General features: G+C 44.4%; 4 protein-coding genes across 13 annotated transcripts; 2 read left to right on the top strand and 2 right to left on the bottom strand.

Annotated features, from left to right (window-relative positions):
* Positions 1–17213: 17213 nt before the first annotated feature.
* Positions 17214–33688, bottom strand: LOC111851493 (STE20-like serine/threonine-protein kinase). 2 transcript variants are annotated; one of them, XM_023826477.2, is made up of 18 exons: positions 33420–33688; positions 31831–32219; positions 30142–30306; positions 29475–29523; positions 28217–28366; positions 27678–27750; positions 26638–26832; positions 25375–25549; positions 22810–24750; positions 22591–22721; positions 22311–22434; positions 21706–21885; positions 21124–21253; positions 20193–20317; positions 19445–19630; positions 19167–19292; positions 18804–18917; positions 17214–17572 (listed from the first exon to the last, which is right to left on the bottom strand). In XM_023826477.2, the coding sequence occupies exons 2-18, from the start codon at positions 31978–31980 to the stop codon at positions 17456–17458; spliced, it is 4131 nt and encodes a 1376-aa protein (XP_023682245.2). In that variant the 5' UTR covers positions 31981–32219; positions 33420–33688; the 3' UTR covers positions 17214–17455. The 2 variants fall into 2 exon arrangements, with proteins under 2 accessions (XP_023682245.2, XP_023682246.2); XM_023826478.2 differs by lacking the exons at positions 31831–32219; positions 33420–33688 and having other exon boundaries at positions 29475–29994; positions 30142–30265.
* A 1746-nt stretch (positions 33689–35434) lies between these two features.
* On the bottom strand, positions 35435–51751 carry letm2 (leucine zipper-EF-hand containing transmembrane protein 2). 2 transcript variants are annotated; one of them, XM_072714029.1, is made up of 11 exons: positions 51657–51751; positions 50662–50736; positions 49983–50439; positions 48996–49143; positions 44488–44621; positions 43440–43643; positions 42903–43022; positions 39971–40090; positions 39301–39390; positions 39115–39177; positions 35435–38380 (listed from the first exon to the last, which is right to left on the bottom strand). In XM_072714029.1, exons 2-11 carry the CDS (start codon positions 50706–50708, stop codon positions 38327–38329), a joined length of 1437 nt encoding a protein of 478 aa, XP_072570130.1. In that variant the 5' UTR covers positions 50709–50736; positions 51657–51751; the 3' UTR covers positions 35435–38326. The 2 variants fall into 2 exon arrangements, with proteins under 2 accessions (XP_072570130.1, XP_072570131.1); XM_072714030.1 differs by having other exon boundaries at positions 51467–51715.
* A 118-nt stretch (positions 51752–51869) lies between these two features.
* On the top strand, positions 51870–80412 carry LOC111851463 (histone-lysine N-methyltransferase NSD3-like). Of its 5 annotated transcripts, none has more exons than XM_072714025.1 (23): positions 51870–51957; positions 55722–56710; positions 57079–57298; positions 59127–59281; positions 59747–60310; positions 60863–61010; positions 61268–61368; positions 61757–61802; positions 62626–62756; positions 63254–63379; positions 63793–63919; positions 64520–64717; positions 64932–65111; positions 66650–66799; positions 69266–69422; positions 69902–70104; positions 71600–71712; positions 71856–72125; positions 72489–72605; positions 72738–72879; positions 73650–73756; positions 74761–74968; positions 76238–80412. In XM_072714025.1, the coding sequence occupies exons 2-23, from the start codon at positions 55766–55768 to the stop codon at positions 76480–76482; spliced, it is 4653 nt and encodes a 1550-aa protein (XP_072570126.1). In that variant the 5' UTR covers positions 51870–51957; positions 55722–55765; the 3' UTR covers positions 76483–80412. The 5 variants fall into 5 exon arrangements, with proteins under 5 accessions (XP_072570126.1, XP_072570128.1, XP_072570125.1 ...); XM_072714027.1 differs by lacking the exon at positions 51870–51957 and adding an exon at positions 52415–52937 and having other exon boundaries at positions 66776–66799; XM_072714024.1 differs by lacking the exon at positions 51870–51957 and adding an exon at positions 52415–52937.
* Positions 80413–91981: 11569 nt separating this feature from the next.
* kcmf1 (potassium channel modulatory factor 1) lies at positions 91982–100922 on the top strand. Of its 4 annotated transcripts, none has more exons than XM_023826468.2 (7): positions 91982–92251; positions 97242–97409; positions 98769–98908; positions 99020–99121; positions 99238–99415; positions 99509–99785; positions 100280–100922. In XM_023826468.2, the coding sequence occupies exons 1-7, from the start codon at positions 92236–92238 to the stop codon at positions 100539–100541; spliced, it is 1143 nt and encodes a 380-aa protein (XP_023682236.1). In that variant the 5' UTR covers positions 91982–92235; the 3' UTR covers positions 100542–100922. The 4 variants fall into 4 exon arrangements, with proteins under 4 accessions (XP_023682236.1, XP_023682238.1, XP_023682237.1 ...); XM_023826470.2 differs by lacking the exon at positions 91982–92251 and adding an exon at positions 92328–92482 and having other exon boundaries at positions 97242–97450; XM_023826469.2 differs by lacking the exon at positions 91982–92251 and adding an exon at positions 92331–92482.
* Positions 100923–102734: the final 1812 nt, after the last annotated feature.

Below are 102734 nucleotides of genomic sequence, written 5' to 3'. Positions count from 1 at the left end.
CCTGCATACACACCGGCCCTTTGTGGATAAGATTACCCACCACTGCTGTAGAGGATTGTGAGGGGGTTCATATCGTTTTTTTGTGCTGCATCACTTGACAGTTGGTATAGTGCAGGTGAGTGAAACACGTGTGCACAAGTCTCACAACAGCAGCAACAAACAGTGCAATCAAAGATGATGGTAAAATTTCCAATTCACTCAGCTCATGCTTTTGAGAAAATTTCTGGACTTAGTGAATTTTGGAAATGTAATGAGTTTTTCTTTGCATTACATGAGGACTGAGTGTGTTTTGGTTACCAATAATGTAACATGATGAGGAAGCTTGACTTTAGATTATTGGTGGTCTTATCTGAAGGTTAACAAAACATGGATCGAGTGAATTTTGGAATTTGCTCTTTAACTGGAAGTGTACAAAAACAATCAATATACAATACAATAACAATAACTACCATGCAACTTTAGAGACAAATACAATAAACACCTGAACCAGCAGGCTCTGGGACAGTCTGCCTGACACTGTCCCAGCTGCCTGCTGGTTCAGGCCCTCATACTGCAGTACCGTCTGCCTGACACTGTCCCAGAGCCTGCTGGTTCAGGCCCTCATACTGCAGTACCGTCTGCCTGACACTGTCCCGCAGCCTGCTGGTTCAGGCCCTCATACTGCAGTATCGTCTGCCTGACACTGTCCCGCAGCCTGCTGGTTCAGGCCCTCATACTGCAGTACCGTCTGCCTGACACTGTCCCAGAGCCTGCTGGTTCAGGCCCTCATACTGCAGTACCGTCTGCCTGACACTGTCCCAGAGCCTGCTGGTTCAGGCCCTCATACTGCAGTACCGTCTGCCTGACACTGTCCCGCAGCCTGCTGGTTCAGGCCCTCATACTGCAGTACTGCCTGTTGATGATATCTCTGAGCCACCTACTGCAACTACAGGGAGAACAGTTATATGATGTTGCTTAAGAGGCCGAACTGAATTGAAGCAGAAAGGCAGAACTAAAACTCACAGTATTCAAAGTCATTCTTGGTTGTCTGGTAGTAGAATATTCTGCTTAATGCCTTGGTGATTACATGCAATAGGCACTTATCTTTTTTAATTTCTTTATTTCCTGGCTTCCCTGGTATTTTTTCAGACCTATTTCCAGTCTCCCTCCTACGGACTCAGTCCCTTTGTGTTTCCTTTGATTTCTGAGGGAACCACCCACCCTTCCAGTAGTTTGTGTAACACTGGGACGCCACTTAAGTCCAGTAAAAATGACTACCACCTTCCTTCCCTTTCACATCTAACTCTAAGCCAGGACTCTGGGGACAAAAGGCAGGCTCCCGTCTTTGGATGGCTTCTCATAAAGGGGCGGCCATGTGACTTGCATTACTGGAACACCATCAGCGTTAAGGGAAATCCTAAAGATCTAAAGGTCCACCATGAATATGGCCCAGTATGTCGATCTCTGATTGTGTTTGTGATTGGTCAGCTATGGTTACCTCACTGCATATGGTAACTACATCTGATCTGTTAGGGTGTGCATTGTCACAACAACAAGCCACAGGGGGCTAAAACAATGAGAAGGCTGGCCTGAGAAAGCAGGGTCATCCAGTGTTTCAGAAACACAGTCCCATACTAGGTTCTGCCAGATGATACTGGGATGGGAGCCAACAGTCAAGCAGGATGATGTCAGAACAGAAGTTGAGCAGTGTCCTATACTTCGGGGTACTATGCACCAACCATTTTAACATGTTAGATGGTCTAGACCAGGGTTATTCAACTCACGGTCCTCGAGGTCCGAGCACTGCTAGTTTTCCAGCCTTCCTTTACCTGTCAGTCAGGTGTGAAGCCTCTGACCAATCAGAATCAGTAATTATTAATCAACTACCTGGGGGAACTGAAAACATGGCCTGGATTTGGAATCGAGGTCCAGAGTTGAAGAACCCTGGTCTAGACAAAATCCTTCCCTGTGAAATGTCTTGGCGAAGCTCATCAGAAAGATGTAGGGGAAACATCCTTCTCACTGGATGTCTTTGCTTGTGATTGGTTCACCCACACCACTAACCAACCTCTTGTTGCTATCTTGGCAGAATATTTGTGGGCCATCTGGTCATGTCAACTGAAATATCTGTAGCAACTGTAGTGGTTTCCGGTTATTCTCTTCTGAAAGTTGCAGTTCTCACAGTATACTGAGCAGTAGCATGTTGTACCTGGGTTTTCATTTGGAAAGTTTTGAAGTTGTGCGTAGGGTTAGGGTTAGGATTAGGGTTAGGTTTAGGATTAGGGTTAGGAATGTGTGCACAGTACCTACAAAAGGAGGGAATGGGAAACAGTGGGAACTGTGTCTGTATCTGTGTGTGTCTGTATGTGTGTGTGAGTGTATGTGTGTGTAAGTGTATGTGTGTGTGTATGTGTGTACGTGTGTGTGTGTTGTTATGGGTTCCAGTCTAGGTTTGGAGCCCGACAGAAAGGAAAGGGAAAGGGTTAGGGGAGGACGAGACAAAACAGGGAACGGGAAGAGGGAACACAAGAAACAAAGGGATCTTTTTTTGTATTTTTTTATATTTTATTCACACCACATAGACACTTCACAACACAGCAGGTGCAACAGGACTTCGGAGTGACCCAGGCCAAAACATCAAACAAAACAAGTAACGAACACGTCTCAAAACTAATCTAAACCTAAGTGTAACAAATGGGGAAACGAAACAACAAAACTAAACTAAATCTCCCTAACCAAACATACAATAAATCACCCCGTCTCGCTAAACAAAAAGGCAGTCACTCCGTATGCACCACAGTACAAACACACAGTAAACACACAATCCAGATCGACAGTGTCCGAGGGAGCGAGCAAAAGAATAGTCAATAAACAGGCGGGAGATAAAAACCAAAAAGAAACAATCAAAGCCGAGGCGAAGGTACAGACAAAGGGCGAGGCGAAAATCAGAAACCAATAACCGAAACTGTTATCAAAAAACCAATAAAGCAAACCACAATAATCACAATCAATGTGTGTGTGTGTGTGTGTGTGTGTGTGCAGTCATGGATATGATCGTGTGTATGAGTGGTCTCACGCTGTGAGCACATTGTGACTGTCGACATTTGACAGTGTGATGCATTCAAACATTTAGATATACAGCCTTATTTAGAGATGCAAACTTATCAAAGTTTAGTTTTTTTCCCTCAAAAGTGAGGGGGACCAATCAGGATCCCTATATACAGTAACTGGTATGCCCCCCACCTTCTGCACCCCTGGTGAAAAACATCAGTGAAAAATGTTATGTTACACCTTAAATCTGACAATGGTAACAGGTCCATAAGCATAATATTGGAGTGAGATTTGGTACTTTGACATACAGCTGAATTTTATTTTACTCCAGATGCTGCATGTGAGCTCAAATTTTACTTCCAAAAGTCATCTTCAGGCTGCAAACATCATTTTCAATTATTTACATTGCAATCTGATCCAAGAGTAGTTTTAGTTTTGAGAGTTTTATTTAGAACTCATAAGAATGACCCGATTTGCAGTGTTTCCTATTGCCCTCCTGCATTGTCACTGACGGCTTTTAAGTTTCAATTCCTCATTCCTGTTGTTTTGAAATATATGTTTACTTCTTTGGATGCAGCTCAACATACTGCATAAACGCTACATTCTCCCAAAAAGACCAGCAAGTCTCAACTGCCCCTCTTTAAAAAAATCATTGCACATTACGTATTGAACAGTTTCCTCCCTTGTGAAATACTGACATTGTTGAAGTGTTTATAAACTCTCTGCAGTATCACAGGACCCATAATTGCGACGGTTTCTGCACGCCAGAGGGAGTGGTCCGCGCTCTTAATAAGCTGGAGCACACTAGAGTATCAAAAGGCTCCCGGGAAGTTGACATGTTAGTGAAGATATGGATCTCGTGGTGCCGGTCAGACTCCACGTACAGTAGCAACGTGCGGCATAATAGCTACCGGCTGAGTCACTTCCTCTGCGGATCTAGTTTTACCACGACTGAGACTGATAAGTAAATAGACCATGCAGCTTAACGGTCCTCATGTCGTAACGGATTGTAGTGATGAGAGAAAAAAAGATTTGAAAAAAGTCAGTGGGTGGCCGAAGCTGACAACCTGATTGTTGCAGTTCATGTTCCACTGCGTTATGTCGAGAAGTTAGTGGATGGTAATCCCACTGAGTGAGGGTTTGGGAGGCAAAACCCAGAATTCTCCCATTTTTAGGGAAATACATCATGCTGACAAGCTAAGCAGTCAGGAGTATGTGCCTTGGAGAAATACTGTCATGCTTCAAGGACATTGGGTTGTAGCTCTAGAGGAGGCCGGAGTGCTCTTGAGAATCTATAGGGATATAGTTTATGAAGTATATATTTCCATTCCTGTTGAGCAATGAACTGGAGTAGAAAGGATAGCTAGATACCACAATTACACTTCAGTATTCAAAAGGAAAACTGAGTTGAAATTTAATGTGTATGGTAATAAAACTTTCATGTGATGCATTATGGAACCTCTACATTTGTTTGGATAGGCTGAGGTTTTCAGCGTGACGTTTACGTTCATGGTCTCTGAACACGGTGGTCACATTGCTTGTTCCATCCCGGAAGCACTGGGTCTAGCAGCTGTTGAGCGAAGAGCTTAGCTTGAGGCTTTGTCTTCTGTGGTTTCTGGAAAAGTTGAGGTGCGATACCCTGTGTAACGTGAATGGGCCTACACTAGTGGCCGAAATTGCGGAAACACTCACAATTTTTAGAGACTGCAGAACTTTATTCAGCTGCTGCTCCAGTTATTTTCTGCCAGTTTTCATGTAGTAATTTTTACTGTATAATGTAGGTCTTTGCACAATTTTGGCCACTAGCGTACCTTTAGTTTATTAGTTATATTTTAGGTTTCATTTTCCCATTTTTAATTTCTCTGAGTGTTTCCTAGTTCCCAGTTCCCCAGACTCCCATCTCCTCCCCAGACTCCCATCTCCTCCCCAGCTCCCTTCTCCTCCCCAGACTCCCATCTTCTCCCCAGCTCCCATCTCTTCCCCAGCTCCCATCTCCTCCCCAGCTCCCTTCTCCTCCCCAGACTCCCATCTCCTCCCCAGACTCCCATCTCTTCCCCAGCTCCCTTCTCCTCCCCAGACTCTCATCTCCTCCCCGACTCCCATCTCCTCCCCAGACTCCCATCTCCTCCCCAGCTCCCTTCTCCTCCCCAGACTCCCATCTCCTCCCCAGCTCCCATCTCCTCCCCAGACTCCCATCTCTTCCCCAGCTCCCATCTCCTCCCCAGCTCCCTTCTCCTCCCCAGCTCCCTTCTCCTCCCCAGACTCCCATCTCCTCCCCAGCTCCCATCTCCTCCCCAGACTCCCATCTCCTCCCCAGCTCCCATCTCCTCCCCAGCTCCCATCTCCTCCCCAGACTCCCATCTCTTCCCCAGCTCCCATCTCCTCCCCAGCTCCCATCTCCTCCCCAGACTCCCATCTCTTCCCCAGCTCCCATCTCCTCCCCAGCTCCCATCTCCTCCCCAGACTCCCATCTCCTCCCCAGCTCCCATCTCCTCCCCAGACTCCCATCTCCTCCCCAGCTCCCATCTCCTCCCCAGACTCCCATCTCCTCCCCAGCTCCCATCTCCTCCCCAGACTCCCATCTCTTCCCCAGCTCCCATCTCCTCCCCAGCTCCCTTCTCCTCCCCAGCTCCCTTCTCCTCCCCAGACTCCCATCTCCTCCCCAGCTCCCATCTCCTCCCCAGACTCCCATCTCCTCCCCAGCTCCCATCTCCTCCCCAGCTCCCATCTCCTCCCCAGACTCCCATCTCTTCCCCAGCTCCCATCTCCTCCCCAGCTCCCATCTCCTCCCCAGACTCCCATCTCCTCCCCAGCTCCCATCTCCTCCCCAGCTCCCATGTCCTCATTCCTGTTTCTGGTTCCCATTCCTTGTCTGCTTCTCATCCCCTTTTTCCATCAATGTCCTGCATTTACACATGTTGTCCAAAAGCTGCCAGCAGCCCAGTACCCAGTGTGCTACCTGCTTCCCAGAGCGTTAGCTTTCAATAGATCCAGGAATCGTCAGATGGATGATCTACAAGTTAGATGGGATGGTGCCATTCAGACTGATAGCTGCTTCATCTGTGTTTGAATGTCTGAATAAAATGAGTTGCATGTTTCAAGTTTCCTAAAACAGCCATAACACCTACGATGATCTATGAAGCAGTTAAAGCCTCCATCGCTTGCTGTTCCTTTATATTAGCTTGCAAGATTTTAGTCTTAGAACAGAATATGAATTGATATTTATAAAAGCTTGCATTAAATATTGGACACTAGATTTGAGGCCTGATTCTGCACAATGTTTTCTCTCTATGCAAAAAAGTCTTAAATATGTTTAGAGGAAAAAGTTCAAAAGAACTTGCATAAAAAATAGCAAATTATTTATGAAGTCACGCCAGAGGCACGTGCAAAAGTAATTAATATTATGATGAAAACAACGGAAGAAAGAAATTTGCACTCTGACACCTGTGCTGGCTGGTCCTGCAACTTGGACATCTGTGTCGGCAATGAGGAAGTGACCACACTGGGCAGATGTTCCATGTAGAGGTGTTTGGGGAACAGCGCGCCACACTATGGACCTAATAATCTGCAAAAAAAGAAAAAGAAACACCTTCACGTCTTCACCCATTTTGATAAGAACGAAACCAGCTCTCCAGCCACCTGTCAGTCTCAGATGAGAAAATAAATTATCTGAGAGAAAGGGGTAGAAAACATACCCTTCCAGGCTGGAGAGAATGATTGTACAGATAGGATTTCCTGCTTCCTGTGACATCATTTCCCTCCTAAACAATTGTTCCAAGGCAAGATGCTATTGTCCCTTTTCTCCTCAGCTGTTTTCCCCAGAAACTGGAAATCATCTCAAAACCCTTTTAATAGCAAATAATTGTTTTGATTATGGAGAACTCAACGGTTTTCGCCCTTTCTTAATATCTGTTGTGCAAATCTATCATCTAATGTGGCATTCTAAGTTTTAACCGTAACCTTTACTGTCCAAAACCTGTAGCGCAGCCCTGCTGTGCTGGGACTTGGATGGCGGTCGATTGACTAATCAGATCCACAAAGATCTCCCTGTAACCTTCAACCCCTCGCTGCAGAATGTGACATTGTTAACATCCCTCCTGTCAACATTCGATGCATTTTGGTGATTTAGAAGCAGGATGTTGACTATCAGTAAGAGTCTGAAGAGATCTTAATAACCACTATTACTCTGTTTTTTTCTGCACAGAAGATAAGTGCATTGCATACGAATGTCTGGAGAAGAGTATTTATGGAAAAAGAATTAGCTTGTTGTGGTTTTTGTCATTACTGTTTGCGGTGGGGAGTAGGTTAAATCAGTTTGTGTTTGATAATATGCAACAATCCCACTTTGGCTTCCAAAGTCTCTTTCCTCCCATTTGCATTGAAGGCTGCCATCAATGAATAAACTAAGTTTCTTTTAAAGTATTTGTTAGTGGTTTATAAAAGCAAGAAGGTTTTTCAAGCTTAATACTGCAGTTATTGTCACAGCTGCAGTGACCTCGAGCATCTTTCTGCTTCTGTAAACATCTCCTGTGAAAATAATATGGCTCCACTCCAGGAAATTTGTAAATGCTAAACATGCCTAATTCTCTTTGGCAATTGACTGAACAGACACATTTGCTGGTTTCAACTGATCAGCTTTATGTCTTTGTTGTTCTCCTGAGATTGGGTCAATGGAATTGGGTCAGTGGGGTGCAGGTCAGAAAATAACTGCAGTGTCCATTGTGATATAAGGTATGATGTGGGCGTTGGTGGATGCGTTAGTGGCGTATAAACCTTCCTGTCTGCAGTCCAGAGGAGAACAAAGTAAATAAACAGATTTGCTTGCTGAAACCCTTAGCCTGCACGGCACCATACTGAAAATACATTACAACATCAATCCCATGATCCTCTCATGAAGCTAATGCATGAGGAGTTTGAGTCTTCAAAGGTCTGATTGAACTTATTTGAATTACTTCCATTATGTCCTTCTGGCAGCCAGTTGTGTCATTTTCGTAAGCTAAGCAAATGGATCATGATAAGAAAGCAAATATGATTGGCCAGGTGATTTTTAAAACATGACAGATGGATAGCAATGTGGTACCATTAACAAATTCTACTTGCTGAAGGCCAATTATTGTGAGGTTCAGGAGCAGCTAAGACAAATGTGGATTATGAAGGGTTCTGCCACGCGAGAAGCTCAGCCATGTCTACTGAAGCTACTCAGGAGCAAAGCAAAGAAACTTCAGTGTTTCTGTCTGTTTTCATCAAAGTGTCTCATTCAAAATCTGAAAGTCAGTAATTAATAATCCCTTTAAGATTTCCAGCTAATGAAAAGGGAGCAGCATGAACATGTAAGAGTACATTAAGAAATGATGGATAATTGTTCTATTGTAGATTCATTCTGGCTAAATTGCTGGAGGATAGAAGCAATTTCCTTTGTTTAGGCTAAAGGGTCAAAAGCTGAATCATATTGTTTTGTTTTTACTTCTCAAATGATTCATCAGGCTGAATTTGAGCACAGAGCCACTGAAAAATGGAAACAAACTAACAAAATGTGTCTCTGGTATTTCGTCAGACCTTCACTTCCCCTGTGGACATTCAAATGTCTTTCATGCCTTCATGTATGTGTGTGTGTGTATATATATACTGTCGCATATATAACTGTCCAAAGTGAGGGAGTGGGATACAAGATCAAAATTTTATTGGATGTTCATGTTTACTGACCAGGTATAAAAAATTAGTAACTCCACTTCATGATTTGGTAACTTTACAGTCTTTTGGCCTTTTTATGAATATGTATAAACTAGACATCAGGCACTGAGTGTGCGAGGAAGTAGTTCAGTTAAGTGGTGTGAGTCCAACATTCCCTCTGCGAAAAGCCCAGAAACACAAAGACCGCAAGTGTCGACGTGACAGGGCTTGTTGGTGTTCACATCTTCTGCAACTCACATCAGGAGCTCTCTCACCACTTCATGGTGCTGCTCTCACACCAGAAGAATAGAAAGTGCTCCCACCCCTATTGTGCCATACTGGCAGGGAAACAGCTTTTACAGAACAAGCAATAAAGGTTACAGAACAAACAATAAAGCTTTCCGGGAAAGTGTAATGCTGAAAAAAGGCTGATCAGCACAGCGATCGCGGGCTGCTGCACAACAGAATGTCTCCTCTTTTTGAAATATTGCCTTCCTACCTGATACAAACGGCACTTGAGTCATTACTCTTCCAGGAGAGAAGGACTGAAACCATTTCCTTATAAGCTAAGGGGTTTAGTGCGCAAGGCTGCATCATTTTAACAAAAGATGAAAAACAAGCAGGTGACGTCTGCACCAATCTTTAAAGAGAACCGACCAAAGACCAAAGAAAAACCACATTCCTGTGTCATCTTACCTATTAGAATACAAAGGCTGGGTAAATCAGAAATAAACAATGATTGAAATATACCTAATCATCAACAGAATGTTCCTGCATACTTTCAATAGTGTGTGAGGTATGTATGTATAAAAGCAAACTGATACAGGTTATATGTACTTATGTAGGGCCATTCAGAGCCAAAGAAATGACAGAATCATTGTTTGGAAGCTACAGTGTCTGAGTATCAGACTTTTCAAACTCGGTGCATTTTGTCTGCCCCCGAAGACACACAGCTGGGGGGGCAGGAGGTACGAGAAGCCCAATCCCTGCAAGCAGTTTGTCTGCCCCCGAAGACACACAGCTGGGGGGGCAGGAGGTACGAGAAGCCCAATCCCTGCAAGCAGTTTGTCCACGGAAAGAGGGAACAATGGCGGGAATAGAGGGCCCGACTCGCACCACTGGTGGGAAGGGGACGCCGCGCGATTGAGGGCTGCGACACGGAGCCGTTCCCTCGTCTTCATTCAATTGTTCAGCCCTTTGTCGTGGCTGACCCCCCCTCACCCCTGACCCCCACTCTTTTGTCGTCTCAGGCCTCCCACCCCTTGTGTTGGCCTGGGTTGGGGGTGCGGCGTTGGGCTGCTCCAGGAAGGTAACTGGCCCCAGCAGTTGTAATATTTCACTCGGTTTCTTTTAGACCTTCCCACCATTGTTCCCTGCTGCTTTTACAGCCCCAGTATTCCCAGTGTGCCGCACTCAGGCTGTGCTCTCACACATTACCTACTGGCTTTCTCTGCCCCACAAACACTCTTACGCACAGACACTTCTGCCCCTATTGTATGTATATTACTGTCTCCAAGGACAGGGCTCTTTCAAGGGGGCACTGAAGCTGACCTGAGCTCAAGAAGCACCTCAAAGCTGCTAACAGTATAAAATCCATTCTTGCTCATTCTTTGCGTGTGAGAGGCGACTGGGCAGCAACAGTTTACCCCTTTCTGTTGTCCTGTTTGACTATCTGTTTACACCATAATGGTGCCCAGAAAATCTACCCACTTCTTCCTCAGAAAATCCCAGTGTACCCTGAATCTGTACACTGACGTAAAAAATGAGCTTTTCACAATTACACTTCATGCCTATAACATATAAAGGGATTTACCTACCTACCACACCGGTACTCCACAGCTCACAGGCATTGAACCTGAATCCATGGATGCCAATCTTAAATTTGTGATTTTACTGACAAAAAACTGTTTTTACCGACATGCCATATTTGACTATTTTTTTTTACTTTGTCGCTTTATTCCCACATCAAGGACCTTGATTACCGGACCCAGGCTGAACATCAGTGTCCAGCCTCAGCTGCCCATGCAGGTTTCACCTGGAGACCCTCTAGTGGCTCCTGGGGAATGATATTGAATGTAACCTTTGGCACAGGGCCAGAACATCTGCAGAGGTCAGAGAAACAAGCAGACCTTCTCCATGCTTAGGTTTTCGCTCTTCTAGCACTTTCTGCAGCCCGCCTGCATCCCCGAACATTTTTTATTTAGTCTATCGCAGCCTATTGTGCCCTGGCACCAGCTTCCTGTTCCTGTTTTAACAACAAGCAGCATTCCGAGTCCCTCTTCAATCACATGTGACATAAAAAAATATTCAGCATTTTCAGAGAAAGAAGTTCTGATGTAATTTATTGAGGTGAAAATGGTATAAAAATTTTACACATCACCCTTACTATATTTAGCTAAAATACATTTTGTTTTGGCATTTTGATCAACTTATTTCACAGGGCGTTTTTCGTGGGGTAGGGTGGGGGGTTTAGAAGATTATCCTGCTGGTAGATACCAGTTGACCAATGCATCACTGTTGGAGAAGGTTGTGGAGTTTGCACGGTGTTTTCTTTCTGCAGTTGCCGTGGTGATGGTCATTCCAACCGAATCCCGGAGACTCCAGTAGCCAACAGCTCAGCCTAATTAAATGTTTCCCTGGAATAGTGCTTACCTATCACATTCCACGCTTCACTCAGGCTTTAAAGAATCCCTTCTTTCCAAAGGACCTTACGGGGCACTTTTGCCAGTTTCTTGTTAGGATTATTATTACAGAAGGCATTCGGGTTAATCACCTTCTTGGGGGTGAAAGGGCATCAACATTTTTTTCACCTGAAAGAGACTCTCTTGCAAATGTCTGAAACAGAACCAGAACAACAGTAGGAGTTCCTGCCCATCCCTGGATTTCCGTTGCTCTTCTTAAAAAAGAAGCTTCAGGCTTCAGAAAACGGACTTGAACCCCCCCAACCTTATAATTATGCAGAAATATGCCGATGGCGTGCAAATGAAGTTTCTTGTTGGTACCACGATGCTATACTGAATAAGATTTGCTCTTCATGATGGAGGGATGGACTCGGTCAGGTGTCAATGAGCAGCAAGTCAGTTCTGGAGTGGCCAACACAGATGGCCAATACCACAGGATTAGTGCATCTAATGGATCTTACTAAAGGTGGATCTTACTAATGTTTTAAAGGGCGGAGCAGTCTGGAACTCTCCAAAATGTCTTGCCAACAAGGCTTTGCATGATAGTTAATAATTAAATATATGTAGCTATTTGGACCCCTGTATTGCTTTAAAAGGAACATTGGAGGATGTGGTTCTGTTTATATTTTAGAGCACTAAATGAGTTAGGCTTAGTTTTCTTGGTCTCACTTTACTTGAGGGGACACAAATAATGTAGCAGAACATGCTTACAGTACTTAATGTGTTAATTAACCAGTAACTAAGTGTCTGATAAGTACTGATCCCTTGATTTTTCGTCATTAATCAATCATGACAGTTCATATATTCAATTCAGGCACTATATTAGTTATCCCTTAACTAATCAGTTAATAATGGCAAGACTTCACTTGGGGCAAAAATTACTAACTTATTTACAACTCAAGAAAAAATCATGAACTAATATATGTTTCCCCATGAAATACATGAACTGTCATGATTTATTAATGATGGATGAACATTGGATCAGTACTTACATTACACTTTACTGGTAAATTAATGCAATAAGTAAGCATGTACTACTAAGTCATTCATGTCAACGCAAGTAAAGTGTGACCATTTCTTGGAAATGGAGATAAATCACACGTATCGGCTTCTCATTCTAAATCCAAAGACACCATTTTATATTGAACAGCAAATCTGACCCAGTTTCCTTCATCAGTCATAGTTAAAACTAACATCAGTTTTGTGGGTTACTGTAAAACATCCAGGAAATCACTCTTCAGAGGTCCTGAACCTGTGGGAAATAGACCACAGAGGGACATACACTACTCAGTTAAGGAGTAAAAATAAGGCAAAATCTAAGAGGAAAATTTCAGACTGGGCACATGGTATTAAAAAAAAGGTTGGTGCTTAACATTCTGAATGAATTGGATTTAAAGAAATGCTTGGAAAAAATGACCTAAAAAAACCAAAGATATTTTACATTGAACACAAATCCTGTCTCACATCCTATGTCGAACAAATCACAGTGAAGGTCAGTCTTCCTTTTTATCGATTATATGGGACACCGCAATCGTAACCCTTTATCAGGGTGGACCACTCAATCTGAGACGTCGGTGACCCTTTCTGATGATAATAAAGCCGTTATTCTTTTGTTTTTGCCAATGCTTTCGAAGACTCCAGACCATTGAGAATGCTCAAGGTAGTTTAACATGGGCATATTTTGTGAAGTCATAATTGGTAGTGCCTTGATCTTGTGTTTTTTTTGTCGGTAGCTCCTTAAGGAGTACGTGCGCAGTGCAGCGTGGAAGTAGCCAAGGTCTCACAGTGCTGGAGCTATGCCCGACCGCCACACTTTCCGCCATGATATTTGTTTTCAATACCGCCACATAACAAAGACCCCGTTGCCAATAAACTTATCTGGGTCGAAGATCGCATTGAATTTGCGTTGTGTCAACAGTCCGTAGCCCAAGAATTGCTTTTCTTTGGAAAAAATTGAACACATTTCCAAGTTCCTGCCTCAGTCAGGACCATCCATTCAGATTAAAAAAAACTTCCCAACAATGACAGGAAAACAATTTTCATAAAGACTTTTTGCATTATGGTGCAACGCAGTGCAACATGACTGACTGAAACTTTGATGTTCACAAAAAGAAATTCCTTGTTTATGTCTTAGAGCACTTTGAAAGACCTTGTGAGCTGGAGTTCCATGAGCTGCCCATCAGCCATCTTCACAGAGGACTTCAACCCTTTGTACTTGCTGTTTGTCACATTTGTCAGTTTGTGTTTGTAATATTGTATTGTGATGGATCACTAACCGCTCATTCCATTAGATTTCCTGTAAATGACATCTTTAAGTTTGATTAAACTTTAATCAGTTTGAACTGTGGGTCAGCTCAAGGTTTGGTTCTTTTTATATTGTCTTTTTACTGCTGGTCACATCGTAATTATGCCGCCATCTGGTGGCAAACTGCGGAAACAACCACATCAACTGCTGTAAAAGGTTAAGTAGCATAAAAACCGCTACCATAGCATTATTAACAGAGGAGTGTTAGGCTAGTTTTTGAAAATAACACAAATATTTTCAGCTAAGCAACTGGAATAGAGAGGCAAGCACTTTTTGGTGTGTTGAAAAGTAAAATTCATATTAACAGAGTTGGTTTGAAGAACAGACGATGGACTGGTATTTGGTAGCTGGTGTGATTCTAGGATTTGACCCTTGGGAAAAAACAAGACAAATCCCCTAATGAATTTAGATAAGTTTTCAGGGGGATTGTGACAAGAATAGGATGGCTGAAACCCCTCCAAATTGGGTCTAGAATCGCCCATGGAAATGTCAAATTGAAAAATCCAGGTCCGTGGTCAGGCAAAAGTTTAATGAAACAAGATGTTACATGGTAGTAACAAGATGTTACTGTAGATTAGGCAGGGTCAGAGTCAAAAACGGACACTAGCTGGACACATGAAAACAGACTACAATAACACCATAGTATCCTGAGAGATTCTGGTAACGATAATGTATCACTGGAAATTCTGGTAAACCAGAATTGAATGATGTCTATGATGATTTTAAACCTCCAAGGTGGGCTTTGTTCATACATCAACCCTTTCAGAAAAAAAGAGATCAATTTGTACCATTGTTTGTCACTGGGGCTGTACCCTCAAGGGTAAATGTACATGTTCATTCATTACCAATAAAATACCAAGACCAGAGTTTATCAAGACCAAGACAACACCAAGACCATGGAAGGGTATGACAGAGACAAGACCACAATCAAGGCAGGGCTAGACTAAGTCAAGATCAGGAACAGACTAATGTTTGAGTCTACATAAAAAACACACTACAGAATGTGGAGCACAGGCGCCATCTTGGGGCTAGGAAGTATTGCCTAAAACTGGTGTCACAATATTATTTGAGCCATGGATGTTTTTTCTTATAATTTGAATATAGATGCTAACAAATGTTATATTTTTTCAAGTAAGACGCACCTTATTGGTTGTATTTGAACTTTGAAGCAAGACATTTTATACCCAATCACAGAACTGTGTGGGCAAACAAATTCAAATTAAGAAGTCGTGATAAATATTGAGGCATTTTGATGGGTGGTCTTGACTGGTCTTCAAATAAAACTTCGAGTTTTCTATGGCCGAGACTGAGACAAGATTGAGTTAAAATAAAGTCAATTCTGAGACGAGACCAAGAGGTCTCAAGACCGGTCTCGAGTACTACAACACTATCACTAATACAGTGTCAGGAAAAAGTAGCAATTTGCACCTTTGCTTGTCACTGGGGCTGCGCCCAGCTTCAGTACCTGGCCTCACAAATGGTCCCCTGGATGAATGGGCCAAAATTCCCACAGACACACTTCAAAATCTTGTGGAAAGTCTTCCCAGAAGAGGGGCAGCTGTTACAGCTGCAGAGTTCATTCAGACCCATTGCCACAGCTGCATAGAATCAAGCACCAAGCCATGCAGTCAGGTTTACAAACATTTGGGAAAGAATGGGTCGTTCTGAAGAGCTCAGTGAATTCAAGTGTGGTTCTGTCATAAGATACCACCTTTGAATAAGTGAGTTCATGATATTTCTTCCCTGTTAGATATTCCATGGTCACTAAAGGAACAACAGAAACTATAGAACAACAGAAGGTGCAGAGCGTAAAAGTGGCCAACACTCTGTGGACTCAGTAACTGCAGAGTTCCAAATGTCCTCTGGCATTAACCCCATCAAAAAAACTGTGCCGGGAGCTTCATGGAATGGGCTTCCATGACTGAGCAGCTGTATACAAGCCTCACATTGCCAAGAGCAATGCCAAGGGTTGGATGTAGTGGTGTAAAACACCAGGTCACTGGGCTCTGGAGCAGTGGAAACGTGTTCTGTGGAGTGACGAATCAAATTTCTCTGTCTGGCAGTCTGATGGATGAGTCTGGGTTTGGCGGATGCCAGAACATTACCTGCCTGACAGCATTGTGGCAACTGTAAAGTTTGGTGAAGAGGGATAATGGTATGGGGCTGTTTTTCAGGGGTTGGTCTAGGCCCCTAAGTTCCAGTGAAGGGAACTCTTAATGCTTCAGCATACCAAGACATTATGGGAAATTCTATGCTTCCAAATTTGTGGGAACGGATTTGAGAAGGTCGTTTTCTGCTCCAGCATGACTGTGTCCCAGTGCAAAAAGCAAGGTCCATAAAGGCATAGATGGGGGAGTCTGCTGTGGAAGAACCTGACTGGCCTGCACAGAAACCTGACTTCAACCCCATGAAACACCTTTGGAGTGAACTAGAATGGAGATTGCAAGCCAGGTCTTCACATCCTACATCAGTGCCTGACCTCACAAATGCTCTTCTGAATGATTGATGATTGAGCAAAAAAATCCCAGAGATACTCCAAAATCTTGTGGAAAGTCTTCCCAGAAGAGTGGCAGCTGTTATAGCTGCAAAGGGGGGACCAGCTCCATATTGATTTAGAATGTGATGTAATTGAAGTTCCTCTAGGTGTAATGGCCAGGTGTCCCAATACCTTTGTCCTTATAGTGTATGTCTGCAGACCTCACACCTCTCCCGGAAGTTCTGGGAGTCTCTTGCAAATTGACAGAGGTTCCCTGGCACCTGCGAATGACGCAGGTGCCAGGGAAAGAATCCATCGCTCTGTCATTTTAATACCATCATACCGTGAAGACATTACACCATGGTATATGGTATTTTTATGCCATTTTAAAAAGCGTAGTTACTCCATTATTAACTTGATCGAATTTGCCAAGCAGGGATTGGGGGTTCAGCGTTATGCAGTATTAGAATAAGATAACCATAGGCAGCACATCCTGGTTGTCATTTATCCATCTCCCTGAAATCAATAAGGGCCAAAGCTTAAGGTGAGATGTCTGTGTTATTGAGTGGCAGGAAGATTTATAAATGGTGATATTGGGATATAGTTATGACATTGTGAATTTTTCATACCGTTGCAACCAGGATGAACAGTAAGTTTTGAGCTGTAAGGTGTATTTTAATATACATAATGGATTTGTGTGGTTTTATGTTTCCTTACATATTATAATAGCGTTCTCTGTATAACAGAATACACAGAATGTGGCAGGTTTCTGATCATCTGTAAAGTTCCCTAAAACAACAAGAAGAGTAACCAACGAAATATAGAGCTGTAATTGTTTAGTTTGCCTAATAGGCTTATTTTTTTCACTTACACCAGATACCATATTCTTAAGCCAAAACGTCCAGTTAGGAAATTCATTCATTTCTTCCATAGCCGCTTGTTTTAAACACGGTCATTGTCCCCACTCGGAATAACTGTTGATAGAACAACTGTGAGCGGCTACGGCACAGGACACGAGGTGAAAATGAACCGCCATTCAACTGTAACAGAATAACACATTACGCAGGTCAGTTTTATTCAGTAAAAAATGTTACATAACAAAGTTTGAACAATATTACATTAATATTTACAACTTCAGAATTAATCTGTTAGGCTCTATTTAGTTTGACCAATATCCGTTCATTTATATCGGGACAGCTTACTGCCGAGAAACTCGGATTATGTCTCTGTAAATCGGGTTCTCATCTGTTTAGCGTGTGTGTATGTTATCGCCTATGTCCGTGCATGTGTTCCTCAAGTGAAGCTGGGGAAGAAGCGGTTGCGGCGGGTGGCGCTGCGCGGCTCTGGTTCGCTTCGCCTGCGCGTGCCCTGCTTCTCCCTGCGCCTGCGCTCCAGGTCCTCCTCCAGCACCTGCGGCACGAGGGGAACCATACATCCACGGTTACTAAACATCTCTTACGTCCTTATAGATACACTGCTCACAAAAAGTCTTAGGACTCATGCTTAATTCTGTAAAAATGTCTTGGTTTCATAACAAAAATCCATTGACTAGCAATGTTTAAGAACGGCTTCAGTTTATTACTACTTGAATGTTTTACTTAAAACTACTGGTTATTTCTACTGTGATATATTTTGTGAACAAGTTAATAAAGTAATTATTTTTGTTATAAAACCAACACATTTGAAATATTTTTACTGAATTAAGCAAGAGTCCCAAGACTTTCTGTTAGTGATGTACATTCGCAGGCATTTTCAAGTTGTACTATTGGTGTTTTCAGTAATTATTACTCACACACCATTATTTTAAACTGGAGCTCCCCTATATAATAAATATGGCGTCACATTCATGTCAAAACCCATGTCGAAAAAGGTGATAAAACACAAAGTGAGAAATATAAACCTGCGTGAATATCCCACTCACGAGAGCAAATACGAAACTAGCGAGCGCGTGTCGTAATATCGCGCTCAAACTGTCCTACTCAAATGTTTTTATTTCTTCCCGATTTGATAGACACCCTCGCACACCAAATAGATTATCTTCGACAGCTTTCTGTGCTCCTGTGAAATTTTCGCGCTGGAGTTTTAATATGAGCAAAAAATTTCACTGGAGCACAGAGAGCAGCCAAAGGTGACGCATGAAGGAAAAAAAATATTTGAGAAGGAAAAAAGACAGTTTGAGTGCAATATTATGACACATGTGCACGCAATTCATCTTTCTGGGCTCGCAAGTGGAATATTTACGCAAAGAATATGTTACAACTTGCTGGTTTATATTTATTGTGACATGGATGTAACGCCATTAAATAAACTCGCCCCGGTGAAGAGGTCTGACTAAGTCACCCGGACCACCAAACATAAAAAAGCTTCTCGGTATATTTCACAAGAAGCTGTAAAACTGTAAGCCAGATGTGCAGAAATTTATGATAGTAAATATCTGTTTTCTGCTGTAGTGTTCAAACAACAAACAAATTACTATCAAACAGCAGGATCTTGCCCGTGACAGTTCAGCGGGTCAATGCATTCCATGGTTCTTAGGAGAGATAAATGTATCTTTCAGGCCATCCCACCCCCCACCCCCGCACCCCCCACCCCCCACCCCCGCACCCCCACACCACCCCACACCCGCACCACCCCACCTCACCTCTTTCCTGCAGGACAGCCTGTTCTTCCACTCGTTGAGCTCAAGTGTGTGCTCATTCTCCAGCCCCCTGATCTTCGTCTTCTCGCGCTCCACCAGCAGCTGCAGCTTCTCATTCTGACGGAGCCCAGCACAGCACATTGGTTAGCACGCTGCACGCGCTTGTGCACAGCCAGCCGCCTGCACGAGTGCCCCCACCAGCTTCAGGGCTCACACCCCGTCCACTGTACGGCCTTGCAAAGCTACACAACACGTGCCTATTATACCCCCTAATGGGCATCTGTGTTCTATAATTGTGTAACATTCTCATCTGCAGTGAAAGTGCAAGTGGAAATGCACATGACTGTAGGAGAAGAGCGGCATTACCTGCAGCTGCTGCAGCTCAGCCACGCTGCTCTCACACTGCTCCTGGAGCTCCGTCTGCTGCTGCTCATGGCTCTGCTGCAGGTTCTGCTTCTCCTGCTTCTGCCTCCCCTCCTCCTCCAACAAAAACTGCACAGAGCAAGAGAGATGCGTCATGTGACCCTGCACAGGCAGCCATTGGGAGAGTATGCAACTAAACAGACTTTTAACGCCTACTGCAGCTGAAAAGCATCGATGCCCATGTCTGACAGAAAAAACAAGCTGCAGTAGCCAGAGCTGACCTGGCTGAGGCGCTGCTTCTGCTCAGTGCTACTCAAACCCTGCTTTCGCAGCTCCAGTTTGAACTGCACCAGATGGGCCTTGGCCTCCGCGCGCTGGGAACGCTGGAGCTGCGTCCTCTCCTGCATCTGCCGTGCTTTCTGCTCCTCGATCAGGGACTGGTGAAAGCGGCTGGTGCGCTCCTTGTCCTGAATGGGGACACGGGTAATGCGTGCCGGTGATGGGATGAGAGGGAATGGCACGAATGTGCCAGGGGAGGTGGGAGATGAATATCAGATTTAGCTAATCTGAACCGCATTGAGGTCTCAGCTTCTCTTAATTGCAGAGTTTGCATATTATCTAAACTACTGCTAGCTTGGTTAATATTATTATAATTTAACACTTTATATACATTTTATAGCACTATATTTTATTGGGTTAACCGAGCATAAGATATATGAACAAGGGGATCCCTTCTGGGATTCGTACCCACAATCCTTAAGGTGTGACAGTATATCATTAACTGTTACCATACCACCTTGTGATTGCCTAATACAGTGTTTCCCAACCCAGTCTTCGTGGAAGCCCAGATGTTTTTGCTCCCTTCCAGCTCCCAGCCAATCAGGAACACCAGAAACCTGCTATACAGTAGGTGCGCTGGGAGCTGAGACTGTCCGGGGTTCCCCGAGGACTGGGTTGGGAAACACTGACCTAATACATTTAGATACAGGCTGAGGAATACATTTAGTGCAGCTGCAATAGGTGACTGACCTTGCTGTGCCTCTTCGTGAGCTGCTGCCTCTGCAGTGAGAACTGCTCCTTCACCTGCTGCTTGAACAGGTGATACTTCTCCTGCAGGTGGCGCTGTTCCAGCTCCCAGATCACTGACTCCCGGGCTTCAGAGTGGGAAGACACAAACAGAGGCATTATATTGGCTTGTTACTGGGTGATTCTTTAAGACAGTGCGAATCATATCGTCTTTAATGCTCTGCCTGCTGCCCTCCAAGTGTATCTTAGACGCTTCATTGTCTGCCTGTACGATGGGGCAAGTAAACAAGGCAGCCCAGGACATGACAGAATATTTGGCTTTTGCCCAGGGTTCAGTGTGTAGGACTCAGTGTTGGGCATTTCAGGACCAGAAACTACAAATGCAGACCAAGATTTTGTTTCTACCAACCAGCTGAATATTCTGTGACTGTGACTGTTTATGCTCAACTGGTTGGTAGAAACAAAATTGATGGTTTGGGTAATCAATACCTCATCAAGTCATTTAACTCATTAAATTGTTCGACTGATGAATTGAGCTGCCGGCAAATATTTAACAAATACATGGAATGGCTGTGGGGCACCTGAGCAGAGGTTAGGGACCAAAAGCGGCGTGTGTCCAGCTATCTAACAGGTAATCAGTAACTTTCTGGAGAACAGAAAGAATATCTTATTTTTTATTGCTCTACTGTTAATTTGCATATGTTGCAAAGTTAAATTATGCATTTTTTTCTTGAGTGAATATATACCTCCTATCCAGACAGTTCTTTCACTGCCTAAGATCTTTTCGAAGCTCTTCTAGCTCAAGATCCCATATTGAATAAACTGCAGCTGAACATGGGGAGGATGGATGGATGGATGGATGAATGGATGGATGGATGGATGGATGGATCGAATGCAGAGAAGCGCAGACGTCTGGCTTGAGGGAGGTCTGTACCTCTCTTGAGCTGCTGGGTCTTGACAGTGACCTCCCACTCCATAGAGGCCACCTTCCTCTTGTGCTCCTGGACAGCCCTCTGTAGACCCTCGTTCAGCTCCTGCTGCTGCTTCTGGAGGAACCTCTGCTCCTAGGGATTTGGAGAAGCACAGGACTTGTCTGCACCATTCTGCACCGAACACTGAACACTCCGTTTGTCCTGCAGACCTGGCACAATGAAAAAGTTGGGGATCCCTTGGAAAGTCGACCCACAGGGTACTTCCAAGTGACTGAAGATTAGTTTCTGGGTTTTGTAACAGTGTACATATGGAACAGGATGGTAATTTGAGGGCTCAGTGTGTGGAGCCTTCATGTTCCCCAGTCGGTGTCTTCAAACAGCCAGTTGTCTGAGTGTGTGCTCTCCAGTGGACTAGCACTATGAGGAATGCCCCCTGCCTCGTGCCCCATGATTTCTGGGAAAGGCACTACGTTCACAATGACCCTCTACAGGGTGAGCAGTCACAGGAAATGGACGGATAAGCAGACGTGAAGCTGAATGTGTTTCATAGATAATTGGCCAGTCAGGGCTCCCTGATCACTCACCTCCCGGGGGTCGGCCTTGAGTGCCGGCGCCTTCCGCTCCAGCTCGCGCTCCTGCTGCCCCTTCAGGCGCCGTGCCTCCTCCCGCAGCCGCGCCGTGTGCTCCGCCTCCATGCGGTCGGCCTGCTGCCGGTACTGTCGCTCCACCCTCTCCAGCTCCCCGTCGTAATATTGCTTCTTGCTCTGCATTGAGGCAACATAGACAAACGGTGATTTTTGGCCCACAGTCAGCCAGTTGAAACCACAGCTCAAGACAGGGCCGCTGCTTGGCGACGTCTCATGTGTCCTTTTCGTTCCATTGTTTATATTACTACTAGTCACATCCACAGAGAAGCCCACACAGATGAGTAACGACCCATTTTTCCATTTGAGCAAAGGTTGAGGTAGATGGTAGTGATGGTAGGACAGTAATTGTTTTCCAGTATCTGACTTCTGTAACAAGCTTCACGCAGGGGCTTAAGAAACACATCTGATGTGGGAGGGATGTGTACCTCTCAATATTTAATTAGGTATCAACCCCCCCCCACCAAAAAAAACAAAACTTTGCATAAGTTGTGTCCCCTAGTATCAAACTCTCACTTACCGTTACGTAACTTACTCAAACTTACCGTCATTTCTTGCTCAATATGGCGGAACATCTGCTCCCTCTGCTGCTGCAGCCGCTGCTCCATCTGCGCATACTCACGCTGCTCCTCACGCTGCAGAACCTTGAGTGCATGCAGCTCCTGTCGTCTGCAAAGTTACAATACAAGCAGCTACAGATGGTGTTGTTTGTAAGTTTCTTATTTTTATGCAAACGTAGGTGCTCTGTGGAATTTCTGAGTCATTTTTTAGTATTCAATACGACTTCAGCGTCATGTCATTTTTACACTACGGGGGGTGCATTACCTGACAGATCGCAGCAGCTGATCCTTTTTGTCACCATCATTGATGATTTTAGATGTGGTGACACTCACTTCCCGCCCGTCCACCATGAACTTACGCGTCTTTTTAATTGTTTTTCTGTTAGAAGGCAGGTCCTAAAAGGGAGGCAATGGGAGGAGGCAAGAAAGGATCAATCTGGGCTACATTTAGGCTTTTTTAGCCTGAAACTGTGGGCTCACTCACCCCGTCAGCTCCTGACATTAGAGGAAATGGAATCTCCGTATCTGGGCTGTTAGGCTGGCTCTTGTTTAGTGGCGATCCTGGTTGATCCTCGGTGAGCTCGTGGCCACCGGATCTAGTGCTCACGTTGTCTGGTGTTTGCGACCCTGCAGCAATCCCGTTCAGAACATCTTCCTGCCCTCCGTCTCTTTTAATCTCAGTCTCCTCTGCAAAGTTTACCCTCTTGCTGGATTTCTGGGACGCAGTGACTGACTCTTTGCTGTCCTCAGACGTCTTGGTACCAGCATTTTCTCCATCGTCTGTTTTCTCCTTGTGCTCCTCAGGCAGCTCTGTCACCTCATCTGTCGTATCTCCTGGCACCTTTCCAAGATCTCCTGGCATTATGTCTTTTGTCCTTTCCTTCTCCACCTCCTCTTTTTCCTCCACTATTTCCGCTCCAACAGTATGTGTCTCTTCAACTTTCCCAGCTTTCATATCCTCATTTGTTTCTTCATTGTTTACACTTTCACAATTCACTGGCTCTGGCTGGTTTTCTGTTTTCCCAGATTCCTTCTCTTTTTCCATGTCATCCTCACCTGTCTCTATCCATCCCACTTTTTCCTTCTCTAACTGAATGTATGAGATGTTGGTTTCGTTATCAGCCAAAACCGCTGTCTCCTGTTTAGACCGTGTGGTCTCATTGCCATCGTGCTCAATGCCTTCATCGTTGGCTATCTCTGAATGGACCAGTGATTGCTCAGTGTCCATTATTTTTACATCCAGTTCCTCCAATACTTTATCTTTTTCATACATCTCCACTGACCCTACTTCCTTTTGCAGTCCCACCTCCTCACAGTAACCTTCTGCCTCACTGTCTTGCTCTTTTATTTTCAGTATTTCCACCTCCTCCACAACTCCTTCATCTATCCTCTTTACCTCGTTATGTTCCACACCGTCAACTTCAGGTTCTTCCGGGTCCTTCACAGCTTCCTCTGTCACACTCTGGCTTTCTTCTCTAGTGTCGATTTCGTTTATCGGCACAATGACTCGAAGATCAGCTTCTTTGTTTATTGTGCACAAATCCAGGTATTCCAGTGCTGAAAACCCCGATTTCCCATCATCTTTTGAGTAGGTCTTTGGCCATTCTAATGATAAGGCTAGGACCAGTTCATTTTGCAGACGTAGCGGCATACGGGAAACGTCACAGGTGAATACGATATCCAGATCTGGTGTTTTGCTGTTTTGGGAGCATTCTGTAGAACTTGTAGGCACTGCCTTATCTGCATTGACCTCAGTTACCAAGCCTGTACAATCCTCATCTGAAACTGCAGCATTGTCAGCTTCATAATCACAGGTTGGGCCCATGTCTATTTCAGGTGAATCCGTTGCTTGACATTCAGCCTTTAGTGCCACTGTGATCTCTTCTTCATGCTCATGAGGACTGCCTGCTTTGTCACCGTCGCTGGCCCCACCTTCATCTGCTGTCAAAAGGGAAGTCTCTTCTTTACTAGTGGTGCTCGTGCTTTTTTCCAAATTCTCCTGGCTTCCCAGAGGACCGAGTCTCTCAGCACTCGATGAGACCAGCTGGCCGCTCGCCTGGGCCTCATTCTCATTCCTCTCAGCCGTCGGTTCCTCCCAAAAGCCCGACTTACAGCGCCTGGAGCTGCCGGTGAGAAAGGAGAACAGGGTTCCGGGGACAGACAGACGCCTCATTAGCTTCTGCTTGTTCTTTGCAGCGCTGGATGACCTCCGGGTCACAAGAACATTCTCATTCTTCTTCGGCTCCACAGAGGCAGTGGGGTCCCCTTCTCTGTCGCCTTGTTCCATGGTGGGCGGGGCATCTGGAGGGCACTCAGACTGCTTCACTGGTCCATTACCATCTCCCTCATCCCCCGGCAGGGTGGCCAGTTTCTCAGAATCATTAGCCATCTCTTCTGGCAATGACCTCTGCAGGTCCAGCAACGACTGGAAAGAGAAAACACACCTTAAGAATATGAAGTTCTTAATCTAGCAGGATAACATTCCGCTTTGTTTTATACACTAATATGCTTCTCTTTATTGTTTCATGTAGGTTCGAAGGGGTAGTAAGTAGATTACTAATAACATTGCAAACAGAGACAGTTCTGACCTCTCTGAAGATGACTGGTGCCACTCACTAGACTATATCTGTCTGTATGATAACTAAGGGAAACATGGCAGTATACAGTAAGTAGACAATGAAATGTAGGAGACGCTTTTATTCACGTTATTGTTTTAGATGTTGGTTTTTAAGTCAATTTATTACATGTGTTTGGTATGTATGTGTGTACATGTGTAGATTACTTTTATTCAGGTTTGGCACAGAAGAAATTTCATTGTACTTCGGTACAATGACAATAAAGTCTGTCCATCCATCCATCCATCCATCCATCCATCCATCCATCCATCCATCCATCCATCCATCCATCCATCCATCCATCCATCCATCCATCCATCCATCCATCCATCCATCCATCCATCTATCTAATCTAGAGATAATTAAGGAAAAGTGTGCTTAAAAGTACAGAACAATTGCCTTGTTATCCGAGAGCTGCAAAGGTTGTTTCATACCTCAGCCTCGATCTCCTCGGTGACTTCGGCCTTGGCCTCTGCGATGAGATCGCGTAGGGCGTGGCCGTCTCGCCCCGCGTAGGCGAAGGGGTGGGCCTGCAGCTGCTGCGCACTCCAGCGCGACTCGGGGTTCTTCTGCAGAGCTCTGCGCAGGAAATCCTGGAAGTGGGAAGACCTGGGACACGGAGAGCAGGGGAAGCAGCGTTATCACAGCTACAGCTCCGCTCTCTACACTCCCCAGCATGAGCATCAGGGCGTGGCTGGACCAGTGCCCACCACAGACACTTACTCACGATAAATTTTACCATGTGGGGTGGGGGATGTGAGTGGGGGGTACCCAAAGATAGAGCCACACAAGCCGGCAGAGCCGCCAGCCCCGCAGGAAGATGACTGGCATGTCAGACAGACAGTCAGGCCTTATTGTAACACACCAGTCCAATGGTTTTACTACTTGTTTTCCATCCAATCAAGTCAATTAAGGCCAGTCATTAGTAGAAAGATTCTGAAAAGTTAACAAAATTACAACATACAATATATTCTCTCTCCATGCAAATAATTGTTAATATCAAGCAGGGATTGGCAGATCCATAATCTTACCATCTAGTGTTAATTTTGACACCATTTTTAATTTAGTTATAGTCAAATAATTAAAATACATTTTAGTCAGCAATTTTTTATTTAGTTTTGGTCTTAGTCAAATGACTAAAATATATTTTAGTTTTAGTCACATTTTACATTTTACTCATTAATAAAAATAAACTATATTGAAAGTGGGTGAAACAGAGGTTTCCAAATGCCAAATTGATTTAGAAAACAGGACAGCACCAGACAAAGTTTGGGTCACTCTATGGAACCTTTTTTTCAGGAAAAACATTTCTGGCAAAACGTAGGATTAGCCAAATGTTAGCTGCCATTTTTCACAAAATTTTAGTTGTTTTTTGTACAGCCGCCAGCATAACAGCATTAAATCTTCTTCTATAATGTTTTGTAAGGTTGGAGAATACAGAGCAGGGTATCTGAGTACATTCCTCTGTACAGAATCTCTCCAGGTTGAATTTTTTCTTTTTTTCAGTGTGAGATGAAGCTACTTCACCAAAAGGTGGATTTTTTCTAAGCCGTTTTTTTTTTTTTTTTAACAAATCTTTAGAAGGGGTGCCAGTAATTATGGAGGGTGCTGTATATGTGCTTTACACATGCAGTGCGACAGTGCTGGGATGCAGCTGACAGAGCAGGATTTGATATCACAGGGCTGTGTGGACTCACCATAGTCGGGGGTTGGCGAGTGTGGGAGGGGGCGACTTGGCGATCTTCAGCAGGACCCTCATGGGATTCAGAGAGTGGTGTGGGGGCTCTATCTCTGCAGCCTCAATGAGTGTGATGCCCAGGGACCAGATGTCTGCCTTTGTGCTGTACGGGTTGTCCTTGGAGGTCTCGCACTGCACCACCTCTGGGGCCATCCTAGGACAGAAAGGCAGACGAGTCGACACAGAGCAGCCGCTACAGCAAACACTAACTAAAGATGCGTGACGCCGGTTTTCTCCGTTTGCACGTGTTTGAAAGCAAATCGTGGAATTAAATTTTTTATTTCAGAATGTAGATCTTGGCACTAGAGTGGTTTATCAGATGTCTGTAAGACACAAGGCTTCTTTCATTGAAGATTAAAGGAGTGTATAGTCTAGCTTCCCTAACCTTCAATCAATTAGTCTTTGTTTATATAGCACTATTTTAACCACAGTGCTTACAGAGTGTTTTACAGACATTTTAAAAGAAGAAAAAGAAATAAATTAAAACAAGCAAACAAGAAATAATAAGTTCTAAATAAATAATAATAATATATAATAATAATAAATAATAATATATATTAAAATAAGACTAAATTTATATATAAAATAATACTCTAGCCTCTACCTTCTTGGGGGGGAGAGACCCCCCATATTCTTGGAAATAGATAATAAAATAAATTATTATAATATGTGGATAAAATGATAAAATAAATGATTATCGTAGATGATTGTATGCAATGGTGAAAAGATGCATTGCCTTGACACAGCTGTTGGAGTGCTGAACATTTCCACCTGAACATTTCCGCCTGAACATTTTCCGCCTGAACATTTCTGCCTGAACATTTCCGCCTGAACATTTCTGCCTGAACATTTCCTTGTTGCTGTCCATTAAGATGGTTTCCGATTGTGGCCACGTCAACAGGAAATCTTAAAGGTGAAGTCACAGCTCTCGCATACTGTTAGGTCCCTCTTCGGTATTATGCGCCGTTTGTAGCACACATTCAGAGCCGGGTTACTGACCAGTAAGGAGTTCCAATAAAGGTTGCTCTCCTCTGGAGAGTGTTGGCATTTTTTGCAGATACTCCGAAGTCAGCTATGGGAAAAGAAAAAAGAAAAACGTAAAGGGCAAATGTTACGAGGTCCAAACAGACAGGGGAGTAAGATATCATTTTTTATGATAAGGTGTTGAGGGATGGTCTGATGTTTTTCATGTATTAATTTTTATTGGTAACACTTTACATGATGGGGCACTTAGTAATAACTCAGTTACTACTGAAGTACAAATCATGAACACATATAGTCACCTCTTAAGATAGATCATGATTCATTAATGATGAACAAACATGAGATCAGTAATGACTCGTTCCTTCAGTCGTTCACAAGCGTTTACAGAATTAACAAGTACAGTAACAAATATAGTGACTGCTCAAAATAAAACTGGCATTACAATTCATTAATAACAAATGAACATGACATAAATATGAAACTAAGTTTTAGTTTGTGGTTAATATATAAATAAGTGTAATATTATTTCAGTTTGTTTTTAGGTGAGGTTTTACCCAGCTTGACGTGACCCTCCGTGGTGAGCAGGATGTTGCCGGCTTTCAGGTCTCTGTGGATGATGTGATGTTGGTGCAGGTAGGACAGGGCCTGCAGCGTCTGGCAGCACACCTCGCTGATCTGCTGCTCCGACAGACCACGCTCCAGCTCTGGAAAGTGCCCACTCATGTCAGTGTGTACCCAGTCACACACCTGCCCATACCAGAGCCGCACTTCCCATAATGCTCTGCCATTGCGATTTTGGGTCAGCGAGTGATGTCACATCCTGTCAGTGAAACACCCTCTTGGTTGGTCTCTCAGAGATTGTTTTGGTGACATTTTCTTTTGTGTTGAGGAGTACACAGACACCGTGAGCATACATTCTGAGCCCTATAAAAAGGTGCTGTTTCCTGATCTTGAAGATTATGTTTCTGTACACATGTTTCTGAGGTTGAGGGGTTAGGACTCTGTGCCCATGATCAGAAGGGTGCCAGGTCAAGACTCAGGGTTGGGCCTCTGAGCAAGGCCCCTAACCCCCAGCCGCAGGGGTGCAGCATGCAGGCTGACCCTGTTCTGTGACCCCAAGCTATGGAGAGAAGGATGGGGTTGGCAAAGGAGAAGCTTTCCAATCTACCTATACTTGTGCAAATGGCAAATAAAGCATGTTTTTGTTTTGTTTGCAAATATAATGCATCAGTTATGGCTCAATCGGTTAGGATGCCGTGCCTGTAACTGGAACGCTGCCGGCTCAAATCCCTGGGTTTGCAGAATGATGTCACCCATTGGGCCCTCAACCTCCCAACTGCTCCAGTGACAGGCTGACCTGACTTTCTCAAAATTGTACATTGCTCTGGATAAAAGTGTCTGATAAAATAAATGTACTGAGCTATTATACTTTCTTGGATTATACTCAGGGGTCCATATGACTGGAACGCAAGTACGCATCCACCTTTAAAAGCCGTAAGTATGCCAGTGGAAACGTGTACATACTCTATGTGCATTAGCACTGCTATGACAAGAAATTACTGTGCATGAAGTACAAATTGGCATATGAAGGTAAAAATGCACAATAATTTCTTGTCATATCAACATAAAAGCACATAAAAAAGTACGCATTTGTGCTGTTACAACAATCAACTGCCGCACGTATCGCTTTTAAAGGTGGATGCGTACTTCCGTGCCAATTATTTGCATCCCTGATTATTCTAAATAGTCTAGGTAGATAGGAATGTTCCAGCACTTGAGAGGAACGTGAACCACAGGCTCCCGACAGCTTACCTAACATTATGTCATCGAGGGCCCCCCCAGGACAAAACTCAATCAGGATCTGTGTGAGTGACACAGAGAGAGAAATAGCGTTAATTCATAGGGGTCTCTTGGTAATGTTGCTTAGGAAATTTCCCAGCACAAGACCACAAGATGTCAGACTCATCACTTCCAGCACTCAAAAGACCTGTTTCTGTGCTGTGGATCTCATGGGAAGACAGAGGTCAGCAATTTAGGCTTTTGTAAGAACAGCTAGTCATGTTCTGAGCTGTAATACTGTCAATATTTGCCAAACAATTCAAAGCATATTTCAGCAGTGTCTTTAGGAAGCTGTAGGGACATTATCTCAAAGTCAGGGGTCTTTTGTTCCTGATTCCAGTCCATTCTTCTTCCAACTACTTATCCTGGCCATGGAGGTAGGGGGGCCTGAGCGCTATCACAGGCAGGACAGGGTCCAAAACAGGAGCACCTGGATGGGATGCCAGTCCATCACGGTGCCCTTACGCACATGATGGCATGCTTTGGGCAATTTCTTTGGGAAAAGAACAGAAAACCCAAAGTAATGCCACCCCAGTGTTACCACCATAATCCATTAACTGTAACAATAAACAAACTGTAAGATGTGAATTTTTCCATTTACTACATGTGTAATGGGACGGGGGTCAGGTCAGTCTCTCACCCACAGCCATCCCTCGAAGAAAACGGCATCCAGAAGAGCAACAACATGACTGTGGCGACAGGATGCCAGAATGTCAATTTCCACAATGTAGTCTTCCAGTTGTTCCTCGCTGCGCACCTCTATGATTTTGGCTGCTGCTAGAGCCTTAGTCGTCTTGTTGCATGCCTGAACATAACAGACAAGGAGGTAGATTGTCAGGGTTAAAAAACTGATGTTTGTTAGGCTTTCTCTTCTGACTGTAATGAATTGTGGAATTTGTGATTGATAAATTCTTATATCTTTGTTTCTCCACACTATACAGTATTTGTCAATAGCAATATGAAGGTCTTAGTGATGAAAACATCAGGAAACGTTGCTGGTAGGTACTGTAAGTCAGCCAATGAGATTTTACTGTCCTCAATGCTGAGATTTTGCATGTTCTCTGTATTTTTTTTTTAATGTGTAGTGGAAACGTTATCAGACAGGAGAAGTTTGTGTATGAGGAGACAGAGGTAAAACAGACAAATGTAGGTTAGAATGTCAGACAGGAAATTATTTTCAGCATGTATGGCTTACAGGAAGTCACCAAAACCACAACATGCCCTCAAAGGCCTTTCATATACAGTATCCTAGGTAACGCTAAAATGTTTTTATCACCCTCAGAGTCAAAATCTTTATAGAACATACAACAAGTACATACCAGTAAATTGAAAAAATAAGAATTCTGTTCTGAGACAGAGAGTTTTATTGTGTTTTACCAAGTCTCTGGAATGACTCAGCCACCTATTGTTCAGATCAACAGGTCGACTTGTGGTTTTGACTGAGGGTCGGCCCCTTATCTGCCAGTTTCTACATTTTTGCACAATATAAGAGGCAGAATGGGGGTAATCCAGTCAGGGTATTCCAGCTAAAGTCATCTCAAAATGTCAGACAGGGGCCTGAAGTCTGTTGTTTGCTATCAGAAAGCAATGGCGAGACAGAATCTCTATGGTGCAGCATAGATCTCAATTTTCCTGCACTATATAAACATAGCAACCATTTGTGGAACAAAGCCCAAGTTTCCAGGGCTTTTGGGAAGAAAAGAATTAAGGTAGAGTTACTCTGCTGACTAACTGGTCATGTACAGTATAATGTGTAGGAAACTGGGAAAAGTATGTATGATATTACAGTATTATAGTCACAAGTTCAAGTTCATATATATACACCCACAGAGACCTGTACTCTTATCTTTGTGGGGACCCTCCATTCAATTTTCTGAGCAAATCCCTAATCCAAACAACAACATCAACCAAAAGTAACCAAACAAAATACAAGTCTTTTGGCATGTTTATTTTCTGATTGCAGTCACAAATTTTTATTAAATTGAATTTCCCATTGTAGGGACCTGAAAAATGGTCCCCACAATGTCAAATTAACAGGTTTTTATCACATTGTGGGGGCATTTGGTCCCCACAATGTAATGTATATCTGTTCCACACACACATACAGCCAGCCCCGCCAGGGGGAAGGTTAGAATATCCAACTTAGCAGTTATAAGGTACATCTGTTTCGGTGTAATTCTAGCTGGCAGTCGTCATTCCCATTTTATGATGATGTTCGTGGTTAACAGCCATGGTTCGTGGTTCAAAACCTTGAAACACCCCCCCACCCCCACCTGTAGCCACCCACAGACAACATTAAAGAAAGCGCCCCCCCCCGGCTCTGGCTTACCTTGTAGACCTTCCCAAAGGCCCCATCTCCCAGCTCTTGCAGTGTGTCCCAGCCCTCAGTAGGATCCACATCCCTCTTCAGGTTATCGTACTGCTTCACTCGCTTCTTCTCTGCCCCCATGCGGAAGATGCGCATGAGGAGGGACGCCATGGCAACCGGCCTTGACCTCTCGACCCAGTCCTCGCGACTCCCCCCTGCCCTTACAGATGTGACTAATGAGAACTAACAGCTTCCCTGAAACAGACCCTCCCACACGGATCCACTTGTCCTCTCCACAGCCAGCGATCCCCCAGACGTGGCTCGGAGCCTGTGTGTCCGCATACACGCGCGAAGAGTCTCGTGTCTCCGTGCACCTCTGTCAGCCAGGAAGCTGCAGTGATAACCACATCCTTGCCCGGGGAAAGAGAGAAAGAAACTACTGCAGTTTCTGTCACTAGTATAAAGGTGGCGGCCCACAAGGCAGCCTCCTTGAGTTACTTTCGATTTGAATTAAATGACATTCATAAATGACAGAAAGGGCAGAATTTACCAACCCTAAGCCAGAAAAAAATGGACTTTAAAATGGCTGGAAAACCCACATTAACAGTCATCAAGGTAACCGTGATTCAAAAAAACCTCCAAGAGCCTAAAACAACAGTTATAAGTGGCCAGCCGGCGGTTTCAGGTCTCCTGCTGTCTCTTCGCTCCCTCCCTACTGTTGACCTATTATGTGAATCTCATCTTACCTGAAATTCACATTGATCTCCCTATGCCTCCTAATCTGTAGAGGAACACGGGGAGTCTGGAGCCTGTCCCAGGACACAGGACACTCTGGGTGAGATGCCAGTCTACATAAGGGTTTACCATCCATCCACCCATCCATCCACCCATCCAACCATCTTCCAAGCGCTTATTCTGGTCAGGATTGCGGGTGAACTAGGAGCCTGTCCCAGGACACAGGACACTCTGGGTGAGATGCCAGTCTACATAAGGGTTTACCATACATCCATCCATCCATCCACCCATCCAACCATCTTCCAAGCGCTTATTCTGGTCAGGATTGCGGGTGAACTAGGAGCCTGTCCCAGGACACAGGACACTCTGGGTGAGATGCCAGTCTACATAAAGGTTTACCATACATCCATCCATCCAACCATCTTCCAAGCGCTTATTCTGGTCAGGATTGCGGGTGAACTAGGAGCCTGTCCCAGCAGCACTGGGCACAAGGCTGGTGTCACACCCCAGATGGGACATATGCAGACCATCTCTGACTCCTTGTATTAATCCATCCATATTCATCATTTTATTGTTGCACTCTACCTGTAGGCTACCCAGTATGTCTGATCTGAACTATCGGGGGTGCAGTGTTATTCAGGGGAAATTGCCATGGTTATTTTCAGCATGTATGACTGCCTACAATTGGAAGGAATTTGTGCAGAGATCTTTCATTAGCTTGGCTTAAAATATTATTTTTATTAAACTTAACCTTTCTCAAATGTTAGTTTTTTTGTTCCTATCTCTTATGTTAGACGGGTCGGTACTGACCCGTGTCTTACATCAGCCATAAAATACCCTCAAAACAATTATTTATCATCCAATTTGTTTCTTACCTCTTGGTTGCCTTGTTGAGCTTCCTTATCCATGAAAAGATATTTTTGGTGTGGCTTTCTGGACCTTTGTTTTAACAGCACATCTCTCGTTTTCAATAACAAAAATATGGTAAAATAAACCTCAAGAGAATTATATAAATAAACTGAACTGGTCTTATCTTGCCTTGCATGTCTGGGCATGCCTTGCCTAGTGAAAAAGTTTTATTTTTTTGTTTAAATAGAGGTTCCTGACAAAGTCAAAAAGCCTTGATGCAGTACACAAATTGTTGTGGTGTTTTTATGCATCGGTGCCCACCCTAACACAATAGCAAGGTTAAATGTAATTACACAAGTCTGCTAAATCAAAGCCGGTGCGCCACCTTCTGGTCATTGGGAAGTACTACGCTACCCAAAGGCGTGAGCTTACTACAGTACGTGCCTTTTGTGACTCAGCAAAAGACAAAATGCATTTTGTGGTTCCACAGAATCAATTTCTTCCACAAATAGCTGTGCATCATTCATAATGTACATTTTGTCCAAAAAAATACTTCCTATCACCCTCAAAATGCATTTTGTACACAATATTAATTTTAGTTGACAAAAAATATTTTGTCCACAAAATACCATTCTTTCGTTCATGAATGTAGTCCACAGTGAAATTATTTAGTTGACAAAATGACCTTCATTCACAAAATACATTTTGTACACAAAATTAATTTTAGTGTAATTTAGTGTAATAAAATAACTAATAAATAATTTTGTGAATGAAATTGCTTTTCTTTTATCCACAAAATGCAAGGTGCTGATATCAATTCCGTGAACAAAATGAAACATCCCTTTGGATTTTTGTGCACGAAAGAAAGTTAAGTCTTTATGCTTTCGTGGACAAAATGCAACAGGAGTTTGCCGTTCTGTGGACAAAATGCAGCAACGTATTACATGATTTTGTGTTAAATAATGCATTGTGTGGCGCAGAATGTATTTTGTGCACGAAGATGAGGCTTTGACACTTGCCGCCCCACATACTATAAATGCTATTGCTATATACCTGATCCAATTCATAGGCAAAGTCATTTTGTTCTGAAAAAATAAACATGGCTTCAGGAACACAGGTGGCCGTTACAGTTACAGTGCTCACAGGAACACAGGTGGCCGTTACAGTTACAGTGCTCACAGGAACACAGGTGGCCGTTACAGTTACAGTGCTCACAGGAACACAGGTGGCCGTTACAGTTACAGTGCTCACAGGAACACAGGTGGCCGTTACAGTTACAGTGCTCACAGGAACACAGATGGCCGTTACAGTTACAGTGCTCACAGGAACACAGGTGGCCATTACAGTTACAGTGCTCACAGGAACACAGATGGCCGTTACAGTTACAGTGCTCACAGGAACACAGGTGGCCGTTACAGTTACAGTGCTCACAGGAACACAGATGGCCGTTACAGTTACAGTGCTCACAGGAACACAGGTGGCCGTTACAGTTACAGTGCTCACAGGAACACAAGTGGCCGTTACAGTTACAGTGCTCACAGGAACACAGATGGCCGTTACAGTTACAGTGCTCACAGGAACACAGGTGGCCGTTACAGTTACAGTGCTCACAGGAACACAGGTGGCCGTTACAGACACAGTGATCACAGAAAAAACTGGGACGCTTGCCAGTAAATCTGCAATAATTTTACTGAATTCTCTGGCAAATATGGCAAGACTTTCTGTGAGCACGGTACATATTACAATGAATTTCTCAAGAGGGCTACAAGGAAACTTGGGGTCCTGAAGTTCTGTGAGAATGTTCTACATCCCTCAAAAATCTGAGCAAAAAATGAGTAAAAGGAACTAGAGGTAATACAGAATATTCTGGTGAGATGCTGCTCTCGTGTGAAGGACACCAACCCAGCTAACAGGGTATGTTTCCAGAACTTCAGACATTAGGAAAAGATCTTCTCGACGCTGGCAGAGAATGTTCTTACATTTTACCTTTGAACAAAGGTTCCGTCAATGTCAGCATGATAGTAATGTTATCTGATCCAAATATTGTTGAACAATTGTTTAATAAAAATGTTATATTATGAAAGGACTATTTGTGTATAGTGTGAATGAGTTGTCTAGCCTTGAACCCATGATGTTTTAGAGGTACAAAGCAATAGTTCTGCTCACTGTTCTGCGCCCTTTACGGGTTACCCATTATCATTCTTAATTGTAGTAGTAGGATAACATTCTGGGAACATCAGGAAAACTGAACACTTTGAACATCTCCGTACTTATCTCCAAACATAACGTTCAGTAAACGTTCCTAGAATGAACAATAGTTAACTGAGGACATTCTTGATGCAACAGCATGAAACAAGTCATTTGTTTGTTCTTTTTTAATACATCTTCCACTTAACCCCCTAAATCTCTTGCTCACTCTGTACCAGATGTAAAAAAAATAATACTCTCAATGCACACAAGAGAGGTGGAATTACAGAAGTCCCACAGAACCAGAGTGCAGTGTTTTATATGGGATGTAACTGACTGTAAAATGGCACAGAAAGGCCTTGTGGGAATTGAAAGGACACCCCCCCCCACCCAGAGGTTAGCTGGGCAGGTCCTAACGGGTCACTTGCAGGTGGGTCTTCCTCTCTGCAGGTGTTGTTTTAAAGTAACAGCTAAACAATGCAAATCACTTAAACCAGGGTTTTTCAACCCAGTCCTGGCGGACCCCGGACAGTCCACGTTTTCACTCACTCCCAGCTACCACCAAACCATGAAGAACACTGATCTTCTCATATAGGTGTATTGGGAACTAGGAGGGAGCAGAATGGCACTGTGAGGACTGGGCTGAAAAACACCGGCTTAAAGTCATATAAAGGCCAGAAGAAAGAACAGCATGCAAACCAAGGAACAGAGAGCATCAACTCCTAACACCTTCCCTCTGCATTTGGAAACATCACCTCACACAGTGTGTATCGCTCTGGGACGAAGGGATGTATGAACCCAATAAAACATATTCTAAAGGCAAGAAGAAAAACACTAACTGCCTGCCTGCCATCCATCCATCCATCTATCGCTGGGCAACCAGGAATCTATCTCAAGCAACACAGGACACAAGGCCGGGGTTATACTCTGGATGGGATGCAGGACAATTTCCAGACAGGGCAAAGGTGGGATTTGACCCTCAGTGATGTGAGGCGACAGTGCTAACCAGAGACACTGCAGCACCAGGAAATATTCAAACTATCTTAATCAAATACATTCCATATCTTGCCATAATTCCATATGGGAATGGGGGAGGTCAGAATAAGAGTCTGCAATTTCCAAGCACATCTGAAAACCACATTAATGCAGGTGGCATGGCTAGGATTGACCAGTGAAGATAAGTCACAGCCTATGCTGATGTTAGGCACATCAGGGCAGTGAAGATGGGACCACATATCGCGGGGGGGGGGGGACCTGGTCCATGGAGGGCCGGCGGGGGTGCCGGTTTTTGGGACGACCTGTCAATCAGTCAGTAATAAAGCAGTGGTTCTCCACTCCAGTCCTGGGGACGCTCTGTTATTGACTGATCGAGAGGCCATCCCAAACACCCGCATGGCCCTCCATGGACCAGGTCCCCCACCCCTGACATAAGGCATAAAACAAGGAGCAAGATAAGCCATCCTTTGAGAATTGGGAGATTCAAGCATAAGGATGGTCCTTGTTTTACACAATCAGCAGCTTTTAAATACATCGTCGGAATATTCTGTTATACACATGAAGATTATGTGGATTGACTGCACTGCATGTACACAGCTATGCACACACACCATCACAGTGAAGAACTTCTTAGGACAGCATTCACTGCGGCTCACTGGCATCTGGAGGCAGAAGCTGAGCAGATAATTCAGCTATTTTTACAGTTGAGGGACAAAAAAACAATACTGATGGAAAAGAATGAACCTTGACATATCTGAGGTTTTCAAAGGTTTTCCAGAAATTGGACAATAATATTTACAAATAAATGTGTACATCTGATCCAATTAATCACTGGGATATTACTTACAAGCAGGAATAATAACCAGTACATAAACAGGAGAATAGGCGTTTTCAAACCACTGTGGTTTTATATGCCGAAATAAATTTAGTTTGTTTTTATATAAAACTGCCTCTGTAATTTGTAACAAAATCCATCCCACGTCATACTGAGAGGTCCCTGCCCAGCTACTAATGCGTAACATTTCAGGAACGTAGACGGCAGAAAAAGCTTTTGAAAATGACCCCTTCACAAAGCAATTTGGGGGGTGTGATGATATTAACACCATACACTCATTCATAAAGTCACATATCTAAGTTTAGTGCCATAGGGTGTATCTAGTATACCTCATCGGAAACTAAATAAATGTTTAATCTTTAAAAAATACTACATTTACTTGCTTTACATCATATTAAGTGTGGTCTGAAATTAGAAGAGGTCTTTACTGTAGGCCAAATTTGGCATGGACTGCTTTGAATATAATACACCGGTGGCCTTCATTTACAAAGTATTTACAAATATACAATTTACGGCTCTGTGGCCAGGCGTCAAACTAATTATTGTCAAAAAGAGATTACAGAGTTTTGTGATGCAACCAGGTATTTGTCTCCTAGTTCCTTTCTTGGTGGAGTGCAAACAGTGACAGGTTGAGGTCAGAGGTTAGAGGTCATCCACTGTGGGACAGACCACTCTGCTGGGACAGAAGGGTGAGGCAGGAGTCCCGTGGAAAGCTCCACCTCCTCGCTGCTTCCGGGCCATCTGGTGCTGCACCACATGGAGCTGGGTGGGGTCCGAGGATGGGCTGGGGAGGGACCTTCGCCACTCTGGGTGCTCAGCCCACCGCTTTGTGTCCTAGCAGCGTATAGAGTGGGCAGAGGGCACGTCTGTTCCCGCAAAACGCGTGGAGGAAAGCCGATGCCAACAGCAGGACTGTTAGACCCCATTTGCACTCATCTTGGACTTTTGGGACGCTTCTGCATTTTTCACCTGAAAATGCACAAGAAGGATGGATGAGTGTGAACATCGAGATTCAAACCTAAAACCAACTGATCACTTTCAGCTGTAAACTACACTGAGCTCATGTGATGATTCTCCAGTGTTCCACCAAGGCTACAGAGCACGTTGGTTTTATGAGCTAAAGTGGAACAATTAGACAGTAACTCAGCTGATCTTTCAGCTGTCAAATAAGAGCCGATTAAAAAAAATAATAAAGAAGCAGCCATTAAAACCAAGTACCTCTTCCCTCAGTTTTCAATTTTTAATAAGTTTAATTAGTACCTGAGCCCCAGGAAAAACTGAGTTTGGACAATCCTGCTTGTGCTGATCTAGGATCAGCATTTGTGGGCAATCCAAAGTTACCATGATCTTGTTTGGCTGTCAGTTTTAATGACTTTTCAGTAAGTACATTTTTATTTTTGAAGCACATTTACAAACAACTGAAGTTTACCAAAGTGCTGTACAAAATATATTTTCAAAAAAAAAAACAAAGACAAACCCCACAATATTAGTGCCAGACCAAATCATGGGAGCGAGAGAGAAGAGATGAAAACAAATAACTAAAATATTGTTTTGCTAATATGTTCAGTTAGCAGTTAGCAATGTCCATTTATCATTTCCCATAACTTACACTCACACACACCAGAAGTCTTTGCATTTTTAGATAAACAATAATAATACGACAGGTGACACCCTTGACCTACGCTGGCTGCTTTCAGCTGTACCTGTATGACTTGCGTAGTTGTTGGTGGTGCATCTGAACTTGATTTGTCCAAGATCTCCTCTGCCTGGAGAACATAATGTGAAACATGGTTAAATGAAGCCATAAGTTTGACCGTGATATAAAATGGTTTGGTCGTACGTGGCCTAGCGAGTCTGGGGAGCAGGAGTTCATCATGGATAAGCCCCACCTTGTCCTGGGTGACAGTAGCGGGGTCCAGCTTGGCCGACAGGGGCTCCGCTTGCACCGGGGGGTCAGATTTAGAGGCACCCGAGGGAACCTTTGGTAGTAGAGGTGGGGAAGTTAAGCCACGTTGAGTCCCCCCTGGATGTCCGATCTCCTCACGCATTCTCTAAGACTAAGCCCAGACACTCTTGCCACCTTTGTGTACCTCTATGTGTACCTCTATGTTGTTGGGGGATTTGCCCCCAGTAGGGTGGTTCTGAGTGAGCAGCCAGGCTAAGTGTGGATCCCAGTGATGATTAAAAATAAGGAGCATGTTACACACACACCCCCCCCCCCCCCCCCCCCCCCCCCATTGGGGAGACCAGGGCCCTGTTTTGGTCATAACTCAATCTGGAAAAAATGTGCAGCTGCATTGCTTTGATCAGGCCCTATCAAACATTAAGTCAGCATTTCCCAATACAGTCCCCAGGGGCACAGGAGTCGGTCCATGTTTTAGCTCCTTCTCAGCTCCAGGAGCAAAGTGGCCTGTTTATGGCTCCCCAAGGACGCGATTGGGAAACATTGTGTTGAGTAATTCAACACATGAGAATAAAAACGCGAACTTAAAAACCCACGGAGGAAAATGCTAAATGCTACAGCCACAGCAGACATTTCAAAAACCACTCCCCCCTCACCTCTAGCTTGGGCACGGGCGGGATGATGGGGGCTTTGGGGGTGAGGTCCGTCAAGTACATGGCCCGGGACAGGAGCAGCAGTGATGGGGGCACATTCTCCTTCAGGTGCAGGTCCAGCCACTGGGGAAGGAACATGGTTAGAAAGGGCAGGTCATGCTCTCAGGGGCAGGATGTGAGCGCGCAGCCTCTCTGATGCAGGGGGGGGGACCCTGGAGCCTGACTGAAGCAGCATAGGGTACACCCTGGATGGCATGGGACCCTGGAGCCTGACTGAAGCAGCATAGGGTACACCCTGGATGGGATGGGACCCTGGAGCCTGACTGAAGCAGCATAGGGTACACCCTGGATGGGATGGGACCCTGGAGCCTGACTGAAGCAGCATAGGGTACACCCTGGATGGCATGGGACCCTGGAGCCTGACTGAAGCAGCATAGGGTACACCCTGGATGGCATGGGACCCTGGAGCCTGACTGAAGCAGTATAGGGTACACCCTGGATGGGATGGGACCCTGGAGCCTGACTGAAGCAGCATAGGGTACACCCTGGATGGGATGGGACCCTGGAGCCTGACTGAAGCAGCATAGGGTACACCCTGGATGGGATGGGACCCTGGAGCCTGACTGAAGCAGTATAGGGTACACCCTGGATGGCATGGGACCCTGGAGCCTGACTGAAGCAGTATAGGGTACACCCTGGATGGGATGGGACCCTGGAGCCTGACTGAAGCAGCATAGGGTACACCCTGGATGGGATGGGACCCTGGAGCCTGACTGAAGCAGTATAGGGTACACCCTGGATGGCATGGGACCCTGGAGCCTGACTGAAGCAGTATAGGGTACACCCTGGATGGCATGGGACCCTGGAGCCTGACTGAAGCAGTATAGGGTACACCCTGGATGGGATGGGACCCTGGAGCCTGACTGAAGCAGCATAGGGTACACCCTGGATGGGATGGGACCCTGGAGCCTGACTGAAGCAGCATAGGGTACACCCTGGATGGGATGGGACCCTGGAGCCTGACTGAAGCAGCATAGGGTACACCCTGGATGGGATGGGACCCTGGAGCCTGACTGAAGCAGTATAGGGTACACCCTGGATGGCATGGGACCCTGGAGCCTGACTGAAGCAGTATAGGGTACACCCTGGATGGCATGGGACCCTGGAGCCTGACTGAAGCAGTATAGGGTACACCCTGGATGGCATGGGACCCTGGAGCCTGACTGAAGCAGTATAGGGTACACCCTGGATGGGATGGGACCCTGGAGCCTGACTGAAGCAGTATAGGGTACACCCTGGATGGGATGGGACCCTGGAGCCTGACTGAAGCAGTATAGGGTACACCCTGGATGGGATGGGACCCTGGAGCCTGACTGAAGCAGTATAGGGTACACCCTGGATGGGATGGGACCCTGGAGCCTGACTGAAGCAGTATAGGGTACACCCTGGATGGCATGGGACCCTGGAGCCTGACTGAAGCAGTATAGGGTACACCCTGGATGGGATGGGACCCTGGAGCCTGACTGAAGCAGTATAGGGTACACCCTGGATGGGATGGGACCCTGGAGCCTGACTGAAGCAGTATAGGGTACACCCTGGATGGGATGGGACCCTGGAGCCTGACTGAAGCAGTATAGGGTACACCCTGGATGGGATGGGACCCTGGAGCCTGACTGAAGCAGTATAGGGTACACCCTGGATGGCATGGGACCCTGGAGCCTGACTGAAGCAGCATAGGGTACACCCTGGATGGGATGGGACCCTGGAGCCTGACTGAAGCAGCATAGGGTACACCCTGGATGGCATGGGACCCTGGAGCCTGACTGAAGCAGTATAGGGTACACCCTGGATGGCATGGGACCCTGGAGCCTGACTGAAGCAGTATAGGGTACACCCTGGATGGGATGGGACCCTGGAGCCTGACAAGCAGTATAGGGTACACCCTGGATGGCATGGGACCCTGGAGCCTGACAAGCAGTATAGGGTACACCCTGGATGGGATGGGACCCTGGAGCCTGACTGAAGCAGTATAGGGTACACCCTGGATGGGATGGGACCCTGGAGCCTGACTGAAGCAGTATAGGGTACACCCTGGATGGGATGGGACCCTGGAGCCTGACTGAAGCAGTATAGGGTACACCCTGGATGGCATGGGACCCTGGAGCCTGACTGAAGCAGTATAGGGTACACCCTGGATGGGATGGGACCCTGGAGCCTGACTGAAGCAGCATAGGGTACACCCTGGATGGCATGGGACCCTGGAGCCTGACTGAAGCAGTATAGGGTACACCCTGGATGGGATGGGACCCTGGAGCCTGACTGAAGCAGTATAGGGTACACCCTGGATGGGATGGGACCCTGGAGCCTGACAAGCAGTATAGGGTACACCCTGGATGGGATGGGACCCTGGAGCCTGACAAGCAGTATAGGGTACACCCTGGATGGGATACACACATTCATACAAGGGAAATTTCAGAGATGCCAGTTAGCACTGTACACCCTTGGACTGAAACGAGTAATACGGGGAGAACATGCAAAATCCACGCATACAGCAGATGTGGAATCAAACCCCAACCCTGGAGGTGTAAGGAGATAGTATTACCCAGTGAATCACCACACCGGCCCCCCCCACCGGCCACACACTGCTTTTTTAAAATAGGAAAACAAAGCATGGTTGGTGGATTGTTAGACTCATGGGAGTTTTACTCACACAAAAAAGTTCTGAGGGGAGAATGAAAAATGATTTGTTCAGAGAGATAACCAATCAGATCTTGGTCAGATGTCAGACGATTCAAATCAGATGTTTTGGTTTTGCCTGCTCTAGTTGCTTGGACCTGCCTCCTTTACAATCTGATTGGTTCTCTCTCTGAACCAATCACTTTTCAATCTTTGTGTATGTAAAACTCGCATGAGCAGATTGTCAGGCGCATCATACCTGCTGCAGCTGCTGCCGGAGCTGATCCGTGGTCAGGCCCAGCGAGCGCATGCCCCGGCTGCGACACGCCGCCTGCAGCTCGGACACGCTCATGGTGGCCACGCCCTCCTTGGCAATCATCTGTGGACACGTGTACACATGGGCACAGAGCGCCATGGATTACAAATGGCAAGGGCCTCTGATGAACTGGGGAACAAAACTGCTGGGTTAGCGCACAGCTTAACGCATGAACGTAGTCACCTACAGTCAGAACAATGCTAAGTTTAGCATCTCCCATAATAATGACCAAAAATATTTAACTAAATTCATGCATAATATATAAAAACCATGACAGATGACTTAAAATTAAGGCAGTTGCCAAGTTTAATAGGAAAAGCATCAGTCTTTATTTTTTTAATGAATAACATTCATAAAGTGAAAATCTGCAGCGCAGTGAAGAGCAAATTACAGCAGTAATGCATGAGATAATGAGCTGCGCACACGGCTGGCACACGTACGCTCTCCATCTGGGGGGACGTGACCCTACAACCTACTGACCTCATCATCTGCCTTGATGGTGCGCAGCTGCATCATCATCTGGAAGCGCAACAAGTTGTTGGTTCCGATGGGTTGCAGCTCCAGTAACTTGCAGAGGGCCACCAGCTGAGGGCGCTCCAGGTGCTCCAGGGTCAGCTCGTCCTCGAAGAGCTTAGAGAACTGCACGATGTCTTTGGTGGTGGGCTGCTCACCCGTGTGGCGCACCTGCACATCAACAAATATCTCACCGGCTTGCCCATCTTAGCTAATACCCCAATCAGGCAGGATATGGGGTATCCCAAGGCTGTGGGAAGGAACCAAGCATGGACGAGGGGGGGGGGGGGGGCAACACTGGGCAAATATCAACAAATCACTGAATTGAATTTTAACTTAGGAGCAAGAGTTGCATCCCAGGGTCGTGACGGTCAAGAGCCTATTCAATATGCTATGGGTACAAGTTAGGGAACAACCCAGGATGGGGCACAAACCCATTAGAGGGCACAGTCAGACACACATGCACACTCGCACACTCGCACATATGCACACTCGCACACATGCACACCTATAGGCAGTTTGGTAACTCCATAAACCTCAGCATGTTTTTGGACTGTGGGGAGAAACTGGATTACCTGGAGGAAACCCCACGATGACACGGGGAGATCATGCAAACTCCACACACATGGAGCCACAGCGGAGACATGCTACCCCTGCTCATACACCCCAGGCTCCTAAATATGGTCACATATGACTGGGAATCCAGACAGTCTAATAATAGAAGTGCAGCTGTGGTTAGATAAAGGAACAGTCCTTTGTTTGTGTGTCCTTTCGGCTCTCACAGCACGAGTCACTGACGTGGGGCCACAAACACACAACAGCATCCAGAGGTTGAGCAGCAAAGGTAAGCATGGCATATACCAATGGAGATTACAAAGGACTGTTCCACTGTGACTCCTAAGACGATCCCACTACTGTACCCTTGAGAAAGTCAATTAACCCCCAAAAAGCAGAACACTGAAAGCCGCACCTCCCCCCCCAGTAGCAGGGAAACAGGATGACCATTGGAGCTGACCTTCTGCACGTAGGTGGAGAACCTCTGTGTCTCAGCTCCAACCTGGGCCTTGTTCCTCCGGGCCATCTCAGCGATGGTCTCCTGCAGAAATTTGGCCAACTCCAGCTTAGCAGACAGAGACTTCTTCTGCTTCTCTTCCTGCAGGAAGGAGGAGAGGGACAGAGGCATGACTTAGACACACACAGTCATCATTCATACAGTGATATGCAGTTACGTTCAGACCACTGCAGGCGACAGTCATTCAGCAAGTAAGCTCCTAGTAGCTCATGTTAACGGTCCTGAATTCTGTGATGACAAACAAACTACTGAGACTCTAAATCCACTCTACATGTGAGATGGCTCTGTTACCATGGAATCAGGATGACTGCAGTGCTGGAGCTATATGCAAAGCCACAATGCAAAAGAAACAATCAGATATGAGGAGGCACAACTTTAAGCAAAGCTGTGGAGAGGAAAATAAGAACAATATGTTTCAAATTATTTGGTGCTGAATTTCCTTCAGGATTAATAAGGCATATATGTATGTATGTATCATCTATCCATCCATCCATCCAATAATTGAATGAGTCACATTTAGCAAATAATTCAGCAGCGGTGCAACAAATATTGGAGACATCGGAAAGATTCTAATATATATATATGATTCGAATAGAAAAATTCATTCAAATAACTGAAATGTGCAATTCACATTCTGTCCACAATGTGGCACCAGTACAACTCCTCTGACAAGTAACACACACAAAACACAAGTAAACAGAAAAGATGGCAGGTATGAGTCGACAGTCCTCCTAGCACTGCTTCCAGAAGAAAATATTCAAATGTGAAAGTATTCATTAGTTGCAGCCCTAGTTTTTAGTTAGGGAAATTAGAGGTTAGGGAGCTCTGTATGAAACACACACACACACACACACACACACACACACACACACACACACACACACACACACACACACACCTGGGCAACTTAGGTAAAACCTTAGGGTTTCTCTTAGATTGTTTCTGTATCCTGGTCCTCCACGCAGGAGTCTGAGAGGCAGTGATGTAATGGACCTGTGATCAGTGTGGACTCCCCTCCCAGTCTGGCATGCATGTGAACCACAGATGTTGAGATCACAAGAAAAATAAGACAAAGATAATGATGGATGTGCCCTATGGACTTCTGTACAATGCAGAGTTGAAGTGAAAAGATACAGACAAAGCAGTTGTGATTTCACATGTACAGGACATGTTAAAAATGTAGAGGTTCCTTGGTTTGAGTTCTTTACGTTCTTTAAGTAATGAATCGAAAGCAAAGCTAGTTGTCTCTCCTTTTATTTTGCTGATCAGAAAAATAATCCAATCTGCAACTCAAAAACTGTGATATGATCTGAACCATGAGTTTTGGGATCCGATGTACTCCTGCAGATTGTCTCGAAGTCAAGCCACGCTCTTCTTGATTTAAAGGATCTGGGCCTGAACAGTCAAAAGGTTCATTGAAATTAAAGATCACTGTCACTCCCAAGTACTGAACTAAGTAAACGATGCAAGCCCCCCCACCCTAGAGGGCATGACAAGAGCCTGCAGACTCGTACCAGTCACTCTGTTATCAGTCCACAGAGAACACGGAGCACATATTTAGCTATTTTTTCCCCGGTCAAGCATAAACATATTTAGATAGCAACAAACAAAGGCCTATTTTAAAAACAATCTAATTCCAAACAAGAGTCAGCATAGATCTTTTCTAAAGGACAAGACACAGCCTTGTAATCAGGAACAGCCATCACACTGAATGCTAATGGCCTGTAAGGATGCTTTAGTGTTGCACAGTATTCAGATACTGAAATAGTACTGAGATATCTTGTCATTTCAGGTGCCAAAAGTATGGTCCTTCAAGAAGGTGCCAAAGGTATGGTACTTCAAGAAGGTGCCAAAGGTATGGTACTTCAAGAAGGTGCCAAAGGTATGGTACTTCAAGAAGGTGCCAAAGGTATGGTACTTCAAGGTGTTGGTTTTCCACAGGCATAAAAACTGGTATCAGCTCCGAATGACATCACAACGCAAAGCAGGTATTTCGTACAGAATTCAAAAAATGCCTATAGTAGGACTTATCCCAAAGGCTAAGGGTACAAGGCAGGGAACAACCTAGGATGGGGTGCCACCCCATGGCAGTGCCCACTCACACGGCATTCCCGCACACGGCATTCCCGCACACGGCATTCCCGCACACGGCATTCCCGCACACGGCATTCCCCCACACGGCATTCCCACACACATGCACACATATGGGCAATTTGGTAACTTAATCTCAGCATGTTTTTTGACGGGGGGGGGGGGGGGAACGGGAGTAACCTGAGGACATGAAAACTCCACACACATGTAGAAGACTTGAACCCGGGTCCCAGAGGTGTGAGGCAACAGTGCCAACCCCTTACTCGATACAATAATAATCTCCATTATTGTAGTAGTTGCATCTATAGCGCTGGTGGTGCTAATTTGAACATTCATAAAAGTATTAATATGAATATTAATTTTAATGAATATTGGCTGGAAGCAGCATTCACATAATATTTCTGAGAACAAGGAGAATAACAAAAAGAACAAATATTTGCAAAGAAGTGAACATCACTATATAGTTTCTGTAAGGACTCATTCCCTGTGATACCATTACAGGAGAACCATTGCTGCAAGTACAATCATCCACAACTTGTCAACAAAAGTGGACGGACAAAGCAAAATATGACATTAATTTGCTCACGTGGCTGACAGTCAGGGCAAACCCACAGGCACTGCAAAGCTCGTGTAAAGGATATTTAAAATAACAGATAAAGGGAGCAAACACGCTGAACTTAGCAATGCAGCTCGCCGACAAACATCCCAACTTATCTGAAGGATTTAAAGAGCACCAGGTTAGCACATGTGCTACATGATTATCAGGCCTGTCCTTCAAATAAGTGAAATAAATGTGATTTATTTTGGTGACAAGTGAACTTTTTTACCATTTCAGTTTGAGAAGCAAAATTAAGAGCAATGATAGCCTTAATGTTTAAAGGGGCAGTTCACCCCAAAACTGAAAAAGCACTAAAACGCCTCTAAAATGTATCTATCTACCAATCAATGTTGTTCTGCTGGAAGTTGCCTAGTTTTGGAAATACGAGCCACAGAAATGCCAATCTTCTCTTTAATATAATGGGACTGAATGGCATTCCTTCTGTGTTGTTTAAAGTACCAAAACAATACATTAGAAAAATTCAACAGCAATGTCTCTTACCAGAAATCACGACCTGGTTACTCAAGATAATCCACAGACTATGTAGTGAGCAGTTTAATGTTCAATGGCAGTATAGCTCAGCAGCTGCAGCTGAATAATTGTAGTTTTGTCACAACATGTTCAGTATTGCTCTGCACCTGTGACATATCAGGCTACATTTGATTGATATTGACTAAATATGTTGGGCCCATTTAATTAATTAAAAAATCATTTGAAGTTCCATCTATTTATCCATTAATTTTCCTGCCGTTTTAGTTTTTTGCTGTGGTATTGGTATCAAAACATTCTAGGCAGGTATTGTATCAAAGTCATGATTTTGGTATTGCGACAATACTATGGTGCTTTTCCACTGCACCAGGTACAGTTCTTTTGGTTCTTCAAGGTGCTGGTTTTCCACTGGCATAAAAGTGGCACCAGGGCTTGATGACATCACAAAGCGAGTTGGGATATTTTGTACTGAATTTGAATAATGACTATGGTATATTATAGGGCTGGCTGATGTGCAACATTAATGCGATTCTCATATCGCAAGGACCACGATAACTCATTTGAGATCAGGCTGTTTCATATATTTGTTCAGTATGGACATTATAGTGTGCGGGGAGGGTTTAAGTTGCACTAAAACATTTTTACTTTGTCATTGGAAACAAAACTTAGCAAGGATTGCATTTTTAATGATTGTTCCTTTGATTCTTACTTTCATCCTTGCAATTTACATCACTCCTAGACATGCTTGCTAGAAAATTTATTTTGAACTCTGGATCTTCCGACCAGATCTCAATTAAAGCTTGGGTATCTTCATTTGTCGACGCATATATTATTATTTATTATTATTGTTCTTTTTTTTAAATTCGTTTATCATTGTTCATACCTGCATTGCATTTCAGAGGTCGGCTATTTGCATAACCAGCTGACAAAGTGTTTGCAAGTCTCACCAAAAGTACTGAAGTATCAGAAAAGTACCCAGCTGGATTGGTAATTTAGGTACCAGAACTTTTGGTAACGCTCCTCAACTGGAAGTCAATGGAAAAGTGCGTTACCTGGCGCAGTGGAAAACCGGCCTGTGTTATCCCTATATTATCAGATAAAAGCATCTAAATCACATCAACTTGGTTCATGATTGTGATTCAAATGAAAGGCTTCATAGAACATCCACGAAAGCTTGAACAACTATTCCCTCAAAGAAAACCATAAACCACATGTGAACATAGTTTTAAACTGGTGTCCACACAGGACAGGCAGGAAGAGTGGAAACCTGGACTTGCCTTCTTTGATTCTGTCTCAAAGGTGGACGGCAGCATCTCAGGGAAGAGCTTGAGGAAAACCGGCAGGAGAAACTCCATGAACGGAACGATGACAAACACCATGAAGGGTAAGAGGCGGAAGAGGTCTGCACATGTCCTCATGAGCTAGGGGAGACGACGCGGACTGGGTTAGAGCACGCAGCAGAAGGCAGGCAGCACAAACTATAGACAGGCACCATGATAACTGATGCAACAAGAACATATATAGAGTTATACATCCAAAACACCTTGGATCACACTTTCAAATCAGAAAAACACTAACTCAGTCTCATAACCAAACTCGTAAACATCAGTTATGCCACAACACATTTGGGCAAAAGAAAGAGCAAACAAGTTAAGTCCTGCATTATATCAGGACAATCAGACCACGACAGAAGGTGCTCTACCATCTTCAAGTTCATGACTAGGGCTGCACAATATTAAATACGGCTAGTGGAACACGCCACATACTACTGTTCTGGTAAATCATGGAAGCGATAGGAACTGAAGTGGTGGTGAAGAAAGGGACAGATCAGCAGCCACATCTTTTAAAAAGAGGAATCATTGTGAATAAACAAGGTAAAAAGACTTTGGTGGTGTGGTGGTACATTTTGCAGTTTAAAGTCCGACACGTTTATTACATATAAGTCTAGGTTATACAAATTACTACTACTGATTTATGTCTGTTGCCAACTTATTTGACATACTCTCTTGGAAGATAAGTTCTGTTTGGCTACAGTTAATTTCAGGTAAATTTAATTTCCTTTTTTGTTTTATAGATGGCACAATATTAAGTAAAAAATATTTAAAATAAGCGTGATGTGATATTACGCAGTCCTAGTCATGATGACGGGAAATAATAACTTCACCTATTCCCAAGACCAAACCATCAGAATGAGGGGGGCGGGGGGGCTAAACAAGGGCTACTGTGAAAGCAATGAAAATGCAGGGAGAAGCTCCCCTACTCGTCTCCTCTCCCTCCTGGTGAGCTGTTGGCCGTGCAGGAGCTGCCACACCATCCGCCCGGCGATCTTCGTGTCGATTCCCAGGAGGCGGAATCCATGGTAATAGTGCTTCAGCTCGTCCAACACCCTCTGGCCGAGGGATTTCCTGGCCACTATTATCTCTGCAGCGCTAGGGGTGGGGGCAGGGCGGACGGGGTCGGGATCCTTTGGAGGAGGGCTGTCATTCTGCGTAGGGCTGCCCTCGGCTGGCTTCTCCTTAGCCTCCTGGAACCAGGCGCAGGAGGTGTGGAGGGGACGAGCCGGCGTGCAGGCAGAGCCGGCGGGAGTCCACACGGGGTGGGGGTGTAATAACCATGAGGGGCCCACGGGCTGCGTAGTAAGTTCCAGGTGGTATCGAACACATGCCGTGGGGGGCAAGCACAAGCGGCCACGCCTTTTTGAAAGCAAGTAGGTCCCCCTGTAACCAAAAAGCGAACAATGTGGGGAGTGTAACACTGCAGTGGTTTGACAGGCGAGATGCATTATCCAAGATACAAGCGAGAGCATTTAACGAGTGTTACAATAAAGGTCAACTTCGAATTATCAAAAACGCTAAACAGACCTGATAGTTACCAGCTTGTGCCTGAATCCTATTAATTAAACCTGCCTTGCTCATTCAAATTGCAGCAAGACATCTCACCTGGATCTCGTCACAGCGAGCAGCACTTGAGAACTGAACACTGCCATGGTCCATGCAAGACACAGGTCCCGTTTCCTGAAATAATTACAGTTCAGTGCCCACAGCGACCTCCAGTGTCTGCACCTTAATATCACTGACGGTGTAAGGGGGGGGGGGGGGGGGGGGGCATGAATTCTCTTTTTAAAGCCATTTTACTACCCATTGCATTATACCCGCGACACTGGTTAATGTTAGAAACACGTGCCTCTCCAGCCAAAATCAGCGGTAAGTACTAGCAGTGTTATGCAGGGACACCCTCCCAGGCGAAGAGGTGACAGCTGATCAGGAAGAATTCAGGACAGCGGACACCATAGATCCTAAACAGTAATGAAGTCTCCAAAAACCCTACATGTTTCAATGGACATTCCCTCCAGTATGAGGGAAATTAGAAACCCATCTGATCTTGCAGGCAGCCGAAATCTGGACATCGTACATTCGCCCAGCCGGCATGATCGTCTCAGGCTGTCAGTTAACTTACTCGCCTCCTATAGTTACACTAACTAGCTTCGTGACACGGCGGCTAGCTTATGTCTAGGGACAAAATGCAAAAAAAAGTAACGCCTATCACGCCCTTCTGTATTACTAATGCATTATTTAGGAGAAGCCAAAGTCAAAGCTGGGGAAGAAAATAAAAACCGCAGCTGCATATCCAAAAGTAAAAGGAAAATAACGTTTCGGGGTTAAAACACAGATCCCTTCAGTGCTGTTTTCCCGGCATCTTTTCACTTGTTTCAATCGTCGTTTTTATCTTAAGGAGCAAACTCACCTAAAGATAGTCGGAGTCAAATTTCCGACACGCACAAGCACTTTCAGTCGCAATAAGACGCCGGTTCACCGTGAAAAGTACGATCCATTCGAATTTTTAGCCGTGAGTTTTAACACTAATGTAGGTGTGTTACCTGAAAACACATATATAAGGGTCGGAAATCAAAGCGCACCGCAGTCATCTAACGTACCTATCCGTCCCGGACAGGCGCCGCCGCTGGCGCGAGGGCCCCGTTGTTATTGAAGAGGTTATTGCAGGTCAAACAAACTTGACAGGCCAGTGACGTAGAGGATCAGGCGAGCACACCGAGCAGCCAATCCCGAGACCCCGACCCCAGTACAGCTCACGGCGCTCTGCGAGACCGATTGGCTGAAGAAGAACTGATCCTGAAGCAGTTTGTAAAGGCGGAGCGAACAACTGCAGCGACGTTACGCTGACGACAAAGACACTCAACTACCCAAGACGCTCGATTGGTAGTAATGCTTCGTGAGGTGTGTTGGGTCTTTAACACTTTGTTTTCGCTTTTAAGCGCAACATTTGTTTCCGTGGAACTTGGTAGATTCAACGCGGTTTTCAGTAATAATTTCTATGACTGATCAATTCTGGACTACCGATTAGCTTTATAATCATTTTGATTAAATGCAGGCGTGTCACTCAGCAGGGTCGTCTAAACAGTACAGTGTGTGTTGAGGTTTTTTTTTGTTTAATAAAACAACCATTATTATTTTCCTTTTTAGTGATCAGTTTTTGTTTAGTGAATGGAAGGGCGACCAACTCCCGTCAGTGTTAAACGTCGACAGATGATTAGAACTAAATTCATGGTAAAATTCTTGCATAGCTTATAAAGATATTCAACATATAGCTTGTAAAATGTTTCCTCTCATTTGGCCCTGCATTAAATATAAAAGAAGCGGAACATTTATACATAATAGACTTTTTTTTCTGAATGTCATTTTCCTTACACTGAGAGACTCCTGCGAATGATTAGTATTATACAGAAAGCGCAATCCGGTCTTACATGTTTACCGGTGCCAGGCGCTGTTTTTTTTCCTTAGGAAAAAAACTATATTTCCCAATATTCCTTTTGCAGAGGTATAGCGACCAATCGGGGGCACGTTATTTTGGCGCTGAGTGGGGAGACAGGCCCTGAAAGCAGGGAGCTTTTGTTACAGCTAGAGGGAGAGAGGGAGACAGTTATATAGAAATACATAGGAACCCGATTTATTCAAAACCCGCTCCAACATCCCGCAAAATACGAGGCCCTCTCTCAGATCAACCATGGGAACTGAGACTTAACTATTGCCCCTGCTTTTTTTATTATTATATTTTTTTAATCAGTACATTGAATTAATAGTCGAGGATACCTTTACTTTATAACTTCAAGCTTTTGTTGTATCTGATTTTTTTTTTAATATATTGCAGCAGGAAGCTCAATATTGGGTGTATTTGTTTATAATGGAACACACTGAAGGTACTGGCCGTTTTATTCGCCTTCCCGCATCTCTTGTGTAACAGGCTGAATGGCATTGTCGACATGTCGCACCGCTGCTCGCGAGGATGCTTGTTTTAAGTGATGGGTTCATTTTCCCCCGTTTCTTCGGCATAGTGGGGGAGTGATGAAGGTATAATCTGGCCAATTTGATTTAAAGGGGCAGTGGCAGCCATGTTGGTCTCTTGTCGCTTTTGCGGTGTGGCGTAAAATCCGTGTTTTTTGCATTTCTTTTGTGCAGTTAATTGGACGATGTAACACTAATTAGATGGTGCAGCTCGGATCCGTGCGCCTAATAGTGCAGCGGACCAGCGTAACGTCACCTCGGTGCCAATACTTTGTCCAACCAGATTTAATTTGCAATCCATCGATGGCTATTTACTTAAGTATCAGTTTTTAATTAGCGATTTAAAAATGTGCACCAAGCTTCACAGTGGTGTTTGCTTCTTCTGCAGTGGTAAAGCTTTATATCGTTATTCGCATGTACATTTACAAACATCGTGCCCCATGGTATAGGCTGCTGTAGTCAACTGAATTTTTAATTTTGCTCTCCCAAAAGTCGCGATTTATTGTTAAACGTTGATGTTGCCAGCATTAGCGGTGTATTATTAAATTGCGAGCGTGTTTGGTTTTGTTGCTGTTAATATGTACTGCACGTTGCAGTTTAACCTCCCGAGCAGTGTTTACCTGCTTTTACTACGACTTGGCTGCTGTTTTGTTCTTGGATGTAGTAAAACGTTGTAACCTGGCCGTACATTTCAGACTAACTATCGTGGGCCGGTCACTCGTTTTCTGCTAATTTGTATTTCTTTTGCTATCAGTTTGACACGTTTCATTTGTTTAGTGCAACACAGCCAAACATTACAATTGCACAGGATGCTGAGCTTTTGTATCGTGTAAGATTGACAGTAACTGTACAACTAACAATGGACACCCCCCCCCCCCCCCCGTTGTCATCGTTGACGATACCTGCTCCTTGTTCTATAGTCCAGAAAATTAAACATTTATAGCTCTATAGTGAGCCTAAGTATGCCGATTGCCTATCGATCCAAGGACGATCGCTTCTAACTTGGACTGTCCGGGTACGGATTTTCATTCAAAAACATTTGTTCGGCCAATAGAGTTAATAGCAGCTGGAGGAAATCTGTTATTTGTAGACTATAGTGTAAACATAGAGGTTCCTCTTCGTCCCTCCGCTTCCATGTTACATGTTGCTTTGGATAAAAACAAAATATCGCTGCAAACGATATATCAAGCATTATAAAGTGTCCATACTTACTTTGGAGACGAGAATCTACAAGTTGTGGATGGAGATGTGACAGAAATTGGTCGAGGATGATTTTCTAAGTGTTATAATATTTAATGAAGTGTCATTTTATTTTAGAACTGACATTTTTTATTACAGTGAAAGTGTTCTGAAAATCATGTGGTCTCTGCCAGATATCTTACCCCCCATTTTTCTGTTATTGTATTTTTAAAAAATCTGTCTTGTACAACATACATTTTATTATTGACTGTCTATAGGGTATGCTGTGGTAGTTAAGATTTTATTAGTTATTAGTAATGCAAAATAAAATTTGCAAACAATTGTGAAGTTCCATATGTGTAGTTGATATTATCAGTATGTGTCAATAATTATGCTTAATGTCTATGAGTGAGACTCTGTAACGTTTCAGGATTGAGATTAGTAGATTATATTCCATGAAAATTAAAAAAAAAAAAAGTGTAATGTGTGATACCTCAATAAAATATTTTGCAGACAATTTATTTTGAGAACACCAGCTTTTTTTTATTATCCTGAATAATTTTAATAATTTTCATGTAAGACAAATGGAATCATGCGTCATGGTACTGTTGAGTTACAGAAATCAATCAAGTCATCATAACCAATTTTCACTGTTGGCTGGGTGAATAGAAGGATTAACCCTCAATGGCAAATAGATTCCTTATTTTCTTCTTTGAAATTTGCAAGTATTTGTTTTTGGGTGCATCTTCAGATCAATACTAAATTCCTGGCTAACCTTTCACTATTTTATTTAAATATTTTACTAAATACAAAACATTGGAAGGGATCCAAATTTCAGCATTTCTTCTCAATGACTTCCTTGACAGTAGGTGGTTTAAAAACAAATACATAAACTGCCCAGGCCATTTCATCCATTTCTCTTAGGCACTACTCTTTAAAAATGACGTTGGTCCTTTTTGAGCTGCCTATGCAGAGACACATTGAGGCGGTTTCTCATGCACACAGTGTTATTTCCCTTCTTTTAAACCTGTGACGCATTGAATGAGATTTCCTTCTAATGGTGCTAGTCGTGAGTTTCTCTCGTCGCTCATCGGCAATTAACTTCTCGTTTTTCATGTTGGCGACATTCATTTGCAGGGATTCCGACACGTGAGAAACATGTCCTGTGTTTGCGTTTGGGATGCAGGCAGCTTGCAGCAGGATGAAGGCAGTGATGGGTGTCACTGTCTCTTGTAAATGAAAAGGCTTTCTTCCCAAAACAGAATCTTGATATTTTCCTGGATTTTAAATAGCAGTTTGGGCAATGGATTAAGGGTGAGAGTTTGGGCTGCTCGTGGTGTTTGGTAATGAATGAAAAACGAAAACCGACTTGGAAGTGCATCTGACCATGATCTAAAATAATATATATATATATATATATCCCAGAACAATGGCCACTAATGTTATAAGTCATTTAATGACACTGAAGCAGTTTCTCCAAATAATAACTGATTATTTTTCCTTCCTTTTACTCCTCTCAGGCCCTGTAAGAGAAAGGGAAAGTTAAGGATGCTGGAGCAGAACAATGGATTTCTCCTTCTCTTTCATGCAAGGGATCATGGGAAACACAATCCAGCAACCACCTCAGCTCATTGACTCGGCCAACATCCGGCAGGAGGAGGTTTATCACAGCAGCGGTGATGCGGGAGGCGATGAGGGCCCCTCCACCTACGACTCCGCCCTGGAGTCGGGCTTTTGCTACCCTGCGGATGACCTACCAGTGGTGGCCAATGGCTACCCAGCAGGCTTCTATGAGCCGCAGGCCAAGTACTCCATGTATGCGCCATTCCCCAATGGCTCTGCCAACGGATATGGTGCCATACGTGGTTATGGGGACCACTGCCCTCTGCCAGGGGGAGAGGGGACGGTGATGAGGCCACCTGTCATGCAGGAGAAGCCCCTGGCACCTACCTCACTGCCCCCCCACCATCACCACTTCCTTCCCCACCATCAAGCCCGTCCTCAGACCCCGCCCCCTCTGCCCCCCCACCATCATCACCCTCTGGCCCCGCCCCACCTCGCCCCTCCTATTCTGCCCCCTCCCCCACCTCTACTCCTCCCCACCTCCTCACCGGTGCAGCCGCTGCTCCCTTCATCAGGGGTGGTGGACGCAGCCCCGCCTTCACGCCCCCCGGCCCCTCCCACTCAACCCGTCCCCAAGAAGACAGGCTCCCCCGAGATTAAGCTGAGAATCACCAAGACGTACCAGAACGGGCGGGAGCTGTTTGAGTCCTCGCTCTGTGGTGACCTGCTGCACGAGCTCCAAGCTGGGGAGGTGTCCCACCGCCGGCACGAGCGGAAAAAGGAGCGGAGGAAAAGGAGCAGCCAGGACCCCCAGCAGGAGCCCAGGCCGGAGGTGCTGGTGGAAACAGCCCCAGAACCGGGTCCACTGTGCCAACTGCCCGAACCTGCACCAGAGGTGCTATCTGGGGGTCTCAAGACCCCCAAGGAAGAACCCAAGGAGCAGAGCGTGAGTGCAGTGCCCCCTGTTGCTTGGCTGCTGTATAGCGCCTGCTGCTATGTCAGTATGATTAAGTTAAGTCCTTAGCTAGAGTGTTCTGAAATGTTTCTTCTGACCTGTGATTTGTCTTTGATGGCTTGGTGGTTTGGTCCAAGACATTGTACCTCAAACTGAAAAGAAGCAAATGAATGTTGCAAATTGATGCATTTGTGTTTACCTGTTGTGGCCTTATTCATTTTAGTTGACTTAGGCTGCTATGTTTGATTTAACCTTTACTAATTTTGCTAGGGGTTGCATTAAGCATTGTGTGGCTACCATGTTATCAAGGGCGCTATACAAAAGTATGGAATATGAATACAGTTTTTTCTTGTTGCCAGATTCAAAAGCACTCAGCCCCTGCCGCCTCAGCCCCTGCCGCCTCAGCCCCTGCCACCTCAGCCCCTACCACCTCAGCCCCTACCACCTTAGCCCCTGGCTCTTGTACAGACCATGAAGTGGGTGACTTGGTGTGGGCCAAGGTGGGGACCTACCCCTGGTGGCCCTGCATGGTGTCGCGTGACCCCCAGCTGAACATCAGTACCCGGATAAACACCAGAGGTGACCGGCCACTGCCAGCCAGTGCTGCTTCCACTGTCAAGCCCTTTATAGATTTCTGTGTGGGTTTGGGTTAAGCACACTTTATAGAATATAAATAAATTCTTGACTCCCTTTGACACAGTCTGCAGATCTCGCCTATTGATTAAACTGCTTGCTAAGCCAATTAGACATTTGACTAAATGACCCACTTGTGAAAAGCAGAGAATCACAGTCTTAAGTTCAACAGCCAGACAAAAATACACATATCCAATGGGAAAGATGTGGTCAGGGAAATTGGACTAACTTATGGCAAACAAAATGGATTAAGTAATAATAACAGTGATACCAGTGGAGAATAATGTAATTATATGCATTTTAAATAAGAAATAATAATAATACATTAATTAGTAATATCATAAAAATCTCCTGTGGGTCGTATGAGTCTCACTAGAATTGCCTAGTAAGTTAAACTGAACTTATGCCGAACTCCCTAACTTACCAAGAGTCGGGGTTAGTGAGTCACAGCCAGCATGTGGCCGGGCGTCATTACGGTATGCGGAACGGCCCGGAAGGTAGCATGACTACAGACAGTCAACGAAAAGGAAATGTAAGTGAATTAGAAAAGGTTGTTGTGTTTTTTCATGATGATTTGCCAAATATTTTTGGGTTTTTAATGCATTGATATACAAAAAGTTTGATTATTTTAGATTTGAATGCCAGATTGAGTCATTTATTGACAAAAAAAAAGAGTTCAAAAGAACTATTTATTCACAAATTGGACTTGGATAGCTGTTTCTGCATGTAGCGTATCTCAAAAAACCCATGTTGTGTTGTAGTTTGCGTAGTGCTTTTCTCTCCGACTGAAAATCGCACAAAAACAAGTGCAATTCTGCGTTGTACTAGACTTGGGTACAAACATATCAATCGCGTTAAACAGATTCGCGGATTTCAACATGTAAACTTCATATAGACACAATTGACAGCTTTGAGTGCCGGCCAGACCGAAGCGATCTATCCAAGATTATGTCAAGTGCTTCCAGGAGTTATATCTTTGAAATCACCATCTCAAACTAAGCAAAATATTTTTGATGCAAAAACAGACCGCAGCATAATTTTGGGCAGAGACATTAGCATTTAAGTACTTTTTTTTATCCGTATAAGTAGCACGTTTAGAAATTGGTTTGTGTCTTTCAACCATTTTGTGACTGTCAGGATACATATACAGATAAAAATATAAAATATACATAAACATGGATGACTTCACTGACGAGGAGTGAATGGGTAGTTTTTTCTGGGTTCACCCAATTTAGCTTGTTTTTTGAATAAAAGCTTATGACAGATATTGATCATATGGCCCAACACCGATATCAGCTTACCTTTATAATGGTGGCTGCTTTATTATTCATGTTAACAAGCTAAAAGTGCACATTTGGACTGATGTCCATGTTCAAATATTCGAAATATTTCTTTTAATGGAATTATGATTGTAAAATGACTTATTGATCGAAACTTTTATGTTTTCATAATGTAATCACTTTAGAACTTTTAAATATAATTTCCAAATAAAGTTTTATGAGTTTTTTACGTTTTATGGCCAACTTCCAGGAGGGCCGGCAGTCCATGAGTAACAGGTTATGTGGAGGCCAAATCTCAGCAGCACACCATGCATATGGCTGGCGGGGAAAATTGCACTTATGAATCTATTTAACATTCAATACATACACATTGAAGTGTAAACCAAGACGGGCCCAGCCTCATATATATAAAAAAAAAAAAAAACAATGTGAATTCATGAATATCGTGGTTACGGCGACAGCTCTACCTGTCCCCCCTTCCCCACCCCCCTAAGGTCATCGAGAGTATCACGTGCAGTTCTTTGGAAGTGTCCCAGAGAGGGCTTGGATCCACGAGAAGAGGGTGTTGCTGTACCTGAGTCAACATCAGTTTGAAGACCTGCAGGCAGAGACTCTACGCAAGACCTCCAACCCTGCAGAGAGACACAAGGTACGTGGGGCTTTCCTCTCCTTTCCTCTCCTTCTACTTTCCTCGCCTTTCCTCTCCTTTCCTCTCCTTTCTTCTACTTTCCTCTCCTTTCTTCTCCTTTCCTCCCCTTTCCACTCCTTTCCTCCCCTTTCCACTCCTTTCCTCTCCTTTCCTCCCCTTTCCTCTCCTTTCTTCTCCTTTACTCCCCTCTCCTCTCCTTTCCACTCCTTTCTACTCCTTTCCTCTCCTTCCCTCTCCTTTCCCCCTTTTGTACGCTGCACTCTTATTCCCTGGGTGGGAATTCCCGCTGGGATGTAAATGGGTCACTTAAACCCAGCTTTGCTTTGGTAATTCCTTATGAAGGCTGTGCTCACCTTTCTTGAATTAGCAACGGCCCACAAAACCAAGACTTAGCCTGATGTGGAGATCCAGTGTATAATGCTGTTCAGTAGGGTGGTGTTAGTGAGTGTGTAACGTCTCCGGCAGCTTCTGAAGCCCCAGTCTCAGCGAGAGCGCTCCCAGTGGGAGGTGGGCGTCAGCCACGCGGAGGACGCCCTGCCGATGAGCCGGGAGGAACGCGTAGAAACCTACACCTTCATCTATGTGGACGAGGAGCCGGCCAAGCCCAAGTTGGCCAGCAAGCCGGCACGGAAGGCCCAGCGCTCTAGGGGCAGCACGTCCGGGGGCAGGGATGATAAAGCGGAGGCAGCCGAGCCTGTGCAGGAGGGGCCCCCACGCCGCCAGCAGCCTCCGAGGCGGTGCAGCACGGCTAGGGAGGATCCACAGGACGTGCAGGGGGAGCAGAGCCTCCTCAGCAGTCCACAGAGGAGCCCGGAGGGACCCACTGAGCCTGCGGAACCTACACCCCCAGTGAAGACGGCCTGGAGGACGGCTGCTGCACGCAAGCTGCTCCCACTCTCCATCACCATGAAGAAGCTTAACGTGGAGATCACCAAGTGTGACTGGCCCCCTCCCCAGAGGAAGAGCCCATCACCTAAGGAGATAGAGAGTAAAGGGCAGCAGGACAGCCAGGCGCTCAGCTCCCCCAGGGTATGATCCCTGTTTTATGTTCCTTTCGTGTGACTGTTCCACTATACCTGTGTTGCATTCGTGTGACTGTTCCACTATACCTGTGTTGCATTCGTGTGACTGTTCCACTGTCCCCGTGTTCCATTGGTGTGACTGTTCCTACTGTAACTTTCCATTGCTGTGATTATTTGATTGTTCCAGTGTTCCACTGGTGTTACTGTCCCACTATAACTGTGTTTCATTGCTGTGCCTGTTCCAGTATCCCTTTGTTCCTTTGGTGTGACTGTTCCACTATATCTGTATTCCCGTGATTGTTCGATTGTTCCTGCTTTCCATTGGTGTGTTTCTTCCACAGTTACTATGTTCCATTGATGTGACTGTTAAAACTGTACCACGTTCCATTGGCGTGATTATTCAATTGTTCCGGTGTTCCACTGGTGTGACTGTTCCAGTATCCCTATGTTCCATTGATGTGACTGTTCCACTGTACTCGTGTTCCTATGACTATATGATTGTTCCTCTGTTCCATTGGAATGACTGTTTCACCACTGGATTTAATTTGGCTCTTAATAGGGTCTTCAGGTTTCAGGCGGAAAAGCGGAAGTGAGCTGTAGGGAGCAGGAGAAGGTCATGTCACCTGTAGGGCGAAGAAGTGAGCAAGGCGTTCCCCAGCACTCCGGCTCCACGGATGTCTTGCCTGGAACCCAGGCAGCACAAACAGGTAGGAACCGTCTCTAGGCCGTTGAATATACACGTCTCACTGGCTGGTGATGATTGTCAAAGGTGTGACAGGTGCTTGAAAACAGGTTAACGATCTGACACTCAGATGGACCTTAAAGTAAAGGCGCTCCTGTGTTAATGATCCTGACCTTAGTCATTGTAGCAATCAGCCAGAAACATCTCAAACCTTAGTCCTCGTGGAAGATGAAAAGGAGTCCATGTGGCGATCGCCATCCACCCCCCCCCACCCCCCAACAGGGCCTCCGGAACGCAAGCAGCAGCGGCGGTATTCTCGGAGCCGCTCCGAGTCGGAAAAGGGCTCTGAGCCCGTGCCGAAGAAGAAGGTGAAGAAGGAGCAGGTATGATGCTCGACCTGAGAGGCTTCACTGAAACTGACTGCCTGATTTTACCATAAATGTTGCATCATGATTCAAAATTGGTTAAATGAAAAGTGGGCAAATTGCACCTCCCACTCACGTGTCTCTCGTGATTCCTGGGCTTTTGCTTATGACTCATAACTGATGTTTGAGCAAAGATCGAAGATTTAACTCCTTGACGCCAAACTCTTGCTTGGTTTCTTGCCAATTAAAGATGAGTGGAATGGAAAACAGTCTAACTGAGTGGAGGTTTTGTAAAAAATAAAAAAAAAAATTCAAAAATTTTCAGAAGAGATGCTGGATGGACACAGATGAGGCATTTGAAGCTGCGCTTTCACAAAAACATTTTCTGTGTCACATTTCTCTACAGGCTGAATCCATTCCCCAGACGGCTCTGAAGACTGCATTGCAAAAAGGTTGTTGTAATGTGTAAATAGATTTTTATATGTAGGTATTTAAAAATACAGTTTTACAGATTTTACTGCGGCACCTGAGCAAGCCTCTTGTACCTACAGTGATGTGGGAGGGAATCGGGGAATAGGGCTGTTTACGGGTCTCCTTTGGGTCGGTGAAGTGGAGTTTCTACATTACCGACAGCATGTTCCAGTCCATGTGATATTGGTGATCTGTCCAACATGTCCGCTGTGTTTTTTCATTGACTAATCAGCACTTCTCTATTTGGGTGGATAGCTGCTGCACTGTTTGTTCAGTGTTTTCCATTGGATGGTTGCTATGGTAACAGTAGCATTCCAGATGCTTATTGTATACATTTAATTGATGCGTAGGTAAATTACTTAATTTTCACTTAACTATGTTCATTGACAAGCACAGTATTAAAGTAATGTTTGGTTAATATTTTAAAAAGTGCCCTTCAATGCACTGCAATGTAGGTGTTAAGCGTGAGTGTGATGGGTGTGTAGATTGGTTTCTGTCGCGTGGGGGTGGCTATTTCCACAGCCAGGGGGGGCCATAATTGCTCACAGCAGCTTTTGAGCCTCCCGTAAGCATCCGAGCAAGATGCATCGTGGGAAAAACGGTGTGCTGATCATGTTTGGCTCCCCCACATTACACTCCTGGGTCAAGTGGCTGCTACACTGGAATTAAATGCTGAATATAATTGGGGTGGATGGAGGGTGGGGTTGTGGCAGCACGCCAGTCATCCGCCAAAATCCTGCGACACTGAAATTGCTGCCTGCCCCCCCCCCCCCCACCCCGCCCCCACTTCCTGCACTCCCACAGGAGCCAGCGAGATCTCCGACTCCTGCAAGCCGCTGAAGAAGCGGAGTCGGGCCTCCACGGACGTAGAGATGAGCAGCTCCCAGTACCGCGACACCTCCGACTCGGACTCCAGGGGTCACAATGACCCACAGGTGGGTGCCCAGATCCGGTGGCCCCCACCGCTTCCGAAGCGACGTTTCCCCAGACGTGAACCCAGTGGGCAGGTCATACACGAACCTCTTCTTAATGAACATCAGTCGTAAGGAACTGACCTTTCACCCCAACATGTGTGTTTACTGTAATTAGTCCAATTAGACATTAACATTCATTTGAAAATTAAGTCACACTGTATTTTGAGTAGAGACTGATGAACATATAATTTCTGAATTAATAGCATGCCTCTGATTGCACTAGCCATTAAGAAAAGCAGCTTATTTTAAAGGATCGAGATACTGTTTAAGTGTAGTCATTGTGATCCGAGGCTTCTTCATATGTATCGGCTGATTAGCAGTTGTAGTCCGGTGCAATCTGGTGGCTTCAGAGGCATATTTTGTTTGCGTCCCACCCCCCGTTCATCTGGGAGATCAGGCCGCTCTGTAGGCTCGCACTCTTCCACCAGTGTCAGCCGAGTTTATGCTGCCCCCTGTAGGTGGGGTTCGGTAAGCGCTCCGACAGCCCTGCGGTCACAGACGCCGATGGCTCAGATGCACAGTCAGTGGACTCCAGCGTGTCCGTGACGGGTGGAGGCGTGTCTCGGAAGGACACCGTCTGCCAGGTGGGCCCCCCCGTCGTGGATAACATGGGCCACGTCGTCGTTTTCCAAGAAGTAAGATAAGAATGTCATAGAAAAATAGATTAGAAGATTACATCACGCTTCTAAAGTAACAGAACAGTAACAGTTCTAAAGTAACAGACAGAACTGAGCTCACTTAAATACATAAGGAAATATATATATATATATATATATAGAGAGAGAGAGAGAGAGCAAGTAAATTACGGTGATTCATGTCTGGTTTTATAGAGTTAATTGTTACACCACATGTTCAAGTGGCAGAGCTGAAGTATGATGAATTTCTGGACTTGCTATTGGATGCTGAATGGAGAGATGTAATTGGTTAAATTGCACTGCTCCGTCTGAATGGTCCCCTGGCGTGATGTCATAGCCTGCCCCCTGGGGGGTCTTTGCAGATCTGCGAATCCTTCGGGGAGGCCCTCTTGAGCTGTGACGGGGACTGCGGCCAGCTCTTCCATGCGCAGTGTGTGGGGCTGACGAGTCCCTACAAAGGGAAATTCACGTGTGCGGAGTGTAAGACGGGTAGGTCTGTCGCTGGAGCCGCGTTCGGGACGCCCCTACGCACGCCGGCCGCGTTCGGGACGCCCCTACGCACGCCGGCCGCGTTCGGGACGCCCCTACGCACGCCGGCCACTGTTGAATTCTTGGTTTGTACTGTCGGTCATTTTAATAGACAGATGGTTGTATAAATGTGGCCAGAATTCCTCCCACAGTCAAATAACATGAAGTTTGGTGAATTTTTGCCGAATTGGTGTCTCAAAATTTCTGATTGTGTGTGTGTGTGTGTGTGTGTGTGTGACAGAGAGAGAGAGAGAGAGGATGCACTCATGCCCAATAGTGGACTAGTCTCCTATTTCAGATGCCCTGTGCATTCTGATTCTTGTAGGATGGACCTAGGTTCATCATAATGGATGGATGGAAACCTCACAACGTTGACATGTAAAAAAAAAAATACATTTATCCAGTAGGTCATCTGTTGTCAAGGCAACCATTGAACTGTTCTGAGCTACACCAGGAACGGTACATCCGGTGTAGAAGGTGTGCATGCTGCAAGGTCACGGACTGGGGCCTGTGCACCTCGGCCCAGCGAGTCTCACCCTGTCCTCTCTGCCTCCTCCCTAGGCGCTCACACCTGTTTCTCCTGCAAGGTGTCGGATGGAGATACTGTCTGCTGCTCAGCTAGTGGCTGTGGCCGCTTCTACCACGAGGCGTGCGCCCGCAAGTACCCGGGCACCGTGGCCGATCCCAAGGGCCTGCGCTGTCCCCAGCACACCTGCGCCACCTGCTGGCTGGAAAGAGACCTGCACAAGGCAACCAAAGGTAAAGCAGTGTTCCCTCTTTCAGTGTCAATGCGACCCTCCACACCGTAACTGGGTAAATGTTTTTCTGTGATATATACAGTATATTTGAAATGATTTCAGTGTAGACATGTTTAAAGAGTTTTCTCTAATATTACACAACTACGGCTCTTTTCATCTCTCTCTTTTGTTTATGTGTTTGTGTGTGTTTGTGTGTGCCCCCCCGCGCGCTGCAGGCCGGATGCTGTGCTGTATCCGCTGTCCCGTGGCGTATCACACTTCGGATGGCTGCATCGCCGCCGGCAGCTCCCTCATCACGCCGCACGTCATCATCTGCAGCGAGCACTCCAGTGCGCGCAGGAATGGTCACGCCGTGTCCCCGGTAAACGTAGGCTGGTGTTTCGTCTGTGCCCGAGGTGAGCCCCCCCCCCCCCCCCCCCCCACGTTGGTCTCTCGCTCTCGGGTTGACAGGTCATGAGGAAGGAGTTTAAAGATATTAAAAGATATTTTATTTATTTATCAAATTTACTCCACAGAGAAAATCTCTTGATGTTGAGACCTTCATTGCAGTCTCAGTAGTCTCTTCGGTCCAGAGCAGTTTCATCTAGACCCTAGATTCTAGGAAGATCTTTGTGGCTGTATTATGAACATAGTGTCCAAATGGGAGGGGTCTCATTGAAACAGATTCTTTATAAATATTAATAATTATAGTTATTTAAAATTTACCTTTCACTTCACCCGAATCAGAGTTTCTGTGGGGGACAATATTACTAAAATACAATTTATTATTACAGTTTTATTAGTATTAATTTTAAGACCAGGATTTGTATTTAAGTCCTGTAATAAGATATCTTAAAGTTTAGTGTTGAATATTTTTTTGCATATAGGAGCATTTTACTTTCAAACATTTTGAATTTCAGCAGAGCTGTTCAGGCCAGTGAAGGATAGTACTAATGTGACTTTTGTTCGCCCTAAAGATTAAATAGATTTTAAAGAAATTACTCGCCTAATTGCAGTAAAATCTATTTCATCTGAAGGACGAACAAAAGTCGAAATAGCACCTTCCATTACTGGCATGAACAAGTCTGCTAAGCTTCATAATTAGATCAACATCAATCTGATTTGATTACGTTTTGGTCGTATTAGTGTTTGGTCACGTTTGTTGTCTTTTCCTTGTTTGGCAGCATAAGCAGTGATTGATGTTGACATTCAAACTGGAGACTTCATTATTCCTTCTGTCTGTTTTCCTTTCAATGTCATTCTTCCCTTTGTCTCTTTTTCAGTTTATCTTCCTCTCGCTCGCCCTTTCTCCCCCTCCTCTGTCTTTCTTTTTCTCCCTTTCACCGTCTCCTTTTCCCAATCTTTCTCTCCCTGTCTTCTTCGTTTCCTTCTCGCTCCCATTTTCTTTTTCCCATTCTCCTTCTTCCCTCACTCCCTATCTCTTCTTTCTTCTGTCTCTCTCCTTCGAGCTTCAGAGCCGTTCAATATGATACCAGTTGTCATACCCAAACTTTTGCAGTTTTTGGATGACAAACATGTTTCAAATCACAGGCCCACATTTCCCTGCGATGAGCCACAGGCTTGGTTATTATTCTATGGTCGGAGTGGGACTGTAATTATTTTTGAAATGTTGTACGGAATGACCCATTTTTTCGCTGAGGAGAAAACAAACTCCTCAGAAGTTGTTTGAAATTGACAAGTCAGGGATGCAGCACTAAATATTTGATGAAATGCCTCAAATTTTTCAAATTCTTTTTGTTCTTATTATTTAAACGTGAGAGGATAATGAAATGGAGCTTATGTGGTATAGCTTCCCTGCTGGAGAATATCTTTGTATTGGAGTTACTCTGCATTTGTACCTGTTGTAATAGTGTGTTTTCTTCTTGATGTTCTTTCTGGAATCATGGGTAGCTTCTCTGTGGCTCATTAACTCTCCTGTCTGTTTCACGTGTAGGGATGTTAGTGCAGGACCAATCAGACAACATGTTAAGTTCGTATGCCTATAAGTCACACTACCTTCTGACTGAAACAAATCGTGCTGACTTGATGAAATTACCCATGATTCCTTCTTCTTCGTCAGCTACCAAAAAGAATGTGGGGAAAGGTAAAGGTGCTGATTTTGTTTCTGTCCAGCGTGTTGTGTGTGTGCTTGTTTCTAAGGCTGTGTCAGATTCCTCATCCCGCTTCCCGTTTTTGCGCTTGCCACTTTCCCATCTCCTGCTTCTCAACCGGCCGCTGTTTACGCTGCCGCTGAGTTGATGCAAAAAAATGACACTTGAAACAGCGTTTCGTCAGCCTCACGCCCCAAGGGATGGGAATGGTCGTCCCGTCACCAGATTGCATGGAGATGAAACACACCCGCTATACACATTTTTCTCTCCACGTCCGTAACTGAAGCCAGTCGTTGACCCACGGTGACCTGGAGTTCCTCTTCATAAATCAGTCTTTTATGGTTACATGGATAGACAGGCCATGTACGCAGCGGTGTCTTTTTGTTGAATCTGTAGCCTTATTTTGAGCTGGGGTGGTGCTGTGATCCATCATGCTCTCTCCCTCACTCCTCGTCACTCTCTCCTGCCTCCCTGTCACTGTCTCTCACTGCTTCCCTGTCACTGTCTCTTGCTGCCTCCCCATCGCTCTCTCCTGCCTCCCCGTCACTCTCTCCTGCCTCCCTGTCACTCTCTCATGCCTCCCTGTCACTGTCTCTCACTGCCTCCCTGTCACTGTCTCTCACTGCTTCCCTGTCACTGTCTCTCACTGCTTCCCTGTCACTGTCTCTCGCTGCTTCCCTGTCACTGTCTCTCGCTGCTTCCCTGTCACTGTCTCTTGCTGCTTCCCTGTCACTGTCTCTTGCTGCCTCCCCGTCGCTCTCTCCTGCCTCCCCGTCACTCTCTCCTGCCTCCCTGTCACTGTCTCTCACTGCTTCCCTGTCACTGTCTCTTGCTGCTTCCCCGTTGCTCTCTCCTGCCTGCCTCCCTTCCTCTCTCTCTGCCTTCCCCTGTCACTCATTATCTCTCACTCCCTCCTTCCTCATTGCTCTCTCTCCCTGCCTCCAGATCTGTCTCCTTGTCTCCTTGTTCCCCATCTTCCCACTGCTCACTCCTGCTTCCCTGTCTCACCCTCTCTCTCCTTCCCCGTCGCACTCTTTCCTCGTCTCCCCGTTAGTGTCTCCTGTTGCTGTCTCTCCTTCCTCTCCCTCCCTCCCTGTTTTTCTCTCCTGCTCCCTTCCTGTCTCTCTCTCTCTCAACTGCCTCCCCATCTCTTTCTCCCGCTCCCTTCCTGTCTCTCTCTCTCTCTCTCTGCTTCCCCATCTCTTTCTCCCGCTCCCTTCCTGTCTCTCTCTCTCCCGCTCCCTTCCTGTCTCTCTCTCTCCTGCCTCCCCATCTCTTTCTCCCGCTCCCTTCCTGTCTCTCTCTCTCTCTCTGCTTCCCCATCTCTTTCTCCCGCTCCCTTCCTGTCTCTCTCTCTCCCGCTCCCTTCCTGTCTCTCTCTCTCTTCTGCCTCCCCATCTCTTTCTCCCGCTCCCTTCCTGTCTCTCTCTCTCCTGCCTTCTCATCTCTTTCTCCCGCTGTCTCCTTGTCTCTCTTTCTCTCTCTGCTTCCCCATCTCTTTCTCCCGCTCCCTTCCTGTCTCTCTCTCTCCTGCCTCCCCATCTCTTTCTCCCGCTCCCTTCCTGTCTCTCTCTCTCTGCTTCCCCATCATTCTCTCTCCTGCCTTGCTTAGGGTTTTGGACCCTGCAGAAGCTTGGAGTCTGTGACAGAATCGATTCGCCATTGCCACCCTGCAGTTTATCACGCCTTTTGTGCTTTTTATCTCTGCTGCCTTTAAAGTGTTTTCGCTTGTAGAATCCTGGTCAAAATGCCAATAATCACAACAGTATCTTTCCATGAAAGCCATGCAGCAGATTTTCTACTCTTGTTAGAGAAACGTTTGTACACATTTGCCAAAATATGTTGCCATTGCCATGGAGATGATTCAAGGAGCATTGGTAAACAGTATGAGGTGAAATTTCGAGAAGCCACAAAATCATTAAAGACACACAGTGTTGGTATCTCTCTGGTATTGCTGTGTAAAAGGTACCAAGGTTTTGTTCACTGTTCCCTTTTTTGAGTGAAATTCCCCAAATGTGCCATTTGCTATGGCGATGGCTTGCTGGCTGTTCCCCGCCGCCTTCTTCCTGAAGCATGCCAGTGTATCGATGTGAGGGGGGTGTCTGGTTTGGGTAACCGGTTACCTGCACACGTCTCACCAAAAATGCCCAAACAGAGCCTGGCAGAACTGGACCTGTTGGACCTCAACAGTAAGGTTTTTCTGATGGCTGATGCCATCAAAGGATGCAGCCCTTGAATCTGAAGGTATTTCTGGTCTTCAAGATTAGAGAATGAGAAATTAAATAAATTGGGTGGGTGGGTCACTTACCCAGATCCAGTCCCCCTCTGTCCCGACACCAGTGGAACGTGGCATGCTTTGAGGCTTGGGGAATGCTGATCCCGCCCCTTCCCCTATGTCCCTGTGATCCCATTGGTGCAGTGTGAGCAGTGACACGCCCTCCCTCTCTGTGTATGGCCAGGGGGGAGGCTGCTGTGCTGCGAGGCATGCCCCGCCTCCTTCCACCCCGAGTGCCTGAGCATGGAAATGCCTGAGGGGGCGTGGCTCTGCCCAGACTGCAGGTCCGGCAAGAAGCCCCACTACAAGCAGATCGTTTGGGTCAAGCTAGGAAGCTACAGGTAACACGTTGCATTTGTGTGTTTGTTTGTTTGCTTTTATTGCAAATAGTATTAAGCAGAAGTTTGGGAAGGACCAACAGCTATCATGGTGGTTTGAAGTGTAGAAGCAGGATTCCTGCTGTTGTACCATAATGCAAGTCCCAAAGCTGGACTGAGGTATATTAAGGGAGGAAATTTTTAACAGTTGAGAGCAGCACTAAGTTAAAGGCAAAACCAAAAAGCACCGTGAATTTTATGAATGTAAAATCATAATCATGTTGGTGACATTTTTTTCCAAGACGTTTGTTTATATGGTAGAATTTTGGGTTAATTAATATTGTAGCTGTACAACAGCAGTTGCTCTTTTGGGATTTTCAGGAACTCTGTTTTGTCACGGTTGGCCCAGCTGTTGGCCCAGCATGCTCCTGGTTTGTCGCTTACGCTTTGGAGTGAACAGGACGCCCAGCCCAACGGTGAAATGGCCTCTGTCTCCCCTTCAGGTGGTGGCCAGCGGAAATCTGTAATCCCCGGCAGGTCCCCTGTAACATCCAGACCCTGAAGCATGACATCGGGGATTTCCCTATCTTCTTCTTTGGGTCCCATGACTACTACTGGATCAACCAAGGCCGGGTCTTCCCCTATGTGGAGGGTGACAAGCAGTTTGCGGAAGGGCAGATCAGCCTCAACAAGACGTTCAAGAAAGGTACGGGTGGACCAGCCTTTGCATTCTGGGTGTCCATCTTGTCTCTAACTGCTCATGCATAGGTAGTTCCCTATGGTAACACTTTACTGAAGACCACGTTTTTGGTCATTTATAAACACATTCATAATGCATTATTATGCATTCATAAAGCATTATAAACATGGCTATGAACATTTATAAAAAGGCATAACGCATTATAGCCATGGGTATTATGTATTATGATTGTCTTATGAAGCTCTCATCTGTAATCCACTATAGATACCATTATAATGCAGTATGGCAGCATCCCTAATGTTTATAGCAGGGGTCTCCAACTCCGGTCCTGGAGAGCTACTATCCAGTAGGTTTTCTATCCTACCTGGCTTCTGATGAGCCACACCTGGCCCTGCTATTTACCTGAGAACAGGTGTGGCTCAATCAGAAGCCAGGTAGGATTGAAAACCGAATGGATAGTAGCTCTCCAGGACCGGAGTTGGAGACCCCTGGTTTATAGGGACCATTATAATGCATTATAAAGGTATCTATAGTGCATTATATATAATATATACACATGAGATGTGCTAGATTCTCCTCTTGGCTGCTCACAAAGTTCTACAGATCCGCTATAGGAAGCATTCTTTGTCACGGTATGACAGTGTGGTACGGCAACTGCACAGCACAGGACAGGAAGGACTTGGCACGGGTGGTGAGAACAGCACAGGGGACCGTGGGAAGTCCTCTCCCGGGCCTGGACTCCGTATATGCTGGAAGGGTGCAGAAGAGGGCCAAACGTATAGCTGTGGATCTCACCCATCCAGGGCATGGACTGTTTGTACCACTGCCTTCAGGATAGCAGTACAGGAACATAAAAACATGTACCAGTAGCTGAAAGACAGCTTCTACCCCAGAGCTGTGAAGTCTATCTGCCCCTGCTGATACACACACATACATCTACCCCCCCCCCCCCCCCGTAGACATGCACACATACACATGCACACACGTATTCCTCCCCTGCAGACCCACGCACATAGATCACTGGTCTCTGCAGGCATATTACTTCAGGAAAAGTCTGGACTCGGTGATGTTTTTACTGCTGCTGTCTTTTATACGTACCTGTTTATTATTTATAGTGTATTGTGTATTTAAGTATTCTGCCTTGGAGCCAAGTCCTACCAACAAAATATCGTTATGTGTATGCATAATGACAACAAAGAATTCTATTCTATTCTATTATAGATGAGAGCTTCATAAAGCATTCATAATACATGAATTATTATAATGCGTTATACCTTTTGATAAATGTTTAGAACCATGTTTATAATGCTTTATGAATGCATTATTATTTGTTATGAATGTGTTTATAAATGACTGAAAACATGGCCTTAAGTAAAGTGTTACTGATCCTACCACTGCTGTAGCATAGCCATCATGTCACTAAGAGGTGTTTAGGTTAGTTGCAGTTACACATTCCCCATGAGTAGAACGTAAGCCACTCCTCTCTCCTTTGGGTTCCCAGCACTTGAGGAGGCTGCAAGGAGGTTCCAGGAGCTCAAGGCACAGAGGGAGAACAGGGAGGCCCTAGAGCAAGAGCGGAACTCCCGCAAGCCGCCGCCCTACAAGTTCACCAAGGTGAGCGGCTGTGGGTGGCCAGCTGAACACTAGCGGTTGTCACAGCAGATGCGGATGTCGACAGTAGTCAAGTTCCTTTGGCGTGTCAGAGGAGTTCAGCTCGCCTTCCAAACCGGTGTCCTCCTGGCTTCTGTTCTTGCCAGGCCAATAAGCCAGTGGGGCAGGTGCATCCACAGGGGACAGACCCGTCGGAGATTCCACGCTGCAACTGCAGACCGACGGACGAGAGTCCCTGCGGCCGTGACTCGCAGTGCCTCAACCGCATGCTGCAGTGTGAGTGCCACCCGCAGATGTGCCCCGCCGGCGACCGCTGCCACAACCAGCGCTTTTCTCGCCGCCTCTACCCTGACATGGAGATCGTCAAGGCCGAGGGCCGGGGCTGGGGGTTGAAGACCAAGCAAGACCTGAAGAAGGTGAGGCCCCTGTGTGGTATTATCACCAGCCCTCTGAATTCAGCTGTCATTGTTTTGGTTAGGGTCAGGCTATGCCTTCCACGACAGACAGACAGACAGGCAGGCAGACAGGCAGGGAGACAGACAGGCAGGCAGACAGGCAGGGAGACAGACAGGCAGGCAGGGAGACAGACAGGCAGGCAGAGAGACAGACAGGCAGGCAGAGAGACAGGCAGGCAGAGAGACAGACAGGCAGGCAGGCAGAGAGACAGACAGGCAGGCAGAGAGACAGACAGACCGACCAATTGGTGCTTTGTTTACTGGCTTTTAAGTACTTAAATTAAAATAGCTGGAGTCCTTATTGGATATTTCTCATTGTCAAAGGGGGATTTCGTGACTGAGTATGTCGGAGAGCTGATTGACTCAGAGGAATGCGGGCAGCCAATCAAGAACATTCACGACAACCATGAGACCGACTTCCACATGCTTACGCTCACTAAGGTATGTGTGACGAGAGGACATGCCAGCTAGCCTGAGATCGGTTCTCTGAGAGGAGAGGGGGGAGACATGATGGCTGGGGCGCGAGGACCGCGCACCTGGGGCGAGTCGCTCAGAATGTGTCTTCATCCACAGGACCGCAAGGTTGATGCTGGGCCCAAGGGGAACTTCTCTGCTTTTATGAACCACAGCTGCCAACCCAACTGTGAGATGCAGAAGTGGACGGTGAACGGGGACATCCGTGCGGGTCTCTTCGCCGTGCGCGACATCCAGGCGGGTGAGGGTACCTTGTGTGTTTACTGACTTTTCTCTCTGCCATTGGTGTTTTGCAAGAACCTTCACTGTCAACACGGATATAACAGAAGCTGCGTAAAATAACGCCCTACTGCATGTTGTGTTTTTTTTTTTTTTTTTTTTTTAAATCAAAGTTGAGTTATAACCAAAATTTGGTCTCTGAAGCTCGGTTTTGTATAACTACAGTATCATTTACCTGCCTGCCTAGACATTTGGGTGGAAGGTCAAAAAACCCTAAAGTCCCTTTTTTCAGCTTCACTGTCAGCGTAATTACTGTGCTTTGCCTTTGTAGGGCAGATTAGATCCACTTTTATTTTCAGATATTTCATCTTTGATGCTTTAAAACAGATTAAGAGTCACCATTGAATGCGCCGCTCCAGAAATATGTGTAATATTCTGACCAACAGCAAGAAAAGCCTTGAGCAAAATCAAGAACTAAAGGAAGGGAAAGTGATTAGTTGTCATGGTTGACACAACATAGCACCCAGTGCACAACAATGAAACGTGTCATCTGCATTTAACCCATATGTCACATCGTGACATAGCAGGGGGCAGCTAATTCAGCCCCCATTAAAAAAAAGGCCTCGCTACTGTAATTGGGTGGACATTAGTAGTTATGAGCATTTATTACAGCCCAAAAGGCAGGTAGCTAAGGCAGGAGACATTTTTGAGAATCTCCTGTCGACCGGCAGACGTCTTCACAGATGCTTGTCTGTCAGTGACTGACGCTTGCAGGTGTGCCGTTTACCGCAGGCACTGAGTTGACCTTTAACTACAACCTGGAGTGCCTGGGCGACGGGAGACTATCCTGCCACTGTGGTGCAGAGAACTGCAGCGGCTTCCTAGGGATGCAACCAAAGGTGAGGAGCCGTTTATCCTGCCCCAAGCACGCCTTCGGAAGTCCCCAGCAGTGACTGTGTAGCAGGCCTGTAACGATACACAGAAATCAGGGTTCGGTACGTTTTCGGTACAGTGCGGCGGAAAAGAAACAAAGCGTAAATCGCTTCTTTTTTTCTTTATTAAACAGTGGTTTACTGGACAAAATATGCCTGTTTTTTTAATTAAGAAAGTCTGTCAATATTGCTGCAACCTACTAATAAAAAACTAAAAGTTACTTAAATATTTGCATTTAGAACATTAACCGTACCTGATCTGTACTTTATATTCACATTTAGAACATTAACCGTTAACTGATCTGTACTTTATATTCACATTTAGAACATTAATCGTACTTGATCTGTATTTTATATTCACATTTAGAACATTAACGGTACCTGATCTATATTTTATATTCACATAAGCATATTAGAGCTGTGCAACACAAATATGCTTTGTATTTTTTGAGATAACAAAATAAATATCCATTATGGTGCAGCATTTAAAAATACCTGCACTGTACTTGTATTCACATTAACAGCTTCCAGCTTCACATTAGGACGTACTGCACATGCATAGTGGTGCAGCTTCATCCGGCCGTTTCCAAATGTCGCTCGGGGGAAACACACAAAGGTTCCACATTTGCTGCATTCGTTCAGTACATCTGTGTACCAAACCGAAAGACCTGTACCGAAATTTTTTGGTACAAATATTTGTATCATTACCCCTCCTAGTATGTAGCTATAATCCTTGAACTAATCATTTACCGACAACTACTATGAATCACATAGCTTTTATACATTTGTAGAGTAGAAAGTTTGACTAATAATTTGTTAAATATTCTGTCAAAATCCTCAAGGGCGAGCTGGAGCTCCTCTGGACATCTTAAAGGGGAACATCCCTGCTGCCTTCAGCTTAAAGGTGTAATACTCGCTCCGTGACAGTAGGTGGTGCTGATGTGTGTTCTTTTTCCTTATGCTCTCTCCAGAGTGCAGTAGTGACCGAGAAGGAAGAAAAGGCCCGCATCTCGAAGCCGAAGCCCAAGAAGCGTAAGGTGAAGCCTTGTGAGTTGAAGCTGGCCCACAAGTCGGCCTGCTTCCTCTGTGGTGAAGCCGGGGAGCTCGTCACGTGTGACAGGAGGGATTGCCCGAAAGCTTACCACCTCCGCTGTCTCAGCATGACCAAGCCGCCACACGGTATGGTCCTCCCTGCTGGTGAATTGTTGATTGTGTGTGTCATGTTGCGATTAGAATTTTCCCAGTAGAAATGAATGGAGAGTCCCCACAAAGATATACTAATGTGTGTTTGTGTGTGTGTGGGTTTGCATAGATCACATTTGAGGACCAAATTGTCCCCAAAGTGTAGTAAAACCTGAAATTTCCCTACTTTTGGGGACATCTTTTGAGGTCCCCATTTGGATAACCTCAGTTTTATAAAAACCTGTGAATGCAATCAAAAAAGTAAAAATGCCAAAAGTCTTGTATTTGGGTTGATTACTTATGGTTAAGGTTAGGGATGGGTAGCGGTTAAGGGGGTCGTGGTTGGGATTAGGGCTTTTCCCATAGAAGTGAATGGACGGTCCCCATTTAGATAGGAAGACCAACTTGTGTGTGTGTGTGTGTGTGTGTGTGTGTGTGTGTGTGTGTGTGTCTGTCTGTGTGTCTGTGTGTGTGTGTGTCTGTGCTCCCCTGCCTCATGCTGTATGCTCTCTACAATAGGCTGCAAGCTCATTTGCTTTGCATAAGTTAAAGACTGATGGATCATGTCGCTTGTATGTGGAAGTATTGTCAAAATATCTGTGGTGCTTTTAGCATTTGAACCCATGTGCACTGCAGCTAACCCAGCCTGCCTCTGTACTTCTCACCCTGGCGGCACTGCAGTTAACCCAGCCTGCCTGTGTACTTCTCTCACTGGCGGCACTGCAGTTAACCCAGCCTGCCTGTGTACTTCTCTCACTGGCGGCACTGCAGTTAACCCAGCCTGCCTGTGTACTTCTCTCACTGGCGGCACTGCAGTTAACCCAGCCTGCCTGTGTACTTCTCTCACTGGCGGCACTGCAGTTAACCCAGCCTGCCTGTGTACTTCTCTCACTGGCGGCACTGCAGTTAACCCAGCCTGCCTGTGTACTTCTCTCACTGGCGGCACTGCAGTTAACCCAGCCTGCCTGTGTACTTCTCACCCTGGCGGCACTGCAGTTAACCCAGCCTGCCTGTGTACTTCTCTCACTGGCGGCACTGCAGTTAACCCAGCCTGCCTGTGTACTTCTCTCACTGGCGGCACTGCAGTTAACCCAGCCTGCCTGTGTACTTCTCTCACTGGCGGCACTGCAGTTAACCCAGCCTGCCTGTGTACTTCTCACCCTGGCGGCACTGCAGTTAACCCAGCCTGCCTGTGTACTTCTCTCACTGGCGGCACTGCAGTTAACCCAGCCTGCCTGTGTACTTCTCTCACTGGCGGCACTGCAGGACGCTGGGAGTGTCCATGGCACCAGTGCAGCGTGTGCCACAGCCCAGCCACCTCGTCCTGCCACTACTGCCCCAGTTCCTTCTGCCAGGAGCATGAGGGGGGGGCTCTTGTGCCCTCCATACCTGACAGCAGACCCTGCTGCTCAAGACACAACCCAGAGATGCCCCCCGCACACGTGTCCCACCTCGACGAGATCAAGGTCAAAGAGGAGCCCCTAGAGCCCGGTGAAGGCGCCCCCTACTGATGTCCTGGAGTAAGAACAAGAGAGGGATAAGCGGAGACATAGTAGATAGGGAGTGGGCCTAAACAGACATCTCCGGTTAAACAGAAATCAGGAGATCCAGCACAAGTCTTTCATTTGCCCAGCCTGATACATAGTAACAGCCTGCCACCTTTATAAAGCAGTCAGCCATGCGGGCCTCACTCAGCATAGTAAAAGCTGAGCCTTCTACAACCATAATATTTAACCCACTTATTGATCTTTATTTTTCTATTATTCAATAGTGTGTCCTCTATAGCAGTGGTAATTTCAAATTGAATTTATTCAGTTTCATGTGAAAAGTGCTTTTTCTGTGATATTGGTTACTAGGCTGCTGTTATATACTCTGTTATATGACCTATTGACAATACCGCTGTCTCCTCCTCTTCCCTTCCTTGTTCCCATAAAGGTTCATTAATCTCTCCAAAAATACTGGATTATGTACCTCATATATAAATATATAAAATATTTGTGCAATTTTAACTGGACTGCATCACATCTCAGAGCATTATACCAAGAGCCCATCGAAATCCTCATCGTAGGATTCTTCAGAGTTGCTTAACAGATGATAATTAAGCAGATGAAACCCATCTTTATTTTGGGTCAAATTTTTTAACATATATTTATTAAATATATTTATCTGTGTATGTTTACAGCAACACTATGTGATTAAAAAAAATCCCATTGAGGTTTGCGCGTGCGTGCGTGTGTGTTTGCGCGCGTGCGTGTGTGTGTGTGTGTGTGTGTGTGCGCGCGCGTGTGTGTGCATGTTTGTGTGCGTGTGTGCGTACGTGTGTGTGTTTGCGCACGTGTGTGTGTGTGCGTGTGCATGTGTGTGTTTGCATGTGTGCGTGTGGGAGTGTGTGTGTTTGCGTGTGGGAGTGTGTGTGTTTGCGTGTGGGAGTGTGCTTGCTTGCGTGCGTGCGTGTGTGTGTTTGTGCGTGCGTGCGTGCATGCGTGGGCACTCGTGCATCCTGTTTTAAATGATCTGTTGGTATTCAGATCCTGTATTCTGATGTTCAGTTTTTTGACATCTTGATATGGTCAAGTAGCCTTTCCAATTCTGAATACTTCCTCCTGTTTGTGTATTACAAAAGTGTATTAATGTGTAATAATCGATCAGTGAATGTGATCTTGGAATGTCAGAAGAGTTTTTTATTTTTAGGAAACTTCAAGAGAATATCTTGGTAAAAATGCATTTGGCTCCCTGTTTTGGGCAAATTGTTTATACTCCAAAATCTAGGTAATGGCAAATCTTGCGCAGAATGTTGCAGAATAAAGATCATTTGTATTCTTCCATATTCATGAATTTTAATGTCACATTAAGTTTATACCAGGAAGTATCCTTATGATAAATTTGGAACCATTTTACAATAAGACTACCCTTATAAAGGGTTTATGAATGGTTTGTAATCAGGTTATTAATTAGGTTGTAACGCTTTGTAAATCATTAATAGACAATTAGAAGCAGTTATAACAGTTTTCTTTTTATTAATGAGTTACTACCAATTATAAGTGCCAAAAGGGATCCTTATTGTAAAGTGGTACCATCAATTTTAATAATTGAAATGTATGTCTCTGTATGTGTTATGAAGCAGGTCTCATCTTTACACTTCAGTATATTTGTTTGTTTAAAAAAGTGGTTTGAATGTGTGCTCTATCCACCAGATCTTAATCCAAATTAATAAATCTTAATACTGCACCTGTCAACAACTGGTGCAGTTCACACCAAATACTGCTGAAACTTTCTGGACTGTTTTTGCTATAATGTTTCTATTTCCAAATTGTTTTAATAGAGGCAGATTTTAGAGCTTTCCCATTTGTATTTGTTTGTTTTTTTTGGTGACTTTTTCTATTTTATACTTTGCCTTTAAGCATTTTTATCAGTCCTGTATTACATGCAGCAATAATATGACATATTATACCATTTCATTATTATGGATATTTTAAAACATTGTAATTGTTCGATCAGTGTAATATATATCATGTAAAAAATGTTGCTCAGTGATGTGATCATTTGCATCCTTTCATCGGTTTATGTGACATTTACTGTGATGAGCACTAGCAAGAACTTTTATTTCATAAAATATAGTGAATCTGACCTAGAATGAGTCTTGATCACATGGGGCTTTAAAATGACATCAGATCCTTTTCCAACTATGTAACCTGTCATAGCCACAGTAGCCAAGATTACTTCACCTGTGTCGTGAAAATACCGTAATGAACTTTAAATGGCAAGTAGCTGTTGTGGTGTGAAGTACTTTTTGAAGATTTATACTCATGTAGTTACTCTGTACTTGCCAAAAATCACATTACATGTCTATACCTCAGTATTTTTATTTTCACCACCTCTTGTTTGACTTTGTCATCAGGTACTGGTGACTGCAGTTAATGTGTGACATTATACTCTTACTCTTGTGCGTGAAAAGGGAGGTTGTCCACAAAAGCCAGTGCTTAGAGAAGGACATAAGGGAACTGAATTAGTCAAAGCTGATTTGATTACATTTTTATCCCAATACTTCCAGTTAGTATCAGTTACTGTTGCGTTCTGCACGTCAAGTCACTTTATTCACTGGAAGAATCAGATGCCTCTTCAGAAATTCCTTGAAGTTTACTTGAAATTTTTATGCCCATTGTCTATAAGTGTTGTTTTTATTTTTGAGTAAGAGTATTGCAGTATTGGTACTGGATACTGTTGTTATGGTTTTACATTAAGAGCTGAAAGCTTTTCCGTAGCTCCAGCAGTGCAAACCCTAGCTTCTGCTCTTTCTGCTGAAATCACCTCCCTCCTCTCAGCCTCCTCAGCCTTCGTTTCCTTGTGTCCGTCTCGTTTACCTCGCTCTTCCATCAAGCTTCCGTGATTCTGCTGCTCACTTGTCTGCTAGGGCTCTGTGTTCTGGAGTTTTTTTTCCTTTGCGTTGCTCATTCCCAAGTAGTTCCAAATACAGCTGAACAGGTTTTAGTGCATTATTGTCTCTAAATTGCCCTGGTCTGCTCTGGCAGTGCTTGCGTGGAGATCCCCAGGAGCGGCTCCAAGCTCAGCACAACCCTGTAACAGATATAAGGTTATGGCTGGATGGACAGAGGCGGGATGGTTTACACATACCTCAGGATTAACCCTTTCAGTTCTTGACAGGCATTTTCCACCATATTAATCCTGAAATAGTTCACTTATACTGTACAGGACCATCGTTTTCATATGACATGTATTAATGATTGACAGGACAGTTATCCTCAAACCACAAAATATATTTTCTTTGAATATGTATGTATTATGATTATATACAGTGCGTATTGACCTCACCTTGGAATTTAACTTTAGATTTTTAAAAATATGATGCATCTGCTTTAAAAGGGAATTATGTCCTGGGTCATTATGAGCATGTCAGTTTCATTGTTGTATAAATTTCCATGATTGTTGACTCTTATCACCAAACTATACACTCAGATGTAATAAAACAATCCAAAATTATATTGTCTTAGGCTGAATAAATATCACCTTCAAGACACATTGTAGTGTGGACCTTCCCTGGACTTTCTGCTAGGGTTATATGTGTATTGATGTTGAAACAGAGTGACTACAGATATTTGTTTTCTTGTTCAGCTTATGTTACTGCTGATGTAAAAGAGTTATGCTTGTAGACTTGTACATAAGAAATAGAAGATAAATCAGTCATTTTGATGTAGTGTCTTTAGAATGCCTGTAATATTTAGCTTATTAACGTGTTTAGGGACGTATATTTTTTGTACGTATATTAACTGTCTTTTTTTAATTTCAGATTATGACCTCAAAATGTTTTCCTCTGTCAGAGTATATTCTGAAGGGTTTTTACGTAACATTCCACAGATCTGATCATTTTCAGAATTTGCTTGAGGTTTGACTTCAATAAAACAATGCATTATGTTTAAAAAAAACAGAGTTGGATATTTTTATTAACTAATATTGGATATTGCAAGGTGCCCATGTAACCCATGCAATTTTAATGCCAAAAAGTCTCTCCATAATACATATATTAAGTACAAGCTAGTTAAGATAGTTTCCCAACAATTCCTCAGTTTCAGTAAATGTAAAAAATAGATTTGCACTGCTTAAAATATTTAATATCTAAGGCCAGAACTGTGCAGGGAGTAAATACCTTTGAAGCTCACGCACAAGTTCACTTCGGTGTGTCACTTTCCCATCACACAACAGGAACTGTGACCATTTTTCTAAAGAAGCACAGGACACAAAAAAGTTAGGTTAAAATTCACATGCAATTTTACATGAAACTCCAGAACAATGGCAAATGAGCAAGTCATTTCTTTAGTTATATGTTTTTGGTGGGATTGAATTGTGGTCAAAACTGCAGGATAAGTCGCATCCTGAATAGGTTTAAAATGAAACAACATTTTACCTATAATTTACTTATATGGCTCGTGACATGTTTACACCGATCAGCTGTAACAGCTATGACAGGTGAAGTGAATAACATTGATTATCTCATTACAATGGCACCTGTCAAGGATGCCATTATATATCAGGTCAGTCAGCTCATGAAGTTGAAGTGCTGGATACAGGAAAAATGGGCAAGAGTAAGGATCTGAGCAGCCATGACAAGGACCAAATTGTGACGGATGGACGACTGGGTCGGAGCATCTCTAAGGTGGCAAAGTGGTCTTCCAGGTATGCAGTGGTCAGTACTGACCAAAAGTGGTCCAAGGAAGGCACCAGGGTCGTGGGCAGCCAAGGCTCACCGATGCGCACGGGGAGGGAAGGCTAACCTGTCCGGTTATGATAGAAAGCTGTAAGAAGACCGAGCACATCGCAGCTTACTGCATATGGGGCTGCGCAGCTGCAGACTGTCAGACTGCCCATGCTGACTGCAGACCACTACTGAAAGTGCACAATGGGCACGTGAGGGAGAACTGGATCATTGAACAATGGAAGAAGGTGGTCTGCTCTGATGAGTCACGTTTTCTGTCATCATGTGGATCACCGGGTGCATGTACATTGTTTAACTGGGGAATAGATGGCACCAGAATGTACTATTGGAAGAAGGAAAGATCTGCCTCTGCCAGTCTGATGTACTGGGTAATGTTCTGCTGGGAAACCTTCAGCAGAGGTCACTGCTGGCCATTCCGTTCCCTTCTGTGTATCTGTTGTAATCACCTGCCTCTCGTTTGCTCTTCATTAGTCCTAGTATTGTAGTATCTGTCCTGTCCTGTGCTCCACATTCCAGTCATTGACAGTAGTGGACCTGTTGCCTGTGCCCCCTCCCTGTGCTAGTTTTCCTGTCTTGACCCCTCGTGGTCCTGTTTTGTTTCCCTGTGTCAGTCCATTTAGTTCAATAAAGTCCCTTGTAGTTTGCTTACACCTGCCCCCTTTTTCATGACAGTACCTCATATTTCATAGAACATGATCACATATAACAATTCTTATAGAAACCTGTTCAAAATTAGCAATGAAAAACTGCACCCCTAGTATTTCATGGCAAAATGTATCTAAAGTTTCAAGTGAAAAATAGAAAAGTGAGGAGCATAACACTGAAGAGTAATTACTAGTAAGGAATCTTAATAACAATAATACTGTTTTCTTTTACTCATTAAACCATTGTTATGAACAAAGCCCCTTATATGTCAGCTTTTCTGTTGTTTAGTATATAAGCTTCTGTATTTTTGCAGATTTTACATTGTTACTCCCTTCCTTACATTTTCTTTAAGGTGCCTCATTACAGCTTGTATTTCAGTGCTACTCCAACGCTTTTTTTATACACCTCTGCCTTATAGTCCTTATCCCAGCTGTTTCTCGTCCATGGTTCATTGTCATTGTTCTGGTCCACACCTGCCCCTGGTATACTCCCCCGTTACCAGTGGTTAATTTTTGTCCCGCATTCCTCAGTCCTGGAATTTGTTGCATTTCCAAGCTCCCTCTAGGTCCACGTGTGTAGTTTCCATAATAAAGTCCCTGTTCGGGGGTTTCACTGTACAAAGGCTGCCACTTTCAGTATGAACACCTGAGGATTCCATCATAAGATACTACAAGGTCCTGGAGCTGGTGAAAGGAGGTAGCAGAAAGACGGCAGCAGAAAGACGGCAGCAGAAAGACGGCAGCAGAAAGACGGCAGCAGAAAGACGGCAGCAGAAAGGAGGCAGCAGAAAGGAGGCAGCAGAAAGACGGCAGCAGAAAGACGGCAGCAGAAAGACGGCAGCAGAAAGACGGCAGCAGAAAGACGGCAGCAGAAAGACTGCAGCAGAAAGACGGCAGCAGAAAGACGGCAGCAGAAAGACGGCAGCAGAAAGACGGCAGCAGAAAGACGGCAGCAGAAAGACGGCAGCAGAAAGACGGCAGCAGAAAGACGGCAGCAGAAAGACGGCAGCAGAAAGACGGCAGCAGAAAGACGGCAGCAGAAAGACGGCAGCAGAAAGACGGCAGCCTACCACAGGATGAAAGTAAATAGGAGCACAATTGTTAACCAGGCTCCTATAGTACAGTTGGCAGCAGTTAATCCTGAATTGTTTCGTACACTGAGGATTAACTTCAGAAAAGGTGCCAATTTACCAAGCTCTGTGCTTTAATGTTTGCTGAGCTCGGTGAGGATCAGTGCTCACTCCTGCCAAACCAAACAATGATACTTGCAACAAAAGCAAAAGGTGATCACTTTGACATTACCAAAAAATAAGCAGCCTTAAGTTTGGTGTTTGTTATATCTTGTATCTTGTGTCTCTACTCATATTACTTCAGTAAGACTTAAGGCTACGTTTTTAGTCATTTATAAGCACATTTATAACAAATAATAATTCATTAATAAAGTATTATAAACATGGCTATAAATATTTATCAAAATGCATAACACATTACAGCCATGCGTATTATGCATTACGAATGCTTTATGAAGCTCTCATCTATAATGCATTACAGGTATATGCATTATAGATATATAGGTATAAGCATTAAGGATGCTTTGTATTGCATTATAAAGGTATCTATAGTGCATTATAGATCAGAGCTTCATAAAGCAGTCAATAATGCATAATAAACATGGATATAATGCTTTATGCCTTTTTATAAATATGTATAGCCATGTTTTTATGCTTTATGAATGCATTATGATGTATTATGTTTATAAATTAGTAAAAATATAGCATTAAGTAAAATGTTACCATTAGTTCTTTTTTTTAGAAAGTGATTTTTTTGCTCTTTGAAATAATCCCAAGCTTTGTTTGAAAAAAAATAGGCCTCTGGCCAGACTCAGACCCACGAGAAAAGGAGTCTGGATGATGGCCGACCGCTCAGCCCGGTAAGTCACCTTGGGGCCCGTTGAGTAGAGCAACACACAAGGGGCTGAGGGGCTACAAGACAAAGGACGGAACAGGATAGCCACTGACACCTGCTGGCCAAATGGACACGAGACACTTGGGACAGGGCCAGACAAGCACCAATGTTGGCATTATCAACCAAATTAGTAATGTTTTTAAAATTGTAAATGTGTCCTGCCTCCGGTGATGATGACTGTTCTGTAGTAACTACATGATAAATATTAAAATGTAAACTACATGAAAGAAAACTGAGAATACACTCGTACACCTACATCTCTACTCTCCCCACTTTATGGATGAAAATGTCCCATAGCACTTGAAACACTTCTCCAAACATGACATCTTCTGAACAAAGAAATGTTCCTTAGATCTGATAAACAAGAAGACAAATAAAATTAGATTATGTACAAAACTCAGTTACCTAAGTGTTTCTATAATTCTAAAAAGATGTTCATAAAATAATAAATGTTATATTTAAATTTTCATTAAAACAATTGACTAAATCGCCATAATCATACTATGCACTTTCATTACATATTAACCAAGTTATTGTATTCTAATATATTTTTAAAATATGACTTGTGGTGTTATATAGTATCTGACCAATAGCATATGTAAAGTGCTTCTTTGATATGGAGTGTCTTTCTCTCTATGGCTCCATTGTTCATGGTCATATTCAATTGCTTATACATTTTTAAACCAATGTATTAAAAATGCATATTAAAAATAATATCTGCTTTTCTTTAATGTTTAACACTCATATGCCACTACAGCTGTGCTTCAATAAATGATATGTTTTTTTGAAAAGAGATGGTAGCTGAAGGAATTACGTTTCCATATGTTGTTCATGTTGTATTGATTGATTTTGTAAAAAGAAAAAAAAAAAGTAACCAGTAAAAAATATATATCTCCGTTATCATTTGACTGGTATACTAAACTTATTTGGTGATTTTTGGTCATTTGTAGTGTGTGGAAAGATACAAAGGAAAAATGTGTTTGTTTGGTGATTTTCATATTAGACAGACATTGTACAGCAGAAAATGGCCATTATACTGCAGGTTCTAACAGGTAAAGAATCCAGCATCCCACCCTCTGTTAGCTAACGTGCCGAATAGGACACTTAATGGGAAAGGGGTGCTAAACTAATCTGGAGACAACAATGCCTTCTTCAGCAAACCATTACCACACTATTATAACAATAAAATAATACCATAGCTATTTTAATTTATTACTATCTGAAAAGTCTGTTGTGAATAAAGGCAATTCTATTACATGTCATTTCACTGTGAACATAAGAGACTATAAACCATACTAACCTTTACAACTGACTTTGAGGTGCTCCGGGGTTTATGCTGTGACATACAGCAGTGGAATTGTTGGCTTTCCAGTCTGTGCTGCTGCTAATATTAAACCAATAGTGGCTGATAATAAAGAGAGCAGCTGCCATTTTAGGGCTGTTTTCTCCTTTATCACTCGCCACAAAAGAAAATCACTCCTTTATTTGCACTCCAAATGTGGGTCTGCTGCATCGAAAGCATTCTGTGCTGTCTAGGGTTGTAGCATGAGACAGAACAAACAAGGTGGCGTCATCATTTAAGTACACAAAAGATTGCTCTAATGCATTAAGGTGATGAGCCGGCCAGGAGTCTCACAAAGGAGAGACGGTAACAGTGTCAGAGAGGGCATCTTCACATACTGTCCTACAGTGCGGTACGCGAGCTGCTCATTGGCTGGTCGGAAAGCTTTACAGAGGGTAATAAAGTCAGCACAGAATATCATCGGCTGCCCTTCTCTCACCCGAGAATAGTGCCGACACCTTTCTAGAGCAAAAAACATCACAAAGGACTCTTCTCACCCCGGTCACCACTAATTAGACCTTTTTACACAATTTTTTGTACACAAATAAACCAAGAACAAGCATTCAAGAGACTTCAGAAATTTTGTGCATGAAATACAAATCTATCACCTGCTTTTGGCTTTGAAGAAGCCCTGTGGCAGTTCGCTGTTACCCGCTGTGCTAAATGGTCTTTCTGATGGCAAACTAGTGACCTGTATGCAGAGATATTTCTTTGCAAGGTGCGGAGTTGGGAAGACTGGTCCATGTTCTTTCTACCATGCAGGTGGTTTTGTCTCACTGTCAATCTCAGCTGCTTTCATGCAAATTGAAAGTTCAGCCTCAGTTACACGTCTGTCAGATATTGTGGCTGGATATCGGCCTGAAAAGCTGCCAAGCCTTTGCTCCTCTTTTTTGGCTGCTGGTGCTGTTGTTTCAGCTGCTTCTGGAGCGTCCACAGCTAAGCTAGACTGGCCGACGGTCTCATCATTTTGAAGGGCCTCCACTTCAGATACAACTCTATGTTTGACCTCTTCCATATTTTCCCCCAGGATCCATAACCGAAGCAATGTCCAGTAGTTGCTGGGTGGCACGATCATCAAACTTCTCCCTCAGATAATGAAGAATTTTGGTCTTAATTAACATAGTAAAGCTCTATGTCCTCTGGATGCCGGTTTGGAAAAGCGCCGCACGGCTTAATATAGGAGACGGTGACACAGGACTGAGCTGAGAGTGACCTGTAAATTCCAGGAGGGGTTAATCCCTATTCTTTTTCCAGCAGGACAAAAAACTTGCAACAATTCTCTTGCATACACCAAAGGCCCGGTCAATGTGGGGACCTGGGGCTTCTCTCTGGAACCAAACACAAATTACAGGTCTATTCGTTATTTATATTATTATCATTTAATTTCAAAGATTTCTCTTACGCACATATGCAGCCCAGGGCACGAGGAGCGGGGAGAGAGTTCAGCTCCGTCAGCGATGAGCAGCAATTCCACTGCTCCACTCACATGCTCTGACACACACAGACACACACACAAACCCTGTTAGATTCAGCCTGTGACCAAAGCACTGCAGTCTCTTCCATTTGTTCATATCAACAGCTTTTATCACATTAGCAGCATTGTCTGTGCAAACTTGTCGTGCATCATCTAATTTCCACATTTTAAGTGCAACTTCAAGTTTAAAAGAACTGTCATCCCTGTAAAGAATACACCTGTAGTGTCTCGTTTCAGCAAAAGGAGGGTTCATTAAACAGCACAAATTTAGGACAGTTCTTCACCCCCCTTTATACCCCAAAAGTCCCCCCCCCCAACAAAGTGCTGTGGTGAAAGTTGTTGTGAGTGAGTTTGCATATAAAGGATGAACTCTTGAGGTGTGAGGATCCTGAGACCTCAGGGGTGAGGCAGGGCAGGGCAGGACAGGGCAGGGCAGGGCAGGGCAGGGCAGGACTTCCCAAAGGAGCAAATGGTCACTGGCCTTCTCTGGCCACTGTAAACTGCACCCTAGTGTTGCAGACTGGAACCCCGTTCTCTCCCTGGCTTCCCCATGATCATTACTAACAGTGTCTGTATTCAGATGATCAACCAAGAACACTGGGGCATCTTTACTACTTTTTTTTTTACAATATCCTATTAAAATGACTCACACACTTGCAACAATACATTTATGTGCACTTTGTACGTGTGTCTGTTGCATCAAAAACATTCTGTGCCCTCTGGGACCGTGGCATCATTTTCAGAATGCGAAAGGTTGTTATAGAAAGCCAAGCAGATCAAAAATATGTGATTTTTTTAACCCCTTGACAATGCATTAACAACATATTGTCTACGTGTTGTTAATGTGTTGTCAACAAGTTAGTGCATTAATTTTAATGTATACAACACACAGACAGGTCCAGGTTCAGACAACACACAGACAGGTCCAGGTTCAGACAACACACAGACAGGTCCGGGTTCAGACAACACACAGACAGGTACGGGTTCAGACAACACACAGACAGGTCCGGGTTCAGACAACACACAGACAGGTCCGGGTTCAGACAACACACAGACAGGTCCGGGTTCAGACAACACACAGACAGGTCTGAGTTCAGACAATACACAGACAGGTCCAGGTTCAGACAATACACAGACAGGTCCAGGTTCAGACAACACACAGACAACATGTTAACAACTTGTGATCTCAGACATCAGTTTCAAATTCTTAACTCAGTTTCAAATTCTTCTTGCTAAGTATCCTCTTATTTCTTTGTCCTTTTTTGTGTAGCCACTAAAAATAAAATCTTTGGATTGCAGTTTTGTGACTTAAATTATTAATTTAAATGATTATTAAATTCTTTTCATCAATATAAAATTGCCTCCATTTGCTACACTACTGCCTTTTTGATAAACACATTAGTGGACATTGTAGCTTTAACATAATTCATTAAACTTTAGTTTTCTATCATTAATGTGTGTGTGTGTGTGGGGGGGGCAGAGCTACAGCAGCGGTACTCACTCACTGTTGGTTAAGGATACAGACCATTGTAATGATGTCTGGCTTTGGAAAACAACATGACCTTTTTTGTTACCATTTTCATTTAATTTAGGGTCATGACCACCAGGGGGCACATTATCACTGATAATGATGCTTGTTAAAACTAAATCAGACCTCTTTTTGTTCAGATATGAGGCACGCAGACATAATTAGGTACACGGGTGATATTACCTATTTCCATGGAACTTACAGCTTTCCAAAGACTTAGGGTTATAATGAGAGTTTGTAGGCTAATTAGGTCAGATAGCAATTTGATTTGGCTTCACTGACAGCAGATGTAGGCTGCGCTACAGTGCCAAAGCCCCAGGCTACCCGGGAATTTCTCATTAAAACCATTTACCTGAGAAGTAAGTCTTTAGCCAATGAATTAAAGTCTATGAGAAAGTCTATGCAGATTATTCAGGATTATGCATTCATTTGGCCTATTTTGTATTTTATGCACATATAGGATACAGCATGTTGTAATTGTGTCCAGGCCCAGGATCATGCAGAAGGTCTGATGGCTCCTTGCTAATTACAGCAGGTTGTTCTCATTACTTGATAATAAAATGGCAATCAATCTATTAACTTCAAATTAACTTATTAACTTGAAGTTTAACAACTTGCTGTAAGTGACTACTGACCTAGATTTCAAACACCTGTGATTAAAAACAAAATCAAGAATTCAAAAAGTCAAGAATAGCTACAATGAAATATGCGTGGCGGTGACAGGACTGAAAAGGGCCGATAAAAGTTTGCGAACCCCAGGAAACGTTGTCGCTCCTTCAGGGTCCAGGGTTGGGTCCGGGGTTGGGTCCAGTCCTGGACAGCCTTCCCCTTGTCCTCTCACAGATCCAGACCAAGTGGTCGGCTTCCCATAGATCTAACTTGGTAAAAATCCTTGCTCCCTGAAGCAGGTAGAGGACTGATGTCAACAGAGGTACCAGATACTGGTTCTTCATGGTGATCTTGCTGAGGTCCCTATAATCAATACAGGGATGAAGCAACCCATCCTTCTTCTCCACAAGAAAGAAACCCCCTTCAGCAGTAGGGTGAATAGTACCTGCCATCAATGCCCCACTGATGTCTCCTTTCAGGCACTCGTATCTCCTAGATGGCCATTTCTGGGGGGTTGCCAACTGGGATCCCGAGGTGTTTCCTTGGATGGTGGGTGTGGTAACAGACTGCACCACTGCACGCTCCTTAACTTGACCTGACCTGACTTTGAGTAGACTTACACAACACTTGTCAATACTGAAATTCTGCTCTGTAAGTAACATGCAGCAACTACATGAGTAAAAATCTTAAGTATGTGTAACTCGTGCACAAAGATAATATCCCTGTACACTGTCATGTACTCTCAATCCACAATTAACACATTAACTGTTTGTGTATGTGGGTCTTCAATCCCATATTTTCTATACACTTAATAGCAACTAAATTAGTGTCATCATAAACCAAGTTCCATACTTCTAAACTTTGACTAACATGCAAGTGATGAGATATCAGTGGTGGCTTTGATAAATGATCGTTACAAAAAGACTCTGATGTAGTACTCAAGGATGGACAGTATTTCTGATACATATGATTAATATATGTATTATATATACAAAAATAGTATTTTGTATTTGACTTCACAAAATTATATAATGTAATTTGTATCGAAATACTTTGTTCAGTAGTTTTATACAGAAGACGTTTTCCCCAAAACAGTATACATGATTATTTAATGTATGCAAAATTGCTGAATAATTTGCTGAGTCTTATTGATGCATGAGAGTTTAGATATAATGCATGATAAATGATTTTTGTGTTGTGGGTGCGCTTGTTTGCATAAACAGTGCCCTCCACAATTATTGGCACCCTTTGTAAAGATTTGTAAAAAGGGTTAGAAAACATCCAACTTTTTGGTGAAGTAGTTTCATGTCACACTGAAAAAAATCATTCAGTCACATAAATCTAATCAAAGAAAAACAAACCTTCAAGAAATAATTATTTTCAACAAAAACACATGTACTGTACCATGATTATTGGCACCCCAGCATTTAATACTTTGTACAACCTCCCTTTGCCAGTATAACACCACTGAGTCTTCTCCTATAACATTTTATAAGGTTGGAGAATACAGAGCAGGGCTTCTGAGTCCATTCCTCTGTACAGAATCTCTCTAGATCATCCAGGGTCCTCGGCCCTCTATTGTGCCCTCTGCTCTTCAGCTCAGGCATAAGTTTATAATGGGGTTCAGGTCAGGGGAATGAGATGACCATGGCAGAAGCTTGATATTGTGGTCAGCTAATCATTTCTATGCTGTGTTTAGGATTATTGTCTTGCTGGAAGATCCAATGATGGCCCAGTTTCAGTTTGCTGGCAGAGGCAGCCAAATTTTGGTATTTCATGGACTCCATAATGCCAGGTGCCCTAATAAGGTTTCCAGAGCCTCTGGAGGAGAAACAGCCCCACAACATCGTGGAACCTCCACCTCCACCATATTTTACAGTTGGGATAAGGTTATTTTCATTATAGCCGTCCTTCCTTTTACACCTGTTTCATCAGACCATATAACATGGTTCCAGTAAAAAAGAAAGTGTCTAGTAAACTCCAGGTATTTACATTTGTAGTTAACTGACAAAACTAGGCTGCTTTCTGGCATGGCTTCCAAATAATCTGTTAGCATGAAGGTGGGGTCGAATGGTATTGGAGACATGTTAACCCCAAGATTTTACTTTGTTTTGTAATCCACCAACAGTGATCCTTGGGGATTTTTTTGCATCTCTTGCAAAACAAAACTGAATGTGGGGGCAAAATAAACTTGGGTCCTCTTCCAGGCAGGTTTGTAACTGTTCCAGTTGATGGCCACTTTATTATTATTGCCCAAACAGTATAAATGGGCATTTTCAGGCAAGTAGCTATTTTTTAATACCCATTCCCAGACTTATGAAGGTAAACACACTTCTGCCTCATTTGGTTTGTGTTTTCTTATCTATCCCATGTTGATGGATGACTAAGAAAATTTGGCCTCTGTGACACCTCATGTTTGTACCCCAGTTAATCAGGATGTCATGGATTACAGCTTAAACGTTCCTACACACTCCAATAAACTCAAAGATGTACAATTTACATAAAAAAACATGCTTCAGTTACATTGTGTCCACTATAATTTCCAGGGGTGGCAATAATTGTGTCACATACGTTTTTTTTTTTTTTTTTTTAAATAATTATTTCTTGATAACAGACTGGTTTTTATCTGATTAAATTTGTTAGTGAAAGGCTAGATTTTTCTCATATTTTCAGTGTGACGTGAAGCTACTTCACCAAAAGGTAGATTTTTTCTAATCCTTTTAAAAAAAATTTACAAGGGGTGCCAATAATTGTGGAGGGCACAATTATGTAATACTACAAAATGTTCAGTAATTCTTACTTGAAGGGAATAGTACGTTTTGGTTTTAAGTGTTAATATAGAACATTAAGCGAGCAAAATTCTCTTATATTTAATAAAGTAGTCCAAATATATGCGGTTAAAAATCGTATTGACATAGAGTTATTATTGTACATTAACAGGACAGGCTCTAACTCTCACCAGTATGCCACAGGACAGACTGCAAGCAATCATTGTTACAACTATTACATACTGAATGTTCGTACAATGTGGCTATTACATTTACAATTCAAGTCACCGTGCGATTACTTTATACGATGCAGTTGTTCCGTGTTTAATTACAGTTACCGCACGTCCTCTTAACCAGTTTGCATGCCATACAGCACAGGCAGCTCTTCCGCTGGGGGCAGCAGCGGGCAATATCCAAACTTCCGCATCCCCGAACTGGGCGAAGAGTCTCCCTACTTCGTCTGTTGCGGCCTTGTGTGAGCATGTTAGGAGCTACGCCACCTAGCGGTGCAGTCCGCCAGCCGTCCGCCAGCGCAGCGCCTGTGACAGACGGCGAAGGGGAAGCGGAGAACCTGAAGCCGCACATCCAGCTTCATGAGAAAATAGGCGTTTAGGAGCAAGCCCTGGCTTTAGCTCTGAAAGGCGGACACTTCTTCTCCGATCCGTATTAAAGAGCCCGAGGAGGGGCTGTGTTCGCGTCTGTAGGATGTCCCGACATGAAGGTGGGTGATCGCTCCGCGTCCGTGTCGTTACGGCACTACGGCCGCGGTTCCTGTCACGATGGCGGCCGTGAAAGTCGCCCCTTTCTACGGGCTCCATGCGCCGGCTAGCCGGTCCGGAAGTCGTGTACCAGCAAGGACAAGCGCGTAACATCGCTGATATTCCGGACGCCTGGGTTCGACTGGTTGCTTAGTCAGCTTGTCCAGCTAATCGGCTAGTCCGCTACTTAGCAGGTTAGCAGGTTCGATACGGGAGAGGCGAATGCCGGGCTGTGGGTCGCGGAGTGCGCCGTTTAATGCCAGTTTGTCGTATTTTATCTTCGTTACGGGGCGTCTTTTGACATTTTAGTGATTCTGCGATCTTGCCCAGCAATCAGTAGGCCGAGTGCTCCGTCATTCGGGCCTGGGAAGGCTGAGGCCTGGCGAGGCCTAGGCGGCGGATTCGGCCGCGGTAGGGGACGCTTGGCGTTGTGTAGTGTCTCGGTTATGCATGTGAAAAATAGTTGTATGTTCATATTTGTCTGTTTGTATGCGCATACGTGTGTTTGTGTATATCTGCAACTTACGGTCAGCTGACTATACACTGGCCGTTTCCGTGAGGCATGTTGCTAAGTAGCTGTAGGCCGTTCGGACAGTCCCCTAGCTCGGTGCTGACATGGGTCTTAAAGTTGCCGCAACCAGTAGTTTTACTTGGGGTTCCGTGGAAGAAGGAAGAGGGTAAGCACCACGAGCAGTGGCCGAGGTCTGTATGGGAAGCTTGTACACAATAACTGCCGGCCGGGGTACGTATAGGAAGGCTGAACACTATGAGCGCTGGTCGGGATCCGTGTAGGAAAGCTGTTCACTATGACTGGCAGTGGGAGTCTGTATAGGATGGCAGACCACTAAGGTTGTTACTCGGGTCAGTCTAGGAAGGCTGGACACTGATTGTTAGTGGGGGTTTGTATAGGAAGGCTGGACGCTATGATAGTGAGTGGGGGTCAGTATAGGAAGGTTGGACAGTGATTGCGAGTCAGGGTCGGTATTGGAAGGCTGAATACTTATTGCGAGTGGGGGGTCTGCATAGGAAGGCTGGACACTATGATTGTGAGTCGGGGTCGGTATAGGAAGGCTGGACACGATGATTGCGAGTCGGGGTCGGTATAGGAAGGCTGGACACGATGATTGCGAGTCGGGGTCGGTATAAGAAGGCTGGACATTATGATCGCGGGTCGATATAGGAAGGCTGGACACTGATTGCGAGTGGGGGGTCTGCATAGGAAGGCTGGACACTGATTGCGAGTGGGGGGTCCGCATAGGAAGGCTGGAGACTGATTGCGAGTGGGGGGTCCGCATAGGAAGGCTGGACACTATGATTGCGAGTCGGGGTCGGTGTAGGAAGGCTGGACACTATGATTGCGAGTGGGGGGTCCGCATAGGAAGGCTGGACACTATGATTGCGAGTCGGGGTCGGTATAGGAAGGCTGGATACTATGATTGCGAGTCGGGGTCGGTATAGGAAGGCTGGACACTATGATTGCGAGTCGGGGTCGGTATAGGAAGGCTGGACAGTATGCTTGTGAGTCGGGGTCGGTATAGGAAGGCTGGACACTATGATTGCGAGTCGGGGTCTGTAAAGGAAGGCTGGACAGTATGCTTGTGAGTGAGGTCTGTAAAGGAAGGCTGATCAGGCTAAAATAAAGGCAGCTTGTGTATTCAAACTAAAGATGCACCGAATTATAGGCCAGGGACCGGAATCGGCTGGTTTTCAGCATGCTCGGCCCGGACCAGAGACCAGCCAATTGGTCTCATGTATTTCTGTTACTGAACCGGTCCGTTTCACACATGCAACACATCATATGCACAACGGCACAGGCAATAGCCTCACAGTTGCCTGCACACTCACAGCCACATGCTAACATGCCATTAGCGTGGAAGTTCTTTGCTCTGAGTGAAGACGACACCAAGCTTGCAATTTGTAATAGATGTAAAACCAAAGTAAACCATGGGGGGAAACTTTACACTGATTATTAAACATATACTAGATAATCTTGAAAAGGAATAATCATTAAAATTGCAAAGCTTGCTAAGGTTTTTTCCTATGACAGAGTAGAAATGGTTCAGTGAAACTTTAACTATGACTGCAGTGGGAGTCTGTATAGGATGGCAGACCACTAAGGTTGTTACTCGGGTCAGTCTAGGAAGGCTGGACACTGATTGTTAGTGGGGGTTTGTATAGGAAGGCTGGACGCTATAATGTCTGTATGAGAAAGCCCGATCTTAATCTAGCTTACTAGCGATGTAAGAATTGTATGTGCATAGCATGTGGTGCTGGTATTTCTATTACCCTGTACCTATTATTTGTAAGAGTATAGTACACTTCAGTTCTGTTTGGAGATTTTTAACCTAAGTATCTTTATTGTAAGACAAGTAAAAAAGGAGAAACGGTCAATGTCGTGTTATCTGGTGAATGTAAATATACTGGAAAATTATATAAGTAACTGACATTTGTTTTATTTAAATCTGTTGCACCTGCTCTTGTTTAGTAACGTAAAATATGTCAGATAAAGTCGGGTGTACAGCAACTCATTTTCAGTTGTTAATTGTACCTCTTTCCAGTGACAGAGCTCTTTATTTTTGAGGTTGTTTAAGTGAGAGAAGGTCCTGTAACTTAATGCAGTTTGATGGAAATTGTAAAGTTTAACGATTTTAATTTATTAGGAAAATAAAAATTTGCATTGAAGAAGAGCTGATTTTTGTTTGCATATGCCATCAATTATAGTTCTTAAAAAGAAAATCGGAAATCAGAATCGGCCAAGGAAAATGCAATCGGTGCATCTCTAATTCAAACTTTTTAGCTAGCTGGTCACTTGTGTCAAATTACATTAATAATATAAAGTCAAGGTAGTACATTACAGGAATATAATGCAGTATATATAGAATAAAAATACATAGTTGTATTTTGGATGTCACTGTTTACGTGTTTCTTGAAATGAATGTGAATGTAGTTAAGAGAATGTTTTCTCTGCGTATATATTGTGAGACTGAGGTTGAGTATGAGTTCAGCACATAGTGTGTGATGATATTAACACTGGCCCTATTTTTAAAGTCTGTTGGTAAATGTGCTGATAAACCAAGGCGCAGGCTAATTTCCCATCGCTAACTTAAGACCACTGTGCTGTAGTTGTATGAACTTGTCAATAGTCAACTTTGTTTTGGCAGTTTTTTTCTGGATTTAGTCAGTCAGATAGTTGTCAGAGTACCATCATGCTAACTTTTGGTCCATTTAGCAAATATTCTCATAAAAATGTATATTCATTTAGTAACTTGTAATTTTTCTCATTTGTGGAGTTTATTACATCACTGTCTTGCTGTTCCAGCCATAACTCCTTAAGGCCATTCATACATCACCTTTCTGCATGCGCTTTTGGTTGTGGACAAGGGGAAGTGACGTAAAATTGTCATCAGGGGATTGCTGCGGACAACTGCAGTCCCTGTACATGTAGCTCAGGTTTTTATGTGTAGTGGAAACCTTTCACATCTGTGTGCATCGATTGTGCAAGATTATTGATTAGGTATTTCCAGTAGGTGGCAGTGTGGACTTTCAATGATAAAAACGTCTGCGGGTCCTTGAGCAAGGCCCTTAACCCCCAGCTCCCTGGGCGCCCCAAAAGGTGGCCGCCCTTCGCAGACAGCTTACCCTACAAAGAGCAAGTTGAGGGAGGTGTAAAAAGAATTTCCCCACAGGGATAATAAAGGATCAATTATTATTATTATTATTATTATTATTGTTATTATTATTATTATTATTATTATTATTAGAGGTCTTTATTGTCAGTATTACAGAAACAGTGAAACAGTTCAGCAGCTCACTGTTTAGCAGCATAAGTTAAAGTAATAAATTAGAGAAATAAGAACAACACATAGAGACAGCCAGCCTATTACAGTATGAGTGTCTGAGTGCAATGTGTACAATGTCAGTCCTAGGTAGTGTCTGCTTAATGACCTGCTCTAAGCTTAGTATTGCATAGAAGACAGTCATTCAGGGGGGTGAAGCTGCAGAGTGAAGGAAAACCTTTACTCTGAACATTAGAGAAGGCCATGCACACACACCAAGTATTAGGAAAGGTTTCAAACTTTCAACACACCAATGAGGAGCTGCCAATGATGGAGTAGAGAGAGAATAGTTGTTGTAGTGGTTATGGTGAACGGCTGTTTGAGGAGGGTCTGAGGTACCCGCATACCTGATTTTTCATACTGTACAGACATTATACCGAGGTATTTCAAAAAACATTTAGGCATTTTGAAACCTTGGCCCTAAAATTCCCTAAGTGGGCTGGAGTCTCACCTATTTTTGTCATAAGGATTTCAAAATACTGTGGTATTAGTCTACTTGAAAGTTTGGAGTGATTTCTGCAGACACTGCTTCTCAGTGAGTACCTTTCCTTATACTTGGTGTGTGTGCATGGCCTTCTCTAATGTTCAGAGTAAAAGTTTTTCTTCACTCTGCAGCTTCATCCACTGAGTCTGAAGAACCTCTTGATTCTTAGTATCAACACTCAGCAAAATAACCCCTCTGGTTTATTTTGTCTCTCTAGTGTGATTTGCACAGAGACATAATAAACATCTTTATTAAAAAAATCACACTGCAGTTTTTGTGCATTGACATTTAATGTGAACTATGCATGCGAAAATTTATATATACTGCTGCTTTACTTTCATTTTTGTGAGGCCATTATAAATATCTTTAAATGTTCTGGGGACTTTTAAACAGTGTATTTTCCATAGGCGAACAAACCCTGAGTTAAAATGTTTTACTCTTACTATCCATAGAACATGCAATTTAGGTTAATGTATGACTGTTAATTGTTAGGGTTATCTATGACTGTGTTAGCTACATACGCGGGTGCTTTTCCTTAGGTCCTCTGTCTTTTGAATACACAGGAAATCCCAGAGGGCCACTGTATCATACAATAACAAACACATATTTACTACAGTACCCTTTCTCTTTCAGGGGTCAGCTGTGATGCATGTTTAAAAGGAAACTTCAGAGGCCGCCGATATAAGTGTTTAATTTGCTACGACTACGACTTGTGCGCATCATGCTATGAGAGCGGAGCCACGACCACCCGACACACTACGGAGCATCCCATGCAGTGTATACTGACCCGGGTAGATTTTGGTGAGTGCCCATGCAGTGTATACTGACCCGGGTAGATTTTGGTAAGTGCCTGTGCAGTGTATACTGACCCGGGTAGATATTGGTGAGTGCCCGTGCAGTGGGTACTGACCTGGGTAGATTTTGGTAAGTGCCTGTGCAGTGGGTACTGACCCGGGTAGATATTGGTGAGTGCCCGTGCAGTGGGTACTGACCCGGGTAGATTTTGGTAAGTTCCTGTGCAGTGTATACTGACCCGGGTAGATTTTGGTAAGTGCCTGTGCAGTGGGTACTGACCCGGGTAGATTTTGGTAAGTTCCTGTGCAGTGTATACTGACCCGGGTAGATTTTGGTAAGTGCCTGTGCAGTGGGTACTGACCCGGGTAGATATTGGTGAGTGCCCGTGCAGTGGGTACTGACCCGGGTAGATTTTGGTGAGTGCCCGTGCAGTGGGTACTGACCCGGGTAGATATTGGTGAGTGCCCGTGCAGTGGGTACTGACCTGGGTAGATTTTGGTAAGTGCCTGTGCAGTGGGTACTGACCCGGGTAGATATTGGTGAGTGCCCGTGCAGTGGGTACTGACCCGGGTAGATTTTGGTAAGTTCCTGTGCAGTGTATACTGACCCGGGTAGATTTTGGTAAGTGCCTGTGCAGTGGGTACTGACCCGGGTAGATTTTGGTAAGTGCCTGTGCAGTGGGTACTGACCCGGGTAGATATTGGTGAGTGCCCGTGCAGTGGGTACTGACCCGGGTAGATTTTGGTGAGTGCCCGTGCAGTGGGTACTGACCCGGGTAGATTTTGGTAAGTGCCTGTGCAGTGTATACTGACCCGGGTAGATATTGGTGAGTGCCCATGCAGTGTATACTGACCCGGGTAGATATTGGTGAGTGCCCATGCAGTGGGTACTGACCCGGGTAAATTTTGGTGAGTGCCCGTGCAGTGGGTACTGACCCGGGTAGATTTTGGTGAGTGCCTGTGTGGAGGAAACACACAGGTAAATTTAGGTAAGTGTCTGCTTAGGGTATATTACTGGGGTTAGATTTCATTAAGTGCCCAAGAGGTGTATGTTACCAGAGTTGATTTTGGGAAGTGATAATGCAGTGAATTGTTAATTGATTTATGTTTTTTAATTTATTGCTTTAATTTTAGATGTTAACATTGTAAGATGGTTTCTGAGAAAGCACTGCAGATTAACCCTAAATAAATGTATGGGTAGTTGACATACTACTGGAGTCCTTGTTTAATGCAGCATTGTTTGGTGTCCTGCAGACTTGTATTATGGTGGGGAGGCCTTGTTTAATGCAGCTTTGTTTGGTGTCCTGCAGACTTGTATTATGGTGGGGAGGCCTTGTTTAATGCAGCTTTGTTTGGTGTCCTGCAGACTTGTATTATGGTGGGGAGGCCTTCTCGGTGGAGCAGCCGCAGTCATTCACGTGTCCTTACTGTGGAAAAATGGGCTATACAGAAACATCTCTACAGGAACATGTCACATCTGAGCATGCAGAGACCTCCACAGAGGTGGTGAGTATCTCCTGCACCTCAGCACTTTACGGACTGTGTCACTCTGCCTGCATGATCTGTTCACAGCCCTCTTCTTATGGATTTTATTGCTCGCTCTTCTCCCCCTGGCAGATTTGTCCAATATGTGCTGCACTCCCAGGCGGGGACCCTAATCATGTGACGGATGACTTTGCCGCTCACCTCACACTTGAACACAGAGCACCCAGAGATCTGATATCCTTTGAAAACCTTTAAACTGTCGCTGGGACCCATTTGACCAGTACGCCCGCCTGCTATTCCAAACACTCGCTGCCTCTCTGTGCTGCATTGATTCCTTAATGTGAGCTCACGACGAATCGAGTGGTGTTCGGCATGTGAGGAGGATGTTCCATCCTGGGCGGGGGCTGGGAGGTCCTCGCGCCCGCAGGTCCAACATGCACTTTACAAGCAGCTCCACTGGGGGGCTCTCCTCTTCTCAGAGCGCTTCCTATTCTCCAAGCAACAGGGAAGCCATGGATCCCATAGCAGGTGGGTTCTGCTGTACCGGCTAGAAGCGGATGGTTCGCCATGGTCCCCTTACCGCTTCATGTCTGACCTGCACCAGCTGTCCTCTCTCTGCAGAGCTGTTGTCACAGCTGTCTGGTGTTCGGCGCTCCGCGGGGGGGCAGCTGAACTCGGGCCCGTCTGCGTCGCAGCTTCAGCAGTTGCAGATGCAGCTTCAGCTGGAGCGCCAGCAGGCCCAGGCGGCCCGGCAGCAGCTGGAAACGGCCCGCAATGCCTCTCGCCGCTCCAATGCAAGCAACATGAGCACCTCCATCCCCCAGCCCAGCGCCGCCTCTAATGCTGCACCTGACAGCAACCCCCCTTCCTCCCACAGCTCCCAGTTCCTCCTCACAAGGTGAGCTACATCTTCCAGTTCGTAGTCACTGGAGGTCCTCCGACCTTACAGGGAAATTTGGGGGTTGGTGGCAGGATTGGCACTCCAGCCACCAGAAAAACACTCACACTGGTCCATTTGGACTGGTGTGGTGCTGAGGTATCGCCCACCGCATGGCTGCACTCAGGTTCTCACCCCTGGGGTGGTTTGGCACTCTAATCAGTGCATGCTCCTTACCTTACTTGTCTCTTGCCTGTTTATTATAGTGTAGTACCAAGCTGCATTAATATCTGAAACGTTTTCTGTTTTTTTTTTTTTTTTTTTTATCTTGATAAATTTATCTATTATACATGTTAGCCAGTTACTGGTGTTGACAGGCTGCAGGCTGGAAGTTAACTGGTACTGAAGGGCTCTTGCCCCCTTTCCTATAGCTCTTGGTTGTTTTCCATCGGTCGCTGACCAGGTTAATTTCCGTAAATAACAGCTCGGCGTGATGCCCCCCCTTCTTGTGACAGGTTGAATGAGCCAAAGATGTCGGAGGCCGAGCGGCAGATCGCGGAGAGCGAGCGTGCGGACCGCAGCCTGTTCGTGCAGGAGCTGCTGCTGTCCACGCTCATGTGTGAGGAGAGCAGCTCCTCCGACGAGGACGAGCGCAGAGATTTCGCCGACTTTGGGGCCATGGGCTGTGTAGATATTATGCCTTTAGATGTTGCTTTGGAAAACCTAAACCTGAAAGAGAGAAACACGGGGAAGGAGCCTCCGCCGCCTCCTCTTTGATGTCGTCCTTTCACGCAGACAATGTCCTCTGTGCTGTAACTGCCAATGAGAGTGGACAACACCTGTTTTTGGATTTGTTTTTCGGTGATTGTAATTACAGGCCTGTCACCCATGTTACATTGTGTACATTCATAAAAAACAAGAGAGCGCGTGAGAAGAAGAAATATATTAAATATATGAAAGCTGATAATCAGTTCCACATAACTAATTTTTACTTCAGAAGGTTAACAAAGGTCGCAGTGCTTCCGCTGCTTGTTTGAAAGGCTCTCCAGAAAATACTCCACATTCGACACTGCAGAGGACACAAACCCTTCTCTAAGAAGCTGCTGTGTGTATTTATGAATATTAATGAATAAAAAGTGCTTGGATGGTTTACCGTAACTACTGCATGATGTCATTTGCAGCGTGCATGAGTTTTAATGACACTGTCATTAAAATAGGAAAAAAAAAATCCCAAAGCTTTCTTTAAACATTTAAGGGTTACTTGAACAAGATTTCAAATCAAATATAGCAAAAACAAGAAACTGAGGGACTTGTATTTTAATGTTCTTTTGTGTTAAAACTATTATAGAAGCTGCAGTAGTTACTAAAACAGTGCAATGTCTGTCACAGCTTGACTGTCCCTCCTTCAGTGTGACATCACCGTGTGTGATTTGCCCATGTGGCCTCTTGTATCACCCAATTACAGTCGCAGGACTGCTTCCCAGGGTGTGACGGTGAATTTCAGAATGTGCAAAATGACAAGATGAAAACAACACTGAGATCCCATAGAAAGTATCTTGTTTGAGGAAAACCTGATCAACAGAAGAAAAAAATCTTGCTTCTAATATTTTTCTCATATATTGTGATGTTTAGTGGTCAGCTGTTCAAGCACCAGATGTAGATTCTCATTTATGCACTTGTACAGATGACCTGCTTGGTCCTGCTTATCATGTTCACTTTATTATTTTTTTTTAATCTTTCTCCTTCCCTCTTTCCTTAGTTTGCCTTTTTCCAAAACCACAAGTTTTAGATCTTTTCATTTGTGGGTGAGGAGTAAGAGGCCTTGCAGCCACTATTTTTGTTCTTTTTAAAAAAGGCATTCTAATTTCCTCTGCTAAAAATAGCACCTTCTCCTTATTCCTTTTTTAAGCCTTGTGATGACTCATGCCACCTTCCTGCCTATACTCTTACCCTCTATGTAAAATACAATGAGATGTATATTGAATTTGTGCGTTAACTTTCGTAATGGTTCTAGGACATGGGCAAACTTTCATTTTTTTAATGTAAATTTAGAATACAACAATAAAACTTGCGCACAGCTTTTGATGAAAATTGAGTCACGTCCCTGTCCTACTCTGTTTTGGAATGTTAGGTTTAAGAATCAGATGTCATTCCACTCCAAAGCCCAGGTATTTGACTCTAAGTTCACACTCAATCTCATCTTTGACTTGGAAATTAAAAAGCTTGTTCACCCCTAAACTCTTCAGTTCCAAGCTTTGCCACGAATGGAAAATTATGCATTTCCCCCCCCCCCCCACAAAAAAAAGACTTTTCCGATGTGCTGTGAATAAAAGAGAGGTTGTGGCACTTGCAAGGGTTAAAATCTGAGGGATAGTTCATCATTCTGTGGGATGCTGCTTCACAATGGATCGTTGTGACATTTTGCATCGGTGGCAATAGAATGATCAAAAAATCTGACTTCACTGACAGTATATTTCTTTTCTGACCAAATATTTTGAATTGTATTAACAAATGCGACCATTAATGCTTTATTTTGGCTTGATTTGGTTTTGATAAATTTGGTCTGCAGATTTCATAATTTGTTTAATATTGTCGCCCATTTTAACACATCACAATGCAGCTGTTGTACAGTTCAATATACTATACCAGTTCCATAACATATAATATCTACATTGTACAACTAACAGATGAAAGGCAGAATCACTGACATTAAGCATTGTCATAGCCTATCTGAGCCACTAGAACAGCTTCAATGCACCTAGACATTAATTCTGCACGTGTCTGGAACTCTGGTAGTGACTGCATTCTTCCATGAGATCTTTGCTGTATATGGTGTGGAAAACCTATTCGGTTTGAGTTCTTGTACGTTGTCTATTTTCAAATTATTCATTCACCACGTGCCCCGTGGATGGAAATGAAATACCCGGAATATGTCTTTCCCACCGCCAGAGGATGAATGTGATCACCCAC

The sequence above is a fragment of the Paramormyrops kingsleyae genome, chromosome 7 (assembly GCF_048594095.1).
Source record: "Paramormyrops kingsleyae isolate MSU_618 chromosome 7, PKINGS_0.4, whole genome shotgun sequence".
In the NCBI taxonomy this organism is placed as follows: Eukaryota; Metazoa; Chordata; class Actinopteri; order Osteoglossiformes; family Mormyridae; genus Paramormyrops; species Paramormyrops kingsleyae.
The sequence above is the reverse complement of the archived record's forward strand: the minus strand, read 5'-3'. Positions and strand labels throughout refer to the sequence as shown.

Coding starts and splice junctions, on each gene's coding strand:
- LOC111851493 (XM_023826477.2), bottom strand. CDS start 31,980: ATGGCGTCCCTCCTCATGCGCATCTTCCGCATGGGGGCAGAGAAGAAG. Junction 21,886..22,310: donor ATATTGAGCAAGAAATGACG/GTAAGTTTGAGT, acceptor GCCTCAATGCAG/AGCAAGAAGCAATATTACGA. Junction 18,918..19,166: donor CTGAGCTGCAGCAGCTGCAG/GTAATGCCGCTC, acceptor GGGCTCCGTCAG/AATGAGAAGCTGCAGCTGCT.
- letm2 (XM_072714029.1), bottom strand. CDS start 50,708: ATGGCAGTGTTCAGTTCTCAAGTGCTGCTCGCTGTGACGAGATCCAG. Junction 49,144..49,982: donor CCAGGAGGGAGAGGAGACGA/GTAGGGGAGCTT, acceptor CGTCTCCCCTAG/CTCATGAGGACATGTGCAGA. Junction 43,023..43,439: donor CCATCAAGGCAGATGATGAG/GTCAGTAGGTTG, acceptor ACGTGTCCACAG/ATGATTGCCAAGGAGGGCGT.
- LOC111851463 (XM_072714025.1), top strand. CDS start 55,766: ATGGATTTCTCCTTCTCTTTCATGCAAGGGATCATGGGAAACACAATC. Junction 61,011..61,267: donor AACCCAGGCAGCACAAACAG/GTAGGAACCGTC, acceptor ACCCCCCAACAG/GGCCTCCGGAACGCAAGCAG. Junction 72,606..72,737: donor ACATGCTTACGCTCACTAAG/GTATGTGTGACG, acceptor CTTCATCCACAG/GACCGCAAGGTTGATGCTGG.
- kcmf1 (XM_023826468.2), top strand. Junction 99,416..99,508: donor AGCCATGGATCCCATAGCAG/GTGGGTTCTGCT, acceptor CTCTCTCTGCAG/AGCTGTTGTCACAGCTGTCT. Junction 99,786..100,279: donor TCCCAGTTCCTCCTCACAAG/GTGAGCTACATC, acceptor TTCTTGTGACAG/GTTGAATGAGCCAAAGATGT.